Raw genomic sequence first — 144,179 nt, forward strand, 5'->3', positions numbered from 1 at the left:
TAACCCTAGAGCTACGTATTTCTGTTTGCAGAATGTATAAAGACATTTACAGATCTATTGGGAAACTCCATGATATAGATTTAAAGGCAGCACCAGACAGATGGCAGCTGGATTTGAAGGCAGCAAAGATTTGCTCTTTATAGCTTGCTAATTCCTTTTAGTTCTGCAGATGTGGAATATGCATTAGAAGTTAGCATTTCACAGTCATGCTTTGATACTTAGAAATTGATCATTAAGTATTATCTCCCTCCACCACCAAAAAAATACACATTTTAGAAGCCAATGAAAGGAAAAAAATAGGACTCAAGGTATTCATTATGTATACAAGTATATTAAGGACAGCAAATTGTTAGATACCAGCATAAAAATCAATTTCTGCTTGTTAGGAGATGAATCCCTAAAATTGTTGGGAAAAGCTTTCATGTAACTTTATGACATTTGTTGGCTAGGGTACCTTCAAGACAAAAGTATTTTTATTAGGGGGTATTATGACTTCATCATTTTGTTACATAGCAGCATAACCTGTTTGTTCATCATATCGAGATCTTTATAGTGAAGTGTAGTCAGAGTTATCACTATGGTAACACAGATGCAACATATCAAGCTTGTTTAAGTTTCTCCTCTCAGTCCTCTTCTTTCATTGAGTTAAGTTTAGTGAGTTTACAGTCAAAGGAAGCCAACAAAAGAGGACATCCTAAAGGGGAATGTGACCTAAGAATGCAGGTAAAGAAGAAAAGTAGTAGTAGTTATCCTGGATTAATGGAAAAGAAAATCAGAGGCAGTTCTTACAAGTGGTGCTCATTTTAATTCAATCATTAATATTGAATAATAGCCAGGGAATGTACCCTCTATGACCAAAGTGACAAATTTAAACATACAAACAGAGGATGGCTATTTTCTTAACACGTTTACTGGCTAATGGTATTCAGACAATGAAGTATACAAAAGAGAAGAAAGCAAACTGTATAAATAGATGTTATAGGCCAGGTTTTGCTTGTTTCAATCCTAGGCAGTCCCATTACACCTCTTGAATGAGTAAAGTGGAAAGCGTTGGCTCTGAATTAGTACAAGACACAATTATTCAATTATTTAATCCCACCTTGAAGGATCATATCTGGCAATGATACTATGGCCCTTGTGAAATACTGGAGAATTTCTTCACCACTTTAAAAGAACAAAAAAATGCTGCATTGTAATCTACATTTGTAGAAGATTTATTAGAAATGTGAACTGAAGTCAAGCCTTTTAGTGGTCCCCATTTTCTGGTTGGTAAATTTAATGGCAAGATAGCCTCTCCAAATGCAATAATATTGATCTGGGCAATGCAGCGTCAGTCAGCTTTTAAAACATTTCTTCATGCCATAGGAGGCATATGCAACAAAAGACTGCAGAACAGATATTCAAAGCTACACTTAGAAGAAAGTACAATAGAATATGGCAAAGATTCAAAAGCTTAGAAATGTTGTTTCAAGAAATACAATTTCTCAAAGTCCAAGACCAAGCACTCCACCCTTATATTTTTCACTAGTCAACAGAAAGTTATTAGGTGGTGTTGCAGGCCCAAGGTCAACATCACTAACTAGATGTAAGTTATGAGGTTTTACTGCAAAACCAGCTAGCAAACACACAAGGTTGTTATTTATTTTACGTTGCAGTGTTTCATGATAAAAATTCTGCAGTTCTGCATCAGTTCTGTGTTCCCCCTTTCGGCATTCAAGGCAAGCAAACAAATCAATCAATAGGTTAAGGGGAAGAGAGCCATCCCATACCACAGTGAAATTCTTTCACATTCCTGTGCAACAGAAGTCTCCCTTTAGAAGTCCACACATCCCCCCCCCCCGCCATACTGAAGGGAAAAGAGCTTCTTGTATTCTGTCTCAGAAGGGTTATTGTTATCTGGCTGACAGCAAGGCAATATTAACTTCAAATGCTATTTTCTAGGTCTGAAAAACTGTGAAGGGAGGAGTGGAGAGGTGCTGACGAGGGACAAATCCATCTATTCCTAAGTATGGATCCAACGGAAATTTTCCATTTGTATCAGAAATATGAACCAGGAAAACACAGAGATATGTATAACCTAGAGTCTCCAAAATACATCCCTAGACACAGTAAAGAAAGAGAAACATCTGCAAGTTATCAATGCTTTGCGATTCAAGCTTGTCCTGCAATTTCACAAAAAGCCTAGAGGTAACTCTTAAATCTAAAGGAAGGCGCAGACACTCCTTACACATTCGTTACAAATTTTACTTAATGTAATCTATTTCCAGTCAACACAGACTTTTGATAGCAGAGTCTGGTATCGAGTAAACAAAACAAACCCCAAACCTACAATTAAACAGACACATAAGAAAAGACCTTCTCCCCAGACTCCACTACAACACCTCTGCTCTCCCCTTCTCAGTCTCCACCTCATTGTTTTTGCCATGTGTTACACTCAGTGCTGTCCTAATCCCGTCAGTGTGGCAACGGGCTGTTCAGGAGGTTGGGGGTCAGTGCATAACGATTGCTTTCTGCCACTCCTTACTTCTGGCATGTTTTTTTCCACCGCTCTCTTTTCTTCTGCTCTAGTGTACGTCACCCACAGGCCACAGTCCCTTAGGGTTGTTCCTGATATAGCATGGGTCCTCCATAGCCCACAGTTAACATCCAAGGTATCTCTGATCCAGAATGGAGTGCCTCCTTCCAAGACTGTATCTCCAGTTGTGTACCCCGCAATGTCTCCTTCCATGTGTCTTCTCAAAAAAAAGAAAATTTTATGTCACCAATAATTCTCTCTCCTTAACAAATTCTTATCATGTTGCTTATTTTAACCTGTATTTATCAGAAGACTTAATTATATTAAAAAAAAAAAAGTTTTACAAGTTTCTTGAAGAGATAGTATAAGAAAGAGACCTTATTAATGCTCTCATAGAAAAGGAGGTATGAGCACATGCCTTTACAGAGCACAAAAGCAAAGTCTTCATGAACAACTGAGTATAAAATAGGTTCACTTCATTCTGCTTTTGATGGATACAATGCGGCTTAGGGTAATCCTTTAAAGATTTGCATCTAGGAACAAGTCAGACACAAAACATTTAAATCTGCATTAAAATACAGCCATCGAAAACAGCCCAGCAGGTATTTAGATTTGACCCTGGAAATCAATGAGCAAACTTTAATACTAACTTCAAGTTCTGAAAACACCTGGATAACAGAAGAACCCCTTGCCCTTTATAGTATTTAATAAACAGATTGTGCCATAACCAGCAATAGAATATAATCAAATAATTTCCCAAACTTAGAGGTACTAACTTGAAATTGCTTCCACCTCTTATAACACAACTCAGCTACCCTACTTTTCAGTTTGCCTACCACGATCTAACATATTCTGCTTAATTTACAGAGTTATGTTTACTTATCTTGGAAAGGCTTAAGGACAACTATTTCTGTGCTACTCTGCCGTTTCCTAACCTGGATTCCTTCATAGGTACAGGACTACTATTATTTCACTGTTTATTTACACAGATAACAGTTGAGTGGGGAAAAGACAGGATTAAAAAAAACCCAACAAACTACATGCTTTTTCTTTGATTTTATATTCTTTCAAATAGTCATAACACAAAAATGCAAAACTCTCTCATCATAAACAGATCCATAAAATGGAGCGATGTGGCTATTAAAAAAAAATAAATTAAACAGGATAAATGCCCAAGGAAAGAGGCAATCCATAAAAAGCAGATATGAAAGTGCTACACCATACTAGAGTATGCTTGAATGTTCTTTGAGAAAAAGAGTTAATCAGTGACAGGATGAAAACAGTAAGAATATCTGGTTTGCCAAGGAAAGACAGAAACAAAATAAAAGACTAGCCCTTTGAAGGATGAAGCTAATCAAGTCAGTACACAAGAACACTGAACAAATGTGAGGTCACAGGGAATTAGATACGTGATTCTTTCCAGCCTGGGAAATGGTGATATGTTTGTACAAAGTGCACCAGGTGTGAAGGACTGGAAGTCTTTGTGCTTCATTGTTAATGCCACTTGTTCAAAATTCACACAGGGACATTCTCTGATAATTTGTAATTTCTCTGTAAGTGGCTGTAGTCTGTATAGGATTTTTTATCTCTCTCCATCCATTTTGCATTACTTAAGGGAAATCATTCACACTGCTTTGCCTATTTTGATTGACAGATTTTTTTTTTCTGTCACCTGTAGATGCTGTTCCATCTATTTTGCAAGGCCAAAGCACCTTACAATTACTAGCTAGTGCTCCTAGGACCATTTTCCAGGTAAAATTAAATCAACAGAACACCCTGCATTATCCCAAACCAGCCTGCAGACATCCTATAATCACTTGGTTCTCACCACCTTCTGCTCCAGGTACAGGTGTCTATCATTAAAACCACATACTTAAAACTATACCGAAACATGATGCTCCATTTCAAGCATTTTTCTCTGTAAGAGAAGACAATAGGTATACAGTGTCAATTACGCTGCTTAAGCTATGATAAGGCACTTCGATACAAGAGGTATCAACATAGTATGCAAACTTATGCAAAAGAAAGCTCAAGCTTAAAACTCGTGATTTACAGCCATAACTGTTACTTATGCAGCAGAAAATGCCTTCAAAGTTTCTATTATCCTCTGATATATGATGAACTAGACTTTATACAATCATCCAGTAACTATGTCATGACTGCATTTCAAGTAGGGATGGCATTATAGAATACCTAAAAAAAATAAGAAAAAAATCACACTGCTGCGCATACATGCACATGTTATTTTATATATCTACCTATACACATACACACCCACCCATCCCCCTCCAAGCCAGACCTATATATATCAGAACATCTTGATCAGGAATTCAGTCAAACAAACAAGCTCAATTAACTCCACACATAAGGAATATATTCTATGGACATTAGAGTAAAGTTATCTGAAGAGTGTCCTGGTTCCAGCATGGATAGGGTTAATTTTCCCCAGGCTCTGGCAGGGCACATAGGTATTCCATACCATGTGAAGCCATGCTCAGTCTATAGCCCTATAGCCGGGAGCTGGCCAGGAGAGGGTGGGAAGTCACTGCTTGGGATCAACTGTGAGCAGGGGTAGGGTAATCATGCTTGTACGTTCTTCTATCAGCGTTACTGCTGTTGTTTTTCTGTTTCTTTGTTTTTCTGTTAAACTGCCTTTGTCTCAATCCATGAGTTTTGCCTTTTTCTTCCACTTCCCCATGACTGGGGAAAGGGTGAGAGAGCAGGGAGGGTGAGAGAGCGGCTGTATGGTTCTTTGTTGCCAGCTGAGGCTGACACACAACAAGAGTAGACCAAAACATGGACTCTAAGAAGCACAGATACACAGAACTATAGGTAGAGCCTTAGCTTCACATTTGAAAATGAAGTATTTGTGTTCAAACACAAGCATGCAACGATGTAGTACCAGCAAGAAAGGTATCACAATCAGTATATCCTCACTGAAATACTATCTGAAGACAGAATGCATTTTTACAGTAGTGCAATCACTTCAGCTTTAAATTGTGTTCTTCACATTCTATAAATCTTAAAAGAATATTTGGTATTAATGTAATGCCTACTTCAAAGTTAGAGTAACACTGACCTAAGGAAAATGGCACGCACTCCCATCTCCGCCCCAGTGGTCTCTGTTTTGACAGTGCTGCTCTTCTGCAGAATTATGCTCCAATACTGTAACAAACCAGGATGCACTGCCTCTACAGCTCTCACTCCCTTCTGCAGCCCTATACAAGACTTAATGGAACAAGGTAGTTTCTCCCAAAGATTCCTGCCATTATTGCTTCTTCTGCAGCTTCTTTCATACTCTTTAGCTAGAGTTTAGCACATTAACTATGGTTATCTATTGGTTTTGTAGCTCAGGAGTAAGAGCGCTATAAGATAACAACACAAGTATAAACAGACAAAATAAGGTATCTTCTTCTGTTTGACCTTTTCTTTTCATAGCAAAAAATGGCTGGATGCCTTTTAACCTCTCTTTCCTCTCACCCATTTTTAAGTTCCCTTCTAGCATTCCCCCTCCCACCTTCTTTTTTGACCTTGGAAGATTTTTCTTGGTGATGAATGAGCTAGGAGTCACTGAAAACATCAGCTGAAATAGGCATTCAGAAACACCAAATGTTTGTGAAAAAAAGAGTAGCCACAGCGTTCCAGATCTTGATTCAGAACTCAACTTGCTCATTTTTTTCTGATGTCACGCTTTGCTCCAGGTTCATCTTTAATCCAAAACCTTTGCAAACAAGAAAAAAAAAAACCCTCTCATATGGGCAATTTTAGAATTGATTAAAAGTGAATAGTTTGTAAGAGAGTTCTCAGTTGTGGATCTCTTTGCCACATGATATTGTTAGGTTTAACCGGATTAAAGTATGACTGAGTATTCCTGTTATCCATTTAAATGCCCAGAGTTATAAATATTAAAAAAAGATGACAGGAGTCCTGAGAAGATTATAAACTGACATGCTTTTGGGCTTAAGCTAATTTTAATGGGGATTTAGCAGAAAACCCCTCCACAAACAGGTAATTTCATAGTATCTTTCCAACAGTCTTCTTGTGTCTCTTTGTGAAAGCAGCTTATACTCAACCATCTCAGGGGCAGCGATGTCACAGGAGACTTGCTGATTTTATTACCAAATGGCAAGCTTTGTGTATCAAAAAGCGGAATGTCTATGGCTATATCAGGTGTCAGGTGTCACTTAACAGCAGACCATAAGCAAAGGATGTTTGTACAGACAGAAAGTGAAGATATTGGGTAATATCCACCTAGAGTTCTTCTACACAAGTACAGGTTGTTAGAAAATACCTGCAGGAACCAACACGGGAGAAATAGCGTGGGCAGTGAAAGCTGCAGTTAACAATAGGATTGTAATACTTCTGTTTAGCCTACAGTGAGATGTTGTGTTTTGTCAATGAGCCAGAAAGGGTGAGGCCTGAGTCACAAAAATTTATCAGGAAATTAAGGTAGTCTAGACAGGGTAAACAAACTAATTCCATTTGTTCAGGAATCCTGGTAATGGCAGCTTCTGGCTAATCCACAAATACCTGAAACAGGATTGAACTGCATGGGTAGATGCAGGAGATGACTGCAAGGAAGTCAGAAAGCCCAGGTTAGCTTCATATTTTCCTTTCTACCTCAGTCCTGCTGATTTTGATTCTGCTACTTCACACACACTCCTTCAGAAGGGAGGGCATCCCAGCAGGCAGCCTGACAGTAAGAGCACTTCAGAGGCCCAGCCACACATCTCAGAACTCTCTCCGCCAGCCCATTCCCCCACCCCTCCCTCCCCGGGGCTTTGTCTTCAGGCAAGCACATTGGCAACTGCAAGGAAGTCGAGTCAGCCACCAGTGAAGATAACAAGATAACCTCAGAGGAAGGATGACAGCTCAAACAATAGATGGGCATGGAAACACACCAGAGTTTCAAAAAAAAAAAGCCAGGAGAGGAAGCTGTCAGTTACTTTGATTAAGGGTCCTTGCATTCTGGCTACATTAACAGGTAGACACTTTTCCAGGGAAATTTCCTGGTCATTTAAATGCTCTTGTTTCAATGCAGAGTGGGGTTTCCATTTAAATATAAAGGATTAAGACCATGATTTAACAAACAGAAATTCATCAGCTATACCCTACATATATACAAACTCTCAATACAGCTAAAGTACCTGTGAAGTTATGCTTCAGTAACAACCAAGAAATAGCTTTTAAATAGCTACTTCAGGAGATGGTGATAATCTAGATGCAAAACCAGACAACCTATCACAGGTCACAAAAGCATCCCCTGCTTATGGTCTGCTGTTAAGTGGCTCCTGACATCCGATACAGGCATAGACATTCTGCTTTTTGATACACAAAATCTATGGGACAGGATGTTAAACCACAGTGAGAACAACATAGCAGTGCCGGGACTAAAATAATTAAATTTATCCCCTGAGAGCTAAACTGTCTCTAATGATTTTCCCATGATACTAATATTTGCTGCTGATGTTATAAAGAGTGGATTTAGATACAGATCTCATTGTGTGATCGCAGGACAACGAGGATGTATAAAGCATGCAGAAGCCGCTAAAACTTCTTTTCAATCAACTAGACAGGCGCAAAATTCACATCACATTTGTGTTTCTGGGCTTTTGCTGTGAAATATAATGCCTCTGAATAACAAATAGGGAACCAGACTCCTCCTTTATTTCTGTGCACCAAAGTGAGGTCTATTATGAGGCATTTCAACTAAGACCCCTTACATAACTTCGGTGCCAAGGGTAAGCACCAGCTATTTACTCATAATGACTAGAGTCATTTGGGAATAATACAAGTCCAGAAACAGAAGAGATTTTACTTTTCCTGTAGCTGCATTTAATCAACTTGTCTTCCAAGCCGTGGTCCCAAAGCCTTTCACAGTTTTGTTTTATTCACAAGAAAACTGTCACTATTTTTGAAGGCCTGATTAACTCTGTAGTTACTGCTGAGTGCCCCAACTTCCTAATCTTTAGCTCTGGCTGTAATCTTGCCAAATACCTACAAAATATTTAAATAAGCAAAATCATTTTTACACAGAACTTAACATTCCTACTACCTGAAATTATTATTTACTCATTAGATAGCAACATTCAGTGAAGGCCACACTTTATTGCGTTTTTGGGGTTTTTTTTGGATGTCACTACAGAGCTTTCCATCATCCTGCCAAGGAACACTGTTAGACCATCAGATCTTTGGTGCAACAAGGTCTGTTCTCCTTTTATTTTTCTTTGAATGAAGCGTGTCTAGCATAACAGAGTCCAATTCCACGACCAGGGAAAAACAGGCTGGCCAATGATACTGATATTTTTGACAAATTGATCAATCACTTCTTCAAACTGATCAGTATTATAACAGGACTTTAAGGGAAATAAGACATCTTTTACAATGAAAGCAAAGAATAGTTCATAAAGTTGCAAATATACCTGATTTTTTCATTGTGCTAGTATTTACTAGAAGTTTGAAGACGAAAAGAGAGGCTTTATACCATCAAAAATTTAGATTAATAAAGCTGAAAACCTTGCAATTAAGATGAAATTAAATACTTCAATTTATCTCAGATTTTCTTAAGGTCATATTTTCTAATTGAAATTACTTGTCAGCACTGACATGGAAGTTGTGTTATTCCTTCATCAGTTTGAATTTGCAGTTTTCTGCATAGCATTTTTTGGCTGTAAAGTTCAGCCCAGATGTAACAATTGATTAATTTAGCAATGAGAAAGTCCTGACTCATATTTTGACTAATTGCTCAGTTTGCATTAGTCACTGTAATGAGTAGAAAATCTTACTGATATATCCACAGTACAGCTGGCTCCTCTCTGTGTATACCATGGCATACAAAAGGCAGGAAGAGACATACGTGAATATTGTCACAAGGAAGCTTTTTGGTTTTTAACGTCAATGCAAAACACAGTTTCTGTATGTGTCACTGGAAAACTTGGTTGAGAGTTCAAACATGAGGACAAAAAAAAAAAAAAAACGAAAAACACCACCACTTTCTACTGTGAGGGTGACTGAACACTGGAAAATATTTGCTCAGAGACTCTGTGGAGTCTCTATCCCTTGAGAGAATCAAAATTCAGCTTGACATGGCCCTGAGCAACCTGCTCTAGGTGACCTTCCATTGAGCAGGAGGGTGGGACCACACAATCTCAAAAGATGTCTACCAACGTCAGCAGCTCAGTGCTTCTCTTTGGTTCATACATTTCCCTTAGAAGAAAATGTAACAGGTTTCAAATCTCAGGTTTTCCTCACCCAGGGCATTTAATGGTTTATGTTAGACAGCCTTCAGATTACACTGGAACAGATGCTAGATAGCACACTGTCACACTCACAAGTGAACAATTTAACTCTATACCACAGAATCATTATCCTACTCTTTGGTACTTTTATGGCACCCTGATCCTTGCGCTGTTGGCTGCACAGCAATACAGTTTTACTAAAAAGTTTGGAGGGTATTTCCTACCAATGAGTTCTCTAACATGCTACTCTCCCACCTCCCTGTCAGATATTTAAATAGCCAACTAGTATTCAAGATGAGCAGGACAACTAATATTTTCTGCTCACATGAGGATCTTAAAGAGGTGTACCAGTCAGCTACACCCAACAGGATTATTTGAATTTCTAGCTTTGGGAAGCACCTAAGTCTATTTATTTAGCTTGTTTTTTTTTAAAAACACATATAAACCTCATGTACAATTCCATGCTTTCTCACAGTTTCAGTATTTAACACAGTCTTCTATCTCTCACTGAACAAACTGTATTGCTCTATCTCCATTTCTACTAATTTTGCTGTGGTGTTGTGAAGCTTATTGTAGATATGCAAGTATTTCCCACTCAACTGAACAGGGATTTATACACATTCTAAATCTCACTTTAGAGACAAGTTAATAAAAGAAAGGTATAGCAATGTTCAGTATTGCTTTACTGGATCTCACTTAAATAAATGAGGATACCTAATGCTGAAAGTTAGTGGTCAACTTTTCCTTTTCAACAGGCCAGAAGTAACGCGGTTTTTGTAAACATATGGGCATCTTTAATAGTTAATGTAATTATTGTCTCAGCTGCTTAAATTCTTAATAACGGTATTCACGTGTCCTGGTGCACATGAAAAATATGTTCGAGAAAACAGTCTGGGTTATTCCTGCCACAGGCAAAGGCAAACTCATCTGTGGGATTGCTCTGGCTCAAGGACCTGGGTGTACTCGGTGGGTGACGCAAGAGGACGGGGAAGTCCAATGTGTACCTCGGGTGGATTTGATTTCGGATTAAAACAGCCAATTAAACTGTATGATGTTAATTGCTAATTTATTACTATATAACATCGCTACTACAGTTGCTGTGTGTTACATCAATAGCATTACAGTGAATCACCCACATTAATGAAGAATGGATTTTGGTGAAACTGAGCAAAGTGCAATGGTGATGGAATCAGAACTGGCTTCAGCAAATGATGCCCAGCAACTTTCTCGAAATTGACAACTTCAACCCACAGACCATGGGTGTGGACCATACCAGATATACCAGCTGCAAGCCCCAGATGCAACGTGCCACAATTCAACACCACACACCATCTCTCCTGCCCTGAAAGACTGTTACGATGAACGGAGCCCAAAGTTATGGGCTAAATGAACTTAACAGACATTTTAGAGAGATAGCCCATACCCTAAGGGAACGATATCTCTGTGTGTGTGTGTGTATGTATATATATACACACACACATACACACACACACACACATCAAAGGCAGGAAAACTGGTGGTGACAATGAAAAGTGTAAGGCCTGGGCATGACGTTAACTGGTATAGAATAAGGGGTGGATACTGTTCTCGTTTCAGCTGGGAAAGAGTTCATTTTCCTTTCTAGTGATTGCTAGAAAAGGAATGTCAATAATGCACATTATTTTAGTTGTTGTTAGGCTGTGTTTATACTTTTCAAGGACTGTTTTCAGCTTCCCATAGAAGCTGAGAAGGAATATAGGCAGAACAATGGAATTGCCAATGGAATATTCTGTACTACAGACATCATGCTCAGTATATATGGTGGTAGGCCAGGGGGAAAATCAGCTCAGGAAGGTACCATTTTACACAGTGATGAGAGTGACTTGTGTCATTGTTATTATCATTTTCCCTTTCTGCTAATATTATATTAAACCTGTCTTTATCGCAACCCATAAGGGTTTTTTCCTTTCCCTTTCCCCTCCTTTTTTTCCTCTCTTCTCCCTGCCTTTCTGGGGGAAAGGCAGAGAACTGTGCAAGCAAGCGCGTGTTCCTACCTGCCATCTGGGGTTAAACCATGAAAACAGAGTCAGAATGGTCAGAGTTGGAAGGGCCCTTAAAGATCATCAAGTTCCAATCCCCCTGCCATGGGCAGGAACACCTCCCACTACATGAAGTTGCTCAAAGATCACCTCATGGTGAGGGCTCCAGAGCTGGACACAGTACTCCAGGTGGGCGTCTCATGAGGGTGGAGTAGAGGGGCAACGTGCTGTCCATGCTTCTGTTGATGCAGCCCAGGATGTGGTTGGCTTTCTCAGCAAGTGCACATTGCTGGCTCATCTTGAGCTTCTCATCAACCAATTGAGCATGAACATGTAAGTTCATTTCATAAAGCTCAATCTGCCATTTAAATAATTCTACAAATTGCACATAGTCACAGCCATGGCTTCTTTTCTTTACAAAAGGCTTCTTTTCAAAACAAAAGGAAAGTCAGAAGTCACCTAAAGTTTTCTGCTTGGCTGGTTTTTTGAAAGGAGATTGGAAGCTGCAGAGCCATGTAGTCTGGATGGATTTTCTTTCTATCCTGATCTCCCTGTACTGAAAAAAAAAAACAAAACAACAAAACCCAGAAACAAATTAAAAAACCTCACCATAACTCAAGTTACTTCAGCAGACAACATTTATGAGCAAGGTTCACAAGTTAGTAGCTGTGACTATTTTAGTAACAGCTCATGACTAACATTCACTTGAATGCAAGCTCTTGGGATAGTCCTGTCCTCCTCCTATTTCACTTATACGTCTTCCACCACATTACAGATGAAATACAGCCATCAGTTGTTATCCAAGTTTGCATATATTCTGTAAACTCTCTAAAAAGATATTTAGACTTGATCCAACATCAATAAATTTCCATAGAAAGCTGATTAAGAAAAAAAAACCCACACAAAAATGTGAGTAAACCACTTTTGTCACAAACAAAGCTCTGAAAAACGTGGACTTTGCAAATTGGTGCCAATTTCAGCAAAAGTTTTAAAATGAAACACGGTAACATTTAAAAGCATTGGAACAGACCATTAAAAATTACCAGAAGTGAAACACTTCAATTTTTGTTTTGAATTTATTTTTTTATTTCTGATTGTTAGCATTATGGTATGAAGAGGGACACTCAGAATCCCTCTCACCTACCCCTACCATAATGTTTCAATCGATCCCAAATAATTTCTTTTCCTCCTCTGAAAAAAGCATTATCATAAAGACTTCATGCAGGCAGATTACTTCTAATAGGAATGCAGACAAGCTTTCAAACTACAAGATGAGTCACAACATGAAATTCTTTCCACTGCACAACTAAGCGAGCTCCTGGGAAATGGTGTAGGCCTCAAATACGGGGCTGCCTTTCAGTCAGCTCTGCATGCTACTCTTTCCCTCCTTTTTAACTCAGCTCATGGCCTTTTCACATACACTGTCCACTGCAAATTCATTACTAACCTACTTCATAACTGCACCAATGCCAGAAACACAACACCGATGCTGAATACCCATAATACAGGATTGTGTTCCAAAGATCTGAGCAGCTGAAAAACCAAAAACAACCCAAAAGTTACTTTTAAATAAAGACTTTTTAAGTGGCAGGGGTGGGAAAGAAAAGAAACATGGTGGGAAATAGTGGGCTTTTAAGCTCCAAAACATAGATTTCCTCCCTGAGCAAATGCATTCCTGTCACTTGTAAAGAATCAGTGGTAGCATTTTGTGTCGAAGAAGTGATTTGGCCCTGGAGACAGATGTAGATGAACCGAAGGTCAAAGAGGTAAATCTGTTATATTGCACTATCTTTCTTATCACACCATTGCTTGAATTTTTATGTATCTTCTAGAGTTTATGTGCTCAAATGAAGTATTTTGCAGGCCCTTACATGAAAAAAAAAAAATAAACCCAACACAAAAAACCAAACCACAACCCTTTAATAGTTTCCAGAAGACACGTACACACAGCACTGTAAAACTTTCTGCATTCGGAGAATGCAAGAAGAGAGGAGTAAACCCCTTGCTGATACTTGCATTAGCAAAAGCCTATTCCTTGAGTGCCTTTGTCATTTCATGAATAAAACATGGTACAAAAATTATTGGTGTTAAAAATCCACTAAGAAAACTACACTCTTTAGAACTACTGACTGACACCCTGTGCATTCACATACACACAAGTATCCCTCAGCTACAAAGCCTTTTTTTAAGAAAAACAAAACAAAAAACAAACAACAAAACAAACCAGCTCTCAGAGGCAGCTTTCATTTACTTTATCCTTTTACAAAGAGGTCAGTAATCATACTATTTCTGTTCTATTCTCAGTCCAGTCACTTCCGCTTTGAGCATCCATGTCTCATCTTGTAGATTTCACACTCCTAAGTGCATTGTCTATACCTCACTTTATATCAAATTTCAAGAGATTAAGATGCTGGCATTCTCTGGGTAACTTGATAACTTGGTCTGTGCTTGTTCTGAACCACAAATTCCATATTAAAGATAATCCAGCCAGACAAGGCAAAACCCAAATGAAGCCAGTATAACTAGTATTATGAGCTCAAGACAATTATGAAAACTGCACATAACAAAAGGAGCATTCTATTAATAGCACCATCCAGAAAGATACAGTAACCAGGAAAAAGACTGAAGTTTAAATATCCAAATAAAGTTTGACGCAGCAGCAAAGTATCAGCCAAATAAGCAATGAGCAACTAATTTGTTAGCCATGCTTAGACCATCAAAAGGATGACTGATGACAGGCAGCAATGCAAATTGCTTATGCTGAATATCAGAAAGAATAAAACCTTGCAGCTAGACATCCTTAGGTTTTTATTTTTTATTATTTTATACATATCTTTATTAAAGTGACACTTCAAACATTTAGCTGAATTCAGTATTTTTTCTGCTCACTTTGCTGTGAGCATCATAGAAATTCTTCAGAAATTAGTTGCTATATTGGTATCATCTTTCCTCTTCTTTTACTTGCCTAAGAGCTATGACTGAACCTCAAGCACCCAGACAAGTCCCAGATACACAGGAAAAACACTGCTTCATTATTGTGGTTTGTGTCTTATCATACCATCCATTTTTGGTTTAACCGTCACTAACTGGTGACAGAAAGCATTTTAAGAGAAGAAGGAATATTAAGAACTATTTAACACAATAATATTCACTTTAAGAATGGAAATGTACCTTCAAACTCTAGGACTTCAAATAACTTAAGTTTATTGTAGGGAATTAATGTTTTCTTTTCTATTCTTATAATTTGAGTATGTGGAAGTAAACCAGGTTATTGTAACCCCTTTTAGGCCTCTGTCCAAAAATCTTCAAAAAATCTGAATTCATAACATCTCTATGAACTGCAGTGACATACATGCTCTGAATCCTCCACAAGCTATTGTGTCAGGTCAAGGTATCTCTCTTCAGATTGCATAATTCTGCTGACTTTTGACACCTCCATCTGTCATTTATCTCATCTTCCTCTACTTTGGTTATAAATGCTTTATTTGTAACACTAAGGTTAGTGCTCTTCTATCTCTTATAGCCAGCCAGTTCCTGTATCTGGATGTCATTCCTCTCCAGGTAGAGCGAAGACCACTGTAGCCACTTTCAAATCCCTTCAGTGGGTCCACTTTATAACTCGTATTTTGCAGGCCCTTACAGGAAGGAAAAACACAACCAAACACAAAAAAAACCAAACCACAACCCTTTAATGTATCCAGAAGACATGTACACACAGTACTGTAAAACTTTCTGCGGTCAGAGAATGCGAGAGGAGTAAATCCCTTGCTGATATCTATATTAGCAATTAGACAAAAATTTGCATGCCTTTAAGATGCTGGGTTTTTTTCAGCAAGTAGCATCTCAGTGGAGGAACACTGACAACCAGGCGTACTTGATGCTGTTCTGTGCAGCTACTTCCCTACTGAACCATGGCCGGAATCCTGGTCTGATTTTCAGAAATTTTAAGGAAACAATTCTGCCTACTTTGCTGGGAAGCTGGGCTTCCCTGAAATTATGGCATTGCTGCCTGGTGCAGGTCAGATCACAATGGTGGGAGTGATAACTTCCGTAGTAAATGAATCAAACAAAAATTTCTGAGCCAGAAGGAATAAAAGCAACCTCTGAGCTCACATCATTAAGACCCAAATGAAAAGCCTAACCAAGATTTCCTGCAAGTTCAGCAGTTCCCTTAAATCCTTTCATTTAGAAAGAGCAGAGTAAAACCCCAGCCTGCTTCTTTGGATACAGTAGGGAGTTAGGGAGCGATAACATGGACATTGTTTACTTAATGGACTAGGCACAGATACTCTAGGGATAAGGGCATAAATGCAGATAGATTGTTTGAGAGCCTGACAGTCCTAATCCATCAGCCATGACAGAGCTATTGTTAAGCAAATAAATTATTGCAACACACACTGGTAAGGTGAAGTCATGACTTCAGGTTTTCCATCTCTCCTTCCCAGAGCTCAGTATTTGTCTTTATCTGTTTGCTTATGCTGTATTGGATTGCAGGCACCTTGGAGCTGGCACTTCAGGCTGGCCAGAATTACTGCCAGTGTTTCACTATTCTATAAAGATGATTCTTGAATCTCTAGATCAGTGTAAATGTTTGCCTGTCATCGTCACAGCAACAGGGTAAGTTAAATATATACTATACACAGAAGAACTGGAGGTGATGAACTTCAGTGGTGGAATATGCTGTACTTTTATGTGAAAGCCAGCATTATTACTGAGACAAGAATTCATATTTTAGTAGAAACCATATTTTACAAAAAACACCGCAATAAGTGTAAAATCTGATTACAAGTTGCAAGGTACATTAATGTTTTCTATAAACAAACATCCAAGAAGTAAAACACATGCTAATGCAGAAAAAGATTTTACACCCATACCTGTCAAAAACAGATGGAAAGAATCTGAAAAATTCTGAAAAAAATTCAGGCCTTTATGGAAAGCACATACCTTCTAAAAAACCCAATCAGCTGGGATCCAGGATTTCATCTGAGATTTTAGTCCAGTTCTGTTAGGTTATCAGAGCAGAAATGTCTCTCTACTATTTTATGTGTGCAATTGAGATATCTATCTAGAAGGTGGAAGACCGAGTTTTTCCCCAAGGTAAAAAAAATATTAGACACTGTGTTATTCAGTACTATTTTATAAAGTCAGACAGTGGGGCAGTTCCCCTACTACAAACAGGAATAGATACAAGGCCTGAACTTTATGAATGTCACAAATAAGCATTTAAGAACAATACAACAATTTAAGAATATTCCCTTATGGTATTTATATTTTAAAAGTTAGAACACATACATGCATTTTTTGCTTTGTCACTTCTAGAAAGAAGACGGAAATACTGTCAGGGAAAATTACATCCTGCCTTGCCTAAAAGCTACAGTAACTTCTTGCCTCAAGCTGCTTCCCCATCTCCTGCTTCCAATCTGCCTTGTACAAACAAGGTGGAGTCCTGAATTGAAAAATAAATTAAAAAAAATTAACTATTAGAAAAAAAGTAAAAGATTTAACATTTAGAAAAAAGTAGTGCTGAGCTGCTCCTTACTAGAAAGGCAAGAATTTCCAGACTTCATGACCCTAGCGTTATAGCAACATCAGTAAAAAAAAAATAATCTGAAAACTGTACAGAAATACAGTCTTCTGCAGGATTAAAAAAAAAAAAAAAATAAAGTCACTAAGTAGATGAAATGAAATGACCAATGTTTAAGAAACTGACCTATGCTATATATGAACCACTGCTTTCCACCAAACAGAACTGCAATTTACTTCTGCTAAACCTGGCCCATAACACACTGATACGTAACATCAATATTAAATTTGCTGAGCTTTCACATGTAAAAGTATAGATCAGTAATCCCACACCCACTCACAAAGACAATATTTCTCCATTAATTTAAATGGATATTGGATTAAAGTCCAAACTCTTGTGGTATTTAGGTTTCCTCACCGAAATCTTCAGCTCTAATTTTTTCCCCTTGAGAGATTTTTATCAGTCAGAAGCATAGAGGACAAATTATGAGCCCTTCCACATACACATTTTGAGCATAGGCAATTCAACAATAATGCATTATCTTGTATAAAAGCCTAAAGCAGAAACTTTAGCTCATAGAGCATGTAGCTGAATCTTAACCTCAAACATCCAACTCATAACTGCTGCTCTTCAACTTTATGTTAATGCTTTTTCCAGTTAGCACTCTATTACATTTCATGCCTGTAGAAACATTATATTCATATCATTGCACTGTAGCTTTCAGTCACTCTGGTAACTATGCTGCCAATATATCATGTCTGAAAGCAAAGAATGCCTCAAACCACAACACACTAGCTTTGGAAATGGAATTTGAATATCCAAATATATGGCAGATTTTGACTGCTTATGAAATGCAGTAATTTTGAAGGAATAATGTTGTATCTTAAACAAAACAAACCAAAAACCACTACCTTGACAAAGTGACAGATGAATCGGAACTACCCAGCTCCTCAACTCCAACAGAAGCAAAAGACTGAACAGAGCACGCTGTGGAACAACAAAAAATATCATCCTGCTTGTTAGCCCACAATAAGGCTTAAATGTTAATTTTTCTTCTTCAATCTAAATCACTGTTAAGGAATACAAGTATAATCTTAGTATTTCTGCATTTTGCAGGTGCTCATAGAAATAGCATAGGACTGATCTGAATGAGAATAGCTGAGACTTCCTCTTGCTCCTTCATAAAGGCAATCTTAGGGACTGCACATGCATGTCGAGTCACATGCCATGGAACACATTAGATTAGATACAGGGTAGGACCTCTGAAAATACCTGAGCAAACCTTGTGTTTTCTTATCACCTCCTACTCCCCCTGCTTCTGCCACACCACCAGCCACCTCCCCTGTTCACAGTACAGGACATCAGTCAGCAACCCGAATCTGGCACAGGGAGTTGCGGTAAACTGCAGAGATGCTGTGGGGTTGAGTTTAAGACTATGCAGGTGGCAGCACCACAGCAAGGCAGCAGGTCAGAGCAAAAAAAACTTCCTCCAGAAATACCTACTCTGTATCCTTGCATGAATACACACACACGCACAAAAAGACCCCAACGAATTCTGCAGCTAAGTACTTCAGAATGAGCAGAAGGCCAGCGTCTCCTACACCATTTAGGAAGAATATTTGCTTGCATTTTCAAAGATAGCCTGCACAATGTCCTGACCATATTCAGGATTTTAAAAAGCCCAAAACTTCTCTAATAAATCCACAATAAATTTTATATGAACATAGAGCAAAGGTGAAGGATATGTAAAAGTGTGCAGCTGTTTGACATAATGCAGAGAATAGATTTGTAGCAGGATTTAATCTTCTGCAATAAAAATGTTTGTTGAATAAACACGCCTGCTGCATATCACTTTTGGTGACGAAGAGGACTTTTGTGCAAAGTGTATGCAAAGATGCCAGTCTGTTAAGTTATCTTAAAACATCAGGTTCCAAGTATGCAAAAAAAGAAAATTGAGGCAGTTGTAGAAACCAGAGATCTCTTTGCAACTTTTGTCCCATATAGATAATAACAGTAAGTATTGGAACCTTTGTGTTAAGTATAGTTATCGCACCTATTTATGGTTACAGATGGATAGTACACCATAAACTTGTTTAAATTACAAATATTTTAAATGTCTTTCTTCAGGGAAAACTACGTGTACCCTTTCTTTTCCATAGATTTCCACAAGCAGAAGGCTCTTTACCCTAAATAGCACTGTAATAAACATTTGTCATAGCAAAGAAAACGCACTCGATCCATCCTTAGTTTTAACTACCACAGCAGAATATTTGTCATACATGCATTATTTTCCTCATCCTCCATAGGTTTTGGAAGTCAGCTCAAGAATCTGCCCTGTCACGTTTTTCTCAAAAATCAGATTACTGGTTGCTCAGTCATCTATTAAACCCTTCATTGCTTTTGAAGGCATAAAGGTAAATATTAGGTAGTGACTGTTATGAAACTCTAACAAGGCACACAAGGAAATACAGATTTTATAAGGTAACACACAAAGTTTGACTTCCATACTTTACATTCAGAAGTAGGAAATTAAAAAAGATTAACCAATTTTTTCCCTTGCTATCATCCAACTCTATATACCAAGAAACAGATTTTATTACTTTGTTGGTAGAAGATGGTTTTCTTACAATGATAAAAAGGTAACACCATACAAAACTTTGCAAATGCACAAATTGCTACATGACCCAGCACAGATACAGTTCCTAAGAACAGAACCTCAAGGGCCAAGTTGTTTCAAGTATTACAGAGAACGGGAAAAGGATTTAACATGACATATAGCAAGTTCCAATGTATTACTACTAACCTCTTTGAACCTCTTCTATCTAGTGTAAATTATAAATGACTTTTGCACTGATCAGAATGACAATCTGGGAGCTTTATTATATCCCACACAGTTTAGTTTCCCACCTGGAAAATAATTCACTCAATAAGGTATGAAAGGACTTGAAGGAAAAAATAATAATTCAATGCGGGATACCCAGTAAGAAAGCTTTAAGCATAAGGCTATCCATATGTTAAATTTAATAGTCTAGCAGTGTTTCTCCCCAGTTTTAAAACCCCAACAGTAATTCAGTACATAATCTCAAATGACCATGTCAGACTGTATAATCAAATCATGCTAATACAGCACCACATCACAAATGACCATGTCAGACTTCATAACCAAAATTACAGCCCTTTTTTTTCCTTTTGTGTAACAGGAAAGATCCTAAATAAGAAGGGAACACACAGGTCAGCCCGTGTGACATCTATCAATTTGCAGGATTCCACTAAGCAGTCGAAAAATTATCTAATCTAAACCACTGCTGAAGCAGCATAGGGATAGTGAGTCACCTGTTCACTTCTACAATACAGGCCGCTCCCAAACTGGGGCTGCTCCCAGTGGCAGCAACTACTTCTACCGATGAAAAAAAAAAAAAAAAAAAAACCAAAAAAAACCCCCACCACAATCAAAACAAACAAAAAATGCCACAAAAACCCACCAAACAAACAAACCAACACTCACAGGACACAACACACTACACATACTAAACCTCACCTTCAAACAAATAAACGACACCACACTCCACAGATACATCTCAGAAACTAGGTTTTATGGTCAGCCCAGACTGTGGTACCTCATATAAGGAGAATTCAGCTACCTCTTTACACCATTCTGCCCTGTCTTGTAGCACCCAGCGGGGATTGCTGGAGGTGGCTGTGACCAGCACAGGGCAGTTCATGTCCTTCTCCCACACAAGTCACCCTCCCTCCCCCTGCTACTGAAACCCTGCAATTTACACCAAATACATTCCTCCCTTTGCCTCTGTGAAACATATATTTAAGAACTGTTTGAACATACAGCCATTACAAGCTCTACTTCCAGTATCATCACAACCTTAATATAAACACAGAAAAACTGTTTACAGTCAGCTGTTTACACACTATTCGCGCCTGTGTTTGTTAGCAAACCAGCAAACTCCAGCCCCAGGCCAGCCTCGCCCTGGTATTGCCCACACACTCCATCAGCAGGCAACACAGCCTCAACTAAGGGCATTTCACTTAACTTACTACCGATTAATATGAACTTTTAATTAATTATTTGAGTATCGAGGGGAAAAAAAATAATAAACACTTAAGGAAACACCCTTCCTCAGGCTCAACCCTAGTCCAGCGCCTTTGCTGTTCCCTTCTAGTCTTACCTTGCCTTGTTTTCACTGGGAGTTACGCTCAGCCCATGTCCATCCCTTCTGTGAGGCAACCGGCAGCGCAGGGTGTTTGAGTCCACAAATAACCATTTCTACCTGCTGCTCCTGGCTCCTTACTCCTTTCCATCATGCTCCTTGCCTCTTCCTGCTCCAGCACAGGCCATAGCTCCTCAGTGTCCCTCACCCAGCCTGGCTCAGTCCCCTGCAGGCTGCAGTCCCTCAGGGACACCCCTACCTCCAAGGCTGGAGGTCCCGCAGAGCCTCAGTCCCTCACAGTGTCCCTGCTCTGCGGTGAGTCACCTGCAGGACAAAGCCCCCTCAGAGGGAGGCCCCTCCTCTAGCATAGAGCGTATCACCTGCCCTCAAAAAAAAAAAAAAAAAAAAAACCAAAAAAAAAAAAAAAAAAAAAACCAAACCAAACACCCAACCCCCTGAAACCATGACTTTTCACCCATCTACTCCCTGTAGCAGTTAACTGCCCTTTACTACATACACCTGAGCAGCAGCTCACACGCTCCTGTAAAGTTTTGGAGTGAGAGGAGGTGTTCCCACCCCTTTCAGAGGTGCTGGAAGCAGCTGTGACTGGCACAGTAACAGTTTATGGCCTCCTCCTACACTCTTGCAGCTCCCTGCTGCTAACACTGGCATTTATGCCCAAGACACTTTCATACAATCCGGTGTGACATTTTCCCATGTAACATAATGCTCTTTGGGACACTCAGTAAAAGGAATAAATAAGTATTATCACTTATCAGGCAGGGAACAAGAAATGCTGGAAATAGAAGCTAGTTCCAAAATAGCTTCTTTAGACCTGCCAGGGTCCCAAATGCTCTCCCAAACTAATAAATAATAAATAAAATACAAGGGTCAGAGGCCCTTGTATTTTATCCCTCACAGTTCCCTTGGAGGCCCCAAGCAGCGTGATTATGCTGAAACCTCTGAAATGACACTGCAGGACTTCTGCAGGTGAATCTCCTTTCAGTGATTGTGCTGGGGTGGTCACCAGGTATGTGAAGCAACCTCCCACCCACAAAGCATGTGGTCTATCAAGGTAGGGAATGGTGAAGCACAAGAAGTGAAACAGTTCATCCTGCTATACCAAAATACTGTTGGATGTGACTACAGTGCTGTAAAGAGGCTGAGGTAGAAGTAACAAGTTGTGCAGCCATTATTATTTAAATGACAGTGACAGATAGTTGGGTACCTGTATTGAGTGACCGTGGCAAGGTTTTGGTGGCGGTGGGAGATGCAAGGAAGTCTGTGAAAAGAGCTCAGGGGCTGCCTTATGCTGGACACAGCTGGTTTCACAATGGTCCCACCATAGGACACTGCTGAATCTGTCAGCGATGCTGGTGGTGCCCCTGGGAAAAAGCACACAACATTCTGGATGGGTGGAGAAAAAGGGAAAAGAGTGAGGAGCAACAGAGGGAACACCAAGGTCAGAGAAGGTGGAAGAGGGTACTTCCTCTCAGAACAGGTATTTCCCTGCAGCCTGTGGAAGAGCACACAGCAGAGCCAATGGAACTTCCTGAAGGAACTGCTGCCCACGGAAAGTCTCTGCTGGAGCAGATCTTTTCCTGCAAGACTGCAGCTGGGGGATAGTCCATGCTGAAGCAGGAGAAAAGTGTGAGAGAGCAAGAGGAGCTGCTAGTGACTGACCGTTCCCCTCCTTTTCCCTCTTTTCTCTCTGGGTGGGGACTGGAGTGAAGTTGAGCTTGGAAGAGCGGAGGAGAAAGGTGGTGGTTTAATATTTGGTTTTGTTTCTCACTACCCAAATCTAGTTTAACTGGCAACAAATTAAATTAAGTTTCCCCAAGTTGATCCTGTTTTGCCCATAACTGTAAGTGATTAGTGATGTCCCTCTATCTATCTCAACCCATGAGCGTTCTCATCTAATTTTCTCCTCGGCTCTGCTGAGGAGAGGAGCATAAGTGAGCAGCTGGGTAGGAATTTGGCCCTTAAGCGCAGTTATCGCACCACAAGAGGACTTGAGATCTCATCTGCAACAAGAGGAGTCCATAACAGGACAACTAGTTAAAAAAAAAAAAAAAAAGGCTTTTAAGAACACAAAGCACAGTGCTAAGCTGATGATATGTTGTCCAGTCAACAGACAGAAAATGTTCCTTGCATGAATTAAATAGCTATTTGTATTTAAATCTATAAAGCACATCTATTTTATGCAATTCTAAATATAAAAAAGCATTACAGCTAATCTGTTCAATTTATAGCACCTAGATAGCTTTTCGTGCTCCTGTTGTCTGGACTATTAAAATATATAACTGTAATAAAATAATATCTATGAGGGTTAATATTCACAACAGAAATACCATTACATCACAACTTGAGAGCAGAAAACATATTGAAATTACATTATATTTAAATGCTCCCCCCTCAGAAATTAAATTTGGTCTTATTAATAAATAAGAGAAGCAAAATCAAACAGAGAAAAAATGTTTGCTTAGACTTCTCTGCAGGGAGCAGATGTATAATGCGAGAGAAAATATGGTCCAGTGGATGGGACTAATACTGATCTTAGAAAATGTGAGTTTAAGTCTCTTATGAGCCCATTCAGTGATTTTGTGGAAGTCCTATAGGTCTGAGTTATTCCCTTAACTGAGGATCATAAGAGAGGGACCTATTCAGTCAGGGCACCTCTGCTCTCAGCCAATATGGAAAAGCACCAGATGATATGTCACTGCCATGGGCACAAGCGACAAGGTTAATGTTGTGGGGGCTGCAGTGGTGCTCTGTGTGGGAGGAAGCCATGAGCTGCCTTGTGATGGTCACAACTGCTGGGGCAGGATCATCCCTGATGGACCGCAGCCATGGGTGATCCATGCAGTGACATCCCCTGCGGGTCTGTGGACATCAGTGTCACAGCATGGACACTAAGCAACAGTGCAACAGGAAAACCAGTAAGTGGCAAAGAGTGCCTCAAAGAGAGAGTCATACATGTCCTCTGCCTTTTGTGTCATACCTCAATGGAAGAATTTGGGTGGACTGAGTATAACTTGCAGGAAAACTAAGGAAATCTGAGATTCAGGAGTTGCAAGGATATGTGTCTGTCTTAGTTTTTCTTTAAAAGTGTGTGTCCTCCTTCTTCTCAATGCTGGAATCAGTGATCGGATGTTTGTGTCAATTAGCAATAAATAAAGTAAGATTCTATTACTTGAGACTGTGCAGCCTGCAGCAGTAACCCCCAAAAGAGGCCTGGGTTAATTCATTATCTGCCAGTACTGCACAGTAAAAGCAATGGGGAAAGCATATGAAAAGTGAGGCAGATTGGAAGTGTCCCAGTAACAAACTTCTCCATCAAATCACCAATGTTACTATTTAAGGAAGGGCAGTGAGAACCCAATTCCGCTGGCTCAGCCTCTCTCCATAGAACAGAACAGAGCAATTTAATGTCTTTCACCACTTCTCTAGAAAATTACTGAATCCAGGTGGTTTTGTCCTGTAATGAACATGTGAATGTGCCCAAAACTATTGTTTTTTTCCCAGCACCCAAGACTGACAATTGTCTCAGAGTCTTTTGTTGGAGTGGGGAGAAGAGTATGGAAGCTAGGACAGAGAGAGCAATGAGTCAGGAAACAAGACTCAAATCATCAGGTGGCAGGGCCTCATCTACTGGAAGGAGTCCTGATGTTTTATTGATATAAAGTAAACTACTGGTTTACTGGCCTTTCCCACAAACCTTACAGACAAAGAAAAAGCCTGTCTCAATCCACCCATAAAGAAGAGCGTGCTGTGCTCAGCAGTCTGTGGTCATCTAAAAGTCTTTATAGAAAGGACTCTTGTCCCCCGCTGCTTTGCAGAATACTTAGCAAGGAGCCACAGCAGGCTGCCAGCATCTGAGACAAAATACTGTCTGAAAGACAGGCAGTGCTGAAAGAAATCTTTTCCTTGTCTTCCAAATTACTGTGCCTCTGTCAGCACTTGTCCATAGCCAAGAAAGAATCCTACCCAATTTTTTGTTCAATTTTGGTGTTGCCTAGGAATGAGGGCTATCTGCCCAAGAAATGAAGCAGCTGGCCTGGTGAAAGCAGTAAAGGGCACTGACCATGAGCATAGCCCTTAGCTCTTTGTCCCTGGACCCCATGCTTTTCTAATAATTGTCTCCAAGCCACAAGCTCTGGGCTCTGTCAGACCTTGATCTCTGCTGGTGCTGGCTTTAGAGAATGTCCAAAACTGGTTTGAAAAAGTTCTCAGACATATACCTTTACTGAATACATAAACCATGCCAAAATACTGCTTCTCCTAGAACTCCTCTGTTTCCAGACAGGAGGGATGGAACCCTGAGTCTTCTGAGACTGGAAGACTGCTCTCATTTTACAAAAGCTTGAAGTAATTTGTTTTGGAGGTTTAAGAAAAGTCACTCAGCTTCTCTCCCTTATAGCTGCTCAAAAGAATTTACAGTGAGAGGGTAGATTATAATTATCCAATCTTTGGTTATTTGCTTACCCAACCCAGTTTTGTGAGGAAGGCAAGGAAAGAGCAGAGCAAACCTTGGATTCAATCAAATCTAATGGTCTTTCATGTAACATAGTTTTATATATTATGTATTCTTGAAACCTCTACACACATTTTCATGTCTTATTTCTGAGACTGCCTAAGAGGAAATGAAACTTCAAGCAAGCCAATTTGTACTTTGTTCTTTGTACTTAGTTAGCAGTGTTAGAAGTGGGGTACTAAGCTGAGGCCAGGGCTTAAAGGTGAGGGAAGCACTCTCACTGGAAGTCAGAGAGGTTTAGAGGTCCTATGGCTCAGCTATTTGTTGGACATACATTCCTATTCTCACCAAATTAGTCGGTGTTAGGAAGACTTTTCTGTCCCATCTGGATGTGCCCTTGTCATTAGAAAAATCACCCCAGGTTGCTCCAGTCCTGGATGAAAATCATACATTACTAATTACAACAATCTGATTTCAGATTTTCATATCAGTAAAGAGATACCTGAATCTCTCCTCTCCTTCCCATTTGATGACACATCGTTCCTTCTTTCAACTTCTGCTCACTTGGAATAGATTCTGGGCAGTGTGAAAATCATACTTTTTTTTGCTTTGAATCTCTTTGAATCTCTGTTGTTTTGTGGTTTTTTTTCTTTGAAACTTTGTTTTTATAAGATAGACTGAAAAACAAATAAAGTGCAATACAGGACAGAAGTAAGAACAAAACACTCAAATAATCTTTCATTGTCTTTTTTTTTTTTTGCACTAAACTAAGATGAGAGGATAGCAGAGGACCCTGAAATACAAAGATACATAGGATGTGACTCTCTGTGTGCAAGTGTGTATCACAGAGTTAGGAGACTCATTTAAAAATACATTTGAAAAAGTTCTCCAAATCAGGACTAGATTCAGAAGCATTATAATATTTCAATATTAATATTTCTAGGTAGACATAGGTAGCAAGATACTAAGAAATCTGCAGGTTTTGTTCTTTTTCCTGTTTTCAAGAGAATACTAAAGCCAAATTTTCAATTTTGAGAATTTAGGTCAGTACAAAAGTGTATTAATTTCTGTTTCTGCTTGCATTAAATAATGCAAAATCTCAGTCTTTCTGCCCTTTATCTGTGTGTAAAACACAGAGATGGTGTTATTGCACTGTAAAGACGCTGTAAGCTATGAAACAAAGCAGGTGATTATAGAATCATAGAATCATGGAATCATCCAGGTTGGAAGAGATCTTTAAGATCATCAAGTCCAGCCATTAACCTAGCACTGCCAAAACCACCACTAAACCATGTTCCTAAGCACCACATCTACATGTCTTTTAAATACCTCTAGGGATGGTGACTCAACCACTTCCCTGGGCAGCCTGTTCCAATGGTTAATAACCCTTTCTGTAAAGAAATTTTTCCTAATATCCATCCCTGGATATTTTTCCTAATATCCACCACTTGTGACCAGTGGCCAACTGGATTTAACTCTATTCACCACCACTCTTTGGGCCCAGCCACCCAGACAGTTTTTTACCCAGCAAAGAGTACTCCCATCCAAGCCATGGGCAGCCAGTTTCTCCAGGACAATGCTGTGGGAAACCGTGTCAAAGACTTTAGTAAAGTCCAGGTAAACAACATCCACAGCCTTTCCCTCATCCACTAAGCGGGTCACCTTATCATACAAGGAGATTAGGTTTGTCAAACGGGACTTGCCTTTCATAAACCCATGCTGAGTAGGCCTGATCACCTGGTTGTCCTGCATGTGCCACTTAATGGCTCTAGTTTTGAGAAAACATATATATAGAACAATTATTAATGGTTCGGTATGGGCACTGGTGGTGATCTCATCTGTTTTATTCAAGGCACTGAACTCACAATTTTGTTAGTGTCTTGGTACAGGAATGTTTTCCTCCTGTGGTGTGGTACAGAACATATCTAGGCTCTTTTGATTGTTGCCTGCTGATATTCTGTGCCTTCTGTTTATAAGTTTTATTCACTTTCCTATCAGATCCTCATTAGCTTGGACAGGAAGTTAGTTGAAGCAAAAACTTCCAGGCCTGGGATAAGATAGTGAGCCATGGCTGGAAAATTTCACTGTAATTGAAATACAAATGGAAATTAGTCATGCTAACAAAAACAGAATAATTTGTTATTAACAACAAATTATTTATTAATTTATTATTAATTAAGAACAAATATTTATTAATTTAGTGTTAATTAATAATTTGTTATTAATAACAAAGTAATAATTAATTTCTTCTTTATTTATTATTAATAAATTGATAATTCGTTTGTTGACATCATTGTGGTCTTCTCAGTCTCTTCCTATAACATAAAATTCCAGTTTTAGCAGTCTTTACAATTCTATTTTTGTTTTTCCTCTAATCACATATTATGTGCTCAATTTTCTTTTTTTTCTTTGGAGAATGGCAAAATTGCAGAGGCTGTGGGCTATTTAGTTGAATTGCTCTAGGTAATATAACAGACAGTCAGAATTCTGTTAAACACTGACAATTTTTGAAACAACAAAAGAAATAAACTTTGTGACAAATACAGTTCCAATAAATAGAACTGAAGTTCCATTAAAATTTCATTAGTCTATTCAGCCATAGTCTTCACACTCCATTCCTTCCCTTCATGGGCTAAATCAGATGTTAATGCACATATATTTTTGACAGCTTTTTATAACTTTGCTGCTTTTTAGAGATTAAATCTGACAAGCCAGCAGACCCATTCTATGGTTGGGAATATGGAGATGGCAATAACAGGAATTATTTTAGGCAGGGGAAGATGCGTTAATAATGAAGAGCAGTTTTCACGTAAAGCAGAAATTAGTGAAGTGCATTAAGAAATTCTTTAGTCTCAAAGCATTGCCTCTTTACCATTTCAATAAAATCATAGTAAATTTCTATGAAGAGCTTAATGACAGAACCATTTGCTGTTGCAGTAGCTGTAAAGAAAAATGACTTAATGAACATGAAGACATAACTAAAAGTTGCAACACTAGCTGTTAATATAAAACCCTGTTTTTCCCAGGCCAGGGAACATAAGTTTTGTTTACTAACATTGGAATTTATAAACTCTTACACAAGCTTATTACAAATAAATAATTGCGTTGAAGAACAATTCCATTAATTTCCTGAAGTAAAGTTGCAAAGCTGAGTGCAGGAAAGCTAGGGAATATTAGAATTAACACAGACTTGAGTTTTGTTCCTATATTTTTTCTAGAGCTGTTTTCCACTAAGTAAACTGAAAATAAAAATTTCATTGTATGGAGAAACACTAATGCCCTCAGGAATGGTCAGTAGGTCTAGAAGCTTTACCTCCACTGTCCAGATCCACATGCCTAGTGCCATCGTTGATCCTTGAAGGAGTGTTCTCTATAGCATGCTGTATCCTATGTCAAGCCTGAGCTTTCAGACTAGTCCCTGATACAGGGTTGCCTCTCTCATGAGCAACTGCTCATTTTAGGCTTCCTCTTTACACTGAATAACCAAGTCTCTGCTATTCCTTTGACCACCTATTAGTTGTTTATCTCAAAAAGTCCTACCTTCTCCTTTCCTTCAGATTCCCTGCCCAGGGTCTCAAACACTCTATCATATCTCTATATCACTCTCCTTTCTCCTTTACACATCCTACAATCTAGTTTCCAGTCACTTTTCTCATCTGGCTTCATTGCTGCTTCTAACTCTCTAAACCTTGGCCTTTAAGTGCTTATCCTTCATACACCTTTATTTCATAATCAGCCTCTACTGTTTCTTTCTGTCCATGAACTCCTTGACTTGACAGAATCACAGAATCACACTCAGAATCACAGAATTGTAGGGGTTGGAAGGGACCTTCGGAGATCATCTAGTCCAACCCCTCTGTAAAGGCAGGTTCACGTAGAGCAGGTTGGACAAGAACACATCCAGGCAGGTTTTGAATATCTCTAGAGACGGAGACTCCACAGCCTCTCTGGACAGCCTGTTCCAATGCTCTGTCACCCTCAAAGTAAAGAAGTTTTGCCTCATGTTGAGACGCCTGTGTTCCAGCTTGTGTCCGTTGCCCCTCGTCCTGTCACCAGGCACCACTGAAAAGAGTTTGGCCCCATCCTCTTGACACCCTCCCTTTAGATATTTATAAGCATTGATAAGATCCCCTCTCAGTCTTCCCTTCTCCAGGACTAACAGACCCAGGTCTCTCAACCTTTCCTCATAAGAGAGATGCTCCATTCCCTTGATCATCTTTGTAGCTCTCCACTGGACTATTTCCAGTAGTTCCCTGTCCTTTTTGAACTGTGTAGCCCAGAACTGGACGCAGTGCTCTGGATGCAGCCTCTCCAGGGCAGAGTAGAGGGGGAGGATGACCTCCCTCGACCTGCTGTCCACATTCTTTTTAATGGATCCCAGGAGACCACTGGCCTTCTTGGCCACAAGGGCACATTGCTGCTTCGTGGTCAATGTGTTGTCCAGCAGGACTCCCAAGTCTTTCTCTACAGAGCTGTTCCAGCAGGTCAGCCCCTAACCTGTAGTGGTGCATGGGATTATTCCTCCCCAGGTGCAGCACCCTACATTTGCCCTTGTTGAACTTCATTAGGTTCCTCTCCACCCAACTCTCCAGCCTGTCCAGGTCTCATTGAATGGCGGCACAGCCTTCGGGTGTATGGGATTATTTCTCCCTAGGAAGAATAATACTTACCTAAGTATTGCTTTTGCCCAGTGCCTGTCTCAACTTCTGGAATCTTTGGCAGGGGAAAGAAAAATCTTTTCCCTTCCCACTCCGAAACCATTTAACTCACTGACTTCCCATCTTACTGAACTACAAGAACAGAAAAATCCAAGACTATGTTTTTCACCTAATCAGTTTGATTTTTTTATGTGGGAGAATGGCTAGCTGAGAAGGGTCACGTAGACATGATCCAGCTGGCCGAGCAAAAGCTTGAGAAACATCGGATTCAGCCCCCGTAACTACTGGGCTGGTAAAGACACCTCGTCCTTGACTATAATTGTTGTAAGATAACAGAGAGGTTGCAGCTGCTCAGGCATGGGAAAAGAGGATGAAAGTAACTGTAAAGAAGGAACCAAGGGTGGAGTTGATCTTTCTAAGAACTAACCAATCATGAGCTTAACTTTTGTAATATGTATGAGCTAATTATGTTAGAACATAAAAGGGCACTGTGTGAATCAATAAACGAAGCTTGCTGATCACTCATATTGAGTGGCCCTGTCTTCCCTCCGTCGCGACAAATGGCGCCCGAAACAGGGACCCTACAGAGGGCTGAACCTGCGAGCCACGGTCAACGGAGTCTCAGTGCTGGTCCTGTAAGCAGCGCAGGAGGCGAAAGGGATTAAAGGAAAAGGTCCCCGCGCCCGAGAGCGAAAGGGATTAAAGGAAAAGGTCCCCGCGCCCTGGAGCACCTATAGAGAGTGTCCTGCCGGCTACGCGCCGCCGAAGTCTGGAAGGCTGCAACAGCGCGCTGACGAAGGTATGAATAGACAAGCGGCGTATGATCTGCTCAAATGCTTTTTAGAAAAGCGGAGCATAGAAGGTTTACATTGTAAAAAGGAATTACCAGAGTTATTAGCTTACGGGGCAGCTAGAGGATTCTTTGCCAATCCCGATACAGTTTTTGAGGAAGAGGAGTGGCGGAGATATGGGGATAAAATATTTGATGAAGTAATAAATGATGAGAAGTTAGCCAAGAAACTGATGAAGCCTTGGCGTGCAGTTACGAACGCTCTGGTGATGCATAAAGCAGAGCAGAGAGCTGCTGCTGCTGCGTCTGAAAGGTTAGGGGGATTAACTGGGACGGGTGCAACTGCCTCGCAACAAAAGCCAGGTCCCCCTCCCTCGGGTTGCCCGTTGCCTCCCTCGGTTCGCACTATAGTCGTCCCTGAAGGGGTAGCGGGAACGTGGGAGCACTCGGTCTTTGTTCCATCTCCTCCCGAGTCACCTGGAGATAGTGAGGACCCATCGGCCCCCCCGATGGAAACAGAAAAAGGAGAGAAGTCAGAAGAAAGTTATGCAGGGAAAGGAATGAGCCATAATCCTTCCACGGAGGGGCAGAGTATTATCACAGAAAGACAGAGGATGTGGCAGCAAATTGCAGAGGAGGCGATGGCCTCCGGAGATAGAGAATTTGCCTCGAGCATTGTACATGAGGCGTTCCCGGTAACTTACCAGCTAAATGACCAAGGGCGAATAACTGCCACAATTCAGAACCTAGATTGGAAGTTATTAACTCAGTTGCGATCCACGGTGAGTGACTCAGGGATCAAAGGAGAGCCCACAAGGCAAATGCTAGACTTTATCTGGGGCACCAATATATTACTCCCGGGGGATGTACGTAGTATTATGAAGTTGATTTTGACACAACACCAGCAGCTGTTGTTTAATGCGCATTGGCAAGCTGCTTGTCAGCAATCAATTGCCACAGTAAGGCAACCGGGAGATCCGTTACACGGAGTCACCCTTGATGAGCTATTGGGGGTGGGACTGTATCTGCGGCCAGAAGCACAGGCACTTATGGGACCGGATAAAGTAAAAGAATCAATGACATTGGCAAGACAGGCTTTTGATCGTCTTAAGGAACCTGGAGGTGTGCCTTCATATATGGGTATTAAGCAGGGAAGGGAGGAACCATTTGGCCTATTTATAGATCGAGTAGCAGACGCCATACAGGCGGCCGGGGTGCCCGATTATCTCAGAGGCACTATACTAAAGCAGTGTGCTATACAAAATAGTAATCCGGCCACACGCAACATCTTGGCTACATTGCCAGGGACATGGACTATCGAGGAAGGACTAGAAAGGATGGCTCAGGTACCGGTAGGGCCACAGGCAATGTTAGTTGAGGCAGTAAAGGAACTAGGGAATAGTTTAAAGGAACACGCGCAGGCTACGCAGAGTCAAGTTCTTGCAGCCCTTGCTCCTTTGCAAGCCTCCGTTCAACGATTAAATGCTACTGAATCACCTCGCCCACGATGCTACCGTTGTGGCACTGCTGGACACATCAGACGGAACTGCGACGCCGGCTCAGTATGGTGCAGAAACTGCCAGTCGGACAACCACAATGAGACTGCATGTCGCGCTTCTAAACCGGGAAACGGACGATTCAGCGGGAAGAGCCGCCCCGCGCCAACACAAAAAGCGGCTGCATATCCGGCAGCACTCAATCCCTTCAGCTCAGACCAGCCACAAGCGGAAGCCTCGGCTTGGACCTGGCAACAGCAGTAGATTGTACCCTGTTGGACTCAAAGCCTGTCAGCATTGCTACCGGCACACAGGGACCAATCTGTATCAATGGACAAGCTGTCGGAGCACTACTTATAGGCCGTTCATCAGCCACCATGCTGGGACTTAATGTGTTGGTGGGAATGATTGATAAGGATTACCACGGTGAGATCCAGATCATGGCCCACACGTTATTTCCACCGCTCTTCATCGCTAAAGGCACCAAGGTGGCGCAATTAATTCCCCTACCACATCTTGCGGGAGCCCTTCCACCGCTGCAAGAGCAGCCACGAGGGCAAGGAGCCTTTGGATCTACAGGACAAATGGCCTTACTAACTGTCGGCTTGCGCCAAAGGCCACAACGCCCGGTTGCTGTGCAATACGCCAACCTAACTATATCACTTGTTGCTCTTCTAGACACTGGCGCTGACATTTCCATAATCAGCACGCATAAGTGGCCGGCTCAATGGCCGACCTACGCGAGCAGCGCCACGGTCGCGGGAGTAGGAGGATTGACCCTTGCTCGCAAATCACCCCTTCTACGATGGGCCAGAGGGGACAAGGTACCATCTGGGTTCCCAGCCGTTGGGTAAGGCCCGCCATCGACCACCCTGAAGTCGCCGCTGAAGGTGACCCGACTAATCACCGTAAACCAACGGACTGAGACCGCTGCGCCTGAGTGTGAACCACGAGGTCGCAAAGACAGAAATTAATTGTACAGTCTGTGGGGTCTGTAACCCCTAGGTATTCTGTGCATGCTATTTGCTTAGAAGTTGAAACAGAGAAAATGGTTAATTTAGGTATAGAAAGCTTTATAGTAGTTGCCTTAGTTGTAAGCATAAGAGCCATCCCATATAGCGAGATGTTTGACCCACGAGAAAATGTGTGGATAACTTTAGCTCGATCACTCAACACGACCAGCTTTTGTGCAAGCCTAACAACACCCCGCTCCCCATTTACTACGTGCCTTATAGGGGTGCCCTTGACCAGTGTCACCTTTAAGGTATTTTATGAATCCCTCTCAGTATTAAGACAACAGTATAAGGTGACAAGCAAAATCCAATTCATGTGGAATGACATTGCGGAAATGTTTGAAAAGTATGACATTTGGGATGATAAGCTCCCTGTAGGTCCCGAACCACAGGAGATTGATCTAGCGGATTCCCTCAACGCCAGTTATTGCATATATATTGGCACTGAGAGTTGGACCGGGGAGCAAAAGGAGGGACGCATGGTCAGGGAGACGGCCCCTACAATCCTCTCTCCAATAGAAAACCATACTAGTTGGAGGAAAACCTGGTGTCAAAGAATGGCCCGTAGTGAGAGTTCTCCAGCTCCTGGCACTGTACTGCCCAGGCACCTTCCAAAAGGATTCTTTTTAATCTGCGGCAACCGAGCATGGTCAGGAATCCCTTCAAACCCTCAGGGAGGACCATGTACTATAGGCCAACTTAGTCTAGCTGCGCCACTAATGCACCCTAATAGCACTCACCGATATCGATTTACAAGAGACACTTCCTACAGCCTGACTAGCGATTGTTCCGACCAAATTAGCCTCTGGAATAAATGGGAAGTTATCTTTGCATCCCTTTTTACGCCAGGTATTGCCGCAGCACGAGCACATAGAAATTTGAATAGTATAGCATGTTGGGTGGCAAAGCAAGCCAACGCAACAAGCAGAGTCCTGTCCGAACTTGCAGATGATTTATCCACAGTGCAACATGCAGTATTACAGAATAGAGCCGCGATAGATTTCCTTTTGCTAGCCCACGGACATGGCTGTGAGGATTTCGATGGAATGTGTTGTATGGATCTGGAGGATCATTCAAGATCTATCCATAAAGAAATTCAATACCTAATGACACATACTCAAAAGATACAACAAGATTCAGGATTCTTTGGCCTGGGTGCTCTTGGAGACTGGTTGGGTCTGTCCGGATGGCTGAGAAACCTTTTACAGACGGGATTGCTAGTCTTAATCATTGTACTAATAGCATTGCTTTGTGTGAGTTGTGTGTTGTCTTGTATGAAAACCCTTGTGTTACGGATGTTTAACCAAGCCTATGTCATTCAAAATAAAAACGGGGGAATTGTGGGAGAATGGCTAGCTGAGAAGGGTCACGTAGACATGATCCAGCTGGCCGAGCAAAAGCTTGAGAAACATCGGATTCAGCCCCCGTAACTACTGGGCTGGTAAAGACACCTCGTCCTTGACTATAATTGTTGTAAGATAACAGAGAGGTTGCAGCTGCTCAGGCATGGGAAAAGAGGATGAAAGTAACTGTAAAGAAGGAACCAAGGGTGGAGTTGATCTTTCTAAGAACTAACCAATCATGAGCTTAACTTTTGTAATATGTATGAGCTAATTATGTTAGAACATAAAAGGGCACTGTGTGAATCAATAAACGAAGCTTGCTGATCACTCATATTGAGTGGCCCTGTCTTCCCTCCGTCGCGACATTTTTATTTCCTCCAAGCCCCCTTTTTTCTGAAGCGGCCTTTCTGAGAGTCCCCCACTTCTCAGACAGTATAGGATCCATCTTACCTAGCTGTAACATATCTAACATAGCTGTAGCTATGTTAAATTTAAGAGTCTGTTGATCTCCATCCACTGTAATCTTCCAAAGAGTTAGTTATCCTCCCCCAGTATCCTCAGGATGAAATATGCTTTGGTAGTGTTTCTCTCTCTCCATAGAGCTAAGAAGCCTTAAAAAAAATTTAGAACAAATATTTAGCTTTTAAATGATTAGTGGTAAGATGAGGTAATTTCTCAATTTTTCTGCACCCAATTATCTCTTACAATTCTCTCTTACAGTTCTACTACCTAAGTAGGATATAAAGGAAATCCCTAGTTGTGATTTAGAACTCCCCAAGTATGATTCCTTTCTTAACAAAGGAAACTTATTTTCTCCTTATATTGTCTTTAGAAACACAGGACCATTTTAGCTGAAATCTTCCAAAATGTTTTTAGCCCGATGTGGACATTTAGCATGCAAACCCATCAATTTGAATTATTTAGGTTTGTCAACCAAAGTTCCATGTGGCCAAAATTAAGATCTTGGTTTTAGAAGATAACCTTGGAAATAACATGTTAATGATAGTGGGGAAAAGTCAGATAGCACAAGTTAGTTATGGACATGGAAAAATCTCATTTCCCTACCCAGTCATTAAAATTGCAGCCTGTTATCACATTCATTTGTTAATGGTAGAAAGTATTAATCACTGGCTAAGAGCTCTACTATGCACTTTTTAAAAGGTCTAACTGAAAGCACATCAAATTCAACAGAAATGCTTGAAAGTACTTTGTTGCACATTTTTAGAGAAAGAAAAGAGGTGTGTCACCATACAGCCTGGAAAGAACACTGAAATCTTAGCATAGATTAGCAATTTGGGGAGAAATAACTTTGTATTTCCAGTAAAATATCCATTCCTGACCAATCCCATTTAGTCACATATCCACTTAGCAAGCAAAGCTGGTTGTTTCCTGGAGGGTATCAGTGATGCAAGTTGTAGTTTCCTAAAATCCCAGTTTTGAATCTGCACTAGGGAAGGATCTAAACCTATAGCTATAGACCATAGCCAGAGAAGATTATTTTCCATTTCTCCCTCATTTCTTCTTGTCCACAGCACACTAGTGTATTCCATAGAACATATATACAAAATTCTTTTTTCTTCATCTACCTATGCATATTATTTAAGGAAAGGGAGTAGTTCTTTAGGAGTAGATTCTATACTTCTGTTTGAGTCAAATTTGCTGTCCTCGCTCCATTGAGGGAGGTGTATCTCTCAATTTGGCTTTTCACAGCTGGCCCATATTTCAACCTAAATAAACTGATCCCCTACAAAGACAATATCTAGAGGTAGCAAAATTTTTTGCTGACTCTTGCCCCAGATGTTCAGCTTCCAGCTGCTTACGACTGCTGAATAGGTTTTGATTCACAAACAGGCAGTATTGACAGTAATCCCTGACAAAACCGTTATTTCATATCAGACATTTGCAGCATATAAATCCTGTTCTCCAAGGAAAATACATTACATTTTCCCCTTTATATACCCAGAAGCACTGCATACTATGTAATAGCATTCCCTCATAAAGAAATTTAATAAAACAAGAACATGTAGCCATAACCTGCTTCCATCAATGTGTCCAAATACATCTCACTTGCACATCACTGGGGTGTGGACAGATAGAATGAGTGGTTGCAATAACGGCAAAATTTTCACCGACTTGTCCCCTTTCTGAACGGATAGGTTTCAGTTTCCCCCCCCAGGATTTCATGTGATCAGCATTGTCTCTCCAGGAAGTTTGCTGATTCTCAGTAGGAGTTTAACATACAATTTATTAAGCCACCTCTGTAAATTCTGCTGGATACTCAGTGGAAACCTTAAGCCTTTTTTGTAAATCAGGAAATTGAGCTTCTAAATCATTGAGCCTCCTCTGAAGTCTGGACCAGATATCTACAGAAAGAGAAATTGCACAGTGAGTCAGAGATTAGAATAGGAAAAAGAGGTGTCACTGATCAAATTAGCTGGTCAAATTTAAAGATGGACAATGAACCAAAAGATAAATGGATGTCTTTTCTATTGCACTGATGTGTTAATTTCAGAGTTTTGTTATACATTTTGAAATGAAACATAGGTTGCAGGTATTATTAAAGGAACAGTATCTTTACAGATGAGTAAACGGTGCATAAAACAGATGATAAACACTTGCATTAATGTATATTCATAAAAGTATTTGGCCTGAGAGACCATAATTAATGTGCTAAAACGAAATACCATTTGGCCAGTTGATAACTACAAGTGATGAGTGTGTGTTTTGTCTGTCTGGAGAATGAACAAAGGAAACCAGAAACAATTAAATTGGAAGTTTTAAGTAAAGAAAACAAATTTTCCCACCAGGTACAAAGTCAAGAGGCTCATCCGTTTTTGTGGTCTGAGTAATTTTTACCCTCCCTTGTAAGATGGCATGAGTTTGTTCCTGTATAAAGATACGGAATTCAGCCTATGGAATTCAAAAGAGAAGATTTTTATTGGCTTCAGCTAGCTTTGAAAAAGATCCAAAGATAAAATGATTTTATACTGTTTACCAGATACAGAGGAGAAAGAAACCAAAATGCATAGAACAAATGTACTTTAAGCTTGGTCAAGTACTTTACCAATGGCTTCTAATTTTGTAACAGAACTCCATCATCTCTTTGAACAGGAATGTATCTTCAAACACTAATAACTCAGACCACACGATCATAAAATGTCTAGAAAGAGATAAGTGTAGTGCAGGGATTTGCAGACACTCCCAATGCAACAAGGAACAGGAGGGCAACGAAGCTGGTGAAGGGCCTGGAGAATAAATCTTATGAAGAGCGGTTGAAGGAGCTGGGACTGTTTAGTATGAGGAAGAGGAGGGTGAGGGGAGACCTCATCACTCTCTACAACTACTTGAAAGGACACTGTAGAGAGGTTGGTACTGGTCTCTTTGCACAGGTAATTAACGACAGAACGAGAGGGAATGGCTTCAAGCTCCAGCAGGGTAGGTTTAGACTGAACATTAGGAAAGAATTTTTCACAGAAAGAGTGGTCGGGCATCGGAATAGGCTGCCCAGGGAGGTGGTTGAGTCACCATCCCTGGATGTGTTTAAGAGACGTTTAGATGTGGTGTTGGGGGATATGATATAGGGGAGAACTTTGTAGTGTAGGGTAGATGGTTGGACTCGATGATCCCAAGGGTCTCCTCCAACCTGGATGATTCTATGATTCTATGATTCTATGATTCTGTGATTCTATGATTCTATGAACAGCTTACTGACATAAGTACGTGTGCTGCTAACAAGACTGATGTTCCCAACTAACAAACTTGTCGTGAACCTCTCTTTTATTCATCACTTGAAGACTTCCAGAGACCTTGTATGATAGACTACATATATACAAACCCACTTACCACAATTCTTTTAGTTGTTTTAAAGAAGAAGAGAAATACATTAGTTATGAGATTCAGCTATATGGACAGTTAAGCAGTATCCTTTAGACTGAATCAGCGGGTAACCTGATGCTGAGTCATAACACGCTTGGAGTGACTTCCTGGTAACATTTGCATTAATGATCAGAAGGATTTATAAAACAGCTCAGCAAGAAATATCTGAAAACATCACCTGTCTTAATGAAGGGCATTGTACTTCATAGTTGGAGTTCCAAATAAAGCATAGTTTCAACAGGTTCTTTGAGAGCCCGTGTGGCAAAAAATCTGTGTTCATATTTTGTGTTCCCTGAAACTTTTGGAATCATAATCAAACCATTTCCTGTTGGCTTATTTTTAGAGGTTTCTTTCTGCGGTAGATATTTTGTCTTTCCTTTCCATATTTATTCTTTTATGCTACTTGCCCCTCCCAATCTGTCCAGCCAGAAAAGGGGAATCTCATCTGATCCTGATAGTGCTTACCTTGTTTTTGATTTTGCCAGTCATCCTTCATGTGTATTAGGCAGGATGTCCGGGCTATTTGCAGTGCCTTGTGCTTATCTTGTCCTTTGTTTGGCACCTTTTTTATCATTTGGGTGTCTTCAGTGTTTCCACCTTTAGTCATCATGAGCCAGCAATGTGCCCTTGTGGCCAAGAAGGCCAATGGTCTCCTGCGGTGCATCAGGAAGAGTGTGACCAGCAGGTCAAGGGAGGTTATCCTCCTCCTCTACTCCACCCTGGTGAAGCCCTATCTGGAGTCCTGTGTCCAGTTCTGGGCTCCCCAGTTCAAGAAGGACAGGGAACTGCTGGAGAGGGTACAGCAAAGGGCTACAAAGATGATCAAGGGAATAGACCATCTCTCTTATGAGGAAAGGCTGAGGGACTTGGGTCTTTTTAGTCTGGAGAAGAGAAGACTGAGGGGGATCTGATCAATCCTTATAAATGCTTAAAGGATGGATGTCAGGAGGATGGGGCCAGTCTTTTTTCACTGGTGCCTGGTGACAGGACAAGAGGTAATGAGCACAAACTTGAACATAGGAAGTTCCATCTAAACATGAGAAAGAACTTCTTTACTTTGAGGGTGGCAAAACACTGGAACAGGCTGCCCAGAGAGGTGGCGGATTCTCTGTCTCTGGAGACATTCAAAACCCGCCTGGACACGTTCCTGTGCAACCTGCTCTAGGTGGACCTGTTCTGGCAGTTGGGTTGGACTATATGATCTCCAGAGGTCCCTTCCATCCCCTATAATTCTGTGATTCTGTGATCGCATTACTCTGATTCTATAGCAGGGCTACAAAAATGTTATGTGTTGTTGGTTACACTATTTAATATGCACATATTTGGGTTCAAGGCAATCTTACATTTGTTGTATCCTGATTAGTGCATTTTTAATTGTAAGTATCACAGCCCTCTGCTTTTGCTACACTAGTCTTCCCTGTTTAGAGTCAATAAAGTGTATATTAGATATACATGGGAGATCTGAAGGAAAACCTCCTGAAGGGAGGCATATTCTCCAAATTTTTTTCAGTTTGAAATTTGGACATCCTCTTTTTCATGTGGCAGAAGTTAATGACTCAGCCAGATTCATTTAAAAATAGCTATTATAACTCCACATAAAGCCTCAATCTTTATTTGTGGTGTGTTTGCCTGCCCTCTATCTAATACCTGCCCTCACATTTTCATGCTCTCTTGAGAGTCTTTAGATTAACAAACGTCACACTTGTGTCTATATTGGCTCCAGAGGTCAGTCTGCAGAACAACATTTCCACTAAGGAGAGATGAAATAACGTAATGCAATCACTACTGCATTAGAATAACAAGCAGGAGACCTGGATTTTATTCTTGGCTCTATCACTAACTGTTTGTATCACTTTTTTGAGCAAATAATTCCATTTTCTGCCCTTTCTGTTTTCTTATCTATGAAAAAAGGAAAAAAAAAGAGACACAGTTATAGTAACATCTGTGAAATTAATTAATTGAAAATAATGTGTGAAAGCTAAATACGACCAACCATTTTAAGATTTGTTTGAACTGATTGTTTTTCCTTTTAATCCAGTGGGAAAAAAGATCTGCAGAATGAAACAGGAAAAGGATTGGGATTCAGGATTGTGGGACAGTTTTATTGCCAGTGTTGGTTTTACTGTTTTCCTAAAGTTTGGAGTAGATAAAATAAGCTTCTATGTGTCCTGCAATTTTTCACGTAAACCTAATTGCTAAATTATTCTACAGTGGCTTGAAATTTTAGACCAAAAATATCCTTTAGTCATCATTTTAGCAAGAGATACAATAAAAAAAATAAACATATAAATATATTTGGTAGACAAATTCAAAATAGAAATGTAGTAAGTTTTTTATTAATTTATTTTTTAAATAAGGAGTTTACTTGACAAGAAAGCCAAGGCCTATGTTACAATTTTACCTAATCGTGTTTAGCTTTCACTAGCTTCATAAATGATGCCCTGTATTTCAAATTTCAGTGCTTGTGGTAGGTTCAGGAATCCATAAGTAGAATTCTGTGGCTGATACCATGCAAAAGGTTAGACTAGATATTTTCTATTGACATGATACAGTTGTTCTTTGAGTAGTAACTCTATTTAGGTTTATGAATTGCAAAAATAGAGGTATTGACCTAAGTGTTACAGTCTAGTCTTTACTGTCTGTACTGTGCTTTGAAAATGACAAATATTGTTTACTATCTAAATTGGCTAACTGTATATGAATTTGCTATATTTAGATCTCAGAACATCATTAATTAGGATTCACCAAATTCAACTGAGTGGATTAGGTTGTCAGTGAAAGCAGACCTCTCAGGTAGATGTTGTAGATACCAGATCTTGGCTACGTGTGAAAAGCAGTCACAAGATTTTGAGCTTCTACGCTGGCTTGCCAAATGATCTTGCAGAAATCTGCCACCGTGTTCCAGTCTTCCATATCCCAAAGCTGTTCCCTGCTTTAGATTAAATATTTTCTTATTCACACAGAAATACTGTTCATTTTGACCATACAGAATAAATTTCTTATATTGTTATCAGCTTTTCTGAAAACATTTCAGTCTTGGTGATTAGATTAGATAAAGTAAATAAATATGTTCTCTCTTTAGCTCCAGAGCCATCACAATAAAATGGGTATTGTCATTATGTACAAAGGACCAAATTTCATTTGACATCTTGCCTGTGAAGACGTCATGTTACAGCAGATGAGAGCTTCAGAAAACGCCTGGCTAATCTTTTTCAAAGTAGATCAGTATTCTGAAAGCAGAGTTTACTTTTTTCTCACTTGGTGCTGGTATATTTCTTGGACCACGTTGTGCTGAATTCTTAGTCAGTCTTCAGTGGAGTTACATTCTTGTATCAGCTGAAGAGACGCCTCCTTTTTCCTTAAAACCATTCAAGGATGGCTTTTGAACTCTTACAGGTCTTCTAAACTAATTGTTTTCTAAGGGTAAAGCAATAATAAAACTCTCACTTTAACTGTGCTGGGGAGACTTTATTTTTATTAAATCCATTAAAATTAGAGCACTCTTTCCAAAGTGTAGCTGCAGGATACTGCAAACACTGTCTGACAAGGATGACAGAAATAAGGTGAGACATCTTCCTGGGAGGCTAGCATGCTGGACAGTACTACAGGGTACTGCGTGCCTGCGATAAGGAGCCGTTTGTGGTCCTACCTGCCAACCTTCTTCCCTGTTCTCAGTGTTTTTGCAGCACATTTATAGATGACTGAATTCTTCTAGGCAAGATACTATGAAGTTATGCTTGCTGGTGTTCCTATGGCTTTAATAATACTTGACATATGCTGTTACTTTTGGATGCAATCAGACAGCTCATAAGGAAATTAGACTTCATTATTGTTAGTGCAAAATAATATCCTACTCAATAAACTACTTTAAAAGTAAGCACCGAAAACTTTCTTTAAGAATGGAGAGAGACCTCTTTCTATTTCAGGTCTTCAAAGTTTGGTAAGATTCTTAATGATGCTTTCTTAGTGGGGAAAAAAAAAAAACAAAAAAAAAACCCTGTACACCCCTTTGAGTATTGAGAGTACAATATAGATATTGCTGTCTCCTGACATTTACAGCACATTTCTGTCCTTTCTTCTACCCATTTTCTAGAGGGACATTATAGAAGAGGGAAAGCGAAACTTTGCTTGATTCTGGAAATAAATAACTGGAAATAAGTAAATAAAAAAATCTGGAAATAAGTAAAATAACTCTACTGCTAATAAATGCATCAATATCAGCAGAGTAGGAAATTTAAAGTGAGGGGAAGGGAAGGCTCTTTTCACAGTTTCTTCATGAATATGATGGTTTCAGACGGTTTTGGATTGACATCAATATTTGCTGTGCAGTGTCATAAAGTGAACCTTCTGAACAAAAATGCTATCTAATATACAGGAAAACCAGTGTAACCAGTGTATGCATATTGCTTTGCCCCTACAGCAAGTATGAAAAGGGAAAGTACTTAACCGGTCATAAAAGATGTTCTTTGTATGTCTGTCTCACATTTTACAGGACCTCTCTACAACTACCTTAAATAAGGTTGTAGCGATGTGAGTGTTGGTCTGTTCTCCTAAGTAACAAGTAATAGGGTGAGAGGAAATGGCCTCAAGTTGTGCAAGGGGAGCTTTAGGATGGATATTAGGAAAAATTTCTTCATAGAAAGAAGGTTACCAACCATTGGAACAGGCTTCCCAGGGAAGTGGTTGAGTCACCATCCCTGGAGGTATTCAAAAGACGTGTGTATGTGGTGCTTAGGGACATGGTTTAGTGGTGATTTTGGCAGTGTTAGGTTAATGGTTGGACTCAATGATCTTAACGGTTCCTTCCAACCTGGACGATTCTATGATTCTATAATCCCCAAATCTTACCCATCTTCTTATCACTCAATTTGTTAAACTGATGAGTCTATGAGAGACGATACTACTTCCATAAAATTCCTTTTACTGTGGAGAGCTATAAACTCAGGCCTATATAAATAGCTTTTTCCTTTCCTCTTGCACATACATCTGCAGGCCAGAGACGTGTGCTTATTCTCCTATGTTTCTTCAGTTTGTTCTCAGTTCCTGATTTTTCATGAAGTCCTTTTAGTATGTTACATTTAACTGTGCCTTCACTGAGGAGCTCCTAGAATATCATCTTCCTGACTTGATATGGTATTAAATGGTCAGCTGCACTTTAGCCGTGCAAAGTAAAAATTGCACAGTCTCTTTTTTTTTCATATTTATTTATTTATTTATTTATTTTCTCAGAGAAGGGAAGTTTAACCCCATCATCAAGGAGAAATCAGAGCTTCTGTACACTACACATCATGCCAGAAAAGGCTTGTCTTGGGACAATATCATTGCATATTCTATGCAATGTATCACTGCTGCATGCCCTTGCTTATATGTGAATCATATAAACATTTTTTCTTGAATTTATAGGACTTTGGCGCTTCTTGAAAGGGAAATGATTGTCCTTATTTTAGTAAATAGTCCCTGAGATGAAAAGCAATAATTTCAAAATAAGGTTCTATGGCAAAAACAATAGCATAATGTTCTATATTTTTTCTAGGAAGGTGTTGGCACATGGGCAGGAAGTCTCAACATTGAGTGAAGATGCTGAAATGAGAGTGATTTCTGTGGAACATTTGGAAGCAGGGTTCTCGATAAGAAATTTTCTTCTGGGATTTGGCTCATGCACAACAGCCCAGAAGTTGTTCCACGTTATCTAAACTGTATTTGTGAAATTGTGTACTATATAAAACCTTTTCCCACATCAGTATGAGAGGACTTATCTGAGCTATAGACCAGCCCTCAGGATGAAATGTCACAGAAGATGTCCAATTGCTGAGCACTTCAGTATTTATTTGTGTGTCCACTCAGTTCTGCCCTTTGTTCCAGATCTGTGCCATCAGATCAGAATTCTCTTGGTGACATGCTTTGTAAACAGCTTTAAAACATCCTGGAGCAATGTTCTGCATTTTGCAAAGAGTAGCATTTAATTTTTCTCTCATGTAAAAATTTATACCATCCCTGAAGTAACTCAATGCAACAAACTGGTGTTTGGAAGATACTGAGAAAACTCACATTTCTCTATGAGGATCATAAAATGCCAAGGGAATACCTTTTTCTGTTTCCTCTTTGATTTTGTGATGCCTGTAGCCTGTGTAACAAACATAAGAGAAAAAATTACAGATGGCACAAGTGCCCCAGTTTCTCATTCTACCCATTCCATTTTGACATGAATAATTCTTGTATAGTGGAAATTTGACAGTGAGCTTGTGGTGCATATAAACATATGTGGCCAGGCTTAACAAAACCAGTGCACTCAACTCCATGGCAGAGGCTGTTTATCCCCATTATTAATAAATGTAGTGACCATCTGGAAAACTCATTATACAATATGAATTTTCAGTGGTGGACAACCTCAACCTGTCTGCTCCTTATTTCTTAGGTAAACATGAGATGGACTTTCATTGCTAATCAATTTAATCTTGTCTTTCCATTGTGTTTCTCCACTATGAGAGGTCATAAGAATACCTTCTGAGGAAGATCCAGTCATAGTTTGCTTTTTTAAAGGAAATGTACTCATTTTTCCAGTCTGTGTAAGTTGAAGAGAAAAGTAAATGAGCAAAAAGAGCTGCGCAAGATGTGTGCTGATGTCTACAGATTACCTGAAAGAATGGTTCTGTGAAATGTGACTGTCATTTTCCACAGGCTATAAACATTTTAAGTCAAGTAATGACTTAATTATATAAGTTTATGCTCAGATTTCACACAGTAGGGCTGTATTTTTAGATGGACTTGAGATACCTTTGAGATGACACCATAGAACTGGTATATGCTTCTCCAGACATTCTTCATTCTTAATACCAGTGTTAGAGAAAAAATTTCCATTTCTTATTTCTAAGTCAAATGTAATCTGTGGAAATACCTGTTTCAAGCTCTCAATGCTTTCTTAAATCCATGCGTTTTTGTAGCAGACAATGTAAAAGATTGGTAAGAAGTAATGGAAAGCTGATATTTTTCACATCTGAAAAGCCAGAATATATTCACAAAATGCTTTTTTCAAGATGGACTCTGACATAACAAATCAGAAATTTTCATGCTAATGCTGATGTACGGTAAAGTTCTCACAGACTTTCTTACAAAGTTTCTTATAAATGAAGCTATCAGCTTTACAGACCTTGATACAGGAATGCATTCAAAGACTTCTACTAGCCAAGGTTTCCAATGAGAAATACCTTTCCTGACTGTATTTTAAACTTTGGGAAGAGGAAGCTACATCCAAGGAAAGAAAACAACTGTCATGTTTCTAAATTTACAGAAATGATGTTTGGCTGTGTAAGAAAAAACTTTGCTGGACACAGCAAAAGAGTTTAGGGGAAGAACAGAGGAATCATACTTCTTACTATCACAAATTGTCAGTTGTGCTATGACTGTGCTGTGGATGTGTAAGACATCCACACTTGGATGTCTTACACATTGTAAGACATGCGTACATGTCTTACAAGATGTCTACACTTGTAAGAAAACAACACTTGTCACGTTGTTGGTCTTCCTCCCCAGCGTGACTGACTTGGCGAAAGGTGAAATCATGAATAATTGCCGCCTCTGAGTTTTTCCAGCATTTTCACTCCCAGCTGATACCTACAAAAAGTTCGAATTCTATGAAGTACAGGAGGTAAAAATAAGTCATCTTGAGCTAGCTGATCTTCTCCTAAGGTATCCAGGATGACTGACTGTGCAGGAATCTCATGACAAATATCTCATTCTTCTTTGGTAATCAATTCTATTTCTTAAAAAGCTGGAGACAAAAAACACACTAAGGAACACAAAATATAAAGTTAAGTTGTGAAATCCATTTCTTTCTTTCATTTCTTCAAGTGTTCAGTACAATATACTGGACCGTAGCTCATGATGGCCAGTCACATTGGATTTATATTACCAGACACTTATTCAAAGCATTAAATTATATCTTGAATTACAAATAACCAGAAATCAAATGCATGAGAGTAATACAGATGGGAAATAGAATGTATCTTTCTCAATCCCCTTGAAACAGTGACAGAGAAGACAATTTGGGAAGAGAAAACCTTTATCTTCACTTTCAATATTTGTGTCTTATAGTAATATTGGACACAGCTATCTACAGCTTCTTTTGTAGGGCCAGTGCTCTTCCTGTAGAGATAACATGTTCTGGTGTTGGTTCTAGTCAGTTATTAGACAATAGAGACTCCTGAAGTTTAGTCACAACTCTTCCTGGCTTGAGCAAATATCTTCAATAAAGATGAAATGGATTAGACTTACATTATATGACATAGCTTATTTTATGAGGAGGGACTTAAAAAAATGATTGGATAACATCTGTGATTTTAGTGTTGAATTGCTTACAAACTTGACTAAAGACTACACAAAGCTTATTGAGTAGAGATGCATTATAGCACCCATGGAACATGGATTCTAGAAATGCAGATTTATGCTATGAATAACTCAGTAGTAATTTCATATTAATGTGTGATGGAAGTCTCAGTAACTTCAGTATGCTGCAGACTGTCCCTCTGGTAAAAATGTGTCAACATTAATCTGCATAAACCCTGGACATGTGTGTGCTTGGCAGTATAAGCCCAAGCTGTTCTGTTTAGGGCTTGACTGACTTTGATTTTCACAAATACTTAGATCCATCTCAGAGGCTATGAAATCTCTTTTCTGCTAGCTTAGCTAATGGAACTCTGTCCTCCTCTTCAGTTGAACTGGGAAATACTATTTACCTTCAAAGTATATCCTACTCCCATTTTGAAGTAGGAGCCAATAGCATTGAAGAACTCTTATTTTAGCATGAAATTCTGTTCTGAACTGTAATGACAGCCACAGCAACTGGGGCAGAACTTTTTTCTATTATTGGTTCTTTTTAGACTTGAGAATTCAAGAGGATTCTTGAGAATTGAGAGACAGGGAGCTGAGAAATACTCAAAAATCATTTATTGGTGAGTGTATAAGCCCACTCATATCACTGAAAGAAGATGTGGAGGTTTTTCATTTGTTCAGGTCTAATGCATATATTAGTATTAACTTTAAATAAATCTACTTTGAAAAGGGGCTGTCCATTATATACAGATGGTATTCTGGAGGTCAATGCCTAGTTGAATTGCCTCCAATGCTAATAGTCTTATAATTAAAGCCAATGCTATTCATCCATCCATCTCTTCCCATTTTCTTTAAATACTTTCTATATCATGAATGCCATGCCCTGCAGCCCAACAAGCTTAGCTGAGAGGGAGGACTAAGACAAAAATCCCATTGTCCAAATGCTTACTCAGAGGGTACTGGAGAAGGCTAGGGCTAGAGAACATTAGTGCCAGTTTGCTTAGTAAGTGAAGAAAGTGAATGTGAAATCAGAAAAAATCTGAAGAATTTACCTAAAGCCTAGTAATCACTCAATTCAAGACAAAGATTCTTGGAACTGTAATTAGCAAATAATATTTATTTCTGATCCTTTCCTGCAAGTGTAGGATGCAGTTATAGAGGATAACCTGATGTCAAAAGACAATAACAAATCAGAACAAGGATCATTAGGTGAAAAGCATTCATAATAACTAAAAATAGAATTAATTAATTTTCCATAGATGATCTGTGCCACTGGTAAATTCTCACTGACACTGACAGAGGTGGAATGGTCAAGTGTTGACTCTACTATTTTTTGATATTTTAAAGAGAAACCTTATTCATAAAGGAGTAATTGTTTTGTGAATATTGTCCAGAACAATAGATTTCTTCAAGAAACCAGTGAGAAGACTGTTACAAATGTTATGAATTGCACCTCCAAGCTCATCCAAACCTGAGTGGAAAGGCCATTGATATTACTGTCAACTTCACCCCTTCTTTGATCGAATAAGTCTCACAGTTCCAGGACAAATTCATTCATTTTCTCTGTTATCTCTGCCTGTCCTTCCTGAGACCAAGGGGAAAGGTTTTTATTGCCAGGTGAGAGCATGTTATTTAAACTCATCTCTGGTTGTCATAGCTGCAGCTCAAGGATCTTCCTACAGCAACCATGGATCCTTATGTCTTGTCCTTAGCACCCATTATTATGCTCAGAGCCACACGAGTCATTCTGTAACCTGTATCACTTAGGTACATCTTAGTATTTTCTCACATAAGTTTTCTATTACTGTCATGACTTATGAGTCTTCCCATGATGTTGCAGACAAGTAGGTACCTTTGTTCAACTTGTCTTGAGTTTCCTTGTAGCACTGCCAGCAGCTTGGTGTCACTTCTCAATCTTCTGCCTCCATGAGCTGGCTAGGCAATTAAAGACATTTCAGCACTGCTTTGTATCAGATTTTCTGAGTTTTTGTCAAACATAAAGTCTACCAGTCACATGGCTTTGTACCCTGTGTGAGTTGCCTAGCAATTGGGAATTTTAGCTGAAGAAACTTGTGAGTTCAAGAACTGAGTCTTGCAGGGAAGAACAGGAAAATGTGTCTGGTTGGAGCTTTTTCCATTTCTGCTTTTTAGCTCTGAAAATATATAAGTACTCCAGACAGCAGCTGAATCATCCTGACATGTACAGTAGATAGACAACTAATTTTCTCTTTTACATGTTTGTGGGTTGTTTGTTTGTTTGTTTGTTTTTTAACAGATGGAAGATAGTATTCCCAATTTGTCATCAATTCTTAGTTTGATTTGTTTTCTATTTTGTTTGTCATTTGGTAAATGACCTGTTACTGGACATAAAAGTTCAAGATGGATGTGCTACTAAAACCACATGAAACCTGCTGTTGTGGTTTAACCCCAGCCAGCAACTAAGGACACACAGCCACTCGCTCACTCTCCCTTGGTGGGATAGGGGAGGGAACTGGAAGAGTAAAAGTGAGAAAGTTCATGGGTTGCATTTAATAGGTAAAGCAAAAGCCCCATGCACAAGCAATGCAAAACAAGGAATTCATTCACTACTTCCCGTCGGCAGGGAGGTGCTCAGCCATCTCCAGGAAAGCGGGGCTCCATCGCATGTAACAGTTACTTGGAAATAAAAACACCATGACTCTAAATGTCCCCTGCTTCCTCCTTCTTCCTCCATCTTTATATGCTGAGAATGACGTCATATGGCATAGAATATCCCTTTGGTCAGTTGGGTTCAGCTGTCCTGGCTGTGTCTACTCCCACCTTTTTATACAGTCCCAGCCTACTCGCTGGTGGGGTGGTGTGAGAGGCAGAAAAGGCCTTAATTCTGTGTAAGCACTCCTCAGCAGTAACTAAAACATCCCTGTGTTTTCAACACTGTTTTCAGCAACAAATCCAAAACATAGCCCTCATACTAGCTACTGAAGAAAATTAACTCTATGCTAGCCAAAACCGGCACATCTGCTAAACAATGAGAAGATTACCCCTAAAACCCTAAAAGACTGTAGACCTGGAAACTGGATTTGTGTGAACTGCTACAGAGAGTGAATGCAAAAGAAGAAACCCATGATCACCAATACCATCCCAAATAAATGAACCCTCTAACTAAAGGTGCTGTCAATGTTGGAAGGTACTCCTACGGGAGATATAACCAGATATCGAACTTCTTTACTTAAATATATTATTTTTGTTGACAGATGGATAGTAACAAATGAGGTACTACACGGAAGTGATCAAAAGCTCATTTTCTATTTTATTGCACTGAAATTAGCCATAATTTTTTAGCTTTTCCTGTTTTGGGTAAACAAAGACCTGATAACCAGATAAGGTGTTAAATGGAGAGAAGCACTAATTATTTCCAAAGTCAGTAACTCGTTTCTACATCTTCTTTATTAACATGTTGAGTGAGGTGTCATTAGAAATATGCTAGACTTGTTTTTTCTTTTATTTGTATTGATTAGTAAAGTAGGATATCTAATTCTTATTGCCTGCATGTATTATTCATATACCTTTCCATCAGCTAACTAGGCTATAGGACACTTGAAGTTTTGGGACTTGTAAATCCCAGTGAAGACCCCGCCAGATTTCTTCAACTATTCCACAGCATGCGATTGTAAATCCCTCTTAGTGCTGCACAAAATAAAATGACACCACCAGAGTTTTATTACCCCCAAATTAATTAGTTGGCATTTGGAAACCTATACCAAGTCCCAGGTCTCTTCCATCTCTTTTTGCTGTCTCAGAGAATAAAACTTCTGATTCTTACTAGAGGCATCTTCTCATTGCCTTCTTTGCTAAGGCAGCAGAGTAGCTTTGTGGAAATGGGGACCTGGGAGGGGATAGTCACAATCTCATACTTAATGTTTGAAAATATACAGAACTATGTCAATAAGCCCTCACTTATTCTTTTAATAAAGAATGAACTCAAAAACAATCCCACCTCTTTAAGAAGCTTTAATCCACTTCTTGGATATCATTTAACTTGTACACCAGAAATGTAACCTCATGGAAGAGTTATTTTCCTGTTATCTCAGCAGTTGCTTCAGAAATTTCAGGTTATCACATCTGAATACTCAGACATCATCCTTAGTTCAGCTGCAATTGCTAACATGGCATCAAAAGATTCAAGGAAGAGCAAAAAGAAATTAAAATGTTGTGGGCGTAAAGACACTTAGGGACAAAGGAAGTCACAGAAACACCAGTAATTAAATCATGCATACTGAAATAACTCTCATAGCCAATTATTTCTGTGTACCAAATATCATTGTGTAAGCTTGGGTGCAAGAGTCTATTGCACAAGAAGCAAAACTAATTTCTGAAGAAAATAGCTTTCTTGAAAGCCCTGCTTTTTCATAAGTATTTATTTTCCACTCCTTCTCAGTGAGCACAGCATTCAAATGTGAGGAATTCAGCAAACAGGTAAATAGATTGATTTGAATATTCTGATTCATACCAGGCTTACACCCTCACCCCCGCAGTTTAGTAGGCGTTTTATAAGCACCTTCATAACAGACTGCTGACAACAGTGAACAGGTAATTGAATCACAGAAACAATCACAAAAGATGCTCAATGTGATACTCACTCAAAGCAGGAATTTATGCACTTCCTAACTTGAGTTATGAGGATTCAGTGTCTTCATCCAACAAATTCACATTTTCTTGTTTTACTTTCTTAGTCATCTGAGTTTGCCATGCCCTGCTCCAAGGGGAAAGATATCTATAGCCCAAACCCTGTTGAGATTTTATTATTATGATGGGCATGGCTCATTTCTCTGGGGACACAAACACATCATTTGTTATAAGTTAGATACCTACCCTGATATCCAGTCTCTCTAATCTGTAAGTGTATCAGTACAAAATTCATCATGTTTGCCCCTTTTAAAGCTGATTTGTATATTTAATCAAGCTGTTACGTAATAGCTGTAAAAGTTATTAACAGGTATACTGGAAGAAAGCCCTCCAGTGTGGGCTTGCATCATTCAAACAAGAATAAAAACTGATCCTTTCACTGTATGTTTAATTGGTACTGTTGCATCTTTTCCTATTTGGCTATTTCTACTTGATCCAGGGTGAATATCTGCCGCATTAATAACTAATTTTAGTTTCCCAGTGTTATAGGGGGTTTCCTCATGCCTCTGAGGACTGTTTTCATTAGGAGACTAAGATAATAGATGAAGACATAATAACACAGAAGGTAGCATCAGAAAAATAAGAAGTTATTATTGTCCACTGCAGTGAAATTGTAATGGTTTTACATGTCTTTCAGTCCATTTGATTTGGGTTCCATTCAGCTTAGACTCAGAGCTATGATAATGGGACTAACTTATTGCAAGAGGGATAAATAACATATAATTAACAGCTTGTTCATGGATCATGAGCTCAAACCCCAGATGATCTGAGCCAGCAGAGGAATCAGAATGGAACTATAGAAAACCTTTAGGTTGTTAGGCATGTGACAGGTAACCACAAGATAGAAACCAGGACATCTAAAGTCTATCCCTAATTTTCTGTCATTTAGATAGCTACTCACCTCGTCTTTTGGCAAGAATGCGAACTCAAAATTTATTAAGTACAATTTAAAAACAAATTTTTTTAAAGCATAGGTTTGAAATCCAAAGACCTTTGTTCCTCAATCAGTTTTTACTGAGAAGACAGCTCTTTTTTTTCCTCCGTTCTCACTCTTACAGTTAAGCATTTTGAGTTTATAAACGTAGGAGCAAAGTTTCCAAGTGCAACCAAAGATCATTTGGTTGAACAGTCTCAGTCTCCAAGTTGGAGCGCATTTTGTCAATAAAAGTGTCAAATTGGGATGCTAGTATTTACCCACTACTAACACAGCAGACAATAAGACCATCAAACCTCAGATTCACATTAAAGTCCAATAAACAACAAAAAATAGAACTTTTCTAGGTCACAAAAGGAAGTATGGATGATTTATTGCCTCCTTCCCTTTGACCCCTCCCCTGCTCCTCCAAAGCAAGCTACTGAACACAGAGTAAACCTGGAAGGAAAAACACGATACAGATTTTTGTTTACTGAGCCTTTTATTAGCTATTTTTACCTAGCAGATGCTTTTGTAGTTAAAAACATGCTTTACTTTTGTATTATTTTAATGAACTATAGCACCAAAGATTAGTGCTCTTCTGATATGTTTGAATTAAAGACTTGTTCAGGTATATTCACCTTTAAACTTCAGCTAGCTTAATTTAAGTGTAGATTATAGAGCTCTAAATGGTTTCAGCACTACAATGCTTCACTCTTCAAATATGTATTTAAGCAGATGTATTTTAACTTCAATTTAAGCATCCGTACTTTACAGCAGTAAACCAGCTTATAACTTGTAGGCCTAATGGCACTTATGGCTCTATGGAAGTAAAGACAGAGGATCCTGAGCACCTGCCTCTTCATTTAGGAATAAGTATAGAAAAAACAATTATAACACTGAAAGTTACAATAAGAGAGCCTGAATTTATCTCCCCAGGATTCCTCATCTCAATTGTAAAAAATGAGCCAAATACAGTCAGAAGTAGAGGCCTTTTCCCCCACGTACTTTTTTTTTTTTTTTATGCAGTAGCCCTTGCAGGAATTTAGCAACGTAAAAAAGCTCTGCAGTGCAGCCGATCACAGTTCTGCAACAACTCAGTAGAAGAGATGCATGGCACAGAATCTGGAACATCTAAAACAGCACCAGAAAAGAGATAAAAATAATGTTCTTTCTATTTATTGTACACATCTATCATATCAGAAGCCAAATTTACGTAATGCTTGAGCACCTGAACAAGGAGAGCAGATCCACTAATAACAATAAGGGCTTGCCAACAAGCTAGTGATCAAAAAGTAAGTAAAAGTTATGCAGTGTTTGATGTACCCCAGGATGTGATTTGCCCTCTTGGCTGCCAGGGCACACTTCTGACTCATACTGAGCCTGCTGTCAACCATCATCCTAGATCCCTTTCTGCAGGGCTGCTTCTCCAGCCACTCCTTTCCCAATTTATATTGTTTCCATTGTTACTCTGTGACAGTATATATGCCATTTTGGCCTTATAGATTCACTATAACTGATATATATCTTTATTTTGCTAAAAAAATTTTGGAAACACTGCAGCTGTGCAGAATAAATCTGACTCAGAACTTGGTCAGATAAAATAACAGTTCATTTCATAACATCTATTCAATTACTGTTCTTCCCAGGGACAAAAATGCGCCACTTCATAGATATCACACTGGGGTTTTTTTCTCTTTTACTAGTATGGGCAATTGATTAGCCCTCTAATTGTTAATGTCTTCTGCACTAAGGTTATGAATGTTCTGGAATCGTATTGAATACTGGAGAAAAGAAGAATCTGAAAACTTTTTTTCTCCCAGGAAACACAAGCTTATAGAGGAAGTCCATCACAAGCAAGACAGTTGCTTATTTTAGCTCTCTTTCTAAGGAGCTCTAGGAGCTCTTTTTGCTACAGAGCTCTAGGAGCCAAAGTGAAGGACATGGGAGTAAGGACAATTAATCTGTCCTTAGGAGTAAAATCAGTGGATCAAGATGAAGAACTAATATATCTTGTTTTCTTTTCCTGACTATTGTATCAAAGATATATAATTTAAGAAAACAACCAAACACAAACATTCACTACACTTCTCTGGGATTATCCAATTCATGTTGCTTGTCTTTCTGAAACTTTAAAAAATAACAGTATAAACATATGGACCATTCACAAGGCCAGTTGAGACAGTTTAGAAGGCAATAGCAGTAGCACACTTCATCAATCCGTGTCTTTAAAAATCAACAAATTAAATCCAGACTAGTAGAAGAATTATGCAGATGTTCTTGACATGATGATGTAGTCCATCTGATTTGTGGTGTGACTAAGGATACTAAAAGGCTTCTAAGGGTTTGGCTTCGTTCTGGCTGAGGATAAAATGTGATATCAACTCTTATATGCTACTAATCTGTAGCATTAGAAAGAAATAATGCTCTCAGGAAATGCTCATATGTGACCTTTTTCTCATATTATTCTCATTCAAATACTGATACTTAAGTTATCAGCCTGAAATACCTTCAGGAAAATGCTCTTGAGCCGAACGGAGCAGCTCATCCCTCCCAGAGAATCTGATAACTACACCTGCGATACTAAATTCATGTGTCTGAGGTTTGTCACCTGAAGAAGCAGAATGGAGACCATTGTTTTAACTAAAAAAATGTGATTTTACACTACAGTAGAATTCTTAGCCAGAAGGAATATTAGCACCTATAGTTTACTTCTGTGCCCTGATTGTATGCTTTTCTTCTGTCCTTTTGTTCTGTACAATGTAAGTTAACATGCATGTTCTTTCTCCCAGTGATTAGCAACTGTAAACAAAATTCAGATGTTTTACTAGTATTTTGTAATATTTGCAGAAGACTGTGAGTCATTATTGGTATATTTTCCTAAAACGAATAACTATCATACCCATCTCAACTTCTAACCTTGGTGTTTGACTGTGCCCACATGAAACCTCATTTAGCCATCAGCATAGCACTTCTTTCTGAAAATTGGTAAAATCTGTGGTAATTCTTTTGATTATTCATTGTTTGAATGTTCATCTCTGTAATCTTTGAACATATCTAATGGTTAGTGTTAGAAATAAAATGAGTCTTTACTGTTCTTTACTAAAACTGTGAGAAGGAAGGGATGAGAGTCACTGTTGCTACAAAGGAATGCTCAGGTCATCTCTCTAAAATATTTTGATCTTAAAAAAATGAGAGAATATGACAGCTCCTTCCTCTACAATAGCAAGATCTTACCATTTATGTTTTAGCATCTTTGGGAGGCCGGAAATGCAGTAGTCTGCCTGAAAGTAGGTTTCCCTATTCTTCCTAATACCGAAAAGATGCTGGATGGTAGAAGATATGCAAGATTGGGAATCAGGATACCTGGACAACTTTGAGCAAAGAAACCAGATCACTGAAAAGTATGAAAAACCTCACCTGGATCTGCAAGAGAAATCACAGCACAAATAAAAAGTGATGTGGTGACTTCCAATATTTCTATTCAACTATTCATTGTCTACTCATTTAAGAGAGTTTTCAGTTTAGCGAACGTATAGTGAGCATCACTGATGACAATTCAAGGAAATTGCAGAGTTTCCAGTGTTTACACAGTCTGCTCTATGAGTTCTTTGGGAAGTGAGTGGCTTATTATTCGCCATCCCAAGAATCAATATTCTACAATTTTCTGTGTCTATGAGGTGAGTCGGCATTGCACAAAGTTCTCGTCCGCTTCTTCTGTTAACAATATTTTGTATCGCAGCTGTTGTGCTTGCAGAACTTGCAATATCATTCATGCACAATGTAGTTTGTCTTCCTGACTACAAAAATATCTATATTTACTCTAGATTTTAATTTGTTTCAAATTTAAAGGAGATGAAAACCAATTGTAATCATACCATAAGATGTATGCTAAAGATCTCTAGATGTGCATTAACTTCTGTGACGTGTCGCTTTTAGAAAGTGGTATTTGAACATGGAGAAACTTAAATACTGCCTAAATTAGGACAGCTATGCCACATCCTTAGAGGTTTTATCAGAATACCTTTGCTTAATCTAAGTAAAAGTGCCAGAATTAATGTTATTCTTATGAAATATGGTGCAGGGGGACTTACAATAAAACCTAATAACTCCTTAACTCCTATAGATAAAGTATGAAAAAATATCTTTATGGATGATGATTAAATGAAAGATGTACTTTTGGATTCAAAACAGTATAGTGTTATGCTGGTCATTAAAGTGAACTGCTGTTTTCCTCTCATTTTTATGACAGAATTGAAGAGAAAAGCACTGGAAAAGTACTGATCTTATAGGATGAGAGTATAGTATGATCCTTTGAAAGTGGCAATTTGCAGAAATAAGTGCTGAGTTCATAGATGTACAGGGAGTGGGATTTATTTCATCTGATTCTAGACATCCAGAATGAGATGTCTACAAGTAAGCTAGTAACTTCTACAGTCAATGGAGAGAAATAGACACTTTATGGAAATATGTCTGGGGTGTTTTTCTCTTCAGGAAGATATTCCTTGTATTAGAAAATCAGTCTATTTTCAAACAATTTGCCTTCTGCGCAAGCAAACACACAACGTCTGTGTTTTGGGGTCAGTATGCCTATTCCAGTCTGGGGAGGCTAATAGAACAGATGAACTTCAAGCCCTATTCAGAGAAGGGCTAACAAAGTTATATCAATTTGCTCAGGGCCTTATGCAGCTAAATTCTGAAAATCTTCAAGGATAGAAATTCCACAATCTGTTGGGATAATTTAATCCTCAACCACCATCACAGCAAAGACTTTTTTCCCTTATGTCCAGTTAGAATTTCCCCTCTTCTAACTTTTCTGTTGCCCCAGTCTTTAGATTCTAGTCTCTCCTCAGTACCAAGTCTTCATCATATTTGTCCTGTGCTACTTCCAGCACAGGATGTCTGTTAACAACATAGGCCTTATTTCAAGAGATGTCCAGGGTTCTCATTTGGTGGAATCAGAATGCATTAATCTATTTCCCTTTGGGGAAATAGATCCTTTGGGAGCTTGATAGCTTTCCTCTTACCATCATTGGGAACTGTGAAGTTTGTCTTTGTGCACATTTTTTCCAAGTGGATATCCAGCTATACGAGGACTATCTATGAGGTACCAAATATGTCTGTGCACCTGGCTATTCTACACTCCAACATAGTACAGCCAATGTTAGTAAGAGCATTAATATACTTTTTATATTCTAGACATTTGTTTTTGAAGATTTCTGTTCAAACCTGTCTCAGTTGATGGGCAGCTGTAAAGTTCAGATAGGAGGAATGGCAAAGAATCTGAATGCATTGTTTGGTTATACTTCAGCAAGAAGAGGATTATAGAGTAAGCTGCAACATTCTTTTTAAAATTATTTTGGTCAGAACTGTGAAAGCTTGGAACACTTCCTTGAAAGTCCAAACAATTCATCTCTCTCCTCCTGTTCTCCCCCCTCATTTTATTTTTCACCAATGCTAATTATAAGAAAGATATTTAAATGGACAGAAATTAAGTATAAGTCAAGTAATGTAAGGGTACTTGTGCTTAGAAGATTGACTGTGTTCTTGTCTTTTGTCTTTCAAACTTTGTTCAGGAATAGTTGTGAAGTGTGCAGACTGTAATTGTAATAACACGCAGAGACTCCAAAGCCAGATTATGTATAAGGTGTATGAATGTTGGATGTGAAATTTCGTTCTATGTATAGAATCCCTTTCCAAAGTTGACCCTGCACTGTGTTGGTCGTTTGGTACCTTTTGTTTATTATTAAAAAATTTATGATCTTATGAGTCCTCGGATGAGAGTTGTATTATGAGTCCTCCTCTGAGACCTGTGTTCAGAGATGTGGCTAAATCCTTTGATTTCTTGTTGCATTAGCTGACCTTTACCTCTGATCGCTCCAGATAAGTTTTCATCTCATTATCCAGGACAGTGGTGTTTCTGTGTTGCCCTTAATGAAAATATGCTGTATTGCCTAGGGTGACTGAAGCAGGTGTTTACTTTTGTATTTAAAATTTTTATGTAGTTAATCTAGGAATCTTCATTTTCTGCTGACAGAAAATTGAAACTTTCAATGTTGTGAATTTATGTTATGTTATTATTCTTATAGCTAGAATAATGAGAAAATTATCACTTAGGAAGCCTGATGTTGGTATTGAAACTGTTCACAGCTTTAGACAATTTTTCACATCTTTCAGTTTCACAGAACCTGGGCATAATATTAATTGATAGTAAGTCTAAAGAATATTCAGATAGATGGATATTTGTTCTAGGTATAGTGCATGGAAGTCTTGTGAAGATCAAATGTTTTTATTCTACTCAATCCATTTTCTCTAAGTATGTGATTGCTGTTTGACTACTTCTGTATTTCCCCCAAGTTTTTCTACCCTTTATTATTCTGAACTAGTAATCTTAAAAAAAGAAAGTGAAATAAATCATAAAATCATAAATGTTACATACTTGATTATACTTCAGTTGTGATGAGTTGGCCCTTAAAATCAGATGGTACTAAAAGTTTACAAATGACATTTCCTGTTAGAGATGAGCACCAGCTGTATAGTTTGGACATGGATTTCATGCCACAAAGATGTTCAAATCTGTGGGTTTAGTTTTCTTGTCTATCATCACTCTATATTTAGATGTGTATTTTAGAAATGCCTCTCTAAAGCGTGTTTTCTCTTTTGTAAATTGCATCCTATTTCTGTTCCCCTACACCTCCCTCATTCTGTACAATTAACTGTATTTTAATCTAACTGTATGATGCATTCTGTTCTGAACAGGGACCATCATTTATTACAGTCATTTTCTGCAGTGTCTGTAAATTAGATAATTATTCTCACTAAGCTTTCCAAAAGGAAAGAGTCAAATCAGTTTTTGCTCAGCAATGTATGCATTCTGAGTAATTCAGCAGTGTCCAAATAATTATCTCTCTTTAGAGTTCCGAGGCAGTAGAACAATAGCAAAAAGCAACAGTGAGCTTCTTTTCCCAGAAAGGCATTACACATAAAGATGCAGTCTAAAATCTTATGTTGTTCTCCTGCTAGGTCTCACAAGCTAAGTAGGCTCTGCGTGCAACAACAAAGAAGGAGATTGCTAACCCAGGTTCCCAACTCTTTGGAAAAACTTTGGTGTCATATATTGAGACCTGACACTAACTCCTACCTAAATCAAAACATTAGTTTCTTCTTTTTGAACTGAATTGTTGCTGGAAGTCCCAGAGTCTAGATAAGAAGACATCATTCATAATCAACAGTTATTTCTAAATTTGATGTTAAAATTTAGTTCAGGGTCAATCACCTGTTTCTTAACTTTCCTGTTTTCAGTGTCAGCTCCTTCATGCATGAGCAATTCTAGCCAATTTTCTTTTTAACTGACTCACTGATAAAAATTCACACATGCCATTTTTTTTCTGTAAGGAAAGAAAAATTTCTGTGTGCCTTTCATTTGTTTGTTTCATTTTTATTTCTCTGTCTTTTTAATAGGCAATATTACTATTATAGTAATTTTAATGTAGGGTAGGGGTTCTGTGGCTCTCAGGTTAAACATGACTTCAGATTTTATTTCCCACTGCTTGTGGTTACAAAAGGTTTACTACAGCAAAGAAGTCCATGTCTTTCAAATATCTCACTAAATGAATTAAAAATATCGGAGTCTGCTTGGGACTGTGAAGGTGGATTATATGACACAGACTTAGGAATTTATTTAGAAATAGAACTTTAGAAATAGAACAGTTATTTAGAAATGGAACTCCATTCTGGAAGTATCCATCTATTCATTTTTCTTAAGCACTCTTCCTTTCCTTCCAGAATGTCTTCACCATGTTTGGCTCAGCTGGGAAATGACATGTTGGCAAGAAATCTGACCTTATTATTGTTCCATACAGCTATGTCCAACAAGATAGCAGTTCAGAAATTAGTACCATAATTTCTGATCGACCATTTTTTTCAAGTTTTTGAAAAATCAAAATAGTACTTTCTAACACTGCTATTCCCTATCTCAGGAAACAACTTCAGTGCCCTAGAAGTATAGGTATAATCTGGCATACTTACATTCCTGAAAGAGTCTATGTGAAAAATATTGTGGTGGAGGGGATAAATCAGCAAGACTGCTGTGTTCCAAACTGACAGAAATTTCTGTACTTTACGAAAACAAAGCTAAACTCTTCTCTTGCCTTGCTATTACACAGTTCAAAGCTGGTAGCTGAAGGTAAACAAGTAAGCACCTCAGATGGTAAAGACATATTTCCAAGCTTATGCATACTAATATCAGCCTTTTTTGCCCTTCAAACATTAGAGAGCATATACTAGAATAATGTATTAATAGCACATTCACAATATGCTTTCAGTCACATCTGTAGTGACTGGAGGCATATTTTTACTGGTTTTCTGGACTCTGACTGGATTGGATAACTCCACTTTGAATATGAGAAAAAGGTATATCCTGAAGATTTAAATTTGCTTATGACACTTGGTCCAAGAAGATCAAGTGTTTTATTAACCAGAAGGCTTTTGAAGAAGTGTAATTAGCTTGCATAAACCCATATGCTGCCCTGCAGACAGAAGGTAATGTAACATGATATCAAACATACCTGTCGACTACCTTGGGGCATCAGAGCTTGGTTTGAGTCCCAATTTACTTTTAGTACTTGTGTTAAACCTTTATTCCTAAAACATAGTATTTTCATGTTCCTCACCATGAGTCTTAGTGTTAGAACTTGGTGGAATTTCTAAATAGGGGGTGATTTATTACGGAGAGGTTGATAGGAATCCACTGAAGAACTCAGACTGATGTGTGGCTGTGTCTAACAAGTGTCAGTCTGCTTCTAGTACAGATGCGTACTTCACACCTGGATTTAACAATCTGTGAGGACCCTTGATCACAGATTACAATGTTCTTTTCTGGCCTTAGTCTTTTAAAAAAGTATGAGAAAGCAACAAACTTTAACAACCCTTGATCTTTCTGCTGAATTACTTTTCCCGCTCATATTAAATGCCACCTATTGTTTGCTAATTCAGGTGATTTAAGCTAACATGATTGCATGGAAGGTTTTACAAAGTATTTTTTTAGCCTGGAAGGACGTGACACTATTTATGAGTCAAAGTAGGCTACGTTTAATTGTCACTGAGCCTATGATTTATTTGGTAGGATTACTGGATTTTACTGATTTATCTGTTTATTTTGTTGCTGTCATACAGTGCCCTTTACTTAGTGATGGACTAATACATTTGGTTTTGTTTGCTTGGTTTTTCTTCATTAGTAAGCAGCTCCAGACTCTCTTAATTTGCTTAAGCCATATGCTTTCCAGAGGCTTTGGCCATTCATCTAAGATAAGAGGCATGATACACAATGTGCTATTCACATCTTACCTTGTGCCATCCGAGGTGTATCAAGTATAATAGAGACCTTTTCTTTTTTCTTCTTATTTTATAACTAGTATTATTAATTTTTGTGTAAACATTGTTGCTGAAATCTACTAATGAATCAGAAGCTGCTTGCCAGCAATCTGGGAGTGAGGAAGCCTATAAGTTACTTTAACTCTTTACCGATCAATTTGATTTAATGACAGCAGATTTTTTGGTGTGTTTTTAAAATAAGCAAACAAAAAACCAAGCTCTTCCAAAATTAAATGCATTGAAAATAGGAAGCTACAGATCCTTCTGGAAAATCCTGGTGGATTTAGTAAGGATAAAACAATAAACTTTTACAGAACTGTAGAGCAATATAAATTTTAGAAATGAAAATACCAAGTTCCATAGAAATGATTCTAAAAACCCTATAGAATTTAATAGAAAATCAGAATCTTTCTAAAATTTCTTTTTAAACCATCCTATAAATTGTTAAAATGAGGATATAATTCTCTATTAAACTCCTTAAGGAGGCTCTGGGAGTCTCTAAATCTCTGTTCAGTTTCAAAGGGGTAATCCCAATTCTGCAGTCTTTCTCACATGATTGGGTTCATCGACATCAGTGGATTTGTTCAGGAAATGCAAAGCCGGTGCCATACATCATGTCACATTATAGGAAAGTTACATAATATAAACCATCATTATCTTACTTTATAGTGCAAATCATTCATACTGCAGATTTTGATATTGCTAGGGCAGAATCTATAGATTGGTTTGGTGAGTGGCTTCCAACACTAGCCTGGACAGTTGAGTTCATGTCCAGAACTAAGGAAATAGGTTTAAAGCTGACCAAATTACTTCACCAGTGGAACAAAAAAATAGCCCCAGGAAGCATTATGTCACCCTATGAACACCTCCATATGTCCACTTGTTCTCTAAGCTGCTGGGTATATTCATATTTGTGGGCTTTGAAATGCTACAGAGGGAGCCCTCCAGCCAAGTACCGGGATTCTCCCTGTTCATATGTAATTGTCTAAAAGGAGGATTGTTGATCTAAGCCAATTTTCTTAATGCCCTCTGTGATAAAGAGTAGGTGAAGATAGGAGAAAGAAAGAGAGCTCAGTGTGATGACTCATGACATTTTTTATTCTTCCTAAAAGTAGTTGTCCATGTCAACTTTTGAAAAGTCTGGCTCTTTTTAGGAAAAGCTGACTCATCTTCTGAAGACTTCTGACTCATCTGCTCTCTGGGACAGCAAGCCCGTTTTGAGCACAGAGGTATAACTGCAGTTTACATCTATATTATAGAAAAATGTTAAGAATTGCTGTCCAGACTTGTATCACAGTCATTTCTGAGTTTATCAATCAGATGAAATCTGGACACAGATTAGAAATCTGGACACACAATAGAAGAGGTATTCCTCCAAACAGGACCTTCTCTCACCCCATGCCAATGTGAATGATTGTTAGATTAGGGTGCTATCTCATGCCAATAGGTAAGGACAGGCACAGCCATAATCATTCCTTTCCATAATAATGGGACTAGATGGTCCTCACTCTTCAGGATCTATGATAAAATCATGAACTACGCCAAACGAAAAACAGAGAGATTGTGCTTTTCTCCAATACTAAGTTCTAGCCTATGGCCCTCCCTACTACTGACTACTGTGAAGTTCACCATTGTCATTTTACTTTAGGGTTCTTAATGGACAATGAAATGGAGACCTTTGATTTGCTTTTCATTTTAGTTTATGCTTAATTTTGAATCTGAGTGATATATGGTAGTGATCTCATTTGCTTAACCCATGACAGGTACCTCGAATGCACTTCCCGAGACCATGGTCTCCATGCTTTCTTATTTGTATCTTTTTTGTGAAGATGTTTTTTATTCCGCCCAAAATCTGGACCCCAATCCTTTATGCTTCAGGGCCGTATAGCAGTTAGTTTGACTTCTTATTTTGAAGGGAAGCTTAACACAGAGACACTACTCATGTTTTCTTTCCAGTCAAATGACTATGCTGTAACACAATTTTCATACACCCCACAGGAGATTTTAAAGCACTTGTATAGCAGCTCTGTCTCTTGCTTTCCTTTCAGTTTTAGTGAAAATAGTACTCCTGCAAGCCTTCTGTTTTACAGAAGGTGAAAAAAATAAAACAGGTGTAGCCAGTAATCTCTGTGTTCTTGCACAAAGAATAGAAATGACTTTGAGATTACAATGTAATTTCAGGCTCAGAAAATGAAATTGGTTTCATCCAGGAAGAAAGGGAGGAAAAAATGGAAAAGAAAAAGAAGCGCTACTGAAATGTTTTCTTTCTGTCTCTTTTGACTTCAGCTACTTCTCCCTCTTCAGGCCTGATTGCTTGTTAAAGTATAGTATATGTGTAACATTGAAATGGTGAAAGCACAAGTTGTTTACCTGAAATAAGTTGCATTTAAAAGGGAGCTGTCATCTTTCCTTCTCCTTATCTTCCTGCCTTCATACATTATTTTGAACCCCAGGAGAAATCAGATGGAAGAAATTATACACTAGAAACAGATTTACATTAGTGGAGATTCTAATGGTGGTAACTGGTGTTAAACAAAGGTATTTTGAAATATTACCAAGGAATGGGTACATTTTCAAAAGCAATCAAGTTGTTACTTTGATCACTGTTACTGATCCAGTGCATACTCTTAGGCTGCCCCAACTGTAAAGGAAAACACTAACTTAAGCCACTTTAGCAAACAGACCCAGATATTTTTAATTTTTTTTTTTTTTTCATTTAAGGCTGTATTCATTTAGCTAGGAATACATAAAAAAAAGATGGAGGAACTTCACGACTGCTAGCAAAGGTCCATTTGAAATGGCATTGTGTCTGGCCATGGGATCAAATATGCATCACTGCAGTCAGTGCACTGTATTCTGCCTGTACTGCAATGACACTGTCACCCCTCAGTAGTTACTGTATGTTTGTGTTTGGGGTTAACACCAATAGGCAGCTTAGCCCCACACAGCTGCTCCCTCATTCCCCCACAGTGGGATGGGGGAGAGAATCAGAAGACTAAAAGCACAAAAAAATCGTGGGTTGAGATAAAGGCAGTTTAATAAGTAAAACAAAAGCTGCATGCACATGCAAAGCAAAATATGGAATCCATTGATCAAATCTCATTGGTAGGCAGGTGTTCAGTTTTCTGTTCCAGGAAAGCAGGGCTTTATCCCATGTGATGGTTACTTGGGAAGATGCCATAACTCCAAACATCCCCCCATTCCTTCTTCTTCCCCTGGTTTTTATTGCTGAGCTCAATGTAATATGGTCAGTTGGGGCCAGCTGTCTCAGCTGTGTCCCCTCCCAGCCTCCTGTGCATCCCCAGCCCACTTGCTGGCAGGGCAATGTGGGAAGCAGAAAATGCGTTGGCAGTGTGTAAGAGCTGCTCAGCAGTAGCTAAAACATCACCTAGGTAAACATCAACACTGTTTTGGTCACAAATCCAAACCATAAGCACCATAGGAGCTACTGCAAAGAAGCCTAACTCTGTCCCAGCCAAAACCAGTAAAGTTTAAGTGTCATCAGGCTGATTTTCATATGGCTGATTTTCTTCCTCTTCCTATCTCTTCAATATATGTGGGATCTGGTATTTAAAAATTATGATGTCACTACTGAACAACAATTTCTGAGAACTTTCAATGTGCAGCAGCCAAAAAAAAAAGACAAAAAAAAGACCAAAAAAAAGCCACTTTACCCAAACTGTTGCATTCATGTGAAAGACAATACTATAGATAGAAATTTCTTCCAAATCTTTCTTCTTTATTCAAAAATGTTTGTGTGTTTATACTTTAAATTAAGGAAAACAAAATAAAACAAAGCTTTGCTATGAACAACTGTTCTACAGACCATCTAAACTGACTCTTTATTCTTTCAAATACAAACAGGTAAAGTATTTGAAGACTGACAAACTGTCATTAATAAAATCTGTTCAGCTGAACGGAAAAAAACCTCACCGTACAAAATATTTGAAACGCTCAATATTTAAAGACACTAAAAACATTTTAAATATATTTTCCATCTTTTTCATGTTATTAACAAAGTCAAAATATTTGGAATTTTACTGTTAACAAGAAAGTCTCCAGTTATAAAGTGACAAACAAGATCAAATGAAGACATGATAGCAATTTAAAAATATACAGAAGGGTTGCTGCAGGCCAGGAAATTAAGTCTTCACCATGACCATAGATAAGTTAAAAATCAATAGGCTTAAATTCCATCTGTGAACATTTATATTAAACTGGACGAAAACTGTTCTAGGAGCTCATGGTAAGGATCATGAAATGGTTAATAGATCACCTGAAAAAATGTCATAATTTCCATCACTGTAAACGTTTAAGGCCAGAGTAGATAAATATTGGTCAGAAATGGTAAATGTTTAGTTGACTTGGGTTTGAGTCAGAGACATAGTAGATAACCACTGGATTCCGCTCTCATCCTTTTTTTTTTTTGATATTAATTGTGTAATACTCTACAAGTGACCATAGATTTCATCAATTAATTAGGTATTGTTTGGCCTTGTAAACCACCTTACAAACAGGGGTTCTCTTTCAGAAAGGAACTGAAGTAGGTTCATTTTTTTTCAATGAAGAGAAGTAAGTGCCTGAAACCTAAGTCAGGTGAAATGAGCACTCAAAGTTCTTACTTCTTCCCCCTTACAAAGGAAAGACCCCAGATGACTAGTTAGACATTGATGCTGTCAATGTCTAAACTTCGCTGAAATGCATCTTCCACCCTGCCTAAATCCCTAAGGCCTGACTTCCATGAACATGCTGAGAGTCTATCTAACACAAATCAGAAATGTGAAGCTCTTCCCAATATGAAATACCAGACATTTTCTTACAAGACATAACTTGAATAGTGTGGCCATCTGTAAAAATGAATAGAAGATTTGATTGGATTCTCACCTTTTTCTGGAAAAGGTCCAAACATAGATCAATCTTTTCTCAGAAGAGAACTCACCAGAAAGCAGAGTAAATTACTTCCATAGCAAAAATTTCAATATTTATAAAGTCTGTACATTGCAGCAATGAAGTCTGACTAGTTTTTTTTTTTTTGAAAATGGATAGAGGAGAAAATTTCAGGATGTCAGTTTTGAAGGGACAGATGTAATTGCTGGCAGCCCTGATTTTCACACACAAATTCTGGAAAGGAATGTGTCCTCCTTGCTGACAACTTTAAGTTGTTCCCTAGTTAAGAGAAGGGATTTTTCAAGCTATTCTTTGGCACATGTTGCAGAAAGCCCAGCTGCTTAGGGTCAGTGTTCTCTATTCCATCCATGGATAAGTTTCAGGCATATAAATATTTCATGAGAATTTGAGATGTCTGAAAATCCTGCCTTATGTCTTTTAAGGTAAAAACCCAACAAAGTACAAGTTAAAGAAATCACAAAAAATATTAAAAATATCTTTAATCTTCCTGAAACAGCACTAAGACAAACAACTTGTTGGTTTGCTCTACTGTTTGCTTTTAGTAATGTCACATTTGTTTATTTTTAGTCTAATTTTGGAGGTTAGATATTTTCTCTAATTAGCTAATAACATGCATTCATAACAATTTGTGTGATTATAATTTGACTTTAATTGTCTGTATAGTGCCCTGAGTCACTTGGAAAAAAGAGGGCTTATAAATATAACTCATTATATATTGACATGCTTTTTTAATTTTCCATTTTCTTTTTAGAAATTCAATATTAAAATATTTGAAGCAATGAGTTGTAAGGAGAATGGGGGGTGCATCTATTTAATTAGCCTCCCAGAAAGAGAGAAATCTGCCTGAGATTTTGTCACTTTTGATTTTTAGTATGTCTAGAAAATTCAGTAGAAACTTATTGGAGATTGTACCAATATTTACCTACATATAGTTGTCTATAGTTTTTTCTTCAACAAAGTCCTCAAAGATATGTGGCAGTAGTTAAATAGTATCTGTCATGATTTCATTGTTTTTCACCAATAAGGATTGTTTGACTGTTGTCTTGTGTTGCTTGTCTGTTGTATCCAATTCTGTCTTAGGTTACATCTGCTCTACAGCCACTTAAACTAGCTAGTTTGAATGAAGGTAACAGTGTAGGTAAGATAAGAGTGTAGGCCAAGATAAAACAACACGCTGCATGTTTATGAAGTACTTGGCTGGGTTTTGAAATAAAAACTGATTTGCATAGAGCTCAAGCTAGGCTGATATCTGTATCCAAGGTAGCTAATTTGCAGGGAGTCTGCTTTGAAGGCATCACTGTAACTCTATTCCAGACAATATAACTTAGTTTCTGTCTTCACGTATAAGGAATTAACATGTTTCTCAATGGTATTAACGTCTTGGAACTTAAATTAATTCCTTCAACCAATATCAGAATGCAAACACCAATGCAGTTTGTAAAACTTAAGGCTTAATCAGTGGAAGCTGATGTAAGTGGGCATAGTTGTTACTTTCTTCTCTGAACTCTACCTAAACAAAGCTGGTTTTCTGACCTAATTTTGGACCTTTCATAAAACCAGTGAGAAACTGGGATGCCGCAGCAGGTAGTCAGATTTGTGATTCAGTGAGTTTTGCTTTCCCCTTCTACATTTGGTCAAAGCCAGTCCTTTGGTACTTTGGAAACAAAAAGTAATATTGAATAAAGGTACCTTCAAACAAGGAATATATTGAGGAAGTCCTTATTTGCAAAGTTCTAGGACATATTGCAGTAGTGAACAAGACATACATTTTAATGCTTTGGATATGTTGAATATTAAACTCTAGATTTGACTTTTAAAATGCATCACATTGATGGAATACCCTTTTCTCTAGATTAGCAAAAACTGCTGTGTGAAAATTGATGTTTCCTGAGTCTGGGCATCACAAAAACATGAACTGCTCTTGGCCCAGACCAAAAGCCCATCTAAACCAGAACCCTGTCTGCAGTAGTGGCTAAAACTAGATGCCTAGGGACAAGTGATAGAACAGGACCGGTGTATACTAAGCTTCTTATGAATATCCTTCCAACCCCAGGTACTTGCGTAGAAACCACCATTTAGCAATTGTCAATGTTTTCCATGAGCTCATCTAAACCTTTATGATCCACAGCATCCCTAGTTCACTAAAAAAAAATAAAGGTATTCTTTAGATATTTTGAACTAATTTCTCCTTCAAAGTGAGTTCTGTTGCAAGTGTAGGGGAAGTTGAGTTTTTATATAGAATTATGCATTTTGGAAAAAAGTCCTCTAAAAATATGAAAAGCTAAACAATATATTAGGTCTGCATTTTGATGTTTCTTCCCTTCTGCAGGTGGAGCTATTTCTGCTTTTTTTGCTACTTTTTTACTTGTAAGGATCAACAGCTGTAATTGTTCTTTTGGTACTGTATTGGGTTTGCGTGGCAAGATTTTTGAAAGTGGGGAGGCTACAGGGGCCTTCTGTGAGAACCTGCTGGAAGCTGCCCCTATGTCTGATAGAGCCAATGCCAGCTGGCTCCAAGACTTACCTGCTGCTTGCCATGGCTGAGCCCATCAGTGACAGTGGTAGCGCCTCCGTGATAACGTATTGCTGTGCAAGGGCCATTGCAGTGGGAGATAGGAGGGAAAATATGTGAGAGAACTCTGCAGACACCAAGGTCAGTGAAGAAGGAGGGGGCAAAGAGGCTCCAGGCACTGGAGCAGAGATTTCCCTGCAGCCTGTGGTGAAGACCATGGTGAGGCATGCTGTTCCCCTTGCAGCCCCTGGAGATCCATGGTGGAGCAGATATCCACCCATGGAGGATCCAACATTGGAGCAGGTGAATGCTCGAAGGAGGCTGTGACCCTGTAGGAAGCCCACACTGGAGCAGGTTCCTGGCAGGAAAGAGAGCTCTGTGGAAAGAGAGCAGGTTTCGTGGCAGGACTTGTGACCCCGTGATGGACCCATGCTGGAGCAGTCTGTTCCTGAAGGACTGTATTCCGTGGAAGGGACCCGTATTTGAGAAGTTCACGGAGATTGTCTCCCCAGGGAGGGACCCCACACTGGAGCCGGGAAAGAGTGTGAGGAGTCCTCCCTGTGAGGAAGAAAGAGTGTCAGAGACAATGTGTGATGAACTGACCGCAATCCCCATTCCCTGACCCCCTGTGTGTGGGAGGAGGTGGAGAAAATTGGGAGTAGAGTTAAACCTGCGAAGAAGGGAGTGGTGGGGGAAGGTATTTTAAGATTTAATTTTTATTTTTCTTATCCTACTCTGATTTGATTGGTGATAAATAAAATTAATTTTCTCCAAGGTGAGTCTGTTTTACCCATGACAGTAATTGGTGAGTGATCACCCTGTCCTTATCTTGACCAATGAGCCTTTCGTTATATTTTCTCTCCCCCTCCCCCTCTCCTGCTGAGGGGAGGAGTGATGGAGCAGCTTTGATGGGCACCTGGTGTCCAGCCAGGGTGAAACCACCACAGGTACCATGAGAATTGAAGATATATATCGATCTGTGTTTTAATACAAACATGTCAACGTGACACTGGGAACAGATAAGCTAATAAAGTTATAAAATATAATGAGAATAAGCAATGATCATTTAATATGTCCATTATTTACATTAGATATCTGTTGAGGATTCAATAGAGACACTTCTATTTCATCAAAAATGTCCTTTCCCTAGTAAAAATAGCCTACACCATTTTCTTCTCTGCTGCAAGAGCTACATGTGATTCAGCAGATTTGGAGCCTGGTTACATCATTTAGCATCTGTGTCTCTATCTAGCTGGCAAGGTCAATTTGTTTCCGCAAATAGATTTCCCGCAACTACAAGGGGCAATCAGTTCATTAATTCCCAGAGGTTTGGTTCTTCTTTCTCTTCCTTCTCTCTGACATAATTCCAATTGAGGATGCTATTAAGCATTATAAAGTTAACCTTCTGATGTATACTAGTAGCAGTAAACAATTTTTATCCATACTTTAGGTCCTTTGGTGCTACAGTCTTTGTTATGATCAGATTGTCTACATGATATTAAGCCTTGGGAGGAGTTGCAACCTTTATTACTTCCAAGCATTGATAAGTGGAGGCCTGAATGATTTTTAAAACATCTTGAGAATATTCACATGTAGCTGTTAGAGTTGTGAGTTAGTAATCTTCATTGCAGGTCAGTCTTGTATTCCCTTTTCTTTTGGAGGAGTTAAAAATTAATAGCTATCTCTTCTTTGTACTGATGCTTGCTTTTGCCTACTCTAAGTTCAGCTTGAAGCAGACATCACTCCTGTACTCATTAATATGGTGATATCCCAGAATTTCCTACTTTTCATCTCCCCCAATTGTTATATCTCTAACTTATGTTTTATGAAACACTGATGTGTTCAGACAATATCTCCCTAAGAATAATGGTGCTTCAGATTAGTTATTTCCTAGATCCACCATTGCTGCTCTGAACAGGAGCCTGTCACTAGTCTCTACTGTAGCAAACTGTCAGATATTTCTTCCTCTGTCTCAGCTCTATGTGTGCAGAAAACATACAACTTTAAGAAATGATGGCATTGAAAGATGACCCTATCTTTGGTTTTATTTACACAGTGCAACAGAATGGAAGGTGAGTGTCCCCAGGCTAATATCAAATGTCTCATCCATTCGTTCCCTCTTTCCTTGCACTGTTCTCACCTACCTGCTTTGGGGATAAAAATGTAATTGCTTATTTCTTTATGTCTTGCACACCAGTATTATGTATAGTATGTAAATTGCTCTCTTAAACTACTGATGGGTCAGGCTTTTGTACACCACAGAGAAATTAAATGTTTTCAACAGAAAATTCTTTCCGTTGTTTCATAATTACATTGACTTTTTTAAACAAGTTTTCCTTGACTGTTATTGTTGAAGGAGAACTGCCAAATTGCATGCTTCAGTATATTTCTTTTCTGGGGCTAACATTGATAATTATAAGAGGAATTTTAGAAGCCTAGTTTAGATTATTGGTTCAATGTTTGTTCATTTTTCCCTCAGATGAAGAGTACAGTGGTTCAAAACCATTTTAGTAAAAAAATATTAATTTAGTATTGCAGCTTTAAAAAAACAGTATAGGACAAGCATATTATGCCAAAATTATAAATTAATTATTTCCTTGGAAAACTAACAGTCTATATAAGTCAATCACATACCAAATTGAAAAATACTGTGTTTAGTATTTTGTTTATCAGGAACATTTCATTAAAGACACATCTGAGCTTTAAAAGAAATAAGGGAGAAAACCCATGTTACATTAATTGAATTTAGTGTTACTTATTTTATCCTTTGATAAAGTTAATTCAAAATGAAATTGTATATAAAAAGTGATTTTATATATATCTATAAGAATAACTCTTTTCTTCATTTTTTTCTTCCAAGAAAATAGTTGGAATACAGCTTCATAGAAGAGCAAATTTGGAAATAGCATATAAGGTGTTAATGAAAGATCAAGAGTAATATGAAATAAGTATTTGGCATTTGATCTTCTCCCTTGTAACCTGGTTTCCTGACATAACTCCACTGACTTAAATGGAACTACATCAAATTACAACAGTTGGCTCCAGGCAAGTGAACATACTTTTCAGAGTGGGGCAATGGAAGTCCTCCCTTTCCAAAACATCGAGCATCCCATAAACCACAAAGAATAAATCTCCCACCACTTGGGTCCCATAACTCATAGTGACAGCTTGGGTCAAGAAATAGCTCTCTCACATTAATGCAACAGTAATAAATCTTTAGAGTACCAAGAGCTGGGGTATTCAGCAGGAAGAAAAACCACTCGTGGAGTTGTGCAAAGCCAGCTCAGGTCTGTCAGGGTCAGTATTAAATGAGGTTAACAAATCCGTCCCATTCCTCAGAGCATGGTATAGAGACATTCAAGTTAGGTCTGGAACCAGTAAGGCCATGTCTACACCTGAGCTAATAAGCTTTGCCAGACTTCAGCTGGCTTCCATGTGTTTACAGTGTTTGTTAGTGCCAGCTGGATAACCCACCTGTGGCTAACAGAAAGCTGACGGCACTTACTTCTTCTCAGAGCATACTTTAACCTTCCTCTCTCTTGGCAATGTGCAAAGCTAACATAATAAGAGAAACTAAGAGCATATGGGTAGAAGGTAATGTTGTTAATTGAGAGCTTGCATATGGCTGCAAAAATTAATTAAAATCGTGCTAATTCTGCAATAAAAATCCCTTCTACAAGGTAAAACGCTGGGACAAGCACATAGGAAGGTTAAGGTAGGATGGTTACAGAAGTACTTTTGTGATTCCTCGCTTTAGGAACTGGGCTTCAGTCTGATTATTATCTCTTGGGTAATTTTTATTAAGTCACTTGAACACCTGTCTGATCACAGTAATGAACATTTTTGTTTATTCACATATCTTGACCACAAACTGAATCTTTCTTTTTAATATATATGGAAGGTGGATGGTGCTGTGTGTATGCAGTCCTAGAAAATGAGGAAGGTAGGGAAGAAGAATTAAGATACTATTCCAGTAATATCTTCATTTTGTTTGTATGTTTGTTCAAACAAACACTCAAAACCCTCAGGACAAACTCACACAGTGAAAAGCCTCCACTCTAACTCACATTGCCAAGGGATTATCCTACTGAAAAGCCACAATTTCCCAGACTTGATCAATTTCAAGAAACTTCTGAGAAAGACAATAATATTTCATGGGCAATGTTGCCAATGGTGTCCATAGAAGATGGCTTTACAACAATGTAAATCTGTGTAAATGAACTATGTGAAGCTTCTTGCCCCTTTATATAAGGAAGGTGTGCTTGCTACTGCAGGGCAAAAGTCTGTCCTGTGTTAAGAGAAAATTTTCAAAAGGCTATATATATTTTTTTAAATTATTATTAATTTTGTTAACAAGACTACGAACAAAAATCAACTCCAGATTTGATGTGGTAGATCTATGGTTTATGAGGAGTCTACACAACAATAACAAACCTTATCAAACTGTTATTGGTTTTCTTCTTGTTTTGTCCTTGATTCTTTTTTCAGTTGTGTTCCCTGAACTGGATAGAAGTATGGTCAGGGAAGCTCTGGGAGATCTCCCTGGAGCCTCTGAAGATATTGCCTTCCCTGGCTGTCTGCTCCCAGCAGAGATGACAGAACAACTCACATGTGTGATTCAGCACAAAGTCAAGCAGTTTAGCTTAAACTCACCTTCACTGGCCATTTAAACTAGGTGATCAGTCTTCACTAAAACAGATGACAAATGCACACATCTTGTTAAAACAGCTTTTCTGTGAAGGCCGAAACATCAGGCAGAGTAACAAAAACCTGGAGGGGTGAGGGAGAGTGAAGACAACTCTTTCTGCTTTGCATGTATTCCTGCAACCTGACTACTCTTTGCCCATCATGTCTGGCTCCATTTAATTAATTAACTTCATAGCATGTACTGTCTCCTACCTCGCCGAGGAATAGAGAGATCTTTTATTTCCTCCATCTTTTCCTGGTGTAATACAAGCATTACAATGTGCGGGATCTTTCCAGTCTGCCTTGCTCCTGAGCACCCCAGTCTGAACCTGAAGGTTTTGTTTAAGGGAAACTACAAACTGTTGTGGAGCTTGACCAATAAAAATCATGATGCTCTGAACCAGGCTGTGAACCACACCATTTTTCTCCACTCTTAAGCTTGACGCGCTTTTAAAACATTCCAAAAGTGAAAGTTTGTCTGACTTTCTACCCTCATCCTGTGACTAGTGGGAGATGCTTTGTTGTGGTATATAAGTATCACGTTGTGTGATTAGCCCATATGTGATATAGACATACTGTTTATAATGCCAAGAGAACTTACAAAGCTCTTCATGAATGTTACAAAAGTAGAGGAGAAGACAGTGTTGGTGCTCAAGGGGGAAGATTTATCCTAATGGCTTTATTCCTTGCAAAAGAATGTGATTTTCTATACAAGGCATATGTAAACTTGAAAGTATAGCAGCTTGTTATTTCTTCTTGAAGACCTCCAGCCTGTAAGGTTTTAGGGAATAGGAAAGTAGCCAAAATTTAGTGAGAACAGAAGAGGAAAGCATCCTAGGGCTATGCATTCTGGATCCAGCTTCTAATACAAAGATCCTGAATAACACAGAATAAATTATTTTGCCCTTTTGTGCCTCAGTTTCCTACATTTGCCAGGAAACTGTTCTGAGAGAACGAGAACACATCATAGTCTGGGTTTTTAATGGAGGTACAGGCAGCTGAAATATAGACCTCAGTCCTGATATCATCATCGGGGCTGTCAGAGCATTATCTGACAGAACTATATACCCACTGATGTACTTTACAGTGTCATCACAGGTGGTTTAGAAACTTTTAAAAACACATTGGAAAGAAGTAGCTGAGCTGACTAAAGGCATGCTCATATAAGTATAGTCCTAACCCCCATGTCATGACGAAGACTTCTAGATCACGTCTCCAGAACTTTCTGCTGTACTACATGAAGTCCAAATTGTTCTAAGTGAACAACAGGACCAAAATAATGAATATAATCCCTTACCAAAAGGCACTCAAGGTGTCCATAAGATCCCACATGGATGGGTGACAATCTGACTTAAAATTAACTTCTGGTCACAAAAAAATGTTGGCCAAAAACATTGCACTTTCCTGGTGTTGATGCTGCGTTTCTCATTATTGTATTTCTACAGATCTGTAATACCCTGAAATTACCTCTCATCCATCCATTTATCCTGCTTCAGAGTTCATTTGGATTTCCTTCCATTACTGACCCTGTCACTTTGCTTTCATTCAAGACTCCCATTGTTCTGCTCAAACTATTTATATTCTAGTCATTGGTTACAGTTCAGTCCATGAATTATTTCTGAATTAGTTACAATCCCAGACACATTATTCAATCTACTCTTTTCTTTTTTCAGTATCTCTCTATCAGATTTCATCCTCCCACTTAGTTTTTCATCAGCCAGGTAGGTCAAGGATGGCTGATCTTTATACACATTTCACAACCCCAAAATATGAAATAACACTTTGTATCCTACTTCCTAAGATATTAATTTTTTTAATAGTTAACATAAATTTTGTCTCCAACAATCTTTCTTAATAAGACACTATTAATGTGTTCACAAATTACTCTAGATAGTCATGAAACTAGGCAGGAAATACTCCTACCAGTCAGCTGTACCTTCAGCAGTTCTGCTTGCAGCTGATCCAAAAATGTGGAGATGTTCTTCATGGACACCTGTTGCATAGTTACTCCACTGGGTTTGCACCTCACCAACAGATACTGGTTTACTATGTTATTCTGAAAAATTTTGGGGAAAGATTTTATTTTATCCATTCTCTTTTTTCTCTGTGCCAGGTAATGACAAAATAGAATAAATTGTATTCTGGTAGTCCTGATGGATGTATGCAGTGTGTGGAAACAATGTATCTTTCATATTTTTTAGGAAGTACAGTCCCAGAACCAGCCTTGAAAGTTTAGTGCATACCTCCAGCATCTGATCTTTAGTAAAGTGGGGAAAACTAAGCATGACATTCTGCTTTGACAATACGCTTTGGAACAGTCCTTAAAATGACAAAACTGGGAATGATTTTAATACCGCATTTTGTAGCAACCTGCATGTAATCAGATTTTGTTCTGCATGTTTTCCTTTAACTGACCTTTGTGTCTGTTTTTCAGGACATTGTTTACTCTAGCTGTATTATGCTGTCTGGCTTTATAAATGGATCTGTTGTGTGGTAAAGTATGATTTATTTTTTTTTTCTCAAATCTAGACAAATTATGCCCAATGCTTTCACCTTCAATGGGTTCAACAAAATCAATTCAGTTATATTGGTAATGTACTTTCCAACACTCAGCAGCCACCTAGGCCTGAATTTTAATGAAACCAACACACTGTCTACAGGCTGCTGCATGAATTGTAATAATACCTTGCACTTACATAATAATATTTCTATTTACTAGGCAAGATACAAATGAGACACCCAGAATGTAATACCAAAAAAAAAAAAAATTAGAAGTCAAGATATTTTTTCAAGCACCATTACACCTGAAAATGCAGTGAGCTGTGATGTTTTGTTTTTCTTCTCTCCCTCCCAAGGCCCCCTCAAATAGGAAGCTACAGTAAGTTTAGTTGCTCAGTACTGGTATGAGCTGTTGCACAGAATGCATGATGGCATGTAACCAAGACAAGCTCTAGGTTCGCTCTGTACTGTTTTGTGCAACGCATAGCATATGGAAGAAAGGAAATCTGGAATTATCAAGCAGCTAGCAATGAAACAGCAAAGTCTGGAACATTTTTCTACCACCTGTGCTAATACAAAAGAGCTAATTCCAATACGACAGTCTGGTCCTTCATCTGTATGAATGCATTACCTTATATTGTCTGAGCCAAGAATCCTGCAATTATACAGGGTTCATCCAACATTAGCTGGCCTGATATCAGATTCTTCAGGTGGTAAATTTGAACACTTGCAAAAAGCATTTCCTCAAAATATCCAACACTTCAAGCTGTTGGACGTCTGGAAAAGATGGAGAACATCTCCTCTTGTGCTAAGGCAGTATTTTACTGCTGAAAATAACAATTTAGCACCAAAAATGGAAGTATTGGCAGGACAACAAACATGCTAAGTTGAACTAAATACTTCTGAGAGGATATTTATATACCTATCCTAATTTCCTAGTCTTAATGTTGTTGCTAGTCTTAATGAAACCATTGAAAAAGGTCTGTTTATGATTTTTTGTTTTATTTCATATAGTTTCAGAAACTTATGATTAAGAGGAATTGCCACGTAGTATTGTAAAGGCTCTGGATTCAAGGCATTGTGAAATGGTACCATCTGCATCCTCCCGCTTTCTCTTGCTGTTGCTGTTACTTTTGTGTTTATTATCCCAGATTAGTTGCTCACACATGACATTGGGCACCCTGCAGTCAGGACAAATACTCATTTTCCTTGTCGTCCTATCTCTGCCAGTGCTTTATGAACAATAACTCCTCTTCCCTTAAGTGTTCTAATTGATGTTATGCTACTAAGAGGAAAAGTGTTATAATTTTAGCTTGGAGTCTATGTTACACTATTAACACACCCTAACATGATGTCATACTGCTGCGAAATATCTTGACATGGTCCATCATAGCAAAGGATATGTGAGTAGAATTTTCACAAGAAATAGTATAAAATAAGCAGAAGTCCTACAAAACATTTCATCCTAATTTAGAACAGAGGTTTTCCATACAACGTTTCCCGTGACAAAAGTCCAAGTTTTACTGATTTTAATTAATATATTCTGAATATATATATATCTCTATATGAAAAACCCCCACCACATTTGCAATTTATGTGTCATTTCCCCTCTGCTGGTGTTCTCAGAGCTCCAATTCTGTTCCTGTTCTTCTTTCACTGTTGTATGTACTGCGCAAAAGGAAGCTTGTGTGAATTGTCATAGTTTCAGTTGAATGAAGGTATAATAATTTGTTTCTTCTGAGAATTTGGTTGAGGGCCTCTGCTAACACTGTGGGAAAGCATCAAAAACACAAATTGAAGATGAGTGCTCAATGACTCTACAAAGCTCTCTCATCAAATACACTTTCTTCTTTATTAGTACTGTAAATGTTCTAACTGCGGAAAAATAATTTTGCACATTGCTACAGAAGAGCATGGTTGAAAATGTGTTATGAAATATGCAAATAATTTCCCAGTTAAAATAGGAAAAAAATGTATCTTGCAATTATTTATGTTCCTTTTGTGAGCACTCAATTCAGGATCCTCGGGGTCTGAATTCAGGGAACCTGAGCACTCACAGATTCATTGGCAGCTGTAGCTATGTGAAGCCCAGCAAATACACATTTAAGAATTTTAATCATTACACACTCAAAGACAGAGAATAATACAATTACATGACACTTAAATTATGCTAATTATATCTGGAGCTTGGGACTAATAAAGCCTGGCTTCATATTGCTTTGTGTCTGTGCTGCCCAGTAAGCTTCAAATTCCAGCTAAAGCTTCCTTTTGCTGGGCATAATGTCACACATGAAAATACATTCTCTGTTGTCTAATCAGGGTTGAGCTCAACTTCATCCTTACTAGAGGAGTCAGTAGGGTAGTTCTACTCTAAAACAAAAAGAAAGAATTTACAGTACGTAATTTTATTTGTAAACTCTACCCTATATATTAAATTTGGGTGGAATTGTTCAACAGGTTCAAAAGTTACTGAAGGAATAACCCAGACACCCAGAAATGCATGCCTGCAATGCAATGTATTCAATCACTTACAAACTATAGTACAAACTTGGAACTGCATTCTTAGCCAGTTTAAATGTATTTATCAATACTGCTTCTATGAAATTATGCTGATTTTTGCCTGTTGAGATCTGAGGTCTTTGATAATTTCTGTTAGGAATACCTCTTTTTTTGGATTTGTTGGACCGTAATCAACATTCAATTTTCCTTACATTCTCCAGGGCAATAGGGAGAAGGAAAAGAGAAAGGTAAATGAAGCATAGTCTCTGCAGCTCCATTAGAGACTTTTAAGAGACGGTTTGGGCTGATTTATTGTATATTGAGTAACATTACAGAAAATATTCATCATCCTTCAATCCAAGGTGGCAAGGTGTTCCCAAAGATCTAAAATCACAGTAAAAACTGAGGACTCGTACATACCACAAATTAATTTTTACATCTAAGGATCAAGGGATAAAAGGGGGAAAACTGCAGTGTACAAGAGATACCAAAAAGTGGATAACATCTGTAATGTCAAATGAACATGCTGTGATAAAGGAAGTGACTCTTAGAGACTATTTAAGAAATTATTATTATTGAATACAGTCTCAAATTTCACTTGTTGGATGGCATTTTGAATAGAAAGTCAGGCCAATTAAACTTTTAAATATTCACATTTAATACCATTAATCTTGTAATAAATTATATAAACGGGTAGTGCTTGTTAGAAAGAGATAATGTTGACAAAATTAACTAAAGGCTTAGTAAGGTGGTAGAGCAAGGAAAAATTAGAAAGTGAATATACCATTATGTAAACCCAAGCATTAAACTTCAGTGTGGATGACTGATATGTCTTTTAAGTTAAATGAAAGCAAAACAGAGCTTTAAAAATTATAGGAAAGAAAAGATGTGCAGTATCGTTTGAATTTTATGTGAAGAAACAGAGGGACTATAAAGAGGGCATTGAAAGTACAAATGGGAATAATGAAACAGTACTGCTGAAGAATATTAAGGTAAACATAAGAGGGTCTTTAAATATGTTAGAAGACAAAAATAGGAAAGAAACTATTAACAAATTGAAGGAGAAAACAAAGCATGGCAGTGTGAGTAGCTGAAAATGAGTAGGCAGGTGAACCACATCTTTACTAGGAGATTATCATTAACACAGCCGTGCAGACTGCAGACATTGGCTTTCCACAGGCTTTCAGAATCAAACTGAAATAATTAGAGCAGTAGAATAAGAAAAGGACACACCTCATAAGGATCACGTCTGTAAAAGATTGCATTCAAGGGTGGAGAGTGACCTCAGAGTACACTGTTTGAAGGTTTTTTTCAGATTAAGCCAGTGATGGCTCTAAACAGTCATCATCTCTGGATGCTGGAAGAGATGCTAAAGGAAGGAAACATAAATGGGATGGAAAACCCCTGAGGTTTATAGCTTTTTGCGTTAGTTAGAGGTGGTTTATTTGAGATCTGAGGATTTCTTACCAACGTCAGGAAAGGTGCTTTGCTTGATTTAGTCCCTTGAGCTTTGTTTTGTATTTCTTGCATTTCCTTTTGAGGCAGCTGCTGTTGACTGTATTAATCCTTTACTAGATTAATTATGTTTCTTCTTTTCTTGAGTCCCATGAAAACTAAAATCAGAATTTAACTGCTGAGATATAAAAGCTTTTTTGCTGCAGACAGTAGTTGTGAGGTTTTTTTCCTCTGATTTTGTGTGGCTAATAAGAAAGACCCAGGACATTGCTTCTTTTCTTAATGTAATGATTTTTCTGGATGATGGAAGGAGGGGGAGGAGGCATGACATTTTCAGTGTATAATTATGCATACCTGGGTCCTTTCATTCTCATAATATTAAGTGATAAAACCAAAGCATGATCTTTCCTCTTCGTGCCTATTTTGTACGTAATGCATCTGTACTATGTGATAATCAGCACATCTTCCACTTCATTATAATATATATAGCCAGGAGTTGCAGGAGTTCACATACTCTGTTATATTCAATTTATCATCTTGTGGAGACCTCAAAAGTGTTGCAAAGTTTGGCCACTAGCTCTCTTTGGACTATATATTGCCCTGAGATGGAGATGTGCTGACTGTTCAGGAAAGAAAAAGTGTATTTAAAAGGAGATAGTATCATCACAGAGAACTGAAATGAAATAACTTAAGCATTTGATTAGGAGACTCTAAAGCCAAAGAATTTTAGAAAAAAACAGCAATAACCTTAATTCAGTAGTATCCTGGCAAAGGTTAGCAATATACTTGATAGTAAGGGAAATATGGTAGAAGGTTGCTGAGTGAGCAGGCATGCTAATGGAGATACATAAACTATATTAACTGATGGGATTGTGGAGTGTAAGCCTGGCTGAGTTTTTAATATACAAACTCTATTAATTACACAATTTAAGAAAAAATAATGTATTCAACAATTCTCTCACTCCCCTCCCCTCTCCATCTCTTCCCTGCCCCCTGCCCTTAGCTTTAGTGGGAAGAGAGGACACCTTAGGATCTGGTGGTGTGCTGGGATAGGAATCAAAGGGGCTGGTTCTTATTACATATTTGCATTGTATATTGGCAGTTCTGGGTATTGTCTGAGTTTTCACATCTTCTGAAATATTTGCAAACTGCATGAGACCAACCATTCATTATAAGATGATTATTATTATTGTTGTAGTTATTGATATATTATTACTCATAATAATACCAGCCATACTAGAACACACTGTGTGATGAGTGATGCTGATAACTTTATTTATAATAAACAACAATCAGCTATATTGATAGAGCCACCACCTCAGGGGGACCACTTGCGGTGAACAATAATACTCAAAATAAGTTATCAGCATCTGATCTACTATGTGTCTATAATAAGAATAAGTTTGTTTAACTCCCAGATTAATTATATGCCTCTTAAATCAACATTACTCTTCCAAAGAAATTTGTAGATTAAATGAGATACTTTAAGGAGAAAAACAACAACAAAAAAATCATATACATCTACAGACATCACGTCCAAAAGCGTTTAGCTTTCAAACAAATACTTTAACACAAAGGTTATATAAAACTAAAGCAAAAGTGAAGTCCCCTGTAGAGAACTTATCCTTTTAACAATAATAAGTCCGTGCATCACAGTTGCAGAGAAATGGCAGAAAAAAGTGGGTATCACAGGTAGGTCACAAACTGTAGTAAGCGAAAAGATTTGAAGAAAGTACATATATTCTGAAATGAGCATCTCATTGCAGAGGAACTTGGGCAGGAGACTCACGAGGAAAACTCTTCATCCTAACATGATAGACTATAAAATGTGGGAACTTGGGAAATGAGACATCAAAGCAAAGGAAACTTGGTGGCCCATCTGGAAGCCAGAGAAACTATGTGTAAGTTACTAAAGCTGTAAGTATTATGCTTGATATAGTTAATGTCAAATCTTCCCAAGGTCTGAAAGAGGGGGAATCCAGAACTGCCCTTCAATCTACTTTCTCTACGTTGTCCTAACCTGGTAAGCTTGCTGTTACTCAATGGCCAGTCTGAAAAAGAAAAGCTCCTTTTCTCCCCGCGCCCACCTTCTTTGGTACTTTTATATTAGAATCCAGCCACTTCAGTTTGAAAAAAGGGGGATTTTCTTTTCACTGAACACTAAGGAAAGACCCTGGCTTGGATAAGGGCAACACAGTGTATCTTATTACGTACTTGTGTCCCATCTCTAATGTAAGGACAGAGAGAGCAGAGCACAGGAGGAAAACTAATTGTTTTTCAATTGGTCATCCTGCTGATACCTCTGGCATCAGGTCTGTCATTAAAAACTGGTGTAAAAGCTCAGCAGCAACTGATCAACTTGCAAAGACATCATCAGAACCATAAACAAAGTCTCTGCCTGTTTGTGCTGGCAAATAAAGCATGCAGTTTCAAATTAGCTGTGCTGTAAAACCCACTTTATCAAAGTCAGTTTATAGTCATTGTGATGACATCTGTATATATCTGGTTAAATATCACACCCAAACCTTTTCAGATCATTTCCTTCTTAGTAGGCAATAAAGTTTCTTCAAATTCTTAAAATCCTATCCAAAATTAATGCTGGATACTCTGTACCAGCCTTGTGAGAGATAAAATATTTTTTCTTAAAATCTGTGCTTATCAGTCACTGACATACTTCATCCTTTACATGTGGTGTCATTGGATACATCCTAAAATTATAGCATTGTGGTGAGAAACAGACTTTTTTTTTTTTTTCATGCAATGATACAAGAAAGATCTGACCAACAAAGGTGTAAAGCTTAGAAAAATAACAATCAAGGAAGAAAGCTCCAGCTCCATAGGGACAGAGAAATGTTAAGCTACATCTTGCTAAGCACATAGTAAAAGCAAGGAAAAAAAAGGTGATGTGTTGAGATGACTCATTCTGGACACAGATATTGCAAACGGTGGTGAATTTAATTGCCTTGTAATTAAAGGGTGAAGGCATAGATAGGGTGATAGCTTTTATTAGGCAGGAAGACAGCTCCACTACTAATGATTCACTCTTGAAAAACAAAGACTTCTGAAATACTGTGATCATTTGTAGATGTCTGCAGGAGAATTAATATGTGAAAACAGGAAAATTCATATAGGCTATAACAATGACAGAGTTTCCTCAAAGGCTGACTTGAATGTCTACCATGCCATATGAAGCAGATAAGTTCTTAATAAAAAAACTTCCAGTAAATTCCAAAGCATAGTTGTTTTACCATTGCAATTCTATAAACGAGACCTAGAAATCTACTACATTAGCTTTCTTATTTTGCCTGCACTTTATTGGAAAAACAGAGAATTCTCCACAGAGAATACTAACAGCAGATACTGCTAAGTGAAATCTGATACATTTGAGGCCTTTCCCTAGTAAATAAGTAAGGAAGATATCCAAACAGAATCAGTGAGTTGTTAGAGATATAGCACAGTCACAAAAAATACCACCTTTATTATAACATTTTTTTTTGTTGATAAGGTGAGGAAGGAAATCAGAAGCTGGGGAGTGAGAAAGTTACTGTTTAGTATCATAAGAAACAAAAACCTATTTGCAATTCACAGAAGGTTAGGTTTCCCAGATGATAGGGGGTATTGACATGAGAAAAATCACAGTGAAAACCTGTTTTATAAAGTCTTGCATTATCCCAACATCCTCTTATAACAGATTAATAGGCAAGCTGTCTAATCTCATATTCCTTTCTATTGTCTTTGATTATGCAGATATATTTGGTGTCACCCAAGTGGCTCTGTGATAATTGGGATTTTGCTGTGCCAGCATCTGAACTTTATTACTGTATATTAGTAACTTGGATCCCTTGCCAGCATCCTTTACTACATCAGCAAATGCAAAGATCACTTATAGCCCAAGAAGAAGAGAGATTATGTTCATCCTCCTCAAAATTTACTTTATATTTGTGTTGCTGAAACCCGCCCTTCACTGTATGACAAAGTATTAGTGTCTGATTGTCAAGGAGTGGGGGGGAACATGGGCGTTTGTGTGAAACACAGCAATTCTCTCACGCCATAACCCTAAAAGTTATCTTCCCTTTTCTACTTTTTAGTGTGTTGTTATTGTGTTTATGAAATAATATGGGCTCCCTCTTGTGACTAATTGAACACCTGCAAATTCCCAAAGCTTTTAATTAAAGACTGAAGCCTGACGGATCAAAGCATCTGCCTTTGTGCAGGGGCATGCCGCATCCTTCTGTATTTCTGTGTGATTATAAATTCTGCAAAACACCCATGTAAGCACTAAATCCAAGAGACAGCCACTTTTTGTTCAAAACTCCAAACTTTCTATTCTAATGTTTCCTAACCATTAAAGACCACCCACTGTAGGTAAGCAATGTAAGGCTGGAATTACAGATTTCACATGAAGATGATGATTTTTGCAAACCCATTTTCTATTGAAAAAACTGTGCCAGGGATGGAAGACTGAGTTGTCACGGCTACGCAAAAATATGTTGTAGTTTTCTAGAATGCTTTAATATGATTTGTTACAGAGGAAAAACAGTGTCAACTTTTAGAGTTGCACAGCATGTTTAAAAGGAAGCAAGGCTAGACTGAAGTTTCAGGGACTTTTGAGGCACAATGGAGAAGTTCATAGAAATCGCCACTTCTGGTGATCTTATCCCTCAGCATGGAATGAAGACTATTTTCAGTAGGCAGTTTAGATGCAGTGCTTAAATTTCTGTCAATATTGTGCAGACTGCTCCTTGTCAGATGGTGACTGAAAGCCCTCCTAACCATGCTTTTGTTTATAACTATAGAAACAGTATTTCATAAGAGCCGTTACGTACACAAACTAACTTCAAGTACACAAAAATAAACAAAAAAACTTAGTTAAGATGAGCAGAAAATAATTGATTTTGTTTAATGTAATGTCCTTTCAGCAGCATCATTTTCTCTACTTTAGGCCATCCTGAAGGTCTCTCACTATTTTTCCTTTGTTGCAGGAGCACGGACAAGTCTGTGCCGAAGACAGAGCATGTTCTTTAGAATATGTTAAGCCTTGGAAGGAAGAGCACCCCAGCATCTGAGATCACTGGCGATTGTCTGTCTTCTGGGTGGATATGGTAGCAACCATAGGGAAAAAAAAAAAAAAAAAGATAGCATCTTATTTTGAAAGTCATTCCAGAGACATATAATTTTTCTTACAGTATTAGCATTGTTACAACCTTTAGCACATTGCTTAAACGGTAATGGTTATCCACAGTAATATGTTTCATTACACTTTTTCTTAGCAATTTCATAAAACCTTTCAAAGGCACAGTAATAGTTAACTTTATTTTGGGTTTCAGCCTAAGGACTATCAGTATGTAGCATCATTCTACAATCTGGTTGGGTTTTTTTATAGCATAGGCATATTTTTTCTACTGTTGCATTTGAAATTGCAATGGTACAGTAAATTCTACAAGTATTAAATCTCAGACTTTCACACTACCAGTCTATATTCAATTGTTTGGTCAAGTTTTTCAACTTTTCTTGAAAGTGGTGACTCAGTTTGCTATAATCTAGTTTTTAAAGTCACATACTTTACAAAATTCTAAAGTCACCTACTTGAGAGTACTTAAGTCCTTTCCATTTTCCTACTGTGAGATGATCTCTTTTTAGATAAGATTTGCATCTCTGACCATTTATGAACTTGCTCTCAAATGAAGGCACATTGACTTCAGCCAATGTAAGTGAAAATGTTCTAATATTAAGATTGTATTAGTAAGTTATTAGTAAGTTTCAGTATACTGTGAAAGAAATATAATACAAATCTCAACCTGTCAATTTTGTCAGCTTTAAAGAACAACAGGAGAATCCTTGAAGTACAAAATAATTTTTAGCACATGAACAGTTATGTTCCTTAGTGCTTAAGCTGTCAAAATAAACAGTTTGTAATGGCACACCTCAATGTTTGCATTATTCATGCTTTATGAATTCTGTTACTACTTTAGCAAATACAAAGAATGAAAAAATTCCTTACGTTACCTACAAAATAAAATGATAATTATTATGTTGCTTCTTTGCTTTTATTCTTTTATTATCTTTTTTTTTTTTTTTTTAAATTTTGCAACCATGACAGTGTTGTGAAGTTTGGGGTTTATTAGCTATTTTTTTTCCTCTTAGCTACAAGCTTTTTATTTTTATTAGCTATGACTGTTAATATATTGTCAACAATATTTTTTTTTGCTATTTTCCAAAATTTCCTTGTGTGAGTTCATTTCTCTTAAAAATAATGAAACAGAAAATGGATTATTCTCACCTTAAGTGTGTAGAAGTGAAAAACAACTGGAAATATTTTGATATTTCTGTAATTTAAGACATGATAAATGTATCTTTCAAGAAAAACTTTCAGTGTCTTCACAGCTGAAAGGGAAATTAATGTGTAGGAATTATACAAAGCTTTTTTCTTGTTATAAAATGCACCATTTTAACAAAGGGTTAATCTTGAAAAAAAACACCTCTTACATTTTTTGTAATAATCAAGTGCTGTACAAGCCTGACTATGAACACTACGATGGTATGTTCTTATTGCTTCTGCATCAGCCACCTTGTTCTTTAATTTGCTTAGCAACAGAAAAAAAGAGTTTTCCTCTTAGAAATACTAGAATCATTTTACGATCCATTCCATTTGCATACTTTCTTACATCTGACAGTCCATTTCAAGCAACGGAAAAAATATATATGCATAAAATACAGGAGGTTTTACAGAAATAATTGCTATCTTTGCTATTTCAAGAAAAAATCTATCACATTCTGAAAGATGCAACAGTTAATCTTTTTTGGACAGAACAGATTGAACTGCTAAAGGACTCTTTCCACTGCAGTTGCTATTACTGCATGAAAAGTTGTCACTCAGTCATTTAAAAGCACATGAGATATTAGACTTAGTCCTGGACTATGAACCCTTTTTCTCCTCTACATTTTTCTTCTGACATTATAATAGATCCCAGACACTTTGTTTCACATAAACAGTCTTCAGGTAGATGTAAGTATATGAATTAAAAATTATTTTATGAATTAAAATTTATTTGATATCAAAAGAATGAGTATATAGGAGAAGACAGTCTTTGGTAGGAATTTTTTTTCTTTTTTTTGTACATAAAAGGTTTCGCATGTTGTTCTCAGAAACATTTCAAACAAAGCATTTTGCATTTCAAAGGGGATTGATGTCATTTCTACATAAACTTTGTAAGAAAAGCTCCATCAGTTAGGATCCAATCAAAGATTCAAGAACTGCAGAAGGGCAGTTAGAAGGGCAACGAAGCTGGTGAGGGGTCTGGAGCACAAGTCTTACGAAGAGAGGCTGAGGGAGCTGGGGCTGTTCAGTCTGGGGAAGAGGAGACTGAGGGGAGACCTTATTGCTCTCTACAAGTACCTGAAAGGAGGCTGTAGAGAGGCAGGGGTCGGTCTCTTCTCCCAAGTTACAGATGATAGGACAAGAGGCAATGGCCTCAAGTTGCGCCAGGGGAAGTTCAGGTTAGATATTAGGAAATATTTCTTTACTGAAAGGGTTGTCAGGCATTGGAATGGGCTGCCCAGGGAGGTGGTTGAGGCACCATCCCTGGAGGTATTCAAGAGAGGAGTTGACATAGTGCTTGGGAATATGGATTAGTGTTGGGTGGTGTGGTGGTGTGTGTGTGGGTTGCGTGTGTGGTGGTTTTTTTTTTTTTTTTTTTTTTTTTTTTTTCTTTTCATTGGTTGGACTAGATGATCTTAAAAGGTCCCTTCCAACCTCTGTGATTCTGTGATTCTGTGATTCTGCAGCAAGCTGTAATTTGAGATTTTTGTGGCTGCAGATGACACCAAGTTGGGCAGGAGTATTAATCTGCCTGAGGGTAGGATGGCTCTACAGAGGGATCTGGACAGGCTGGATCAATGGGCTGAGGCCAATAGGATGAGGTTCAACAAGGCCAAGTGCTGGGTCCTGCACTTGGGTCACAACAACCCCATGCAGTGCTACAGGCTTGGAGGAGTGGCTGGAATGTGGCTCAGCAGAAAGGACCTGGGGCTGTTTTTCAACAGCCAGCTGAATATGAGCCAGCAGTGTGCCCAGGCGGCCAAGCCTGGGCATCCTGGCTTGTATCAGAAATAGTGTGTCGAGCGGGACTAGGGAAGTGATTGTCCACCTGTACTTGGAACTGGTGAGGCCACATCTCAACAATATGTTCAGTTTTGGGCCCCTCAGTACAAGAAAGACACAGAAGTGCTGGAGTGTATCCAGAGAAGGGCAATGGAGTTGGTGAGGGGTCTGGAGAACAAGTATTATGAGGAACGGCTGAGGGAACTGGGGTAGTTTAGCCTGGAGAAAAAGAGGCTGAGGGGAGACTTTATTGCTCTCTACAACTACCTGAAAGGAGGTTATAGCAAGGTGGGTGTCAGTCTCTTTTCCCAAGTAACAAGCTCTTCACTGAAAGGATTATCAAGCATTTCAACAGGATGCCCAGGGAAGTGGTTGAATAACCATCCCTGGAGGTATTTAAAAGACATGTAGATGTGGTGCATAGGGACATGGTTTAGTGGTGGACTTGGCAGTGATTGGTTTATGGTTAGACTTTATCTTAAAGGTCTTTTCCAGCCTAAATGATTCTATGATTCTATGATATTAGCATAATAATGCAACTGGCTGACCTGGACAAAACTCCATCAAGAAGAGGGCAGGTTCAGTCAAAGGCTCTCCAGGCAGTACATATTAGTACTTATTTGGTGTTCCACTTTGGCTAAGTTCTTCGGTTTTGAAGGCTCATATCAGTGTAAAGCCCCAGTGACTTTACACTTTGCTTTTAAGGGCAGTACTCAGGCTAAGCTTTTCTCGGACAGCCTCGTTGGCTGCACTAAACTCCACCCAAACCCACTTTGCTCTCCAGTCCCAGCACACAAAGGAAAGCCTTGCTTCCTGCAGTCTTTTCAGCATCTCTGGACTCAACAGCAGCACAGTATAATGATGTCCTGTGTGAGCTCCTTTTTTTTAGCAAAGCACTGAAATTTGAAGAAAATTTCCAGTAGTAATTGGTAAAGCCAATATGTGATAACTGTTAGACCCCTTCAGAGGAAGTAGCTTGAGCCTTACATCAAAGTCTATTATGCATGATAACCATACAGGGCAAGGGCTATTCAGGTAATCAGTTACAAATACTTCCAAACTCTTTTCCTTTTTTTATTTTCTTTTTTTTTTTTTCAAATTCAATTTTCTCATGAGAGATTCCTAAAGCGGAAGTAAGAGCTTTTGAATAATAAATTTTTTTACAAGCAAAACCCCAAGTAAGATCATTCCTCCTGGCATTCAGTTCAATGTGGTTTTAGGAGAATAACAGGGTTTTTTGACTTTTGTGGTTAATTTGCATTGGTGGATACTTTGAGCTGTGAAAGCAAGGTCACTTCTGCAATGGCTTGGTTGACTGAGTCAGCCTTGATGTGATGAATGATGGAACTAAAGGACAGAATGACACTTTAAAGGTCAAATCAAAGAAACTATGGATGTTACTTGGAAATGTGTTAAAGCAGGGCCTTTTTATGAGGCAACTAAATGATTAGAAAGCATGCAAGAAGCAGTGTTTGATATTGCTTGAGAGGCTGTTCTTTCAATATGGGTTCTCCACCCTATGTTAAACAGTAGTATAATGAAGGGGAAGCAGAACATTCACACCACTACTAAAATCTCATCTAATTAAGGAAAAAATAAAATAAGAATGGAAAACTGAAGTTAAATATGAAAATAGTTTTCATCAGTTGCCATATTTTCATGTCCGTCTCTCTCTAATACACACAGTCTTCATATTTAATTCCCTACTAGTATGAATACTATTTTCTAATTAAAGATAAAGGTGTCATATTCAAAGTGAAAAACATTCAATTTTGGGCCATCACAGATCATTCACACTGCATACATTTGTGGAAATGACTAGATGTCTCATGACTTGATATGTCCTGTTTTTTAATCAGAGATAACCAAAGCAGTTATAAATGGGAAAAAGTATGAAGTATCATGAAATCAAAGAAAGTGTATAAATTGATTTTCTACACAGAAGTCTTGTAAAAAAATATCTTGAGACACACAATCTATTGAATAGTAAGAATGTAAACATTTCTCATTTAATCAAGTTTAATATATTTGTTTCTGTGGGACTATATATTCAAAACCATTTTAGTATTTAATGAGAGAAACTGTTCCTAGTTAAGGCTAGAAATATCTTTTCGTGATCCCATTAAAATCAAACAAACTTGAATTAATATGGGAAACTTTTTTGAGGGGGAAAAGCCTCATACCTTTGCCTGTCTTGTTGTTGACACTGAAGTCTTAGTGTAGACAAAAAATTGAAAAAAATGGCACTCTGCTCTTTGGCTGTTTCTTTTTGGTGCCACTCTGACAATCCTTCATTCTTTGTGTCCTGGTCACTGGTTCTTTCCTTGAAAGATCTGAGGGGATGAATAGACTAAGAAATTACGAGAATAATACTGAAGTTTGGAGATGGAACTGTCTTCAGAGTCTGAAGAGAAGAAAAAAGTATTACCTTCTTTCAACTTTTCACTGGCATAACTCCTTTATGGATGGTTTTGGTAGCCTCATTAGCTTAAGAAACTTGTTAATGCAGGTGCCACTGTGTGATAGCAGCCTTAATTCTTGTGAAAGGAAGCATTGGATCATCTTTATAATTCAGAGATTTTACTCTTTCTTGTGTTATGAACGTGTTCTAAGATTTCTTTAAGTATAAAAAAACAGGCAGGTATTAAAACTATTTCTTAGATGTCCAAATGTGCTTGCCTTTTTATATATATATTACAGTTTTAGGGTATGCTTTTAAGCTTAGTTGTGAGTAGCTTTGATACTGTTTTTTAAAGCATTTGCCTTCTTGCTTACCAGTTCTTGAAGAGATCATTTGTTTCTTTGGGGTTCCTTCTGGGTTTTTTAAAGAGCTTCCTATAAGTAATTCCCTTTATAAGTATATTCAAATGGCTGAATATTTTCATTATGATTACAACCTTACAGTATTGTGCCTAAACAAACTGCTGTTTAAATAGCTCTGCTCTAAAGAATAATTTTTTATCTTAAACATTTTCTTCAAAGTAATGTTTAAACTTCAACCACCATATGAAAGGGATTTGCTAGTGAAAAAGTTCCAAATGTCTTACCGTTATCTTCAAACTGAAGGAGCTTTCCACTTTATTTGGAAAGGAAAATAGAGAGGAAATTCCAGTTTCAGGAGAGGGTTGGCTGGTTTGGATATGCTAGTTAATGTACATTTTATATATCTTATTTTTCATTGAGAAAATGGAAATTATTATCTTCATACTTCTTATCAAGGGGGTTAGCATTTTGTTTGGGAAGAAGACATAACCAGTTGGCTACTTGCCCTTAAAGCAAAGCCCACGTCTCTGAAGACTGCAATCCACAGGAGGTCTGTGCACAGGGGTACTGGTTTTGTCTGGGGCAGAGGTAATTTTCATAGTAGCTCCTATGGTGCTATGGTTTGGATTTGTGACCAAAACAGTGTGGATGTTTTAGTTACTGCTGAGCAGCACTTACACAGCATCAAGGCGTTTTCTGTTTCTCACGCTGCCCCACCAGCACGTAGGCTGGGGGTGCAGAAGATGTTGGGAGGGAACACATCCAGGACAGCTGACCCCAACTGACCAAAGGGATATTCCGTAGCATATGATGTCATGGTCAGCATGTTTTGTTTGTTTGTTTTACTTACTAAACTGCCTTTATCTTAGCCCACGAGTTTTCTCACTTTTACCCTTCTGATTCTCTCTCCCAGCCCACTCGAGGGAGCAAGCAAGCTGCTGTGTGGGGATTAGCTGCCTACTGGGTTAAACCACAACAACAGGTTACAAGAAAGCTGTTTCCACCACACAACATCAAGATTATTAAAGTCCTGGTTTAAATGAGAAAGCTGGATGCCCATGACTGCAAAAATGGAAGCTCACAACCAGAGGCTAATGCTCTTTCACATCCTTTTTCTCTTTCCTCAGAAGATCTGCACCTACATGATGAACACAGTTCCTTGTCCAATCCAGAGCTCTTATTTTGTAAACTTGTGCCCATCCTTTATTAAGGGAAACCAGAGATCTCCTAGGGGCAAATTTTATTAAACAGAACACTTTCGTTTCTAAAACAAGTAATAAAAAACAAGTCTAAATTTTACTCCAAACATAAAATATATAAAAGTGCTAAAGATTTCTTTTTTCTTTGAAATTTTGTCAGGATGAGGTTTGTTTGTATCAGTCCTACAGAATAAATACAGCTTTTTGCTATGTCAGTTCATTTTTGCATTAGTGTTGGGCTTTAATCTCACATTGTTTTAACTTGAGTAGATATTGGCATTGATATGGGTATAGAATGGATTTTAAAAGGTGTTTAGGAAAAGGCATAGGAATTTCTGTAGCCTTAGGGCTTGTTTTTCAACTGTGGGAATTAATAGAGTGAGTCGCTGTTGGGTACTACAAACTGGTAAGTGTTTCAATCCATGCTGCATTCTGTGTCAATTTTTAAACAAATCATGACTGAGATGCGTGACCAGGGAGGGTCATGAGTAGCTGCAAGAGAAGCAATATGATGACCAAAGAAAAAAACCAACCCAAAAAAACTCACCTACTTTGCCTTCTTTATGTTTGGCTATGCGTGGATGAAACTTTATTATGTGAGGTTTCAGAAACTGTAGCTGTGCAAAGTAACTAGACCTAGCATTTTAGTATCATATTGTGAACTTGGTTCATGTATTTCAGATCTTTGTAAACTTAGAGATCTGTAGGATATCTTACAGGAAAACATAATGAAAGTCAGCAACATAAATAAATATAGCAAGACTTGCTCACTAATTACTAGCTGAGCAGTCATGTAAGGTGTGGTTGCTTTTTCATTTCTGCTTTTATTTTATTTGTGTATGTTTACTTGTTTTTTTCTCTTGAATACTCTTTCCACTATCTCCACTTTCCCTCCTCTAATGGAATTACCTCTTGATAATATGTATTCTTTCTTCATTTGATTTGCTTCTGTATGGCACAAATGCTGTACATTCACATGAAGACTGGAATATTTAGTAAGAGAGAGTGGTGAATAAAGTAACTCCTTTGATTGCCATTATACCCTCTCACTTGGCAAAGTAAAAGGAACAACATTGTGCTCTTGGGAATATTTAGCTTCTATAGAGGGACTAAACTTGATGCTCTAACTTGGTAGTTCTTTAGTACTATTCCTTTTCTTAATCAAAGATCTTTTTCTTCCTTCCAATTCCATCTTGAAATTTTAGAATCAACTTTGTTCATTTCAGCAACACCAAAGATTTAATAAGGGGAGAGGAATCAGAGTTGCTTTATTCAGAATTCTGCTTCTTTTCTCCCAGTAGAAATGAGGTGGGATATTGACCCAGTGTAATTTCAGTCATCTGACTCCTGAGCCTTTTGTCAGTGAAGAATTACTAATACTTAATTTAGGTGTGGCCAGTTATTCTCCATATGGTTCAATGATGATATAGAAAGTCTAGATTTTCAGTTAAGATACTTCAGGTCAGTTAAATGACGTGCTGCTACAAGCTTCTGCTGCTATGGCTTGACACATAGTTCACATCGTTATTGGTGTCTGTGAGAATGCTTAACAATTCTTGAATAGTTTTTAAAAAAAATCTAGAACGAATAAACTTGAGATTTCTCTTCTGCTTTCTCAGGGTGAATGCAGAATTTGGTATTTTGGTATTTTGACACAGTTATGGTACAGAACAACCTCTCCTTTCTGGCTCAGAGTCTCCTGAAATGCAGTAGGACAAGCAGTAGCCTTTGGGAAGAGGGCACCTTGAGACACAGGCCACCAAGGTGGCTTCAGGATTAAGAATCATTTCACCTAGTTTTGTCTTGCTATAATGTGAATGTCAGCAGATGAATTACCTTGATTCTTTATAGGTATTTAGGAGAAATAGGCACTTCTGACCTATTTTAAATGTCTGTGTTAGGGTGACATCATATGAAATGTGTGGTTTCTTTCCATAGACTATAAGGGGATTCCACTGAGACCTCAGTAATACCATTTCATTTTTCCATATCTCAGCTTAATATTGGCATATTATCCTTTTTGTTCCTAGTTTTCTTCTCTTGCATAAGTAGGTTGTAATATTTTCTGCTGTAAGGGCGGCTTACTGATATATTTTTCCTGTGCTTAAAAAAATGGTTCTCTGTAATATAAACAATGGAGATGAAGTACCTTCCTTTCTGCTGCAAGATTAAAATACTTTTGAACTTCATAAACCTCTGCTGTTGACTGTACAGCAGAATTACACAGTCCTTTCATGTTTGGGTTTTGTTGGTTTGTTTTTTTTTCCAGATATGTTTCCGATATTATGAGGAAAACATGTAGAAGGAAAAAATGGATGAGAAAACAATTTATATCTTTAAAAAGAGCTGTATGTATACCCAGACGTATAAAAATATCAAACATTGTGTTCCTGTGCTGGATATGTTTAACTATATGGTTATAATAATAATTCTGAAGTGATACCTCTAGTTAAAAATCAATGCTCTGAAATAATGCTTTTAGATAGTACAATGCTCAGTTGGAAGTTTGTTCTCCTAGACGAGACCTTTACTCAACATCCATCATTCAAAGAAGATTTAAGTAAAGCAGAGGTGTCTCTCATCTGCTCTGTTTTTATTAGAAGGGATGAAGAGATACTTTTGTAAGTTGTCCCACAAAAGCAGCATAATTAAAGGGTAGAGGTATCCATGGTAGTGGGAAATAGTCAATCAAAGGACTTTTTTTGTTTTGGGTTTTTTTTTGAGGTGAAATAGCTGCTTTTGAGAAAACACTTTTTCAGTCTGTGATCTTTAGGTCTAGGGGCTGGGCTGGAAACACAATCCATGTTTTCTAGTGAAGCTGCACTGTTTTCTACAAAATAGCTTTCAGGAGAAGGGAGAGATACAGTAAGAAAAAAAATTAATGTGGCTTTGTAGCCTCATGTGCAGTGTCTTTTCCTGGTTGGATGGGGAGGCTTTGGAAGACTTCTTTCCAGAGTTCTTCCTTTCTACATAATATAAACTTTGGAATGTTGGATCTAAAAGAAAAAAAAAAAACAAAAAACATAAGATTTTTTCATGCTCTTATCGTGGCTGTCAGCCTGATATTTACAGTACTTTCCTGACAATTCCCTGAGGCTAAGGAAAAGAACGTGTCTTCAGCATGCTGGTTGAACTCTCTGTTACATCAAAGCTAGCTACTGACACCACCTCCAATATAACAGCTCTGCTGAAGACTGTCAAACACAACAAAACAAATGATCGTGTTTGCCTGTCCTCGGAGGGGATTCCTGCGCTTGCAAGAGCAAGGCATCTCCCTTAAATCCTGACTGGTGCCTAATGGTGGAGGAAAGCATGTTTTCAAAAGGAGATCTGTGTTTAGCATTTGTATTGGTAGGTTTTACGTATCCCTGTTCCGAGGGTGCATGCTTAGACAATCCTTCAGGGATCTGGAGTCCGTGCCAGGTGCCTAAAAGGTGTAATCGCACACTTCAGGCACCCAAATCTTTTTGTGCATGTGGCCGCTGAGTTACTTCCTGGGCTAATCACCCTTTGTAAAGGAGTATTAACTGAAGAGAAGTTAAGGTCCTTTTGCAAAGATGCACAACACAGTTCTGACAGAGCCGGGGAGAGAGCCCCCTTGTCCTACATTCCAGCCACCAGCTACGACTTACTGTTTCTTCTGCCTCTTTATTGATCATGCATTTATTTGTTAGCTGCTTGCCAGAAGGCAGCCAGCTGATAAGCTAAACATGTAAAAAGAAATCCAACATAGCCAAAAGAAAACAACGTACTCGGGAGATTTGCAGCTCTCACTTAAAAGGAGAGCAGATAAGAGAATCATGGGGGTGGTATCACCTCCTCAAACCTGCAAGTTCCTGAAGCTTTTTAATACATGGCTGTACAATTCCTCCTGTTGCTTCTCTGGCAGCTTCAAACCTCATATTCTGTGCCTTTGTTCTCCAAGCTTTTCTTCTTTACATGGGTGTTGCCTTTTATTTGAAATCTGTGTGGTTACACAGGAGAGAATAAGTGCAGGATCTGGTCCTGAAAGCTGCTACCTCATGTTGCCAAGTAACCAGAGAGAGAAGATGGTCTGTTTTCCACGGAGGGCAGGAAGGATCAAAGTGCTTGTGTGAAAGGATCATAGGTAAGAATTTAGATATGCATATTTGAACGAAAAACAGTTATCAAAAGCAAATGCTAAGAATGTGCAGGAATACAGTATGAAAGAGCTCTTTTTTGTTTTCCGCTTTTAGCTTGTAACCTTTCAGTCAAATCAGAGATCATCTGTGCTCTGAAATGTATGCGTATGCATAGTCCCTACAATCCATGCCTTTGCCATCTATGTGTGTCATTTGTGGAGGAGTGATCCACCTGAACTTCAGTGAGGAGAAACATCTTCCACATCAAAGGAAACAATAACAAGAGGAAATAGCTGAATCTACCAAGAACTGTATCTCTGCTTAAGATCAGTTGCCTGATTTTGCTATTTTCTTATGTATTGCTTTGTATCTCAAATGCAGTCATGTGATTATGTTTTCAGTCTTTATTGCATGCTGCTGATATAAAAAAAGAACACTATTAGCATTAATGTGTCGTCGTTGAATATTTCTGTGTTCATTTTTCTTGTAGTCTTTTCTCCATAGAATATCTGAATTACTTTCATTTTTTAAAAAAATAACAAAATAACAGATAGAGTTCATTGTATACATACACATATAGACATAATTTCTCATTAATGACTAGAAGTTTTATTAGGCATATGGGAGAAACAATGGCAACCAACTGTAGAGCCATAGCTACTTTCTCTGGAAGCACTCCTCTCTGGGGCCTGCCCTTTCAATGACTGCTTATTTTTGTTGGCTTTTCAGTTGCAGAGCCTGGGGGAATGTACACTGTGCAGTGGAGAAACTGAACCCAACACAATACTGCCATTTAGAGGAATTCTGTACTCGAGGGTACAGTTTCTCATATTTGCAAACTTCACAGCATCTAGAGCTGTAAAGTGAAGCCCTGATCCAGTCCGACTGGCTTTGGCAGACCATGTTACCTTCTGTACTTTCCCTTGACAATAAAGAGTAGCTATGTATACTCACACAGATAAAAGCCTAAAGTGAAAGATGGTTTTCCGTTATCCAAAGGATATCATGCTAGGTTTTGGATTCTGTCCCTTTAGAAATGATAACTAAGATTCTCCCAAGTATACACGTTGGTTTTGTAAAAAGCCCAAGGCATAAGAAAGAATATGGCAGAACAAAAATCGGTAACAAAAGCTGCCTTTTTATTTCTGTGCAGGAAGATCCTTAGGAAAGGGCTTGGGCCAAATTTATTCCGGTCCACAGCACTTGGCTGCTGGAGCATTTTCACTGGGCTAGATCATGTGCTCCTTTGCCTTGGGATTTGGAGGACCTCAAGGTAGTCCGTGCCTTGAAGGAATGCTTACTTGCAAAGCTGGTGGGTGTGGTCATCTGTGGGCACCCTTGTCTCTTCCGTCTATGTGCTGCCCTCATGAAAATGCCATGTGGTGAGTAACACTGCATTTCTTGAGGAGTGGTAAAGATGAGTAAGGACTTGGAGCATCTCTCACATGAGGAGGTACTGAGAGAGCTGGAATTGTTCAGCCTGAAGAAGAGAGAGCTCAGAGGGATCTTAACAGTACCTGATTGAGGGGGGAATAAACAAGACAGAGTCAGACTTCTCTCAGTGGTGCCTAGCGCCAGGAAAAGAGGCAACGGGCACAATTAGAAATGCAGGAAATTCCATTTAAACATAAGAAGACTCTTTTTTACTGTGAGGTTCATCAAACACTGCAGCAGGTTGCCCAGAGCTGTTGTGGAGTCTCCATCCTTGCAGATACTCCAAATGCAACTGGACACACCCTTAAGTGGTAAGGTCTATCTGTCCGTGCTTTGAGCTGAGATGTTTAGACTAGACAACCCCCAAAAGTCCCTTCCAACCTCACCCATTCCTGTGATGTTGTTCTGGCAGCTATGAGCAATGATGAACTTTTAGGTATCCTTAGCAGAGTATTGGGTGCCAACTGAAGAATTCAGCAAGAATATGTGAATATCAGATATGGAAAGCACTTTGGATGTCAGACTCATTCTAAAATGTATAGACAGAGTGTCATAGCTATGCACAGTATGCTGTCAAACACGTGCAGGAAAGCAGCTGGAAGTGGACAGGAATCTCATTCTCTGCAAGTTAATTCAGTTCTATAGTAATGACAGCAGACACATCTTTTTCCCTAAGAGAAGTGATGACCAGGTTGGCACTGTCTCTTTTCAATCATTCTTTTCTCATTCTTATAAAACATTACAATTACAAGCTTTGTATAAGGCAAATCTCCCCTTTGTACAGGTGAGGTTTCATACTAAGCTTGAAAATCACATTGAAGTTCACACCAGTCAATAGAGTTCTGTAAGAATAGGACGCCCATACTATTAAATAAAACGAGCCAACATCTGAGGGCAATGGTCAATATGTCTAAACCGTCAGCCACCAAGAGAATGTGGCCTTTCCAACTCCTGTTCACAGCAGTCCTTCCATGATGCTGTACTTTGAAAAATGTGCAAGCGAAAGCACCATTTGGTCCAGATGAAAATTCTTCCCAGAAGCACTGCAACAGTTAAAGAAGTCTGGATGGTCATGGGCCTGATGTTCTAACCTATATTTTGGTGCTGCTTATTTTACTAGGAGAGACCTGAGGACAGGGTGCCTCATTCAGATCCAATTCCCTGGTACTAGAAAATTTCCTTCCAAAACATCATCATGAACTGCATGGGATTTCCTATGTTCTGGGCTTGTTCTGGGCTTATTCTGGGATATTTCACAATAGAACCTGACAGAGCTCCAACAAGGTCAATGGATTACCATAAATTTAAACCAGATGAGGATCTACTCCTTTCTATTTGTACGAATGTAAAATGATTATTACAGAGAAATGTTAAAGAACCAAGAAAAAATTTGAAAAGAAGGTTTCTTGGGACATTTTGGGAGTAATGTCTATTTTTGGTTTGTCCCCTGCTCCACCCCATCCCCCAGGGTTTTCCTTGTTCATTTCTAGAGCTTAAGCACTTTTATCAAACACTTACTTTGAACTACATTTATTCATAATTCTTTTACATTTACTGTAAATAAGTCTTTATTGATTCAACACAAACCAACAGCTGCATTTCGCTATGGAAGTCAACTGAAAAATATATGCTATCTACGAAACACAGACAATACACTTGAGAGTGCAGATGACATGTATTAAATTCTGTTATCATTTTTGTACCTCTTCAAGCACAGTATCAATTATATATACATACTTGCAGCCTGAGCTTCTCCTAGATAGGCTGCATATAAAGTCTTTGCAGTACAATGAACTATAAACAAGTAGCTATACTTAGATGCATTTTAAATAGGGCTTTGTATTAAGAGAAATCTTTGATGTGGAATTTATTTTTCATTTGAAATTCATCTTCTTAACCACTTCAGAACAGCATTATATTTTATTGAAATAGGGGCCTTAATACACTCTAGAGCTGCAGGGAGTCCAGAAACCTTCCCAAACCTACTGCACTTGAGGTACAGGACTGACTGTGCTATCTTCTCCTTCTGGGCTTTGGAGACAGGGTGGATCACAGACTCCTTTAAGGAATGGAAGAGTAAATAATAGGACAATGTATTGGAGTGACCTGGTAAGGGAAATGTGAGGAAAAGCTGGGTTGTTGCCCAGATGTGACCCAAGATGCAAAGATTTTATGGCATTCTGTGAACAAGTGAGTTATTACTCACTTGTGGGTGAGGAAGTGCTTTTTATACATGGATAAAATGAAACCCTGTGCAAAAGAAGAGGGATGGCAACAGCCAGTTCCTGAAGCTGGAGTACCAGAGGGTACTTATCAAATGACTAGGGTATTTATCAGATAAATATTTATCAAATGACTATAAGAGATATCTGGAAGTCTCAGATGAGACTTGACAGATATGATACTTCAGCCTTCAATTACATATTTAAAGAAAAAAGAAATAAGAAGTCTGGAAATACATAACAGTGATAGTAGGCACTGCTTTTGACCCACATCCTTCAGAAAATCTGGCATGGTGAAGCTGTCTGGTTTTACTCCCATAGTTTGCTGGGAGTCTGTCCGCTGACTAACGTCGCCATAGGTCAAGTCCCGATTAGGCTATAGTTATGACGATTATGTGTTGCCATGTAATGAATTGGTCTTATGGTATAAGAATTGCACATTGGGATGTTTTAAATACTTACCTGGGCACATTGATGGCACACAAGCATTACATCACTTAACATCTGCCAAAGCTTTGTCCCTCCACAAAGGTATAAAATATCATTCATGTAGTTCATGCTGAATTTTGGATGCCCTGTTTTCATTTGTAAACTTGCTAAAATATAATAGAACATATACATATTCGTTTTTTCTTTTTTTTTTTTTTTTCCTAGCAGATTGTTTGCAAATACTCTCCTTTTCCAATTATGTTCATTCCTTCTAACAGCAAACCTACCAACATTTCAAGGTAATCTAGAGAGGACCCCTGAACAGTACAACAAAAGAAAAATAACAGTAGAGAAATTGCTTGACTTGTAGAAGGAAAGACTTCTTGATTTTAAGTTGTTAAACCAAACATCACTTATCACTGTGGAAACAGTGAAAGAATCATTTCTCCCTCCTCCGTAGTCTTCTTGTCCCACCCTCGTTCACAGAATGAATCTTCCCATTCAGGCCCTGTACCTGAATGTTCCTGCTAATAGAATAATTAGTTTCATAGGCTTTGCTGATTAAGTTAAATACTTATAAATATTTATAACACTTTGCATAATATCCAGAGATAAAAAAAAGAGAAAATTAATGGTGAACTCCTTTCTATAAGTTCATTTTTTTTACATAATCCAACTGGTAATAGGAAGGTTTAAATGTAGTTGTCATAGTAACAGGACAGCATAACTTTTATCAACTGCAACTACTATATTATAATAATGGAGTAATTTTCACAGCCTTTGATTTTTCTTTTTCAGGTTATGCTTCACCAAATCTCATGCTGGCAAGATGCAAGGTGCATTATGTTTGTGGTTTTGGGTTATTTTTAGCTCCAAAGCTTTCTAAGAGGTTCACAGACAGATTCAGAACATTTAATTCAGATCCCTGAAACAGGCATTAGAGCTCCACAAAGAACTGCCCACTTGAAAAGTGTATACATTACTGAGGTACCAAGGCTCCCTACATAATCGATGCTCAGCATCTCTCAAGGCTGAGGCTATGCCTCTCTTGCTGAGTAGGGCGTCACCTACACAGTGGGAAATGCCAAGCAGGCAAGAAGGATATGTTTGAGCTCTCACCCCTCTTGAGGCCATAGATCTATACATACAAAGCTGGATTCATCCCTGTGAACTGCTTATATTTGGCAGAAGGAACAAAGTTAAAAGCTAAGCCAGTCCAGGCTCCTTGGAGAGTCAAGAAAGTACTTACAAAGAACAAATTCAGCCCGTCTCTGTGCTGAATCACCCATAGACCTGCTGTTTCTTATCAGGGCTTATACAGAGCTCTTGTGGGAAATTGACTAACTTGGGATTTCAGGTAGCTGCCTGGGTTATGAGGAAGAACTCCAGAGTACATCAGCTTCCCCAGAGAGCAGCTGCCTCAATTAGAAAACCTAAGTTTTTCAGATTTTTGTTTATTTGTTTGTTTAATCAAAAGACTCTTGGGGGCAGCATATCTTATAAAAATAGTAACAGCAATAGATATAGGGGAAGAAGCCAGGCTCCATGGATGAGTGTTTTGGGAATTCATCCAGGAGCAAAAGTCCTAAGTCTTTCCTGCTTGGAATATCTCTGGCTATTGGGTGTGAAACAAAGGAGCAGCTGCAGTTCTCTTAGATGTGTGCCCAATCAGCTAGTGGCAGTCAGGTTTGCTGTTGTCTGCTCTCCTTGCAGCTTCATAACACAAACATGCCTGTGGCAGTATGCAGTGTCACCTAGTTGCTACCTTCCATCCTGAACCTTCTGCTTCATTTTGACAGCTCTCCCGTCATGGAAAAAGGGACTGAGAGATTTACTGCGAGAACCTTTCATAATTGCCCATTAAAAGGAGTAAAATGCTAGGACCCTGAGCTTAGAACTGGGGGGCTTGCACTCAGTATTTAAAACTCTGTGTACAGAACGGGGGGGAGAAGGGGAAACCAAAATTCTGAATCACACATGAAATGCTAAACCATGGGATGGAGAAATGACTACAACCTAAGGAAGTGGCTGGCTACTCTACAGTGATATGGGACCATCTGTGCAAGGGCATCTTTCATGCTCTCCTCCAGCTTCTGCTGTCTCTTTAGATGTCACAGGAAACTTGATAGGACCATGTTACTACAAAACTTCCAAGCCCTGCATCTGCATTAGTTCCTGAAACCAAAGGAGTTACTGTAGGTTTGACTGATAGTTAAACTGGTCAAGATTATCAAGAATCGTATAGCTGAGAGACTTGAATCAGATCACTGAAGAAGCTCTGAAAGAGCACTGTACTTTAGTAAGGATTTATTTTCCTTTGGGGTCACACACTCGGTGAGACGAACACTGCTAGGAGGTATTTCAGTTGTTGTCTGAATGTCACACATGACATTACCTTTCCAAGGACAGAAGAAAAAAGAATGAAAACTGAAAAGAAACATCAAACTTTAACATATGTCAACAGGACTATAGTGTTTTAGAAAACATTTGGAAAAAAAAGAAGGATCTTTTTTCTGAATTTATTATATGTATGATATTTTGAAGACTGTATATCTGTATATGTATATATATACATAAATAAACATATAAATGTCATAATCAATCATCAGAAAATAACACGTTTGTTTTGGCTGTAGTATCTTTCTGGTACAGGTATAAACCCTTTTTTAATGAAAGGACAGGTCCATGAGGAGTTATACCTAAATGAACTTAGACCTAAGTATACTGGAGGTTCCCTAACTGGCACGTATTTGCAGTCAAGAGTTTTTAGTCATAAAGCCAGAAGAAATGCTAAACACAGCTAACAAACCACACTGAACACAAGACTGTTGTTTAGGCCTTCTGTCATTTTTGAAAATTAGTGTTTTCTCCTTCTCCTTAATATTTTCAGCCTCTCCATGGGCTGAATCCTGTTATTCTGGTATATGTGGGTTATTACTTCTAGATCGCTAAAAATGATGAGTTCACAAACTGTGCTCCATATAGTATCTGTCACACACAGTCTGCCTCACGGGGTTGCATGCAAACTTTTAATAAAGGAAGTATAAAATAAAAAGAAATAAGAAACCGTCATTCTGGACTAATGAGATGATAGAAAACTCTTGTATCACAAATACAACTATAGATTGCATCTAAGTTTATGGTTGCTCTTTATTAATAAGATCCCTTTGTATTCAACTTCTCAGAGCCTTTGTAACAATGCAATTCCAAAAAATTTAGATCAGGAGAGAGTGCTAGTCACTAGGAAGGGCAACCAATAAAATGCCAGATTTCTTTTTTAAATTGTTTGTCCACAGTGAATATACCCAGATGTCTTTTTCATTTTTTAGTATCCTTTCCCTTTTCTCCTTTGTAGTATGGTTTGCATTCACTATGCAATAGAAAGGAAAATAATTTCAACGTTAACCTCTTTTCTCATACAAGCACTGAGTGAAAAAATCAAGACCTGTAAAGGTACAGAAGTCAACACATACAACACGTATCACACACACTGAACAGGGGCTGGCTACAAACCTGAAAACTCCTGAGGTATGCTTTGGAGTACCTCAACTATATGCTGCATGTAATAATACTTCCACGGATAATATTGTACCTCTCCTGAATGAGCCAAGGCATCCAAATGAGCTGCTGATGGCAAGAAGCCACACGGGAACATGGATCTTGATTGAAGAGAAGCAAAAATTGGTTTCATGGCAACTAGTAAGTCCAATTATTTTCTGCTGCATGCTGAGAAGGAACTAATGAAACATAGGCAGTGTGGGTATGGAGATTACTGCAGGACTTCTATTGGCTGTAGAAACAAGTCAACTGATGAGAGAATGCTGGTGGGGACCACAAGCATGCTTGTGCACACACACAGACAGACATATAGGTGCATACATATCCCAAGTGGCAGCATTCAGGCACCACAGACCTGGAACTCCTGGGTTATTTAGTTCAGTTCATTGCACTGATCAGGACAGGTCTGTGCATACATTTAATTGTAAACACAGATCAGCTTTCCAGGAGGGTCATAGTAAGGCCAAAATTATCTCATTAAGCAAATTGTTCCACTATCTGATCAGGCTTTGAGTTCAGTATTTCCATTACTTCCTACAATATCTAAATGGAAAATGCAAAATTATCAGCTGGTGTCAATCAGGGAAATGCTACCTACAGTCAACAAAACTACGGAGACTTACAAATAAATTAGGGTCTGGCCTATTAGCTGCATTCTTTTCTTATGTTGTTGCCCTCCTTGCATGTTTATTTTATTGTAAATCTTTAAGATTCACTCTGTCATGTAGGAAAGAAATTGAAGAAATGTGTATTTATACTGTGGTTAAATGTAGGATGGTAGAGAAACATAATTAGAAGAGAAGAAAACACCTAGGAACAAAGTAAGGATGAGAAGATCTGGATTTATATGTTGGTTAGTGCTATAAGCTGAGATAAAATGCTTTGATTTCTACCTCTACTTTATGCTACTCAGGACGTGGGATGCTACTTGATTCAACTGTGACTCAGAATCAACTTTTTTTTTACTCATCATATAACAAGTTAGAGCTTGATTTAGAGATAAATTAAAGACTTTCTCTGATTTTGATGAATGCCAGTTCCTCCAGAGGATTTATGCTGCAGCTGGTGTTCACTAGCTTCCCATCCACTTAGGTAGTCTGCCAGGAAATGTGGGTACGTGGATACACATAGGATGGGTATTGCCAGCAAAATGTTCTTGTGAGATCTCCACATGACAAATGATTCTCCCGTGGCAAGTTATTCTGGTTTTAGGGTGAGTTTATGAAATTAACGTAACAGAAAAAATAGGCAATAGAAAAAGAAAATACCTCACAGTACATTTGGATCAAACCCAACAACTAACCAGGAGCAGTCTTTAAAACAATACGTTTAACTTGTGTTTGCTTTCATAATAAACGGGAATATTACAGAAACTAGCACCCTACTGAGATCTTAAGAAATATCTCCACCAGAATTGCCTTGTGTTCCTGTATCTAGTTGTTTGCAAGGAAATGAATTACCAGCTTTTGATGCTGAGTGTCCTAGCAAAGAAGGGAATTCAACATCTAAACTGCTGAATAAGCCTATGATATGGGGTATATCACTGATAGCCATGTGTGGGGTGACATCTACTAGGGCATTTAGGTGATTAACTCTTGCTGTTGGAAGCATACTTGTAGGGATCAGGGCTTCATTGCTTTCACTGCAGATTTGGACCCAGATAGCAAAATACACAAAACCTAGGAAAATTACATTATTGTCCACTTTATAGCTATGAAGTGGAGATAGAGGAAAAAATAGGAATGGTTATAGTGAATTAAACCAAAGCTTCATTCATTCCACTACCTTGTTTTTCACAATGGCCATTAAGATTAACTCAAAGCTGAGACACTTACAATCAATGTCTAAACACAAGGACATTCATCTCATAGGTCCTAGACAATCTGCATGGTGTTGGCAGACATGACACAGGATCTATTGGACACCCATGTACTACTAAAGAATCAGCTAGAAGGCAGCCAATACTTATAAGACATCTGAGGCATCACTAACCTATGTTTAGATGACTGAGTTGCACCCTCCAGAGTTTGGGGAGTTTAGTTCATCTAGTGAAAGAGTCTATGATATTGGAGCTGAATCGTCCTCCACATTTCAGTGATTGTATTGACTGCATTTGTGCTGGATATAATGGAAGTGCAGACACATACGTCAGAATTTACATTTTAGCGTCTTACTTGAAAGCCCAGTCCCATTCTGAAAAATATTTAGGAAGTAGTTAAGAATTAAAAAAGGCCTATATCCAGGGATATTCTCCACACTATACTCCCTGCATAAGGACTCCCAGACTTTGGCAACCTGTAGAGTAGGGTTTTTCTGAGACAGATGTTGAATCCAAAAATTCATGCTTAATAGGCCCTGAAGGACCTTCCTTCCTGGTATTTTGTTATTCTCTTTTAAAAATCCATCTATATTTTTGGCCTCTGTACCATTCTGTGGCAATTATTTCTACATTTTTAGTCTTAAATTATTTAAAACTTGCTGCCTGTTAATGTCTTTGGGCACTCCTTGTCTGTGTACATGAATAGATATTTCCCTATTCACTTTCTTGCATGTTGTTCACAGTTTTATAAAGTTCTCCTTGAAGTCTCTTTTTCCAGGCTGGGGCATCCTAGTCTATTTAATTTCTCATCTTGGAAAGCAACTATATCCCTCCAGCCTTTTTACTGTCTTTCTCTGTATCTTACAGGGACCACCTAGGTAAACAAATAATTTTATCATGGTGAGTATATATGGCATGTAAATTATGCATATGCCATTGAAATCCTGAAAATCACTTCTGAGAGACCTATCTCTCTAGCTGTGTTTCATGTAAGGGATCTTTGCCAGCTCACTAAAGACTAGGGGCTAGATGCCTACAAGTCTGTTGCTCTAGACAAGTCACTTTCTGTTCCTGGCCCTAAATGACTGATTTAGATCATGCAGAAAATGGAGCACAGATCCTTAAGTTCTAACTGCCGCCCTGACAACGTGGCTATAGCTACACTTTTTTCCTACTTGTAATATTTGAAAACAAGAATTAAAAAACAAACAAGCAAACAAAAAAGCAGGCTAAAAATGGTGCACAGGCTTCTGGAAAGACCATACAAAAGGATAAAAAAAGGGTTAAGTAAAATGTCCCACTGGCTCTGTTGGCCAGGAGAACTGCTTAGTGAGCCAGAGAATCTCAGAGCTCATGTTCCCATGGCACAAAAGCAAGAAGTAAAGGATCAATTGGGTGCTTCATCAGCACAGTATTCAATTAAATTTCAATTAAAAAGGAAAATAATGCAGTAGTCATTATCTAGGCCGTGGCCAGGTCCTTACAAGAAATGTCAAGATACCCTTGTCAATTTGCAAATGGTTTAGATAAGGATGAAATTTTCCAGCCTGCACACTCTTCAGGAGGCCACTGTAGGCATTCATAACGGAATTCTCTGACCTAGCCTTGGAAACACTTCCAGTTTCTTATTTATCATAGTTAATGCCTCTCTTTTGAAAGATAATTCAATAGAGCATTTTGAATGGAAATTAAAAAAAAAAAAAAGAAAAAAAGAGATATTATCAGGAACATGTGATTGCAAAACAGGAATAATTCTGTCTTTATCATGCAGAAATCTAATTATTTCTCCATGGAAATTATTTTGAAAATGACAGCTTGTTAGCAAGTGCTATCAGTCCAACATCCACAGTTTATTTACTGCTTCAACAAGCAAGCTCTAAGCATGCACTGTCTCTCTGTTTCTTGGTTTACCTAAATTTTTTGCACGTAAGGCATAAGAAAAAGCCAAGCAGCTGAATCAATTATGTTATTTTGTTTGATTTAGGGTTAGAATTAAGAGTTTCCTGAATTCCAGGCTCATATAACTGACCTGTACTTGTCATGGCAGAGTGTTTTTTCATGCAAGGACCGTTTTGCCTAATATTGTCTTTCTTGGTGACAGTAGCAGTCCCACCAGAGCAGTAGAAGTTGAAAACTTATTTCAATTTATGATAAACATCACATAGAAACGTAGACATATTATATGCTATATTATGTGTGAAAAACAAAACAGAGAAGAGATATTCCAGTCACTGGAGAGATAAGAAACATAGAAATAAATAAGTCCCATAGATGGAGTCTATTTGGCTTTCCATCAGGTAGCACAGCTTCTGACCTTTGACAGATTTTGACCTCTCACATCCCTATGTTTCTAGCACCACAGCTGATGGCAGTCCTTGGAGTGCCACAGATGTAAGCTTGTATTGCCAATGTGCTTCTTTCTCAACTGTAGTTTAAAATTTGTTTCATTTTTACATTTTCAAAGTCATCTTGTAAAAAAAAGTGTTGGGAAGCAAACCTGAGTCAGGTAGGCTTTTTGGCATGAATAACAGTATGTTTTTGTTCCTGTATTTAGAACCATGTGCATACACACTTAAAAAAATTGCTCTAAATTATATGTGTTTTTCTTGACTATGATGCTTTCTGGATTGTTCTACTGGAGAGCTGGAAGGATGCCACAGTTACTTGGATTTTTTGTGTTAGTTTTTTTTTCTTGCATATCCTTTTGTACTTATACCAGATATGCTTTTCTTTCTCTTTTTCTTGTTCTTACTTTTCATGGCTGTCACTACCTTTTTACTTGCAAAGGTACATGTCTTTCCCCAGCTGTGTTTTCTCTTCTTTCGTCACTTTCCTTGTGTGATTTCAATCCACTAGTGCCTTTGGTGTATTATCCCGTGTCAGCAAACCAGGACATATTAGAGACTGTAGAATATACAGAATTTAAACCTAAGATTACTAGGTGGTTTGATATGTGCCATTCCTCTGTGCCAAATGCCACAGGGATGGTTGACAATTATTATTGGCTTATGTTTTTTATTCATTACACAAATCAGGCCGTTTTTTATAGCTGCAGGTAACACCTACAGGCTACCTACTGGTTTATGCCATGCCTCACTGCCAACTTTGATTTTTTTCCCCCCTATTTTATTCAGGAAGTGAGGAGCGCTGTGTCTCATTGAAGCTACAGAAGTAAATCTACACAGACTCACATGGCTTCAGGGATAGTGCCTTCCATGGTTTTGGGGAGCACCATTATTTTAAAACAAATGCAAAGGCCAGAGTATTGTTATTGCATCCCATCAGAAAGACAAGAGATCAGCAAAATGATGGAGCAGGATCTGTGCTTGACAAAGCAAGATTTTACCTACAGAACACAAACATTGTTATTTGTAGTGCAGGCAGACTCCTTGCAGAGCTGCCTTTCCACTGTACTACAGGTGGAGACATTTTTTTTTAATTACTATTTTGCTTAGCCTTTGTCACACTGAAAAGCTCAAATTGGAGTTGACTAATACCACCTAGGTAGTAAAGAAAGCTGAAAGAAGAGTATAAAAACAATCAAACCTACCAGTTCAAATACATATATTGTAATAAAATTTTGGGCAGACTAAAAAAAAAAAAAGTTCCACTTTTTTCTAATTCAGAATGATATTTTATTTCAGTTTTTTTCTGTAGAACAAATTGAATGATCTGAAAAATAGTTGGAAAATTAACTTTTTTCTTAAATAAGTTTTCACGGTGTTTGCAATCGAAGAACAAATCCAGAGATTTGCAAGGCATATATAAAAGTTGCACCCTGGGCCTGTGAAATGCCAGTGGATAGCTGTCTAAGAGACATCATACCTATCTATAACATGCTTTATTTCCTTCCTGGAAAGCATCTGCCCCATTCAATTCAGTGAGATTTTTCCTCTAAGAACAGCTGTATTGAATCAGATCACCTCTCCACTGAGATCAGGATCCTGTCTTTGACCATGGCTGTTAGTGGATGCCTAAAAAAGGACTAAAAGAACAGAACAAATGTAGTAGTACATTGCTAGAACATCTTCCTTTACTGGCTGGATGGCCATGCACAGAGAGTTGTAATTAATGGGGTGAAATCCAGTCGGCAGCCGGTCACCAGTGGTGTCCCTCAGGGCTCAGTTTTGGGGCCAGTCTTGTTTAATAACTTTATTGATGATCTGGATAAGGGGATTGAGTGCACCCTCAGTAAGTTTGCAGATGACACCAAACTAGGTGGGGGTGTTGATCTGCTTAAGGGTCGGCAGGCTCTACAGAGGGATCTGGACAGGTTGCATCAATGGGCCAAGGCCAATGGGATGAGGTTTAATAAGGCCAAGTGCCGGGTCCTGCATTTCGGTCACAACAACCCCAGGCAATGCTACAGGCTTGGGAAGAGTGGCTGGAAAGCTGCTCAGCAGAAAAGGACCTGGGGGTATTGGTGGACAGCTGGCTTAACATGAGCCAGCAGTGTGCCCAGGTGGCCAAGAAGGCCAAAGGCATCCTGGCCTGTATCAGGAATAGCGTAGCTAGCAGGAGTAGGGAAGTGATGGTGCCTCTGTACTTGGCCCTGGTGAGGCCTCACCTCGAGTACTGTGTTAGGTTCTGGGCCCCTCACTACAGGAAGGACATTGAGCTGCTGGAGCATGTCCAGAGGAGAGCCCCCAAGCTGGTGAGGGGTCTAGAGAACAAGTCATATGAGGAGAGGCTGAGGGAACTGGGCATGTTTAGTTTGGAGAAGAGGAGGTTGAGGGGGGACCTCATTGCCCTCTACAACTACCTGAAAGGAGGTTGTAGAGAGGTGGGTGCTGGCCTCTTCTCCCAAGTGAATAATGGCAGGACCAGAGGAAATGGTCTGAAGTTGCGGCAGGGGAGGTTTAGATTAGATATTAGGAAGAATTACTTTACTGAGAGAGTGGTCAGGCACTGGAACAGCCTGGCCAGGGAGGTGGTGGAGCCGCCATCCCTGGAGGTAATTAAGAAACGTGTAGACATGGCACTTCAGGGCATGCTCCAGTGCCCGAGATTGTTGGTTTGTGTCTGTTTGTGGGTGGGGTGTGGTGTGGTTGTGGGTGTTTGTTTTGGTTTGGTTTTGGTGTTGGTGTTCTGGGATTTTTTTGGGTGTGGTTTTTGTTGTTGTTGTTGTTGTTGTTGGTTGGACTCGATGATCTCAAAGGTCCCATCCAACCAAAAATATTCTGTGATTCTGTGATTCCTAAGTTTCAGATATCTGCATATGAGGGGGTTTGTGACTCAGAAGAGTTGTGACAACCAGAGACAGATTTTTTCTTGCATTGATGGGTTCATTATCTTCCTAAGTCTTTGTGACTTTTTCGTATCACATAAATTCTGTGACAAGAAATTCTAAAGGAAGACCAAAATGCCACATTGTTAGCTTTTTTTCATTTTCAACCAGTCAGTTTCTCATCTCGCTGCCTTAGTTTATAGAGAAATTTTTTTTCCTATTTATTTTCTTTTTTTTCTTCCATTGACACAACAGACTGAGTTGCAGAAACAATGTACAAAACCAGGTATGTAGGACAGCAGCTCTTTCTTCATCATTGCAGACATCTCATTTGATAAATTTAAAATCTTTGAATCTCATGAACCACAGATTGAATAGCATTAGATACGAGTCTGAACATGGGGATGTTCATAGAGCTTAACTGGGAGAAAAGAAAGTGAATTGGTGATATGGAAGGGAAGAAAGAGGTGGTGGTGGGGGCCGGGGAAAGGAATGAAACCTAGAAAACACGTTTTGCAATCCTCTTGCTCCACATAGCAGAGATCTGGTTCAAAACTCCGGCTCTGAGCTCCCCTGAACTTTGCTTTACTGAATTGTCAAATGCATGTGGATTCAAACACAATGGTTCAGGCTCCCTTCTGTTACTATTCCCACGAACACTTGGCGCAAAAATTATAGCCCTCTTCCAAGGATCCTGATGGTCTTTTCTAATGCCAGTTGTTCTGGACACTGCCTCTGCAGGGCAGGTGTGACAACACCTAATTTATAATCAGGCAGTTAATTGTGACTTGCTTGACTTTGCTCAGCAAGACAACATGGAAACACAAAACAGATCCTGTAAACCTTGTTCACTGTCTAGACATACAGCCTCTTGTGGCTGTTACAGTGAAGAAGAAACAGCACTAAGGAAAGTTGGTAGTGGAGGTGTAAACATTGTCTTTTATCTTTCCCTTAGACAGCAATAAAAAATCTTCAGGATATTTCAATACCTCTTACAACCATACTCTGACTTTTCCAGAGCCCCACTGAGCTCGTTGTTTTCTTAGGTCTGGCTCCACACTTTGATAACTCTTTCTTCTTGAAAAATATCAGCAACCCTTTTCTCATCCTTCTCAATGTCTTTTTGGTGCATTTACAGAAAACTTAAGTCATGCACAGCGGGAGTCATGCACCACTGGGTGTTCCTTGCGGTGATAATCAGCCTGCAACTCAATTGCTTGGGTGCTCTCTGCCCCTGATTGTCACTAGTGAGAGTAAGTGATAAGATGTGACTGTCGCAGGCATAGGGCAAACATCTGAAACTAAAAAACAGGCTGCAGAGACCAGCTGGAATGATAGTCTGCAAACTGTTATTTAATATATCTTTTTTTTTCATATAGAAATGTTGTCGCTTTTTTTTATGATCTTCCTTTTTTAGTGGGGTAGAGTATACTGTTTTTAATTGACTTCATAACCATCACAGACACAGCATGACCCCAGTTTCTGACCTGGAAAGGATTTTTCAAGAATAAGTTTCAGGAACATATGTTGGAAATTGAGAGGTACTCTGAAGGAAGTAAGTGGGAGAATAAGGCTTCAGAAAATAGGAGCAGATCACAGTAGTACTACGGTAACACACTTCATTATTCATTTGTTTGTTTGTATGGGATTTCTTTTTATTAATGCTGAGAGATTCCACAACAAGACCAAAAGAAGTGAGTACTATTAATAGCTGCTAGTGGTCATTTAGGTATTTAAATATAAGACTAGAGATACAGTTTAGTATGGTATAAACATACTGCAGGATCATATGTTTCGTTGTTCTTTGCAAGAGGGATCCCTACTTAAAATCACAATTTGGAATTAATATTTATCCATATACACATAAATTATTTGCACATTCAATGTGTCTCATATCTTCTCCTTTCTGCCCTCTCCATGGCTGACCTAGAACAGTAGCTCACTATGGCTCCCATGTGTTACCTGTTGTAGAGTACTAGAGAGCTGAAAATAGACTTTCACGATTTATGGAAAGGGAGGAAAGGAGGCTAGGAATAATTGCAATTGCGTATGCATTTTGCCACATGCACACTTTTATTTGAAACAATGGAAGAACTTACACCCAAAGCTATTCTGCATTTCCTGCCTCCTGGAGTGGTTGTCTACATGACTGTGATCCTCCTGATCTTCTTTAACCATTTTTAAAGTGATCTGTGGGATATTTTTTATGTCTTATTTCCAAAAGGTGAGGTGAGAGTTTCAGGTATAAATCCAAACCAATCCTTTATTCTTTTTCCTTGCACACACAAGTAATTTGACACAGTTCTCCTGCTCTGCCTATATGGACTTAATGACTGAGATAGCTTTCTTCTTAGACATAGAATTATAAGATTGAAGATAGGATAGGATGGACAACCATGTCTAGCTTCCTACCATTATAGGAATCTGTGCAACTGTAGTATGTGAACCACCTGAAAGTGAAGAGCTCAGCTTGGGAAAAGAGGCCCAGGGAGTTTTCTTAAAATCCAGATATTCAGTAGGAACATTCCCCATGCCATTCCTCTTTCCTCTCCATCATTCTCTCCTCTGCCACACAGATTGACCACTAACTGTCTCCTCAGGCACTAAAAAGCCAAATGCCATGAGGACAAAAGTTTTTGAACCTCAAAGCGCACAGTTTGCCTGAGGAAGATAGCATGAGCAGAAAAGGTCAAGCATACGACTAATGTCTTGGTCCTGATGTCCCCTTGGCTTTAGTGAGCTTCCAGCTAATTGTAATATATTGCCAAGCACAAAGGTATTTAGGACCCAGTCCTTAGACACTGTATGCTTTGGGCATAGCCTTTCCTTTTCTCTTGCTTTGAAAGGTTAACAACACAGCTCAGGCCAGCTATCAGAAATCATGCTGCAGAAACACATCCCACCTGGATAAATCATTCTTTTTCCCTGTGTGACTTCAAAAAAAAAAGGTTTGCAACAAAGCAGTCTCTCGGCATTTTTCCCATCTGTGCTATGGAAATTTCTTTTGACCTTGCTGAACAACCTGGCTATCCATCATGTCAGAGCTGAGCTATCTGCAAGGTGAGCACTGGGGACTGTCGTCTCACCTACCTGCCCCAGTGACTGCAAAACACAGCAGAAAGCCAGCCTCAGCTATCCCTGTGACATATACATTCCCTTCCCTGCCAGTCTTTAGACTTTTCCCTTTGCTTTTTTCCTATTGTTGATTCCTCATGGTTCAGTGGAAAAATGAAGGCAAGCACAGACACACAAGGTCTTACTTACCTTAACGTGAATCTCTGTAGCATCAATCTTGGTAGTAAACAAAATTTCAATTCCATCACCTCTGTCTTTTCCCCATTCATATATTCTTGTTTCAGATTTGGTCTGAAGCTTTGCTTCAGATTTGCTTCCTGCCAAAGCTTTGCTTCACCAGGATATTTCGCATCAACTTTAACTGTCAGGCAACAACAAAGAACAGGTATAAGATGATGACTTAATCCAGCATCTGTTGAAGTCTATGGCCACTTTTTCTTTAGATCAAGACCTCAATCCTTATTCCTAAAAGTAGCTTCAACAGCTAATCCTTGGAGGAAAGTAAATCAAGGAGGTGAGTCAAGTACAATAAAACTCTGGCATTTTTGTATTTGAAGGTCATATCAACCTGATAGAGAAAGCTCTGCTCAGCGTATGCCGTGGCTTTCCAAAGAAATTGTCACAGTGGTGATAAAGTAAGTAGAATGAGTCCCGTCATGTTGGAGAGTTAAACTGAAGCTGGACAACAGTGGAGAATGTATCAAGCTTCAGGGAAAATACAGCAATGGCAGAGGGGTGACATAATAGGCTCCTTACTCTGAATATATTCATAATATCTGTAATGATTTTTGGCTGCAGTGAGTAAAGGCCTATTATTTTGGTCTTAGCAAAACAGCTCGTTAGCCTACCTTTTTCAGGTAATGCTATCATGCTCATTGCCTACACGAAAATGGGAATTCACATTGTAGCTTCAGATGGTTTCACAGCAGTGCTTTCTGCTGGATGTCCTCAATGAAAAAAACATTTTTTTAAAAAAGCAAAATGTTTCACATTGTTAAAAATATTATATGCAGTAAGAAAACATGCTAGGAGAGGAGATAGGCTCACAGTGTTCCTTACCCATCTAACCTTCAGTTTTGTTCAATGTGCAAGGTCAACTCCCTTTCTGCCTGCTGAGAGCGTCTGGGTTTGGCAGAAATTTTGCATGAATGCAGATATCTACTAAAGGGAATTTGTTGGCAGGATCAGGACCTTTTGAATAATTCTGAAATAGACAACATGGTTGGAATGAACAGCTTGACATATATTCTGTGTCTACAGGTGGGTCATTGATCAGTTTTTGTTTAACATAGAAAACATAAAAGTCTGAGATCATTCTCCACATCCCCCTCATTATATCCTGCAATATCATCCTTCCTAAAAATCCAGCAGACACCCTAGTACTTTTCCTTAATACCTTGGATTTCCTTAAGTCTCTGTCATTCTGTGATTCTAGAGTCATGTTAATATACAAGTTTCTCTTTCTTCTATAACTACATTTATAGATAGCTAGATATCTAGATGACTTCTAGATTTCAAAGCTTCTAGGAAAAAAAACCACAATACATGAACACTAAAGCTTGAAAACCATAGAAAGTACAAGGCTGTTTCCTACTTTCCATAAACTACTTCAATAATGTTGTCCTTCCATGTTTTTACTGGCTTTTTTTTTGTATTGCAATATTTAAGCTAAGCTGATAACCTTGAAACAGCTGGTGTCAGGAGTATTAGAACTGACCTTACCTGGTGTGAAAGTTCACCAGTTTCTCAAGGCTGGCACTTAGATTAGAAGTCATCTCATTCAATAAAAATTATATAAAAATAAGATGTCTACTCTAAGATGGTCGTTTAAGTCCTTAGCCCAACTATTTTAGACTTGCAGCTCAGTTAGGATGAACTGCCTTCTGAAAATGTATGTTGCTGTCCTTTGCCTACAGCCAGTGTTTAAACAAGCTGCTTACTCCAGGGACTGGCATTTACATGGATGGATGATTTCCATCCACTGACTATGACTAAGAGTAATATAAAAATAATAAGCTAGCTTCAGAAAAATGGGTTTATCAGTAGCTTTTTAGCTAATTACATTTAGTGGAGAGGTAGTATAAACTAGCCCATGCTCTGCTATGCATGTTCCTGCTCCTGGTATTCCTGCCAGCCCAGATTCCTCCACAGAGCACTTATAAGAGCACAGAGACCTGGAAGCATTTCCTGGTCACTGGAATTTCTTCAGATCCACGAGGAAGAGTGGGCTAGAAGTACCTGCCCTATCTGCACAGTGCCTGGGTCTGTGTGCAGGCTGGGTAGCATCTATGACCTGTGAATCAACCCAGAGAATGTGAATGCCTGCAATAGTGCTACAGATGCTAAAAGTGCAGGAAATAACTTTTAGATAAAATATTTTAGGAGGAAAGGAAAGATAAAAGATTCTGGACTTTTCATGAAAAATAAAGTTCATGAGTACTTTTTTATTAAATATATGATATTTCCCTTCAGGAAAAAAAGAAGAGACAGTTGACCTCTCCTGTGACATCTCACCAAAGCAAAATGCAGCCGGTTCAGACGAGTATTTAATGGGTACGTGAGGTCTTAGATACAGGGATCAACTTCTTGTTTTGCATTTGTGCTGTGTGTAAAGCATTGGATTCTTAGTTGATGACTGATTCCAGGCAGTATTATGGTAACAATATATAGTCAGACTATGTCTCTCCCTATATAAAATAATTTAAGACAGTTCATGGAAATGCGACACTGCCTGAATAGGTAAATATGTCAGGTTTGTTACCATCATGAAATAGGGAAGTAATTTATCTCTGCCTTAGTTTTGATTTTTATACTATTTGCTTCTGCTGAAAGTGACTTTCACTCTCCTTCAGAAAAAAATAAGATGTAAATCTGATCCAGAGAATCTTAAAACTTGGAAGAAACAACCTAATAATAAGACCTTATTAAATGTGGCTTCCTATAGTATCGCTCAGGACTTTTCTAACACAATTAAAACCAGACTCGTAGCCAAGTGCCAGAAGCCTCTTTTCTGTTTGTCCATTCTCAGAAGTGACTCATTCTCTAGCCTAGCCCAGGAGCGTGTGCTAAAATGCAGCTCCTCCATTATTCAGATGACATTAATTGAGGACTTTCTGCTTTGCTAACAAAGGTGATAAATGTCTCTCCCTTTTCCTTTAAAATCTTCACTTCAGTGTGTTTGAGTAGATATAGTAAGCAGAATGCAGAAATTAATTAATTATGTGTGTTAACTTTTCACGTTTACCCTCTGTTGAACCTTTTTGTTCCTTGGCCCTGCTTTTTGTAAAATTGAAGTTGTCTCCTAGGGTGTATGGCTTTTAATGTGACTGCATAATGTATTTAGCTGCTATAGCACATCAAGCATGTGGGACATTTTAACAAGGAGTTTTTAATGAATCCCTGGGAAGCAAATACTCTCAAAAACAATACTTCAGTACAAAAATACTTATATACACTGCAGCAATAAAACCACAACAAATGGCAAAGATCTTCTTCAACTCTGTGTTTTAAACAAACTTAAACCACAAACAAGGTCATAGTCATTCGCCGAGAAGCACATTTGATTAAAGGTTTCTTTCTAAAAGGCTGTGGGAGAATTATTTCAGACTGTTTGATGATTTGCTAGAAAGATGTGTTAAAATGATGGTTTTGAACACCAGCAAGCAGTTTGCATGCTCATTGCATCTTTTCAATAAATGCCATCACCTATTCTGTATTGCCCTTGGCTTCTCACTCTTGTGTTAGAAGGGAATGAGAGACTTTTAATACAGCCAACAAGTTCAGTACGAAGTGGAGAGGGGCAGAATTTCCCTCAGGTCTTAATCCCAGTAAAGGTTCAGGGCACTGTGCAGTTACAATCAGTCACTTGTCTTCCTGAATTACTTTATTCAAAAACATGGGCAGCTCTGTAACATCTTCTTTCTTTACCATCAAATGAATATCATGTGGCAAGAAAACAAAACTAAAAAAGGAGCAAAAAGGAAAACAAGGACACAGGACTAAGACCTAGAGTTTCTGTTTGTAGGCCTTACTGCTGCCTTTATTCAGTCAAATGTTTAGGTTACTAGCACTACTCTACAACCTTGTCTTGAGTGTTTTAAGAATTAGATAAGCTGATGTTTGCAAAGCCACTTCCTTGTGAAAAACATTGGCATTTTTATGGAGTATTGAAGGCTGCAAGTGAATTCCTGCCATAAAACTGATATTTCCCCCTCTCCCAAACCCACAATATTGCAATAGCTCCAGAACTGGTTGCACAACCACCCCTACCCTAGGTGATGCACCATCTCCCTCTCGTGGCTGCTTGCTCACAGAGAGAGGTTGAGGAAAAATCTGCTATAGATTTAGGTAACAGACTTCAAGCTTCTAAGACAAAAGAGTGAAGACTGATGGTTTCAGATGCAGTGGCCAAAGTCCCTTTTCTGCTGTTAATGATCTGTTGGGGAGACAGAAAGTTATATTGACGTTTCAGCCCAAGTTTTTTCATGACTTTTAAGGTGAAACAGAAATCCATAAACTAGGAATAGTTGCAACGACCAAGACTGAAAAAAACCTGTTGTCATTTTTGGAAGATTCTTTCAACACTTTATAAGAGCCACACGTAAATCAGGACAGAAATAGAAAAGCTAAGATCTATTAATATTTGAATTTACAATAGTGAATCCACAGAGAATAAAAAAAATACTAAGGGACACATCAGCTTCCAAAGAAAGGGTAAAAAGGTAACTGTCTTATTCAGCCATAGGGATCTTGTGCTCTAGGCTGCTTTCCTCAAGTGAGAAGTCTAAGAAACAGTAAGTACAGAATAATTTCAAATTTTTATGCCACTGGGTTGATCAGAGTGATCTTCTGTGCATGCACACACATGTTACTGTGTAACAGCCTTTTATGGGACAACATGTATTCTCTGAAGATGGTTAAAATCAATCATTCTCCACCAGGTTAAAGGTCCAATCTGCCCTTGTATCCTGTCTCTGTCAACAAATGATAGAGTATGAGAGCAAGGTCAGAAAAGCAAAAAATGATACCACCTTTTCTGTTTAGAGAAGTCTAGAACCAGAAATTGTATCTTGTATGGTATTATCTATTATGTATTTTGCTTCTGACAAAGCTAAGCAGGAATCCTACAATCATCTGGAATTTCTCCATACTACCAGACTTTGTGGCAGCAGAAAAAATCAAAAACCAAAGAAAACCAGAACAACTCCCCACACTCAGTCTTCCCTCTTGGTCACCAAGAATGGGCTTCTTATGAGCAGACTGCAGAGACATCCTAATAGTTCTCTCTCTTGGTCCCAGTTAATATTTAAATATTTATATAACATGAATATTATAAGAGCTCACTGGGCTGAGCTAGTTCAGACTACTAGAATAAACTGTGATCATCAAGGATGTTCTTTTGGAAGATGTGCATAAAAAAAAACTGTCCTGAAAAAGAATTTAAACACAGTTTTCCTGCATTCTGGTTTTCCTTTGACAGTGTAGCAAACATTTGCCTTCTCAGTTTCATGAACTTGATTAAAGATTTTTAGCTCTTTTTAGCTTAAACCTTTTAGCAAATTCACTTTCAAATTTGAAGTTAGTTCTGAGTTAGTCAAAACTGCATTTTTCGGAAGATAATTGTTTGAATACTCTTGACCATGACTCCAACAGACTCTAAGGTTCAGGTGGTGTTATAGATTAATTTACTACTTCAGATTTCCTAACTTTCCCCAAAGGTCTTTGACACTGACAGAGTTTCTATGGCCAGAGTCACTGCAGATTTAGGATACAGTCCAGCATCTATTAATTAAATGGATAAAACTTCCTTTCATTCAGAAAGCACTGACTCAGGAACCTATTTGGGCTTATTTGGAACTAATATTATTGTTGCTTGTATGGTTCTGAACGTGTATCTACAGAAGATACAGATTAATATGTGTCTATGCAAAGTATGCCAGTGAAAGTAAGAGTAAAAATACCATCGGAAAAGGGCATCTAGGTCATATTTTTTGCAATTTCACCTTTATTGCCAAAGGTCTGCAATTACATGAATTAAGGTAATTTAAAGCTCTTTGTCAGGTTGCAGGCACAGGATAACTGCACCTATCCATCAGTTTGCCTCTCTTGCTGACTATATCCAGATATAGATGAAGTGATGAAGAATAGATGTTTAACAAATTGTATTGCTTATTTCATTTATATAGCCTTCACCTTGACTCTTTCCATAAAGCAGCTTCAGTTACTAATAAAAGTCCAAATACTTAGATTTTTTTCTAGCAGCAGGTTCCCTTTCAGTGCTGCAGCTACACTACGTTCAGTATCACTGCCATCTCAACCTTATTTCCAAGAAAAGTCTTTTCAAGTAGAATCAAAGTCATCCTCTTTCAATGACACTTGTTGACTCGGGATGATGTTGAACATATCCTTACTCTGTGTTGTAGGGTAGAATATTGATGGCTTCTGTGCTCACCAACAGAACCACTTGCACAGCTGCAAGTGGCATAAAGAATATTGACCTTGATGTGCTCTATACCAGTTTGCAACACAAAGTGTTTGATACTAAGTAGGGGATTATGTTAGCAACCAGTGTCTTCTTGTATGAGAAAAGGTGTAATGGGGGAAAGGAAGAGGAATTAATCTGGTCCTGTGGAGATATCTGCAACTATTTATTGTCTTTATACTCCATAGAGAGAAAAAGTCAATGATGTAGTGTGATTTATCTGATCTTTTCTGATTCTTTTACTGTGAGATGCAGTGCCTATTTCTCTCAAGGGTCTGTAATAAAGGTATACAGTGACTATATCAGACACAGATGTATAAACCTGCAGCTTATGTATAAGTATTTGTCAAATGTATTCTGTCAAATTAACCCTGGTGCTGGTGTTTTCCAAGGACCGTAGCACACATGCAGGGTTTAGGTTTCTGAGCACTCTCTGTGGTGCTCTCAATTTTCCGCTGTCCCTCCTTTAATGCTCTAGGAACAATCCTATGTTGCTAATAAAGTAGTGCAAACATCTACATGCAGTGTCCTTAACTGTAAGTCAATTCTGTTTTCAAATTCCTAGTCATTGTAGGATGTTATCCAGAAGAACATCAATCACTCCCCAAAGATTAACATGTCTTATCATAGAGGTCTCTTACCACCAGGTAAGCAGGGCATGGGCAGCACCTTTTTGTCTTTCAGAAGACTTTGGCAGAAGTTTGAGATTAATTCCTTGGTTTCTGCCAGTTTTCTTCACCATATTGAAGGACAGCAACCCTACTTCTGAAGAAAGTACCTACTGTCTTTGAACTTCTCCTGAGAGGTGGCTGCTAGCACTGAGCCTTCCACAACTGCTGTTGCAGTGGCATTCATCTGTCAATTAACTAGAGAACATAGTTTTGTAACCATGCATTTCAATGTCCACAATGTAAATGCTTTTCTTAAAATAAAAACAAAAACTTTTTTTCTCAGTTATTCTTCTTTTCTTTCTTACAAATTACTTGAGTTTGTAAGGCTGTTTAGCACTTAAGTACTGCCATGGAGAAAAAAATTTTTGTTCACAAAGACATGATCTTGAGCATTCTGTCTTCAAAATGCTAATTAAACAAAACAATGGATTTTAATAAATAAGTGCATCTACAAGTTCCTGGCCTCAGGGAAGTGCCACCACAATGTTTATCATTTGCATGAATGCGTTTCTCACATAAACACTTTTCCCTATTAAAAGATACAAAGCTTATATTTCAAATTATAATAGCTGTGAGGGGGAGAAATGGTGGGGGAGAAGAGAATGTTTTTCAGATTAGGTCTGAAAATGGAGAGTCAATGAAATGGAAAAAGACAAGAAGACAGATGTGTCTGAGTGGAAGGTATCTGTGGGCTGGAAGTCTGATGGAGAAATTACCTCCACATCCGTGGCTCCATGAGTATCTTTTCATATTTACACTGTTAGTGCAGTTCCAGCCAAAGGTGAGATCAGCTAGTTACTAAAAGAAGTTTTAAGATTTAGAAATTATTTATGTCTATCTTATAATTCCAATATCTTTCCTTTCTCTGAAAGTCTACCCTGTCTTTGCTAACACATGGTTTTCTGTTTGAAACGTGGCATACCAGACACATCTAGAGCCACAGGATACAACAGAGAAACAACAGGAAAAAAACCTGTAATGAGAAAGTATCAAACTTTGTTTAAAAATTTAGTTTATCTTGGTTAGTTTAAATAATTGTTTAACTTCATTAACAAAATTGAATACTTTTATGTTTTAGTAAATGTACCTGTTTTTCTGCATTTTATTGTGATGGAGGCAGGTCATACCATGGAATTGTATAACTCATAGCATTAAACAAAATCCTTCGGGTTGATGTGACACCAGGCAGAGGCATTCATAGTACTGAGAATTGTAAAACAATTACATACTTGTTTATTCATTTACAAATAAACCTCCTGCCATTGTTTGAAGAGAGAATGGTATGCAAACAAAGATTTCCAAATGCAGCATTAGCAATGCATACTGCAACTGCACACTCCTCTGAGCAGCAGAATTGTACATAGCAAACCACAAACACCTAATGAGCACAAAATACTTTGAAAGTGGACTTTCTCAGACTGGTGGTGAGAGACACGGAACATCTTCAGAGTTAATAGGAGAGATGTCCTACTGCCTCACTTGCACATCCCTTAGTTTACTTCAAGGTAAACAATGGCTCCCTGTGTAGCTCAGTGCTTGGCCAAGGTCAAGCAAGATGACGAAAGTCAAGGCTACTTCCAGTGTCTTGGAAAAAAGGAATTAAAATCATTACAGCTGTCAACTAATTGTAACGTGACTGATGATTTTGTATGATGGTGCATCTTACTGGAAAAAGAGCTTTGTAGCATGTGTGGTTAATGCTAAGTAAGTGATGGATCATTTGAATATATGTCCATCTGAACCTGACCTGATCAAAACTCGTGCTTTTGGTTCTACATATGCCAAAAACGCACAGTAAGAAGGAACAGACTAGTAAGTGCCCATTTATGTACTGTAACACTGCAGAAGACCTAGTATATGCATTGAGTGCATGATGTTTAACAGAGACAGACATTTCGCTTTGTGCTTAGGGTATGGAAGAGGAATTTAAGCAGGTATGATAAAAACCTGGAAGAATATAATAACAGAATGTGACACAATTAGCATGAATAATCAAATGGTTATAAAAAGACACCAGGCTCACTATCTTTGGTCTTGGGGTACTTGGTGGATGGTAGCTAATCAGTTGTACCAATGCTTTCTCACTTTCTGCTTTCCATTCTCATACCTGAAAAAAGAATAATTCCTAAATGCTGAATCCAGTCATGAATCAAGTTTGAGGCAGAATGTACTGAATGAAGCCAGGTCCTTGGGTCATGAAATAAGTAGGCATTAGACCTTCTAATATTAACATGAGCTAATAGTTGAAGGGGCAGCCCTGGAAAAACTGAGTTGGGTCTCTGACTTCAGTCAGAGACAGACACAGAAGCAAAAAAGAACTGATACACTCCAGTTAAAAGAAGAGAATGAAAGGCAGGAAAGGCCAATGTTCCTGCCATTCTTGCTCCACATGAGTCAAATAGAGAGAGTTTAGAAGGATGGATACAGGATTTAGCCGCAACAAGGATCTTTTTTTTAATTCTCCATAAATAAAACTACAGTTTAAAGCTTATTTTGGTGTTAAAATTTTTATATTAAAAAAAAAAAAACCAAAAACTGAAGGAATTTTTCTAATACAAAGTTGAGCACTCAAAATATTTAGTTTTGAAACAGAGTGAAACATTTTAAGGCTTTCAGGAATTTTTAATCTTTTTTCTTTTCCCCCCAGCAGAAATGTCAATATAGAGATACATTTGGAAAAATGTTTGATGTTGTTAACTCAGCATTAGAAAAATAGAAAAATTAGTAATTAGAAAAATTATCTAGATAAAGTGAAAAGTCTTCTTTCTCTTTTTGTGATGTCTTCTGTATTAGATTTTAAAGAGGCAAGTTATGTTCATAAATCATAATGATTCATGTAGTATGAATAGATTGAGTTCAGCATCAGGATTTCTAGCCAGATTTGTATTAGTGTGTTATAGTCTCAAACAGATAACAATATCATTAGTGAAGTATTTGTACTAACTGTCGGAAGGAAACGTATAGGCATAATTTGACACTGACGTTGTCCACTCAAAATTCAGTTACCTCTGCTGATCTTCAATGTCACAGTCCAGCCAACCAAAAAGTAAGGTATACAATATAAATATATATATACATATATATATATAAAAAATAGATACCTGAATATCTCTTCCTGGATTGAATGTTTATTATTAAAATTATTTTTCCCTCCAAAACAAAAATCAACTAAACCAAAACCAGATTAATTAGAATGACAGTAAGTACTTATAAGGAAAAAGACATAGAGAAGAGGAGGGATGCAAGATAAATTGAGGACAAGGCAGCAGGAAAGGCTAAGAAAAGCATTTAAAAGACTGGAAGATGTAACTTTGAGATTAAAAGTTGGGAAATATGCTTATTAGGTCCTTTCCAAAGGGGCTAAGAAGTTAAGAGCCATAGAATTTACTGATCTGAACAATTCTCAAAATCCTTTGACTGTCAAAACTCCACTGACTTCACAGACTTTAGTGAGAGATTATACATCCGGCACATAGGTTAATACCTATATCTCTGCTCTTGGATTTTCTCAGCTAGCTCGACTGCCAGTGTCTTTCCAGGTGGCCAAACACCTGGGAGGCCCTGGGAGGGCTGGCTGACACTCCAGAGGACTGTCCTGCCATCCAACGTGACCTGGACAGGCTGGAGAGCTGGGCACAGAAGAACCTGATGAGGTTCAACAAGAGCAAGTGTAGGGTCCTGCACCTGGGGAGGAAGAACCCCAGGCACCAATATAGGTTAGGGATGGATCTTCTGGAAAGCACTACTGAGGAGAAGGATCTGGGAGTCCTGGTGGATAGCAAACTTTCCATGAGCCAGCAATGTGCCCTTGTTGCCAAGAGGGCCAATGGAATCCTGGGCTGCATGGGGAAGGGTGTGGCCAGGAGGTCAAGGGAGGTCATTCTCCCCCTCTACTCTGCACTGGTGAGGCCACAACTGGAATACTGAGTCCAGTTCTGGGCTCCCCGGTTCAAGAGAGACAGGGAACTACTGGAGAGAGTCCAACGTAGGGCAGCTAAGATGATTAAGGGATTAGAGCACCTCCCTTATGAGGAAAGGCTCAAAGAGCATGGGCTCTTTAGCCTGGAGAAGAGAAGGCTGAGGGGAGACCTTATCTATGTTTACAAGTACCTGAAGGGTGGGTTGAAGGATGATGGAGCCAGACTCTTTTCAGTGGTTTCCAGCGACAGGATGAGGGGCAACGGGCGCAAGCTTGAGCATAGGAAGTTCCATTCAAATATGAGGAAGAACTTCTTTACGGTGAGGGTGACAGAGCCCTGGAACAGGCTGCCCAGGGAGGTTGTGGAGTCCCCTTCTCTGGAAGGGGGAGATTTTCAAGACCCGCCTTGATGCATTTCTGAGTAATGTGCTCTAGGCAATCCTGCTTTAGCAGGGGAGTTGGACTAGATGATCTCTAGAGGTCCCTTCCAACTCTGCCAATTCCGTGATTCCATGAACACTTCAAGGATCCCTGCCATGCTCCCAGGAACTGTCACTGGTATAGAGTCACTAAGTACCATAGCACTGCAAAGGACCTCCTGAGTGAGTCACCCCATGCTATCTCAGGCATCTATTCACACAAATTCCTTAAAAAGATATGTTATCATAGCTACTGCCTTTGATTTTTGCTATTCCCTTGTAACAAGCATGTTATTTTGTATTTAGAACTTTTTAATATACCTTTCAGTAGTATTTGCATTGCCTTATTCCTTGTACTAACAGAAAGGAATATAAACTCTTTGGTATATATGCATTTAAATGAAGAAAGAGGGAGTCTTTCAGAGATATAGGAAAACACTATTTTTATTATTTTTATTGAAATCTTTACTCCTGTCTATCCTTATCCTTTATTATCAGCTTTTGATAGGCCTGTGTGCTGTACTGTGTTGAATTACAGCCATAAAGGCCCGTATACAGCCATTTATACATTATTTGTGAGAGTGAGGAGGAAATATTATGGACAGCACACGGTCTCGAAGGTGCAGACTTTTTTGGGACTATTCTGATGGCTCACAAACTCAAGAGGTAAAAGGAATATATTGGTGTGCCTCAGTGTGACAAAGGACAGATTCCTCACAATGTTGTAGAGAAATGCTGTCACCACTCTGGTAATAAATTGCCACGATTTAAACTTATCAGAACGAAAATCTCCAAGCCTTAATGGAGAGTATATACGGTTGATGTAGGACCCATATGCAGGGCTGTCACAGCCTGACCTCACTTGCTGCAGCAGCAGTGGTTTTTGATTGCACCCTGAACACTTCAGATGTATTTTTCTCCCTCTCTTGCTCCCTGCTGGATTGGGACGCCAGAGATGGTGAATGTCACTGCACATTTCAGCTCCTGACAGCAGGCTAAGGACAGAAATGTGAAAAGGGGATGTAAAACCTGCTTCAGAATCTTTCCATGGGTGGAAAAAAGTAGGAAAAGAAGTCTTCCACTCACCAGGGCTGGATGGGGTCCAGCACATGTCAGACTGCAGATCACTAATGACAGATGGGTGCCCAGTGACCTATTCAAAATTGCTATTGGTCTCTGTCCAGAGTTTCATGAACAGGTATCTGTATTACAGCTGGTGCTAACTGGCATCTTTGTTAACAGTCTCAGCAGAGAAACTGAGGACCAAGTGGCCTGCAGAGACTGAACTGTCCTCTCACCCTGCCGCAACAAGGTTGAAATATATTGGCAAGAAAATCTTCCCTTATGCTTGCTAAATTTCAATATACTTTGTATTTCCATTTTCTTCGCTGAGTAATAGACACTTCATAAAAATATGATGAGTTTTATATTTTTGTAAAAGTTCCACATACTTTTAAACAATGTATATATGCATATTTATTAAAGATGCATCTTTAAAAGATCCATAGTTACAATTGGTTGAATTCTACAATTAGCTCTCAATTACACTTTTTATATTTGAAGAAGAACACCCAGAAAACAGTTGTATTGACCTGGTAAAAAAACAAAACAAAACAAAACAAAACAAAACAAAACAAACAAAAAAACCCCAACAAAACAATAAACCCCTCCAATATAGTTCTATTTGAGCAAGTAGAAAGTATTTCCATATACTTTTCCTTAATTCACCTGATTATGAAGGAAACTGGATCAATGGAAAAATTTTGCATTAAATGTCAGACTATTTTTGATGCAGACAAAGTCCGTAATGAAACAACACTGATTATTATCTTTGCTCCTGTAACAGAGTGATGAGCAGGAGATCAGTAGCAGCCAAGACAGATTTGTCATGAACAAATCATGTCAAACCAATCTAAACTCCCTCTGTGACAAGGTAACAGACTTTGTGGATAGAAAGAAGCAGTGGATGTCATGTATCTTGGCTTTAGAAAAGCTTTTGACATGGTCTCAGATGGAACTCTCGTAAGCAAACTAGGTCTAGATAAAACTACCAGGTACAAAAAAAAAAAAAAAAGAGTAACTGCACCCAAGGTATGGATACTAATGAAAAGAGACACTGAAGGAGGTTCTGCAGTAGTCCCTTCTAGGTTGGTCCTTTCCAAAATCTTTGTTAAATCTAGCAATGACATAGACACAGGAAATATATTTTGGAGTACAGGCTTAGAATTCAAAGTTATTTTCACAGATCCAACAAACAGAAAAAAAAGAAATTCAATTAATTTAGTGGAGACAAATGCAAGATTTTGCATATAAGTGGGAGTAATTAATTCCACAGATAGAAAACAGGAAACAATCAATGGTTCTTCCAAAGGAGACCTTGGAATTATGGTTGAACGCATATGGAAATCAAGGCAATAACATGCTGTTGCAGGTGTATAGCTTAGCAGATGAGAGAAGTATCTTTCCTTTTTACCCAGCAGCATTCACAAGGTTTTAGCTGAACTCACCTTGGTACCCCATGCTCCTGCAGAAAGGAGAAGCAATTAGAGTCTGTAGGAGATCACTGGAAAATATGAGCTGGGAAGAAGCTGACAGAAAAGGACTGAACATTTTTTTTAGCATTAAGAGATGACTGAGACAACAACTTTTAATTGTGAAAGAGGCAACTGTTTTATGAATTCTTTATGGGTACAAACTGTAGCAAAATGGATTCAAATTGGATAAAAGGAATATATTTTTAGCAGTACAGAGAGGCACTTTTTGCTGATTTTTTCTGGATGGTATTATGGTGGTCCTTTTGCACATTGCCTTCTGTTGGCCTTCACCTCATGAATGGTTTATCAACAACAGGTTGAGAAACTTATCTAGAGAACCCAATAACGTATTTTACATCTCTGTTTTTGTATAAGTGTATGGATGAATCAGATTTACATGTACACAGGATTTCTGCAGCAGACTTCATATACCTTGAAGACCTCTCGTAATACAGACAACTACTGAATCAAGATCATGATATTTGTCTATTTCAGTCACCAACCAGGTATTTCTGGACTGGGTTCCTTCCTTTCATTATAGAACTAATACATATTAGCACTATTCATGCTGTGTCGTCTTAAAACAGGCACTACTCATATGTACATTGTGTGTCAAGAGCAGAATCAAGCTGAACAGGAAGATACACACAGGGACACAGACAAAAGGATTCTCAAATAAGTGAAAACGGAAAGATTAATCATAAAAATTATTGAATTAGTGTGAGATATCACAAAAGGACTTAAATACCTGTAACTTTAAGAAAGGTATATAAAAAATGTGTAACTAGTACAAATCTAGACAGCAATGATGTCAGGCCAGTCTTGTTCTCACCTCTTTCTTGCTGCACTCATACATTACATCCTACCTTAAAACAGGTTAATGTTACATGATGAACTCCCAGACAGGTCTCACAGGAGGTCAGCCAGTTTTGACTAGGTGCTGGAGCCCTGTAGAAAATGTGTCATATGAGCACATTATTGGAATGAATCCCATTTAATGATGGGATCACACCATCTTATATTTTTGCATAGAGCTTAGTAAACTGCGCTAAGAAGACAAGGGATCTGCTTTTAATGAAGTATAAATGTCAAAAATCAAACACTGAAATACTGTCTATCTTAGATGTTACTGAAAGTATAAGAAATACTGGTAACATGATCATGTCAAACCATACGGGCTGTTTTTTACATTCTTTTATTTCAATTAATACAGAAAAAATAATAAAAAGTATGCAGCTACTGTTGATTTTTCTCTCTGTCAGGAACAACCCACAAAACTTCACATTTCAACAAACCACTCAAGTCAAAATTGGTGAACAGTGCCAGAGAGGTGGAGAGGGGGAGGTAAAATGTCATATAATTGCTTGACAGAGCTTTTAGGCCACTTTTCGGACTGTAGGCACCTAAATGTGATGTCTATGTTACAAATGTAATTGCTATAATTTACAAATGTAGTTGCTGTAGTCTCTAGCTATGGTCAATGAGAAGATATTGGTGTATTTTTGTCTGGAGCCTTTTGGAGATAATAGTGTATCCTCTGACTTCACAGAGAGATAACAGTGATGCTTCTAACTTAAGTTTGAGTTTTCCATTGTGGGAACTCAGCTGAAGTTTTCTATGTATGTATGTATGTATGTATGTATCTATCTATCTATCTATCCATCCATCCATCCATCCATCCATCCAAGTTATATGGTACTTGGTTGTCTACTGGGGGTTAAACCACAACACATATAAATACAAGACATTTACTTGTCAAAATTTCAATATAAAATCAGGTCCAAAACTTTCATTTATAGATGTTAGTCAATTATTTCAATTTGTAAATATACTTTTATACCTGCATGGTCAGTTTTTCCCTTTAAATGCCTATGAATTGTGAATTCTTATCAACCATGATCGGAGCTTTGTTCTCTCAATGACTAAGGTCTCACTAATGGATATAATTACACTTTGAAGGCACATTGACTACATCTAGCACTTTCACATTGCAATCAGACCGCTAATATATGTTCCCTAGTGGAACTAATTATAGGACCTATCCCTTTAAGTAGGCCACCTAGCATTGTCACTGCTGATTTCAACCTAATTTCTGTTTACCTCAGTTGCTTTAGAGTAAAAATGTCTTGAATACTTTTGCCCTTAAAGGCTGAAAGCATCAGTTTGAATCTTTTCTTTCCCTTTTCCTTCCATTGAAAGGAACAGGAGAAAATTGTCATAGTGACCTTGAATATAATTATATTCACTGACATTATAGAGTTAAATTAAAAAATTATACTCTTTCATTATTTTTCTGTCTTAGCTATCCCTCTCCCCTGTAAACATGTTTTGTATTTTAAAAGTTTGTTTGTATATATATGTATGCATATATATTTATATGTGTATGTTTTTTGTAAAATATAGATGCAAAAAAGAGCCATTTACTGTTTGAGTTTCTATGGTTTATTCATATGGCTTTTAGCACAGTGAGGAAATCTTCCCCCTCCAGCCTCCCTCTCCCCCCTCCCCGATTAATTCTGCACACTGAATCCTGCAAGTATTGGTAAATTCCAGAACAACTGCTGAGGGCTCTACAGCTCTGCACAACGATTTGCTATGTTTCTAGAGCACTTAGCACTTCTAAGGCCTAAAATACTCCAAAGGCACAAATATTTCTTATTTGACAGCTGCTGATACGAACTGAACACAGGTCTAAAATATTTTTTTAGCCTCCTGATATTGGTATTTATTTTAAAACTGTGGATCCCTTTATACCTTGCCTGTTTGAACTATAATGTTTATTCTATAAATAATCACTGTAACCACGATGATGGTCTATTGTGTGAAGGTAGCAATATTGCGACATTCTCAGTTTTGGTGCTTTTTTCCCCATTTTGGGGGGGAAAGGGAAGAAAATAAAATAAATGCAAAACAGGTACAGTGTGAAGCCCATTGTGCATTCTCACTATGAGCCTGTACCCTCTGAGAGTTAAGAAGTAATACTGAAAGAACAGCCAGAGAGGAAATTGGTGGAAAAGTTGCTATTTTTTATCTGGTTCTAGGCTTTTTGCCTACTTAGAAATAAATAGCTCTGCCTCAGAACAAAAGTGCCTTTTATTAAAAAAGCAAAAAGAAAAGAGATTGATTTTCATTCTTAAAGTCTAATGGAGAGAAACAGCACATAAAAACATTATTTTAATAAGTGCTGTCCTGACTGGGTACTCTTAAATGGTTATGGAGGTCTATCACCATTATTATTTGGGCCTTGGGAAGACAAGTGCAGTTCTTTTTATTTTTCAGTATGCTTACATTAGCTAAAGAGCCATCATAAACAAAATAATTCCTTATGTATACTAAATGGCACCCAAGGTAAGCATGAAACCATGTACTCAAAGCTCTATTATAATTTCTAAGGGAAACATGCATACTTTGTTAGAGGCAGATACAACGTTCTAGTCAGATATTAGCTGCTATTTAATTAATTACTTTACAAGACAAACATTAAAGTACTGATTACTTGGCCATTTCTAGAAGTTTTATAGATGTCATATGCCACTGACTGCAGTAGGTTGCCACTCACGTTTGCCCCGAAAGAGCAAAGTACAATATAATATACATTCTTCCCTCCCCTTTTTTAGTTACTGGGAATTCCCATAGCAGTTATATGCACTCAGGGAGGTTAAAAGTCTCAACTGCATTGGGATCAAGGGCTGGGAACAATTCCTTGCACCTTTTTTTTTTTCCCCCTTGTCCCGGAATAGCCATGACATGGCTTGAAAGAAGTATAGCAACCCAAGGAAGTTGGAAGAGCTACCTACCTGGCCAAGCTATAGTGAATACTCGGTCAATTAGTGTTAGGAAGTGGCCAGACAGACATTTAATGAACATGGTCCTACTGTGGCATACACTGACATATGTGTGTGTAGCAGATCTGTTTCCAGGAAGCTCCAGAGTTAAGCTGATTTGCTGTTTTACTCTATAAATAGTTGTCATTTATAGCTTTATCTGTCATAACAGGTAGCATACAGCTCTTTCTATTGGCATGGAAAGACAAATGTTTTTTTTCCAGCTGTGGATATTCATACCACTTGTCTTTAGGCCCTAACTTAAGCCCAAGATGCTCATTGCCTTAATTATCCTAAACATTAAGGTTCTGTGAAATGTCCTTCTAACCTGAACCTCTATACTTACTTGGCTGTACTCTCACTTCCTTTCTTTTACCTGATTTTATCTCCACTCTGTCATTCATTCCCTTACACAGGGAGCCATACCTTCAGTGTGTTGGCTTATACTGAACCTATCCTGCTTTCCAGTTCTCTACTTCTTTGAAAGCCTGGTCTCACAGATCTTTTATTTTTCTATATTATAAATGTTAACTCCATCCCCTTCTGCAATTGCTGGTGAGGGTTGTCTCATGCACACAGCTATGAAAAAACCTGTGCAGACAAACCTGCCCTAAGGATTCCAGACTGAATAGAGGTAACACACACTGGTTTGCTCTCTTTTAAAGGCTTGTTTTCATTTTCTGGCATTTTCAATACACTTTACAGTTATGATCACATAGATGTCAAAGGGTATATATAAAACTTGCAAAAGCCTGAATCTGCCACAGTCCCATCCATAGCAAAACTTTCCAGGTATCCACAGATTTTTAATCTGGGATTTTCACTCCTACTTCACCCTTCCTTCCTGAAAGAAACAAGTGAGCCTAGTTTCAAAACAGGCTTTCAAAGATGTTTGAATGGGAGTCTTTGCAGTGACCTCTTTTAGAATTCTTTACATGCAAGGGAAGCAGGAGCCAGCCTCCTACCACTCCTGCTCACAGAGAGCAGGAGAAATCTCAGTACAGTCTTTTTCAGTTCCTTTTCAGGTTGCTGACAGAAAGGATGTTAGGGATCAGCTGCAAACATCTGGAAATTCACTACTAGTATGAAAATGCAAATTAAAACCTGTTAAACAAGGAACACACCAGTTAAATACATATAAAACCTTGTGTGTGCTATACTTATATATACACACACACATATATATGTATACATAATATTGTTATTCTGCAGAATAAATAAATCTAGACTCTCCAGAAGCAATTGCCACTATGAGCGCCTGCTACCATAGAACAAATTTCAGTCCTCCAGAAAGCAGGAAAGACAAGGTACCTCAACCAAAGCTTGAAAGGGTTTCCTTGCTAAAAACATCAGGGTTCCGCTAGCAGCTCAATGAAGCTACACTTTTAAATAAATTTGCAGAAAAGATGGATAGAGAAATTACAAAACATTCTTGTTTCAAGAAACCTGTGTAATAGTCAGTGAGCATTTATTTGCATTCTGGTAGCTCAGTTGAGGACCCTCTCTATAAATCTCACTTTAGCTTTCCCTTTTAAACCCTCACACTGCCTGTAAACCTTATCTGTGATATTTTTGTAGGGTAAACAAGTCAACCCAGCAGATCAAAAACCCAGGGCAGGATCCTAAACTGGCAGGAAGATTCTGCTTATAGAACAGCTGAATTATGAAATTATTAGGTTGTTCGCATCATTCCTTGTGTATTCAGAGCTAAGGATAGTTTCTCCTTCTTCGACATACAGAAATTAAAATATATTTTCATCTCTTAACCTAAACATGAACCAATTAATACGTCACGGCTTTCAGAAAACAAGTTCATAATTGAGCTGATAATGAAGATTCACTTGCTTTGTATATGTCTGCCTGATCAGTAGTCCACAAGTAGATACTTGTGTATCCTTGCTAGGACTACATCAAGAAGTTTGCCTAACATTAAAATAGCTTGGTGGTAACCTAAAGTTACTGCTGGTGAAAGAGAAAGCGAAAATTCCCTATAGAGAGAAAGGGAGACAACAATGCCACAGCAAAGGATTTAGATTGGAAATTCAAATCAGGTGAAAAGGTTTTCTATTGATACCTTCAAATATTTAGCATCATAGGACTGAATTTTGAGGAAGAATTCTGTTTCACAGAAAACGAGTCTCTATTTGTGATAGAAATGCAATGAGGAAATAACCAGATAGAGATTTCTCGTCCTATGCCTCATCTTAGTCAACACTAAGAATTGAGACCTGTTATAATTTTTCCCTGCCATTAGGCCAAAGCAGATGTTCCAGTTTACAGTGGAGACTCCTTGTTTCCCTCACACTGATGCTTCCAGTAGAACTGAGGTTGCCTGGTCACTCTTTTGCTCGTAAGACAACAAGTTAGATAAAGCGTGTGAAAAGTCCACACAATCTCTTCAATTTTTTGCAGATATACAGTTATGCATTAGTTCAACTACGCATATAGAGAGGCAGAATTGGAGCCACATCTCCTGTGGAGAGTATAAAGTCATTACAAAGTGAAAAGAAATTTTGCATTTTGAGGAAATAGCTGAGCTTTTTTTCTGTGGTAAAATTAAAGAAGGTAAAATTTTTTTGGTTACAATCTGGGTTTCATGTAACAGAAACCTAATCTGCAGAAATACAGTCTCCTTTACATGCTATTACTTTATTTAGAAAAAGAGAAAGATTATTAGTTATTTTGCTATATACTTAAAAATCTTCTCCACTGTATATCACCTGTCAGTACTGAGAGAACAGAAAATATCACTCAACTGAAAATACTTAATAACTGATAGCTGTCTAGGGGCTGAATTTTTAAATAAGTAAATAAAATAAGCCCAACTTCTATCACCTAAACAGCATATGACATCCCTGAGTTCTAATTAAAGTCTCCACTTAGACCCCATGGAACGTAAATAAGGTTTGGACATTCCTTAGGCAGTCAAAAAGGCTCCCTTTCAATTTATTAAATTCAGCTAATAAGCTAGAAAAAAAAAAAAAGCTCTTATGCTGTCTTGTCACTTTAGATTATTAGCAATATACATTGTGTCCAAGTGCAGTGCAGCTTGATGACCTGCATTAAGCGGCTGGATGGCTGCTGGAAAGACTTGAATGAGGCTCGTGGACAGAAAGATCATGAGAAATTGCTCTGACAGTAAAGCAAAGTTGGGAGGAGTGTTTACTTACTTGTCACTCAGTTCTTCATCACCATGCTTACCAGTTTATTTTTATTATGCCCCAAAGGTCTTCCTTTTGCAACCAGATTGTGATTTAAGCAGAACAAAAAAACCCAAACAAATAAATGGCTTAGGAATATCTTTAAAAGTAAACCATGAAGCCATTGTGTCTCTGAGATAAAATTCACTCTCTTTCATTCTCTCTTTGGCTAGATCTACAGTGAACCATTAGTCCATATGAATAATAGCCACACTGGAATACAGTCTGTTGTTTCTGGAGTCCTGTGCCCTGACAGTGCCACAGTGCTGTGACTTTCTTTCCTAGCCAATGGTCTAAGAATGGGAGAAAACTCCTTGGGGAGTTATAGGGAAAGCCTTCTGGAAAAACAGCTGTTAGAATAAGTTAGCCTGCATCGTCACTGTGAAGAGACAAGGACCCTAGGAAACCAAGAAGTGGTATGGAAGTCTGATCTCTTGCTCTTCATGTTAGGAAGATAGGAACAGGGAATAGGAAAGCTGGCTGAAGATAAAGCAGGGTGACAGCGTGAGTTACCTGATGGGTTTATACCCCCAGGAAATTGAGTCCTGCTTCAGCCAGCGATGTGTGCTGGGAGGAGAGCATCTCCTTCATTCATCCACACAGAGTGATAGGAAGTCCAGCAAAACCTGCACTCCAAGCCACACATGACACACAGTTGAGGGAACTTCAGATCCCTTGCAAATGCATATGAACATCAACAAGCTATTAACCATTTTAACCATTGATCAGACTGGCCCCACTTACGTTCAAAGGAAGTCCATACTTTATAGCAGTGGTGACATATCATTTTCCTTCTCTGCCACACTTCAGCAATGTAAGATGATGGTACAAATGGACTTTAAGTGGTCTAAGACATAAGCATTTGTGAAAAAAAAAAAAAAAGGTACATACTATACATGAGTTATCTGCCTTTATAACTGAAGAAGAAGGAACAGCGAAATAGATGCAGTGCTTCTTGATTGGAGAAGATGAAATTAAGCCTTAAATTACTGTTAATTGTTAAGAAAGTATGATACAGGGATAAACAAATATTTTTTCCTGCATGAGATATGTTTCCATAAAAGGTAACAGTTGAAAAATAATTCTGTTCACTAGATATAGACCTCAGACGTCTGGTGTGTTTTAAATGACCGTTGGAGATATTAGATGGGACTGTGACCCTTGCCCTGCCATAGAAAATTGATATTCCACTGAGTGCTGGTCATTCTTGAACATACACAGTATTCACAAAAAGGAAAATGGTCTTTTAGAGTTCCTTGACTGCATTTTTTCTCTTGCAATTGAGCAGCTGTTCCATGGTTGAAACATTCTGGTAAATGCTCGTGAGTATGAGATTTAGTGAAGCACAAGAGAAAGCTGAAGTAGGGCACACTTTCATGAGTGAATAATTACAGCTCAATTTGCAGTTGTCAATTCCAACATGACTTCTAGAGAAAACTGAGATCTGGAATCTTACTTTTTTGGGTGTCAGACTATACTTTAAAATAAAAAAAAAAAAAAAAAAAAGAAAAAAAAGTAATTGAGGAAGATACAGGACTGTCATCAAGTCACATAAATCCATTTCATCAAGCTAGTCAGGCTTTTTACTCCTCCAGTCCCAAATTCAAACTCCTTCCTCCACTTTTTAGAAAATGTTTCTAGTTTCCAGCCTCCATTACTTTAATATTCATATGTGAAATATCCATTCCATTTAATATCCACTAATCCATCTTCTAACATCCTCCTTTCATTTAAGCAGTTTTCATACTCCTGTTTTTTATGCCCTCCTTCCATGCATGATTAGAGATCAGTTTTCTAATTTCTTACCTTCTTTTCTATTGAACTGAACTAGGTAGGTCTTGTAATAACTTCTGGAAGTAAATTGTACAACTTCTTGGTTATCCTAGTCTCTCCTCCTTTTCCAGTTTGATCTTTCTTGGATAAATGGGATTGTAACTCTATGCAGTGCACTGGCACTTTGTAGGCTCACATTGATACTTGGTTTCTAGTGAAATTATTTTGTCCTCTGTATCCCTTGTATCTCTTCTTCTCTATCACTTTAGTATCTACCAGCAATCCGGTCAGGTAATACAACCAGATGTTTGCATAGCTTAAAGGCAACTAATAGATGGGTTCCCTTGTCAGTCAGTGGAATAATACAGGTACCCCAAAAGTGTACGGTCACCACATTTTCACATTAGAGATCCACAACAGCTGAAAGAAAAAACTCTCTATATTTATTGTAGAGAGAGCATAATACTTAATTTTTTTATGTCTGGAGGTGAACTCACCTCTCATTTCACTAAGAAAGAATGGGGGGAAATAAATGAAGGGACTTGTTTGGGTTTGAAAACATTCATTATTAGAATCATAAAATAATTTAGGTTAGAAGGGACCTCTAGAGTCAACCACCTACCCCAGACTCAGAGTCTATCGGAGCATGTTATTCTTGCATATTTTTTTCCCTGCAGAGATCTGAGCTTTGTTGTTACTGATGAGAATTCTACCCAACAAAACATTCAAGCTTCAATATTCACTAAAGTGGATTTCAGATAGCATCATGGAAAATATGCAATTCCTGCTGTGTTGGTTTGGTATATAAATCAAACTGCTAAGGAATAGAAACAATGCTCCATGCTTACAAACCTCATCAAAAAAGAGGAAAATGACAGATATCTGCTATGAACTATTTGCAAAGCATCTGCAGACCAAGAATTATTCACTAAAGGCATTTGTGAATAATTTCACATAATGAATAAATATTCCCAGAGCACCAACAGAAAAGACAGCAAAATTAATCAAATAGAATTGTTTGCTACAAATCACTCATACAACTCCTGTCTTTATCTAAAACTTCAAAAACAGTTCCTGTACTGTATATCATTCAAGCAGCTTAAAATGACTGTTGATTCCATTCTAGCTCAGATTTTCTTAAATTTAAAGTGCCTCTTGGAAAGTGCTATGCAAAGTGAAGCTATATTAAAATGAATTTCTGTTCTGAACATCTCCTTTTGTTTCCATTATTGATCAGATCACTCATGACGCCCAGATAATTTAAAGTTTTGTGGGTTTATTTTGATATGTTCAAAAGGCATGAAAAGCTGAATGTTGAGGTTGAAGAGAATGGCAGGAAACTCCTTGGGAAAAAAAAAAATGGGAACAGCAAGATCCAGATTCACTGCACCCAAATTAAGGTACGTAACCAAGAGCATTTTCCCCTTGTCCTTCTCTCCTCAGTGAAGAAACGGAGGGACACTGCTAGAGCTTAAATCAGATACTTAAGATCTGTGTTGTCTGCCGTGCACTGGTTTTTATCTCAATTTACTAAATGTAGAAAAAAGCACAGAATAATTGCTCTGTTAAATAAAACTAGATGCCTGACCATTTCACTGAATTTCAGTGAATTTTTAGAGTTGGAAGGGACCATAAAGATCATCTAGTCCAACTCCCCTGCTGAAGCAGGATTGCCTAGAGAATGCTACTCAGGACTACATCCAGGCAGGTCTTGAAAATCTCCAAAGAAGGGGACTCCACAACCTCCCTGGGCAGCCTGTTCCAGGGCTCTGTCACCCTCACCGTGAAGAAATTCTTCCTCATATTCGAGTGGAACCTCCTATGTTCCAACTTGTGCCCGCTGCCCCTTGTCCTGTCACTGGGAACCACTGAAAAGAGTCTGGCTCCCTCCTCCTTCAACCCACCCTTTAGATACTTACAAGCATTGATAAGGTCTCCCCTCAGCCTTCTCTTCTCCAGACTAAAGAGTCCCAGCTCTCTCAGCCTTTCCTCATAAGGGAGATGCTCCAATCCCTTAATCATCCTCGTTGCCCTTCGCTGGACTCTTTCCAGTAGTTCCCTATCCCTCTTGAATTGGGGAGCCCAGAACTGGATGCAGTATTCCAGTTGTGGCCTCACCAGTGCAGAGTAGAGGGGGAGAATGACTTCCCTCGACCTACGAGCCACGCTCTTCCCTATGCAGCCCAGGATTCCATTGGCCTTCCTGGCCACAAGAGCACACTGCTTGCTCATTGTCATTTTGCTGTCTACCAGGACCCCCAGATCTTTCTTTTCAGAACTTGACTCCAGCAGGTCCACACCTAACCTGTATTGGTGCCTGACATTCTTCTTCCCCAGGTGCACGACCCTACGCTTTTCCCTGTTGAACCTCATGAGGTTCTTCCTTGCCCAGCTCTCCAGCCTGTCCAGGTCTCGCTGGATGGCAGCACGGCCCTCTGGGGTGTCAGCCACCCCTCCCAGTTTGGTATCATCAGCAAACTTGCTGAGGATACACTCGGTCCCCTCGTCCAGGTCACTGATGAGTATGTTAAACAGGACTGGACCAAGTATTGACCCCTGGGGGACACCACTGGTTACAGGCCTCCAGCTTGAGCCTGTTCCATTAACCATTACCCTTTGGGTCCTGTCACACAGCCAGTTCTCAATCCACCTCACTGTCCCCTCATCCAGCCCACACTTCCTTAGTTTCCCAACGAGGATGTTATGGGAGACAGTGTCAAAAGCCTTGCTGAAGTCAAGGTAGATGATATCTGCTGCCCTCCCCTCATCCAGCCAACCAGTTATGGCATCATAGAAAGCTATCAGATTGGTAATGGTGATAGCTTGGTGATACCATGGTGAGGTAAAGTTCATGGAGGGTTTGGAGCAGGGCAAACTTCTCAGATTAGAATTCCCTAATGAGCAAAGCTATTTGGTCATTACAGGCTCACAGTATCTGGGGCTCTGCACAGGTAGAGAAGGGTGGAAGGGATCAGGAGATGATACTCCTTTCATTCAAGATGAAGTCTGAGACATGGTACTAAAAGTCTTACACTTTGGCTGGGACCAGAAACTTGTTCACAACACTAGCCCAAATATACTAGCCATGTAGATTACTGAGACTACAGAGCTCATGTGAAAAGCTGCAGGCTTTTGTATGTCCCACTTATGCAAATTAAGGATTTCATTTTTTTCCCCAAGAACACAGGTTCCACATAAAGCTTAGGCAGCAGTGCCAGGAAGATTTTGCTGGTTGTCACAATAGACATGAGTTTTCCCCTACTAGGAATTTGAAACCTTTTTAGTACTGTTAATCTATCAGTGCAGCAATGGGCCTAAGAACATTCCAGGAAAATGGTACAGAACAGAATTATATGTCCCATTTGAAAACAACTCTAAACCACTCTATCTTATTTAGAAGGATGTAAATGGATGCAAATTTGATGAAAAATTACAGCAGTCACGTTAGTTTTGACGAAAGTAAGTCAATGTACATCTGTTTGGGTATTCTGAAAGAGTTTACCTCTATTTCTTTTTTTTAGAGTGCTGTTAAAATGTACTGGCGGGGCTAACTGATGAAACCCAGAGATGAAAGATATGGAAAGCTTTCTTGGAAGCAGTCAGAATACAACCTTTGATTTAGTGAAGGTGAGTTGAGAATGTGTGTCAAGAAGGTTATTTATCCATCACTCCTTTTGTCAAACTGTTCTTGCTATATTTTCACTCCTAATTTGTGCGTTTTCACTGTGAAGTCTGCATGCAAAATGACTGCTCACGGTGTACTATACATTAATGAAAAAGTAAGGTTAAAAAATGAAAGAAAGAAAGAAAGAATGAATGAGAAAGAAAGAAAGAAAGAAAGAATGAATGAGAAAGAAAAAGAGAAAGAAAGAAAGAAAAAAAGAAAGGAAGAAAGAAAGGAAGGAAGGAAGGAAGGAAGGAAGGAAGGAAGGAAGGAAGAAAGAAAGAAAGAAAGAAAGAAAGAAAGAAAGAAAGAAAGAAAGAAAGGAAGAAAAGAGAAAGAGGAGAGAACAGGGACCTGTAAGCATACAGGCGAAAAAAGGAAAGTAAGAAAATGAAAAGGTAAAAAATAATAATACAATCAAAGAAAAACATCTGGCAGAGGTTGTGTTGGAATAGGACAAGAGATCAAAGAAGAAAACAGTGTTTGAAAGTTTCATATACCACAAGGGGAAAGAATACCAGCAGCATGTAATTTGTTCATTAGCTTGAATGTGCTGCCTGCTTGACTAAAACCTTCCTTCATTCGGTCAGTCTTGCAGCCACAGAGTTGTCTGGTTAGGATGGAAACTTTGTTCTTGGGGAAGTAGGTGGAAACTTCTATTTGTATATATATATACGTATATGTGTTTACATACAATGACAGGGACACACACATATATATACACATATTGAAGTGTCCAAAGTTTTTCTATTTCCTAATTATATTTCAGATGTTTTAATGACTTTCTTGTAACTGTTACAAAAGTCAATAGAACTACTAGAGTGTGTTCCTTCTGATTGACTGGTGTTAGTAATGAAACCAATTTTACTTTTTTTTGTCAGGTCCTGTGTTACACTTCTTTTTGAAATTTCCACTGAACATTGTATCCATTTTCTGATTTTTGGTTAAATATTTTTAGAGGGAAAAGTTAGTAACTTTTAAAAGTATCATATAAGCAAAATCTGAAATGCAGTTATGCGTTGTAGAGCCATAGAGAGGTGAACAGACAAATAAAAAATATATTTTTAAAAAACAATATATAAAATAGTCCAATATGAAAAAGTGGTAGCTATCTTTCCTAATATTCTTGCCAGTATTTCCTATACGATACATTCCACTCAGAATCTCAATTAGCCACAAAGACTTCTAAATCTCCACTATCCTAAGAACTGTAATCCCTGAGAAATCTCAGATTTGGATTAACAATAACATTTAGTCCACTGTTATATTATGACTGTACTATAATATTTAGAGCCTAACTAGGCAGACTCCTGGTAGCAATGGAGATCGAGATCTGATTTTTAAGTAAATAAGACCTTTTACCTGAAGACTATGTAACTTAAATTACCTTATGGCTCGGTCACAGATGCTAAGGACATCACTCGTGGTATAAGGATGTCTAGAGGTACTGATCCATTGGTTCAAATGATCAGTCAGTACTTTTAATACTGATAGTTGTATGCCTAGTCTCAGATCTTGGAAGGCTGTTAGGTCGTTCTTGAGTGACAAAAAAGCTGGAAAAATATCCTCTCATCTGAAAAATAGCCACTGGAATAAATAATAAAACTTGGAATAAAATAAAGATATGACATATGTAACTACAGTTTGAGATATGGATCAACATGCAAGTGCAAGCCTTGATCTGCAATGATGTGTAATTATTTAAGTCCCTCCAAAATAGTTCATACTCATTGAAGCATTTCATGAAAAAGAAAATTCCTAACAAAATAATATCTATTAAAAATGGTACTTTAAAGAAAATGGGGTAGGGGTGGAGGGTGGGGGGTGGTGGAGGGGCAGGGGGGAGGAAGAAAGAGAGAAAGGGGAAAGAGGGAGAGAGGAAGAGGTATGTCCTTATTTTATGAAAGAGCAGGGGTTAAATGAGCCCATGAAGCAGATTGTTCCCTGCCTTGCCCACAAGCTGGAAAATTGTAGCCAATGCAGGGTGAGTTATACTAAAGAACAGTGATTAAGTGGGTATTTCTGAATCACAGCATCCTTACAGCTCAGCTTCCATCCAGCCCAGTGTTATGGTTTCAGTTGAGATACAGTTAACCTTCCTACCAGCAGCTGGTATGATGCTGTGTTTTGGATTTGGGATGGGAAATAGTGTTGATAGCGTACTGGTGGTTTTAGTTGTTGCTAAGCAGTCAAGGCCTTTTCTGTTTCTCACAATGCCCCACCAGTGAGGAGGCTGGGAGGTGGCAAGGGACACAGCTAGGACAGCTGACCCCAACTGACCAAAGGGATACTCCTCACCATGTGATGTCATGCTCAGTATATAAAGCTGAGGGAAGAAGAAAGGGGGGACATTTGGAGTGATGGTATTTGTCTTCCCAAGTAACCATTACACCTGGTGGAGTCCTGCTTTCCTGGAGATGGCTGAACACCTGCCTGCTGATGGGAAGCAATGAATGAATTTCTTGTTTTGCTTTGCTTGTGTGTGTGGCTTTTGCTCTACCTATTAAACTGTCTTTATCTCAGCCCACAAGTTTTCTCACTTTTACTCTTCCGATTCTCTTCCGCATCCTACCATGGGGAGAACTGAGCAAGTGGCTGCATGGTCCTAGTTACTGGCTGGGGTTAAACCACAACACCCAGCCCATTTCTCACAGCTGTAATGCACAGCCCAGTGCTGCGTGACCTACTCCCTTTTGCTTGGAACTCAAATTGTCATATTCCTCACAAACAAGAATGGCTGTAAGTTGCTTTATTTTTTCCAATAAACTGCTCTTGGCTGACAACTATCTTACAGCTAGATGGGATATTTAATACTAAAA

The sequence above is a fragment of the Numenius arquata genome, chromosome 5 (genome assembly GCF_964106895.1).
Source record: "Numenius arquata chromosome 5, bNumArq3.hap1.1, whole genome shotgun sequence".
Taxonomy (NCBI): domain Eukaryota; kingdom Metazoa; phylum Chordata; class Aves; order Charadriiformes; family Scolopacidae; genus Numenius; species Numenius arquata.